Source organism: Felis catus, chromosome E3, assembly GCF_018350175.1.
Source record: "Felis catus isolate Fca126 chromosome E3, F.catus_Fca126_mat1.0, whole genome shotgun sequence".
In the NCBI taxonomy this organism is placed as follows: Eukaryota; Metazoa; Chordata; class Mammalia; order Carnivora; family Felidae; genus Felis; species Felis catus.
Genome location: NC_058383.1, coordinates 6,893,766 through 7,037,944, shown reverse-complemented (window position 1 = coordinate 7,037,944; position 144,179 = coordinate 6,893,766). Strand labels below are relative to the sequence as shown.

The 144,179-nt window shown below is 40.8% G+C and overlaps 2 protein-coding genes across 3 annotated transcripts; both read right to left on the bottom strand.

Annotated features, from left to right (window-relative positions):
- Positions 1–27,130: 27,130 nt before the first annotated feature.
- On the bottom strand, positions 27,131–59,726 carry CYP3A132 (cytochrome P450 family 3 subfamily A member 132). Of its 2 annotated transcripts, NM_001246271.1 has the most exon segments (13): positions 27,134–27,661; positions 31,432–31,594; positions 33,806–34,032; positions 35,428–35,588; positions 38,741–38,807; positions 39,873–40,000; positions 45,043–45,191; positions 46,534–46,622; positions 46,880–46,993; positions 50,554–50,653; positions 52,901–52,953; positions 54,993–55,086; positions 59,547–59,709. In NM_001246271.1, coding segments are annotated over 13 exon segments (1,512 nt in total). In that variant the 5' UTR covers positions 59,618–59,709; the 3' UTR covers positions 27,134–27,565.
- An 11,187-nt stretch (positions 59,727–70,913) lies between these two features.
- Positions 70,914–133,832, bottom strand: CYP3A131 (cytochrome P450 family 3 subfamily A member 131). Its single transcript, NM_001246278.2, is given in 13 exon segments — positions 70,914–71,312; positions 72,485–72,647; positions 97,427–97,653; positions 98,721–98,881; positions 102,846–102,912; positions 104,251–104,378; positions 111,132–111,280; positions 112,912–113,000; positions 113,284–113,397; positions 127,464–127,563; positions 129,728–129,780; positions 131,696–131,789; positions 133,670–133,832. Coding segments are annotated over 13 exon segments (1,512 nt in total). The 5' UTR covers positions 133,741–133,832; the 3' UTR covers positions 70,914–71,216.
- Positions 133,833–144,179: the final 10,347 nt, after the last annotated feature.

The following is a 144,179-nucleotide window of genomic DNA, read 5'->3' as shown; positions in this document are numbered from 1 at the left end:
AGAACCCACAGGGTTTCTATCCTGAAGATGACTCACTAGTGCCTGTCAGGAAATTTCAGCCAGACTTTCAAAAGATCACCTTTCTGGGATAGGTTGAAAGCATCATTAGTCTTGGTTTGCTCTGAAGTGGGATTGGTGGGCAAGTGACTCCAATCTGGACTTGTTTTTTCTTTTTTTAAATAACTTTCATGACCTTGACTTTGTTGAAGATTTCACACCAGTTACAGATTAGGAATAGATATTCCTCAGTTTGGGTTTGTCTTTTTTCAGGATTTCTTTCAGGTTTGCCTCCTTGGCAAGAATATCCCAGAGGTGATGCTTGATTCTTTTGGCTGAGTCCTATTGGGTGATACACCATCACTTACTCCTGTTCCTGATGATGCTCATTCATCTGCCAGGTCTTTGCTCTGTGAACTGTTCTCTCTTCCTGGCAACTCATGAGTATTTGAGTGGTAGTACTTTGAAACTGTGTCGGTGTCCTCATCAATTGTAATCAATCCTGTATTTATTACACCTGTGGGTACTCGTGTTTTCCTGTTTTATTCAGTGGGTCTTAATCCCTTCTTATCTTTAGCTTTCCTGATGTCCAAATCATGCCTGATGGGTCGGTGAAGCCCCTCAGGCTGGCTCCTTGTTTTGTGGACATGGCCCAATCTCTGTGCAGGACAAGATGTTCCAGGCTCATCATGTGCTCCCCCAAGTTGGAATCAGCCTTTTCTCTGAAAAGCCCTAGGTCCTTTCAGTGGAAAATGATGTTTATAGGCCAAGGTCTGGGCATAAGATGTGCTAATTGGTCATACAGTGTCACTGTTTCTAAGAGCTGTCTGTGGAGAGAGGTAGGGGATATGTGTCTTTGCACATACATATGTGTGCGTGTGCACACACACACACACACACACATTTCTATCCCTTTCTATCAATCTATCATTTATCTATAGAAAAGCATGACTTTACATTGACAATCAGATTCAATCTCTGAATACATAGGCTTCATTTGGCTTTCTCCATTTCCAAATCAGTGAGTCCCATCCTGATAGTGTGAAACCTGGCTTCCATTATTCTTATTATATTTATTATCTGATCAATCCTCCTTTATGTAACTAATCCCAACACCACCCCTTAACACTCATGGATGCCCTCCTCATATGACTTGGCTCTTACCAGATAATATTTAGGCTCTGGATCTTGCCAGATCACCCCTCTGTGTGTACAGCTCTCTCAATCAGCTTGGGCTCCCACACCCTTGCCAGGCTGCTTCTCCATGTGGACACCCTTCCCACACTACTCTGTCTCTACCTTAGAGTTACTGTGCCTCCATTCTCTGCTACTGAACCCCAATGTGAGGCTGCAAATCTGGCTGTGTTGCCAGAACTGAGTTATCCCAGGAGGAAAAGCAATGGAAGAGAAGAGAGGAGAAGAAAAAGAAGGGGTAGGGATCAGACAGGAGAAAAATGATATATCCTGTTCAGCTTCTGATACCAACTTGAAATTGACAAATGCTTTTAGCTCTTCTTACCAAGCTACTGACCAATCAACCATCTCTTATTCAATGTTCACTGTGTCAGGATAGTAGAAAGCTGAGGATGGAATGCAAAGAGAAAGCATGTTCCCTAACTACCAAAAGAGCAGGGCAGATGAGATGAAAACATTATATCAAAACTAATAATATGATACTAACTGCCTCAGTTGAGGGTTATAAAAAACATGTGCCCCAAAACCAGTAGAATTAAATTATGAATATACTTTCTGAACGGTGGGCAAATTCACAGTGGATTGACTCTCACCTATCTTAACATATCATGTTGGAATTCTGAACAAACCCCACCCACCCAGTGACTATGAAGGTCAAAAACATGCAGTCACTGTCCCTCACTCATCAGTTCTACAGATTCCACCTTAATGTGCAGGAAGCCATCAGTTAATACTTAAATTTTTTTTATATGTTTTTATTTATTTTTGAGACAGAGAGAGACAGAGCATGAGCAGGGGAGGGTCAGAGAGAGGGGGAGACACAGAATCTGAAGCAAGCTCAGGCTCTGAGCTGTCAGCACAGAGCCCGACATGGGGCTCGAACTCACAGAGTGTGAGATCATGACCTGAGCTGAAGTTGAACGCTCAACCAACTGAGCCACCCAGGCGCCCCCTATCAGTTAATAGTTTTGTAAAGAGATGTTGATTGACACACTCAGTGTAGTAGTTAATGTTGAATATTCAAAATAAGATGTGTGATATAAATGTCACTACTACAGTCACCACAAAAATTCTTGTTTCATGAAAGTTTGTTGATAAAATTGTTGAGAAATTTTTTTTAATGAAATTTATTGACAAATTGGTTTCCATACAACACCCAGTGCTCATCCCAAAAGGTGCCCTCCTCAATACCCATCACCCACCCTCTCCTCCCTCCCACCCCCCATCAACCCTCAGTTTGTTCTCAGTTTTTAAGAGTCTCTTATGCTTTGGCTCTCTCCCACTCTAACCTGTGTTTTTTTTTTTTTTCTTCCCCTCCCCCATGGGTTCCTGTTAAGTTTCTCAGGGTCCACATAAGAGTGAAACCATATGGTATCTGTCTTTCTCTGTATGGCTTATTTCACTTAGCATCACACTCTCCAGTTCCATCCACGTTGCTACAAAAGGCCATATTTCATTTTTTCTCATTGCCACGTAATATTCCATTGTGTATATAAACCACAATTTCTTTATCCATTCATCAGTTGATGGACATTTAGGCTCTTTCCATAATTTGGCTATTGTTGAGAGTGCTGCTATGAACATTGGGGTACAAGTGCCCCTATGCATCAGTACTCCTGTATCCCTTGGATAAATTCCTAGCAGTGCTATTGCTGGGTCATAGGGTAGGTCTATTTTTAATTTTCTGAGGAACCTCCACACTGCTTTCCAGAGCGGCTGCACCAATTTGCATTCCCACCAACAGTGCAAGAGGGTTCCCGTTTCTCCACATCCTCTCCAGCATCTATAGTCTCCTGGTTTGTTCATTTTGGCCACTCTGACTGGCGTGAGGTGATACCTGAGTGTGGTTTTGATTTGTATTTCCCTGATAAGGAGCGACGCTGAACATCTTTTCATGTGCCTGTTGGCCATCCGGATGTCTTCTTTAGAGAAGTGTCTATTCATGTTTTCTGCCCATTTCTTCACTGGGTTATTTGTTTTTCGGGTGTGGAGTTTGGTGAGCTCTTTATAGATTTTGGATACTAGCCCTTTGTCCGATATGTCATTTGCGAATATCTTTTCCCATTCTGTTGGTTGCCTGTTAGTTTTGTTGGTTGTTTCCTTTGCTGTGCAGAAGCTTTTTATCTTCATAAGGTCCCAGTAGTTCATTTTTGCTTTTAATTCCCTTGCCTTTGGGGATGTGTCGAGTAAGAGATTGCTACGGCTGAGGTCAGAGAGGTCTTTTCCTGCTTTCTCTTCTAGGGTTTTGATGGTTTCCTGTCTCACATTCAGGTCCTTTATCCATTTTGAGTTTATTTTTGTGAATGGTGTGAGAAAGTGGTCTAGTTTCAACCTTCTGCATGTTGCTGCCCAGTTCTCCCAGCACCATTTGTTAAAGAGACTGTCTTTTTTCCATTGGCTGTTCTTTCCTGCTTTGTCAAAGATGAGTTGGCCATACGTTTGTGGGTCTAGTTCTGGGGTTTCTATTCTATTCTATTCCATTGGTCTATGTGTCTGTTTTTGTGCCAATACCATGCTGTCTTGATGATGACAGCTTTGTAGTAGAGGCTAAAGTCTGGGATTGTGATGCCTCCTGCTTTGGTCTTCTTCTTCAAAATTACTTTGGCTATTCGGGGCCTTTTGTGGTTCCATATGAATTTTAGGATTGCTTGTTCTAGTTTCGAGAAGAATGCTGGTGCAATTTTGATTGGGATTGCATTGAATGTGTAGATAGCTTTGGGTAGTATTGACATTTTGACAATATTTATTCTTCCAATCCATGAGCAGGGAATGTCTTTCCATTTCTTTAAATCTTCTTCAATTACCTTCATAAGCTTTCTATAGTTTTCAGCATACAGATCCTTTACATCTTTGGTTAGATTTATTCCTAGGTATTTTATGCTTCTTGGTGCAATTGTGAATGGGATCAGTTTCTTTATTTGTCTTTCTGTTGCTTCATTGTTAGTGTGTAAGAATGCAACTGATTTCTGTACATTGATTTTGTATCCTGCAACTTTGCTGAATTCCTGTATCAGTTCTAGCAGACTTTTGGTGGAGTCTATCAGATTTTCCATGTATAATATCATGTCATCTGCAAAAAGCGAAAGCTTGACTTCATCTTTGCCAATTTTGATGCCTTTGATTTCCTTTTGTTGTCTGATTGCTGATGCTAGAACTTCCAGCACTATGTTAAACAGCAGCGGTGAGAGTGGGCATCCCTGTCATGTTCCTGATCTCAGGGAGAAAGATCTCAGTTTTTCCCCTTTGAGGATGATGTTAGCTGTGGGCTTTTCATAAATGGCTTTTATGATCTTTAAGTATGTTCCTTCTATCCCGACTTTCTCAAGGGTTTTTATTAAGAAACGGTGCTGGATTTTGTCAAAGGCCTTTTCTGCATCGATTGGCAGGATCATATGGTTCTTTTCTTTTATTAATGTGATGTATCATGTTGATTGATTTGCGAATGTTGAACCAGCCCTGCATCCCAGGAATGAATCCCACTTGATCATGGTGAATAATTCTTTTTATATGCTGTTGAATTCGATTTGCTAGTATCTTATTGAGAATTTTTGCATCCATATTCATCAGGGATATTGGCCTGTAGTTCTCTTTTTTTTACTGGGTCTCTGTCTGGTTTAGGAATCAAAGTAATACTGGCTTCATAGAATGAGTCTGGAAGTTTTCCTTCCCTTTCTATTTCTTGGAATAGCTTGAAAAGGATAGGTGTTATCTCTGCTTTAAACATCTGGTAGAATTCCCCTGGGAAGCCATCTGGTCCTGGACTCTTATTTGTTGGGAGATTTTTGATAACCGATTCAATTTCTTCGCTGGCTATGGGTCTGTTCAAGCTTTCTATTTCCTCCTGATTGAGTTTTGGAAGAGTGTGGGTGTTTAGGAATTTGTCCATTTCTTCCAGGGTGTCCAATTTGTTGGCATATAATTTTTTATAGTACTCCCTGATAATTGTTTGTATCTCTGACGGATTGGTTGTAATAATTCCATTTTCATTCATGATTTTATCCATTTGGGTCATCTCCCTTTTCTTTTTGAGAAGACTGGCTAGAGGTTTGTCAATTTTGTTTATTTTTTCAAAAAACCAACTCTTGGTTTCGTTGATCTGCTCTACAGTTTTTTTAGATTCTATATTGTTTATTTCTGCTCTGATCTTTATTATTTCTCTTCTTCTGCTGGGTTTAGGCTGCCTTTGCTGTTCTGCTTCTATTTCCTTTAGGTGTGCTGTTAGATTTTGTATTTGGGATTTTTCTTGTTTCTTGAGATAGGCCTGGATTGCGATGTATTTTCCTCTCAGGACTGCCTTCGCTGCATCCCAAAGCGTTTGGATTGTTGTATTTTCATTTTCGTTTGTTTCCATATATTTTTAAATTTCTTCTCTAATTGCCTGGTTGACCCACTCATTCTTTAGTAGGGTGTTCTTTAACCTCCATGCTTTTGGAGGTTTTCCAGACTTTTTCCTGTGGTTGATTTCAAGCTTCATAGCATTGTGGTCTGAAAGTATGCATGGTATAATTTCAATTCTTGTAAACTTATGAAGGGCTGTTTTGTGACCCAGTATATGATCTATCTTGGAGAATGTTCCATGTGCACTCGAGAAGAAAGTATATTCTGTTGCTTTGGGATGCAGAGTTCTAAATATATCTGTCAAGTCCATCTGATCCAATGTCTCATTCAGGGCCCTTGTTTCTTTATTGACCGTGTGTCTAGATGATCTATCCATTTCTGTAAGTGGGGTGTTAAAGTCCCCTGCAATTACCACATTCTTATCAATAAGGTTGCTTATGTTTATGAGTAATTGTTTTATATATTTGGGGGCTCCGGTGTTCGGCACATAGACATTTATAATTGTTAGCTCTTCCTGATGGATAGACCCTGTAACTATTATATAATGTCCTTCTTCATCTCTTGTTACAGTCTTTAATTTAAAGTCTAGTGTTTCTGATATAAGTATGGCTACTCCAGCTTTCTTTTGGCTTCCAGTAGCATCATAAATTGTTCTCCATCCCCTCACTCTCAATCTAAAGGTGTCCTCAGGTCTAAAATGAGTCTCTTGTAGACAGCAAATAGATGCGTCTTGTTTTTTTATCCATTCTGATACCCTATGTCTTTTGGTTGGCGCATTTAATCCATTTACATTCAGTGTTATTATAGAAAGATACGGGTTTAGAGTCATTGTGGTGTCTGTATGTTTTATGCTTGTAGTGATGTCTCTCGTACTTTGTCTCACAGGGTCCCCCTTAGGATCTCTTGTAGGGCTGGTTTAGTGGTGACAAATTCCTTCAGTTTTTGTTTGTTTGGGAAAACCTTTATCTCTCCTTCTATTTTAAATGACAGACTTGCTGGATAAAGGATTCTCGGCTGTATATTTTTTCTGTCTAGCACCCTGAAAATCTCGTGCCAATTCTTTCTGGCCTGCCAAGTTTCAAAAGAGAGATCAGTCACGAGTCTTGTAGGTCTCCCTTTATATGTGAGGGCACGTTTACTCCTTGCTGCTTTCAGAATTTTCTCTTTATCCTTGTATTTTGCCAGTTTCACTATGATATGTCGTGCAGAAGATCGATTCAAGTTACGTCTGAAGGGAGTTCTCTGTGCCTCTTGGATTTCAATGCCTTTTTCCTTCCCCAGTTCAGGGAAGTTCTCAGCTATTATTTCTTCAAGTACCCCTTCAGCACCTTTCCCTCTCTCTTCCTCCTCTGGGATACCAATTATGTGTATATTATTTCTTTTTAGTGTATCACTTAGGTCTCTAATTTTGCCCTCATACTCCTGGATTTTTTTTATCTCTCTTTTTCTCAGCTTCCTCTTTTTCCATAACTTTATCTTCTAGTTCACCTATTCTCTCCTCTGCCTCTTCAATCCGAGCCGTGGTTGTTTCCATTTTGTTATGCATTTCGTTTAAAGCGTTTTTCAGCTCCTCTTGACTGCTCCTTAGTCCCTTGATCTCTGTAGCAAGAGATTCTCTGCTGTCCTCTATACTGTTTTCAAGCCCAGCAATTAATTTTATGACTATTATTCTAAATTCACTTTCTGTTATATTATTTAAATCCTTTTTGATCAGCTCATTAGCTGTTGTTATTTCCTGGAGATTCTTCTGAGGGGAATTCTTCCGCTTGGTCATTTTGGATAGTCCCTGGCGTGGTGAGGACCTGCAGGGCACTTCCCCTGTGCTGTGGTGTATAACTGGAGTTGGTGGGCGGAGCCGCAGTCAGACCTGATGTCTGCTCCCAGCCCACCGCTGGGGCCACAGTCAGACTGGTGTGTGCTTTCTCTTCCCCTCTCCTAGGGGCGGGATTCACTGTGGGGTGGCGTGGCCTGTCTGGGCTACTTGCACACTGTCAGGCTTGTGATGCTGGGGATCTGGCGTATTAGCTGGGGTGGGTAGGCAAGGTGCACGGGGGCAGAAGGGGCAGGCTTAGCTCACTTCTCCTTAGGTGATCCACTTCAGGAGGGGCCCCTCTTCCGTGGGCGCTCGTCTGCGCTTGGCTCCGGAGACTCCGTTCTGCTAATCCTCTGGCGGTTTTCTGGGTTATTTAGGCAGGTGTAGGTGGAATCTAAGTGATCAGCAGGACGCGCGGTGAGCCCAGCGTCCTCCTACGCCGCCATCTTCCCTCCTCCTCCATCTCTCCTTCTATTCTAAATGACAGACTTGCTGGATAAAGGATTCTCGGATGCATATTTTTTCTGTTTATCACATTGAAGATTTCCCGCCGTTCGTTTCTGGCCTGCCAAGTTTCAGTAGATAGGTCTGCCAGTACTCTTATGTGTCTATATTTAGAGCCTGTTTATCCCTAGCTGCTTTCAGAATTTTCTCTTTATCCTTGTATTTTGCCAGTTTCACTATGATATGTCATGCAGGAGATCGATTCAAGTTATGCCTGAAGGGAGTTCTCTGTGCCTCTTGGATTTCAATGCCTTTTTCCTTCCCCAGATCCGGGAAGTTCTCAGCTATGATTTGTTCGAGTACACCTTCAGCCCTTTTCTCTCTCTCATCTTCTTCTTCTGGAATACCAATGATACGGATATGATTCTGTTTGATTACATCACTTAGTTCTCTAATTCTCCCCTCATACTCCTTGATTTTTTTCTCTTTTTCTCAGCTTCCTCTTTTTCAATAATTTTGTCTTCTAATTCACCTATTCTCTCCTCTGCCTCTTCAATTCGAGCTGTGGTCGCCTCCATTTTATTTTGCAGCTCGTTTATCCCATTTTTTAGCTCCTCCTGACTATTTCTTAGTCTCTTGATCTCTGTAGTAATATATTCTCTGCTGTCCTCTATACTTTTCCAAGCCCAGCGATTAATTTTATGACTATTATTTTAAATTCATTTTCCGCTATATTGCTTAAATAGTTTTGATTGGTTTGTTAGATGTCGCTACTTCCTGGAGTTTCTTTTGAGGAGAATTCTTCGGTTTCATCATTTTGGATAGTCCCTGGAGTGGTGGGGAACTGCAGGGCTCTTCCTCTGTGCTGTCTGGAGTAACTTGTGTTGGTGGGTGGGGCCGCAGTCACACCTGATGTCTGCCCCCAGCCCACCAATGGAGCCACAGTCAGACTGGTGTGTACCTTAAATTCCCCTCTCCAGTGGCAGGACCCACTGTGGAGTTGTATGGCCTCTGTCTGGGCTACTTGCACACTGCCAGTCTTGTGGTACTGCTTCGATGGGATCTGGTGTATTAGCAGGGGTGGATCCGCAAGGTGCACAGGGGCAGGAGGGGTAGGCTCATCTCACTTTGCCTTTGGTGATCCACTTTGGGAGGGGCTCTGTGGCACCGGGTGGGAGGCAGACCCGTGGGAGGGATGGATCCGCAGAAGCACAGTGTTGGGTGTTTGCGCAGTGCAAGCAAGTTCTGTGATGGGAATTGGTTCCCTCTGGGATTTTGGCTGTGGGATGGGCGAGGGAGATGGCGCTTCCCAGCGCCTTTGTTCCCCGCCAAGCTGAGCTCTGGCCTCTGGGGCTCAACAACTTCCCCTCCCGCTCTCTGAGCAGAGTTGTCGACTTATAACATTCCAGATGTTAAGTCCCACTGGCTGTCAGAACACACTCCGTCCAGCCCCTCTGCTTTTGCAAGCCAGACTCAGGGCCTCTGCCTTGCCAGGTGGGCTGGCTGCCCCTCCACCGCCCTGACTCCCTCCCGCCAGTCCATGTAGCGCACACTGCCTCTCCACCCTTCCTACCCTCTTCCGTGGGCCTTTTGTCTACACTTGGCTCCGCAGAGTCCATTCTGCTAGTCTTCTGGTGGTTATCTGGGTAAATTAGGCAGATGTGGGTGGAATCTAAGCAATCAGTAGGACGCGGTGAGCCCAGCACCCTCCTATGCCACCATCTTCCTACCTATTATGTTTAAATGGCTCTATTTATCACTTGGTCTGTGAGGAGTCTGAGAACATAAATGTTTAGAGACTTCATTTCCTGGATTCTAATTGGAGCCTGTAGTATCTTTCAGCTGTGTAAATACAGAGCAGGGAACAAGACTACCACACCTCACTTTTCCCTACCCTTGCAGGGTGTAAAGCTCCACTAGGATGAGATCCCTCTTGTCTTCTTTCTCCTAGTGGGCATAATTTGTCTCTAAACAGTTCCCTAAGTAGAGTGCATGATAGGTCAATAAAAGCTAAATTCTGGGAGGAGCCAAGACAATGCAACAGCATGGAAATTTTTTTTGCATCTCTCAGCCCTGAAATGCAGCCAGATCAACACTAAACCATCTTGCACACCTAGAAAACTGACTTGAGAATTAACACAACAATCTGCACAACGTGAACCACAGAACTTGGCAGGTATGTGGTGCAAAGAGGTGAGCTGGGGAAGAGAGAAGCTGTGGAGGGCAGGGAGCTGTTTTTGCTTGCAGAGAGGACAGATCCAGGGGGGAGAGTACAGGAAAGCATCCACACACACACCACTCCTGAAAGCAAATGGAGAGAAAAGAAAGTATGCAAGGGACTGAACAAAAAAGGGAGAAAGGAGAAAGAAGAGGTTTAAATTCCATTAAGACTATAAACAGGAGAGCACAGAGTCTGAAACTCCACAGCTTGATACCTGGTGGTGCTCTGGTGGAAAGGGCGAATCCTGGGAGCAGAAAGAAGGTTCCAAAGGGTCTTTGGACCACACGGTGAGAGGTGGTTCCCTGCTGGGAGGACAGCTGGTAGAGTCTGTGTGGCCACCGTCAAAGGTCCCAGTTGATCCTGGAGAACAACCACATTTGCTAGTGCTGGAACAAGGAAGTTAAGGGGGAAGCCTGATGCCAGATGTGTGTTGTGATTTACCATAATTCCTGAAACAGTCCTGTTACATGATCGCATGCACTTTTTCTGGGGCAGGCTGGCACCCAACCATTGCTCAGTGAGACCCGCCCCCAGAGGGTCAGAACAGGTTAAAGCCACAGTCCCTCAGAAGTGAGGAGTTGGGAAACACAGAAACATCTGGGATAAAACTTAGGAGGGAGGTGATGCCTGGCAACCTGATGGCTTGGTCACAGACAGTATAACAGCATGGAGTGGATGGAAGCTGGAGACAAAGGATGGGTGTGTGATTGCTGATTGGGGAGAACAGAGTTCTGATACTAGAGACTGGGTAGCTGGGTGACGCCATTTTCACCCTTCCTGAGCATGCACATACACACCTACGTGTGCCACAATAATCCACCCCAGTAAGCTAAGCAGCTCCATCTGGTGAAGAACAGAGCCGTTACACTAAGCCCCACCCACTGGGCCAACCTCGCTCTTCAGGAAAACTACAAGTCTTTTTGCCTGCTTAGTTTACAGATTATAAAGTGCTTCATAGTTTGACTTCAAGTGGAAAACCATGTAATTTCAATGTATTTCAGTCTGATCGCTGGTCCATCTATTCAATTTTTTTCTTTTCTTTCATTCTTGAATACAGAAAGAGAAAAAAATTTTCCCATTTTTATTAAAAATAATTTCCTTTATTTTTTTCTACTATATTTTTTACTTTTTTGTAAATTTTGTAAATCTATTTTGCTTCCATCATTTCATTTTATTCTATTTTAGTGTATTCATTTTTTCAAATTTTCAAATGTTTTCCTTTTTTTCTTTTCTTAGCTTTCCCCTTTTTCTCTAATCTCTCAACCTCCTTTCAACACCAGACCACCCTCTTCTCTGGGCCTCTAGTCTACGCTTGGCTCCAGAGAGTCTGTTCTTCTAGTCTTCTGGCGGTTTTCTGGGCTATTTAGGCAGATGTGGGTGGAATCTAAGTCATCAGCCGGACGAGGTGATTCAGTGTCCTATACTGCCATCTTCCACCCGTCTCTGTGTCAATTTTTTCAAAGTCTATTTTACTCCCATCATTTCATTTTAGTCTACTTCAGTGTATTCATTTTTTCAAATTCTCAAATGATTCCCCCCCCTTTTTTCTCTAATCTATCAAACACTTTAAACACCCAGACCAAAACACACCTAGGATTTGGCATCATTTATTCAATTTGTGTGTGTGTGTGTGTGTGTGTGTGTGTGTGTGTGATTTTTTAATTTTAATTTTTTTTAATTTTTTAATTTTAATTTTTCTGCCTCATTAATTCCTTTTCTCCCTCCAAAATGATGAAATGAAGGAATTCACCCCAAAAGAAAGAGCACGAAGAAATGACAGCCAGGGATTTAACCAATACAGATACAAGCAAAATGTCTGAACCAGAATTTAGAATCATGATAATAGGAATACTAGCTGGAGTTGAAAATAGATTAGAATCCCTTTCTGCAGAGATAAAAGAAGTAAAAACTAGTCAGGATGAAATAAAAAATGCTATAACTTAGCTGCAGTTTTGAATGGATGCCACGGTGGCAAGGATGGATGAGGTAGAACAGAGAATCAGTGATATAGAGGACAAACTTATGGAGAATAATGAAACAGAAAAAAAGAGGGAGATAAAGGCAAAAGAGCACGATTTAAGAATTAGAGAAATCAATGACTCATTAAAAAGTAACAACATCAGAATCATAGGGGTCCCAGAAGAGGAAGAGAGGTAAAAGGGGTAGAAGGGTCATGTGAACAAATCATAGTGGAAAACTTTCCTAACGTGGGAAAAGACACAGACATCAAAATCCAGGAAACACAGAGGACTCCATTAGATTCAACAAAAACTGACCATAAACAAGGCATATCATAGTCAAATTCACACAATACTCAGGCAAGGAGAGAATCATGAAAGCAGCAAGGAAAAAAAAAGTCCTTAACCCACAAGGGAAGACAGATCAGGTTTGCAGCAGACCTAACCACAGAAACCTGGCAAGCCAGAAAGGAGTGGCAGGATATATTGAATGTGCTAAATCGGAAAAATATGCAGCCAATAATTCTCTCTCCAGCAAGGCTGTCATTCAAAATAGAAGGAGAGATAAAAAGTTTCCCAGACAAACAAAACTTAAAGGACCACTAACCCAGCCCTGCAAAAAAATTTAAGGGGAACTCTCTGAGGGGAGAAGATGGAAAGAAAAGACCAAAAGCAAGAAAGACTAGGAAGGACCAGAGCACACCACCAGAAACTCCAATTCTACAGGCAACATAATGGTGATAAACTCATATCTTTTAGTACTCATTATAAATGTCAATGGACTCAATGCTCCAATCAAGGTACCAGGGTACCAGAATGTAAAAGAAAACAATATCCATCTATATGCTGTTTACAAGAGACTCACTTTAGACCTAAAAACACCTTCAGAGAGAAAGTAAGGGAATGGGAGGAGGACACTTGTGGGGATGAGCACTGAGTGTTGTATGGAAGCCAATTTGACAATAAATTATATTAGATAAACAAACAAACAAATAAAAGAAAGTAAGGGGATGGAGAACGATCTATTCTGCTAATGCTAGCCAAAAGAAAGTTGGAGTAGCCATACTTACATCAGACAATCTAGACTTTAAAATAAAGACTGTAATGAGAGATGAAGAAGGGCATTATATCATAATTAAGGGGTCTATCCACCAAGAAGACCTAACAATTGTAAACATGTATGCTCCAAACGTGAAAGCACCCAAATATATAGATCAATTAATCAGAAACACAAAGAAACTAACTGATAATAATACCATAATAGTAGAGGACTTCAACACCCCAGTTACATCAAAACAGAAAATCAACAAGGAAACAGTGGCTTTGAATGACACATTGGACCAGATGGACTTAACGGATATATTCAGAACATTTCATCCAAAAGCAGCAGAATACACATTCTTCTCCAGTGCACATGGAACGTTCTCCACAAGAGATCACATACTGGGACACAAATCATCTCTCAACAAGTACAAAAAAATCGAGATCATGCCATGCATATTTTCAGGCCACAATGCTATGAAACTCAAAATCAACCACAAGAAATTTTGAAAAGATAAAAAATATTTGGAGACTAAAGAACATCCTACTAAAAAATGAATGGGCTAACCAAGAAATTAAAAAGGAAATTAAAAAGTACATGGAAGCCAATGAAAATGATAACACCACAGCCCCAAACCTCTGGGATGCAGAAAAGGTGGTCATAAGAGGAAAGAATATAGCAATCCAGGCCTTCCTAAAGAAGTAAGAAAGGTCTCAGATACACAACCTAACATTACACCTTAAAGAACTGGAAAAAGAACAGCAAATAAAACCCAAAACTAGCAGAAGACAGGAAATAATAAAGACTAGAGCAGAAACTAATGCTATCAAAACCCAAACAAACAAGCAAACAAACCAGAACAGATCAATGAAACCAGAAGCTGGTTCTTTGAAAGAATTAACAAAATCGATAAACCACTAGCCAGTTTGATCAAAAAGACAAGGAAAGGACCCAAATAAATAAAATCAAGAATGAAAAAGGGGAGATCACAACCAACACAGCAGAAATAAGACCAATAATAAGAGAATATTATGAGCAATTATATGCCAATAAAATGGGCAATCTGGAAGAAACGGACAAATTCCTAGAAACATATACACTACCAAAACTGAAACAGGAAGAAATAGAAAATTTGAACAGACCCATAACCAGTAAGGAAATCGAATTAGTAGTCAAAATTCTCCCAAAAAACAAGAGTCCAGGGATAGATGGCTCTCCAGGGGAATTCTACCAAACATTTAAGGAAGAGTTAACACCTAGTCTCTTGAAACTGTTCCAAAAAATAGAAATGGAAGGAAAACTTCCAAACTCTTTCTATGAAGCCAGCATTACCTTGATTCCAAAACCACACAGAGACCCCACTAAAAGGGAGAACTATAGACCAATTTCCCTGATGAATATGGATGCAAAAAAATCCTCAAGATGATACTAGCCAACTGGATCCAACAATACATTAACAGACTTATTCACCATGACCAAGTGGGATTTATACCTGGGATGCAGGCCTGGTTCAAAATCTGCAAAACAATCAATGTCATTCATCACATCAATAGAAAAAAGGACAAGAACCACACGATCCTCTCAAAAGATGCAGAGAAAGCATTTCACAAAATCCAGCATCCTTTCTTGATAAAAACCCTCAAGAAAGTAGGGATAGAAGGATCATACCTGGAGATCATAAAAGCCATAAGTGAAAGATCCACCTCTAATATCATCCTCAATGGGGAAAAACTGAGAGCTCTCCCCCTAAGGTCAGGAACAATACAGGGATGTCCACTCTCGCCACTGTTATTCAACATAGTATTGGACGTCTTAGCCTCAAGCAGTAAGACTACACAAAGAAATAAAAGCACCCAAAGCATCCAGGAGGAAGTCAAACATACACTCTTTGCAGATGACGTGATACTCTAAAACCCAAAAGGCTTCACCAAAACCCTGCTAGAACTGATCCATAAATTCAGCAAAGTTGTACAATATAAGATCAATGCACAGAAATCGGTTGCATTCCTATACACCAACAATGAAGCAACATAAAATCAAGGAATTGATCTCATTTATAATTGCACCAAAAACCATAAAATACCTAAGAATAAACCTAAGCAAAAAGATGAAAAATCACACACTGAAAACTATAGAAAGCTTATGAAAGAAATTGAAGAAGACACAAAAAAAGTGGAAAAATATTCCATGCTCCTGGATAGGAAGAACAAATATTGTTAAAATGTCAATACTACCCAAAGCAATCTACATATTCAACGCAATCCCTATCAAAATGACACCAGGATTCTTTAAAGAGCTAGAACAAACAATCCTAAAATTTGTATGGAACCAGAAAAGACCCCAAATAGCCAAAGCAATCTTTAAGAAGAAAACCAAAGCAGGAGGCATCACAATCCCAGACTTCAAGCTGTAATACAAAGCTATAATCATCAGGACAGTATGGTAGTGGCACAAAAACAGACATTCAGATCAATGGAACAGAATAGAAACTCCAGAAATGGACCCATAAACGTATGGCCAACTAATCTTTGACAAAGCAGGAAAGAATATCCAATGGAATAAAGACAGTCTCTTTAGCAAGTGGTGGTGGGAAAACTGGACAGTGACATGCAGAAGAATGAACCTGAACCACTTTCTTACACCATACACAAAAAACAAACTCAAAATGGGTGAAAGACCTCAATGTAAGACAGGAAGCCATCAAAATCCTCCAGGAGAAAGCAGGCAAAAACTTCTTTGACCTTGGCTGCAGCAACTTCTTACTCAACATGTCTCTGGAGGCAAGGGAAACAAAAGCAAAAATGAACTATTGGGACTTCATCAAAATAAAAAGTTTTTATACGGTGAAGGAAACAATCGGCAAAACTAAAAGGCAACCGATGGAATGGGAGTAGATATTTGCAAATGATATATCAGATAAAGGGTTAGTATCCAAAATCTATAAAGAGCTTATCAAAGTCAACACCCAAAAAACAAATAATCCAGTGAAGAAATGGGCAAAAGACATGAATAGACACTTCTCCAAAGAAGACATCCAGATGGCCAACCGATACATGAAAAAATGCTCCACATCACTCATCACCAGGGAAATACAAATCAAGACCACAATGAGATACCACCTCACACCTGTCAGAATGGCTAACATTAACAACTCAGGCAAAAACAGATGTTGATGAGGATGCAGAGTATCTCTTTTGCATTGTTGGTGGGAATGCAAGCTGGTGCAGCCACTCTGGATAACAGTATGGAGGTTCCACAAAAAATTAAAATAGAACCACCCTACGACCCAGTAATTGCACACTAGGCATTTATCCAAGGGATACAGGTGTGCTGTTTCGAAGGGACACATGCACCCCCATGTTTATAGCAGCACTATCAACAATAGCCAAAGGATGGAAAGAGCCCAAATGTCCATCGATGGATGAATGGATAAAGAAGATGTGGTCTATATATACAATGGAGTATTACTTGGCAATAAAAATGAATGAAATCTTGCCATTTGCAACTACGTGGATGGAACCGGAGGGTATTATGCTAAATGAAATTAGTCAGTCAGAGAAAGACAAATGTCATATGACTTCACTCATATAAGAACTTTAAGAGACAAAACAGATGAACATAAGGGCAGGGAAACAAAAATAATATAAAAACAGGGAGGGGGACAAAGCATAAGAGACTCATAAATATGGAGAACAAACATAGGGTTACTGTAGGGTGTGTGTGAGGAGGGATGGGCTAAATGGGTAAGGGGCACTAAGGAATCTACTCCTGAAATCATTGTTGTACTATATGGTAACCAATTTGGATGTAAATTTAAAAATATATAATTTAAAAAGAAAGAAAAAACAAAAACAAAGAATAGCCAAATTATGGAAAAAGCCCAAGTACCCATCCACTGGTGGATGGATAATCAAGAGGTGGTATATATATATACACAATAGAATATTACTTGGTGATCACGAAGAATGAAATCTTGTCATTTGCAAAATGTGGATGTAACTAGAGTGTATTATGCTACGTGAAATAAGTCAGTCAGATAAAGACAAATATATGATTTCACTCAGGTGGAATTAGGAATCAAAACATGAACATAGAGTAAGGGAAGGAAAAATAAGATAAAAACAGAGAGGGAGGCAAACCAGAAGATACTCTTAAATACAGAGAAGAAACTGAGAGTTGCTGGAGGGGAAGTGCAGAGGGGATGGGCTAAAAGGCTGAGTGGCATTAAGGAGGGCATTTGTTGTGATGAGCACCGGGTGTCATATGTAAGTGATGAATCACTAAATTCTACTCCTGACACCACTACTATACTATATGTTAACTAACTAGAATTTAAATAAATGAAGTAAAAACATAAAATCAATATTAATGCAAAGAAATCAATAAAGGATAAAGTAACATAATTTAAAATAAAGACATGTTCACTAGGTTAACTTTTTTTAATGTTTATTTATTTTTGAAAGAGAGAGACAGAGTGTGATCAGGGGAGGGGCAGAAAGAGGGAGACACAGAATCCAAAGCAGGTTCCAGGCTCTGAGCTGTCAGAGCCTGATGCAGGGCTTGAACCCACAAACTGAGATCATGAACTGAGCTGAAGTTGGATGCTAAACTGACTGAGCCACCCAAGTGCTCCCTCCTTTTTTTTCACTAGGTTAATTTTGTGTAAGTAATTGACCCCAACAAATGGGAGAGAAAAAAATAAGAAAACCAGAGAATAATGTCAGGAATTCTACCATCTGACCAATAGAGGTTTCAGAACAGAGAATACATACAATGAAATAATTCAAGAAAATTTCCCACAACTGAAGAGCAAAAGTTTCCAGATTGAAAGTCCAATGCACTGCACCACTCACTACAGCCTTTGAACACAATGTAGTGAGTTAGATTTCAGTGCACCCCCATGTGACTGGAGGCAACCATATTGGACAACACGGATACAGAACATTTGCATCATTGCAGAATGGTCTCTTGGACAACTCTGCCTAGAATAATGGATGACAGCAGATCCACGAAGGCACACCATCATGAAATTTCTGTACACCAAGGACAAAAAGAAAACCCCAAATTCTTGCAGAAAGAATGAGGGGAGCAAGACATAGGTTGCATACAATGAATCAGAAACCAGAAGGGCAGGAATCTTCTCAGCAGCGATAGTACAGACAAGTCTCTATGCCTACAAGTTCATGGAGAAACATCTAGCCCACCTAGAATTCTATGCTCAAATCATCCATCAAGCATGAGGGTAGAGCAGAGATATATTCAGCCATGCACATTCTTAAAAAAATTTCACTCTTCTTCATCATTCTTCTAAAGGCTACAAGGAGATGGTCTCTACAGAAATGAGGGAGAAAACCAAGAAAGATCAGGCTGAGAAAACCAGTTTTGTTAAAACTACCATAGTACTGTTCCACTTTTTAAAGCATGTACATCTATACATTTGAGTTTTGAATAAGATAAATTTTTAGAAGCCTCCATCAAGTATCAGCTCCTCCCAACCACCACTGGGGACAAGTGCTCCTTCTCTTGAATTAAAGCACTGAGACTGACCTTCTGCCACATTAAATCTGTCTCCTCAAGGGTCTAACTTTTCCCCACCAAGAGGGCACATCTTGGACTGATCCAGAGCAGTATCTAGGAAATGTTTGTGTATCTAAAGAAAAGCCAGGACCAGTCCTTCCTGCTGACCTTCTAGGCATGTTTGAGGTTCAGACGAACCTCCTGATAGCAGGTGTTGGGAAATCCCCAAATGACAAAAAAAAAAAAAAAAAAAAAAAAAGAGAGAGGTACTGGTGGAGTCCATGTGCTGTTTCCAATACGTGTTTCCCAAAAAGCCTCAAGATATTTTACTGAAGGCCTACTGTGTGCTCAGCAGTGTGTAGGCCCTGAGAGGAAGGCAATGGGGCCAACATTATCCTCACAGTCATCTTTGCCTTTTGTGGGCCGGGGGTTCCATCTTATCAGTGGGACTAATGAGCTTGTCTGATGCAGCACAGCATAAGGAGTGAGGGCACTGGTCATAGGGCTCCACCTTTTCCACCCTCTCATCTTGAGGAAGTCATTAACCTCTCTGTACGTCAGTTTACTCAGAGGGATGTTAAGAAGATTAATGAGAAATCTGTAAAACTAAAGCCTTGGACTCCAACAGTGACAGTCTTTCCATTTCATCTTTGTTAATCAATAGATTGTGTTATGGTTCCAACTGCAGATATGAGAGACACAGTGCTTTTGAAAATACACAATGCTCAAAGAAAATGTAACTTTTTAATTTTTCAGAGATGACAGCATCAACACCATGAGACCCTTCCTGGAGTAAGATTGGGGAGGGAGAATTTCTTGCCACCATAAAACAACTTCTTGGTCACTTGAGTAACAAGTTTTCTGAGTTCAGTCTGACCCTGCTCCCCATAGCCCTTTCTCTGCTCCTCCCAGAATGTGCTCAGGATGTTTGGGGGTGTGACTTCTGGGCTGGGAAAGTAGGCCTCAAACCCTCTCTCTGCCTGGGACTTACCGGTGACACCTGCTCCCTGCCCTGGTTCTAAAGATGGTCCTTGATGGTCTGTAGCTGTGTCCATGCTTCTATCAGGCCTGGGAGTTGCCCCTGATGACCTGGGCCCTTCTCACTGACACCTAGGACCCAGCCCCACCCTCAACCCAGCTTTAATGAGAGTGTACGTTCACTGCTTTCAGCCCCTAGCCCTCCTGTGACAGGCACCTGCAGGCCCACAGGCTCTGTCCACAGATCCTGGTATAGGCTGAATTGTATCCCCTCCAACTCTGTATGTTGAAGTTGTAACTGCCAGCAATTAAAAACATGACCATAGTTGGAAATGTCTTTAAAAAGGAAAAGAATGTTAAATGAGGTCACCAGCATGGGCCTTAATCCAGCATGACTGGTGCCCTTATAAGAAGAGGAAATCAGGACACAGACATCCATAGAGGGAAGACAATGTGAAGACACAGGGAGAAGTTGACCATCTGCAATCCATGGAGAGAGGCTGCAGAAGGAACCAACCTTGCTGACCCCTTGATCTTGTATTCCCGGCCTCCTGAATTGTGGAAGAATAAATCCCTGTTGTTGAAGCTCCCCAATCTGTGGTACTTTGGTGCAACAGCCCGGCAAATTAATACTGATCCAATCTCATTGGGCTTGAACAAGGAATCTGGGGCACACTGATTATACAGTAATTATGTTTCTGTCTCTATGTCCAATGCAATTATGAGATCCTCCTGAACGGGAGCCATAACTTCCTTATTTCTATATTTTTGGAGGCTAAGAGGGCTATAGCTGGAGTGATTTTGAAGCAACACAAGAATGATGGAATAATCTTTTTGAACAAACACCTTCAAATTTCAGTAAGGTGGAGAGTGCAAAGTTCATATTACTCTGTAAATAGACCAATTAATTAATCATGAGCACCAGTTGTTGTGGCATAACACAAAGGGTCATGAGGCTTAATGATGTAAACCCCTTGCAAGTCACTGGAAAAGGAAGGGTCAAGCTTTAGCCAATGTGGCCACAGCCATGACAACATTGACACCTGGAGGAGCTGGCTTTTAGTCCAGTGCTTCCTTGTAGCTCTTAATTCAAGATAAGTCAATTTGCCAAAAAGCAAGATATTAGACCTCACATATTCCATCACTCTTATTTCTCTGTCAGAGACAGAGACATAGTTCCATAAAAATAGAGAGAACACTAGTGTGGGCTTATGGGAAAGCCACCACAGCACCGATGTGCCCGCAGAATCGGGGCAGTGGGGGGAGGGGCAAAGAAAGGACAATGCAGGAGATGGGCAGGTGTCATGGCACAACATAAGTCCTGATATAAATCAATGAAGTGTGTTTACAGGAAAACCCTCTTCTTCATATCATAGGGTTAGGGGTAGAGGAAGAACTGAAACTCAGTATCTTCAGGAATCTAGTGTCTGAGTCATTCAGCAAGCTGGCTCTTCAGCAAATAGATTCGTGCTAAACTGGGCGATTTCCATCGCTTCTCCAGCTGACAAGAGCCTGCACACCAAGTATGAATCTCAGTGACCTTGGCCAGCACTGTAGGTGGCTCGCCTCATGTCTGGTATCATGTCAGAGCATCATCTGCATTAACATCTTTGATCATTACAAAAACCCCACGGTAGATGCATCATTGCATCACAGGTAGGGAAACTGAGTCTCCCCAGCATTGAATAACTAGATCCTCCAAACTTTCGGTGGCAGAGATGGCTAATGAATCCAGGCAGCACAGCCTACTGCCAGCAGTAATCTTCAGCCTCCCAGAGAACAACTGCTGGGACCCTGACTCTTTATATATGTATAGACACACTACATATGTATTCACACAGACACATACACACACACAGACACATACCTGTATACATACCTGTACACACACACATGCACATATGGACACAGACATACTTCCACCACCACTACCACCACCACCACCACCACCACCACCACCTGCTCCCTGCCCAGCAAACCCAGCTGACAGTCATGCTCCTGGACAGTCTGCAGTTTCCTGCTGCAACCATCCAAGATGTTCCAGCTCCTCGATCTCTGTATTAGTTTTGCTCTGTAACAAATTACCCTAAAACACAGTGGCATAAAATGATGATCTCATTATCTTGGAATCTGTGGGTGAGGAATTCAAAAGTGATTTAGCTCAGTGTTTCTGACCTGAGTCTCTCATGAGGCTACAGCCACGCTGTTGGCTGGGGCTGCCGTCATCTACACATTGGACTGAGCTGGATATCCTACATCAAAGGTAGCTCACTTGTGAGGCTGGGTGGTCAGCACTGATTGTGGCAGGTCTCAGGTCCATGCCACATGGCCACTTAAAAATCCTCACAACATAGCAGATGGCGTTCCCTAGAGAGAGGGGCAAGGTGGAAGCATCTTCATCTCTTATGACTCAGCTCCAGAAGCCACATACCCTCAGCCCCACAATATCCTCCTGGTTTCATAGGCCAGCCCTGTTCATGGGGGCAGAGACTACACACCAGTAGGAGGGAGACACTGGGGAACTCTTCAAAGCTGGCTACCCCCTACAGCTACAATGTTGCCCTACTGAGAGGCATGCTGGAGGAACAAAGCCTTGGTGCCCAGGAGGCCCAGCATGTGACAGGGGCTCAGTAAAGTCAGTATTTTCCTTTCTTCCCTTTGTCCTGATCCATGGGACTCCAAGGGCCAGCCCTGCTTAGACCTCATCACTTCTTTCTCTGAGCTCACCCACAACCCCACAGTTGCCTCCACAATTCATAGGAACTGTAAGATGGTGACGTCCTCTAGATTCCCACAATAGTCATCTCTCTTCCACTGTAGTGAAGGAGGGATATTCCAATGATTTAATGTAGTGTGACAGATCACCCCAAAGGATTAAACAATCTATTTTGCCCATGAATCTGGGGTTGACCAGATTCAGGTGGGCAGCTCTTGCTTCGGGGTCTCATGTGGTTGCAGACAGACTGGTGCTGAAGTCATCCTGAAGGCTCTGTTCATATATCTGCATATCTGCACTGGAGAGACTCACACAGCTGAGGGCTGAATACCAGAGGCTCCTCAGACATTTCTTTCTTTATAGATACATTCACAGATGATAGATAGATAGATAGATAGATAGATAGATAGATAGATAGATATGATTGACAGATGGGATAGATAGATTAGATAGATAGATAGATAGATAGATAGATAGATAGATAGATAGATGGAATAGATAGATACACATGACAGATAAATAGGTACATATGGATAGATGATAAAGAGATATAACAGGTAAATAGATGATAGATAGAATCCTATATACTTAACATACAGACTTATAATACTACACTTAACAAAAAATGTATTTGCATCTTCACACAAGATTACTTGGATTGAAAAAATTCTTGGCCTAAAGGAGTGAATATGGAAGTTCACATACTCAACAGGGCTTTCCAGCCCCATGGACACTCACCTACTCTGCAGAAGTCAGTCTGTCACAGGAGAGAAAAAAAATCTCTAAATTAGCTAATGTTGACTTGGCATTTCCAGGTCCTGCCTATTTTTGACCCCTGAAGAGATAATCACATCTCATCCTAGCTTTTCATGTATCCTGGACACTGAACAGCCCAGACATGACTAGACAGACTGGTCGGAACTCTGGCACCAGAAAAGCAATCTTAAGGGAGGACTGGAGAAAGCCCACTGAATGCAGTGGGAAGGTTTCCCTCCTGTCACTGCAGTGCAGACCTGCCCTCAAGACCATCCATGCTTAGTTGTGATGACTCTTAGCCTTTAAAATGAAAACTGCCAGTTGTTTGACCACATACAAGGGTGTTATTTGGGAAAAAAAAGAGAATTGCAATCCAGGACAAACAAGCTGTAGCAAAACTTAGGCCAAGTTTGAAGAATGAAGATGAGGTATACTTTTTTTTCAGGAGAAAAGGGGAGGCTGGGAAGGGGGTTATAAACTGAAATGCATGGAGTAATCTGGGAGTTTGAAGTGTGGTGTCTTCTCATTGGCAGAGTTCTTGTTGGGGAGAAGGGTTGCTGGGTTATAGTGACAAGGAAAGCTCTTCTTCCTGCAGCTGGGATAATAAAGTAGTGCAAGGTCAAGTCCATCTCTTCCAGTTGGGTCTGAGTGGTAGGGTGTGACAGTGCCCCCTGCCAAACCTCCCCACTCCTTTTCAGTGGGGGTCACATCATTAATTTTCACATGACAAAGACACTTCTAGAATGGGGTCTTTGGAAAATTCCTGAACAGCATCTGCTGATACACCACTAACTTCATAGTTAAAGCTCTCTGAAGGATGTATGTGATTACTTTCTAAAATGGCAGATTGAAGCTGGAGTTGACAAGGCTGGAGCCCAAATGTCAAAGCCAACATGGCCTCCTAAGGACTGAAGATAATACAGCCATGAAGGTAATAGCTGACATTGATTACATGCTCGCTGCATGCTCCCTGGTCTGTGTCCTAAGTACCTCACACACACACATCATCTGATTCCATCATCACTTCAGATAGGCACTGGCATTACCCCCCTGTTTTACAGACTCTGAGGCACTAAGTACCAAGGCAGTAAGGTGTTAAGTAATTAGTTCAAGGTCCCACATTCGAGTGTCTTTAGAGGTGGAAGGCCCAAGCCCTGTGGGCCCAGTTATGCAAAGAGGCACCTTTTTCTCATTTACCCAAAGCCATAGATTGGTCAAGACTCAAACTGACTGAGCTGGGATTCAAACCCCAGAGGCTCCAGCTTCAGAGCTTCCCATCTCCCAATTACTGTGTGATGCTGCCTCCTGTACTAAATAAGTGTACAAGTGAGACTAAGGCAAGGGAGGGGGAGAGCTGTGTAGCCCAAGGTGTTTTTGTGACCCTCTGTTCTTAAAAACAAGCACAAGCTTCCAGAAGAGTCTGTTTCAAGAACTATGTTCCTGACCAATCTCAGAGTAAATGCTGACGTGATATTTCATAATCTACTGTAATTCCTACAAAAAATTCTCCATCAAAGTCAGGGCATGGACACTGACACATTACTGCCATGTAACTGTTAGAACCCTTAATTCTCCCACTGTTCCCATAATGTCCTTTATAGCAAAGGACCTAACCCATGCATTGATTTTCCATGTCACCCCTCTTTAGTCTCTGTAGTTCAGTCTGGAACACTTCCTTAGTGTGTCTCTGGCTTTTTTTGAAAGCAAAATTCCAGCTAGTCAAGGTGAAGAACTCACTGGTCTTATTAAGCAATTCGTTAATTGGTAGCATCCACCTGACAGGCAGACAGATGCTCCCAGGAGGTGTACAAGATGCAGGGTTTTAGAGGAAGGAGGGTGGGGCAGGAAGTGCTTGAAAGGAAAATTGTTTCAGGACAGGACCCCTTCTCTGGGGGAAGGACCCACAGGTTTCTGTCCTGCACATGACTCACTAGTGCCTGTCAGGAAATTTCAGCCAGACTGTTAAAAGGTCACCTTCCTAGGATAGGTTGAACTCTTATTAGTCTTGGTTTACTGTGAGTTGGGGTTGGCAGGCAAGTGACTCCAATATGGGCTTGTTTCTCCCTCTCCTCCTCCTTCTCCTCCTCATCTTCCCCCTCCTCCTCCTCCTTCTTCTTCTTCTTTTCTTCTTCTAAATCACTTTCATGACCTTGACTTTGTTGAAGATTGCACACCAGGTACAGATTAGGAGTAGATATTCCTATTTGGGTTTGTCTGACTTTTTTCAGGATTTCTTTCAGGTTTATCTCTTTGGCAAGAATATCCCAGAGGTGACACTGAGTTCTTCTTAATGCATCTTATCATGTGACCTGTCATCACTTCTTCCTGTTCCTGATAATGCTCACTCATTCACCAGGTCTCTGCTCTGTGACCTGCTCTTTCCTTCTGGCAACTCATGGGTGTTTGAGCCGTAGTACTTTGAAACCACATCAGTGTCCTCATCAATTGTAATCAATCCTGTATTTATTACACCTGTGGGTACTCGTGTCTTCCTATTTTATTTAATGGGTCTTAATCCCTTCCTATTGTTAGTTTTCCTGATGTCTAAATTGTGCCTGACTGGTCGGTGAAGCCCCTCAGGCTGGCTCCTTATCTTGTGGACATGTCCCAATCACTGGGCAGGACAAGATGCTCCAGGCTCATCATGTGCATCCCCAGCCTGGAATTGGCCATTTCTCTGAAAAGCCCTAGTCTTTTCAGTGGAAAATGATGCTTATAAGCCAAGATCTGGGCACAAATTGTGTTCAATGCTCTAACAGTGTTACTGTTTCTAAGAACTGTCTGTCAGACAGGTAGGGGATATGTGTTTTCATATAGGCACACACATCTGTTTATCTTTATATCAATCTACTTATCATCTATCTCTCTAGAAAAGCAGGATTTTTCACTGATACATTCAGTTCCAATCTCTGAATACATAATCTCATTCTGGTTTTCTCCCTTTCCATCAGTGACTCTCTTCTCCAACAGTAAGAAATCTGGCTTCTATTTATCCTTAATATATTTACTCCCTTAATTAATTCCCCTTTATGTAACTAATAGCCATTCCATCCCTAACACTCATGGATACCCCCCTCACATTACTTGGGTTGTCCACACCATATTTAGGCTCTGGCTTTGGACTAGGCTATCCCTCTATGTGGACACCCTTCTCACTGAGCTTGGGCTTCCACACTCATGGCAGGCTGCTTCTTCATGTGGACACCCTCCCTATGCTATTCTGTCTCTGTCTTGGAGTCACTGTGCCTCCATTCTCTGTCCCTGATGCCCAATGTGTGGCTGCCAATCTGGCTGTTCTTCACCTTTTGGCTTTAGGACTGAGTTATCCAGGAAGGACAGGCAATGGAAGAGAAGAGAGAGGAGGGAGGGGCTACTGGGTGGCTCAGTCAGTTAAGCATCCAGCTCCTGATTTTGGCTCAGGTCATGATCTCATGGTTTGTGAGATCAATCCCCGTGTCAGGCTCTGAACTGAGAGCTTGGAGCCTGATTGGGATATTCTCTCTCTCTCTCTCTCTCTCTCTCTCTCTCTCTCTCTCTCTCCCTCCCTCCCTCCCTCCCTCCCTCCCTCCCTTCCCTGTGCATACGTTCTCTCTCTCTCAATATAAATAAAAGAACTTAAAAAAAAAGAGAGTAGGAAGGGAAAGAAGGGTGGGGTGTGGAGGGAAGGAAAAGCAGAATCCTGTGTAGTTTCTGATACCAACTGAAATGGACAAATACTTTTAGCTTTTCTGTCCAATCAACTAACCAATCAACCATCTCTTGTTCAATGTTCATTGTGTCAGGACATTTTAGAACTGAGGCTGGAACATGAAGAGAAAATATGTTCCCTGTCTAACAGAACATCAGGGCAGATGAGATAAAAACATTAAAATAAAACTAATAATAATACTAACTACCTCAATTGAATGCTCTAAAAAACATGTGCTCTAAAAACAGAACTAAATTATGAATATACTTTCAATATACTTTATGAGCAGTGGGTAAAGTCACAGTGGATCGATTGACTCTCACCTATCTTAACATATTATGTTGGAGTTCTAAACAATCCCACCCACTCAGTGATTGTGATGGTGAAAAACATTCAGTCACTGGCTCTCACGCATCAGTTGTACAATTCCCTCTGTATGTGCAAGAAGGTATCAGTTAATACTTTTAATACTTTTGTAAAGAGATGTTTATTGACATGATCAGTGTCATACTTAACATAGAATATTGAAAATGAGACATGTGATATGTCACTAAACAACTACTACAAAAATTCTTGTTTCATGAAAGTTTGTTGATAAAATTGTTGAGATATTTTTATTCTTGATCAGTGATTAGGGAAGTAGATGGTATAACTGGGGGTGGTCTATGGGAGCCAGATAGGCTGAGTCTACATGTCTGGCACTTATTAGTCACCTCCTTTACTCTCCACAAGATATAATGCTCCACACAGAGACTGAGAAAGCTATGGAATCCCTAGTCATCCAACACAGGTACTTCATGAAGCCCATCTTCATTTCTGGGTTGTACTCACAAAGTAAATGGAGGCCTCTGGTATTCTGGGACACAGGTTCTTGAAGAACAAAGGGGAAGTCCTTAGGGAAAGTCAAGCTCCATTCACACTCCCATCTCTCAGCTCAACCTTGAGAACAATGGGTTTTTCTGGTTGAATAATACTTAGAGTGTTTAATTTCAGTGGGATCTGCAAAAGTTAAAAATCATATGAAAATCAACAAATGAAGCCCTACTGACAATAGAAGCAAAGCAGGCAAGATACATGAAGGAGAGTAAGAGTTTAAACATATAAATATTACTTTTATATTAATATATCTCATATTCCTTAAACTTTGTAAGCTGTCAAGACCAGAGTATGGAAACATTCATCTATCATTCACTCAAAAGAATATCTATTGAGTGTCTACTCTGTACCAGGCTGGACACAAACTCATGTTGTTTTGTGTTCTTTTTTGATTTAAATTTTAAGTAAAAGGATGAGTATTAAAAACTTAAAACAAGTTCTTAGCCATTATGGCAACCATTTGAAAAGTGATACAGTTAATTTTGTGTATGTTGAGTTTGCAAGATCATCTTGGATGGATATTACACATTTTATTGTATGGCCATCCTCAATGCTAAATATCCTATCGCTTCTCCCAGTAAGAATATCCATTCATGATGGCCCCATTGCCTATAAATGGAGCAAAGCTTGACTGGGGCAGGGCTCATGGAATGTGGTGCCAAGTAGCCAGGATGGTCTGGACCATGGGAGTCCTTCACATCTGGCAGACTTGCTTCCCACCATTGATTCTCAACCTCGCTTGCACATGAGAATCAATGAGGGCACTTTTAAAGCCCACTCTAGGTGAATTATGTTAGAATTTCTGATTTGGCCTGGGCATCAGGATTGTGAAAAGAACATACTGATTGCAATGTACAAGGAGGGGTTGTGAACCACAGTTATGAGAGCATCTGTAAGTTGTGGTAGAAACAGCATCATTCAAAAGTCATGTTGTGTTCATCACTGCACATCATTACTGTGCACTACATGTTCCCTTCCTTTCAGTGGACTTGAAAGAAGTTTAAAACATTGCTCAAATTTCCCCTGAGATCAGGAACACGACAGGGATGTCTCTCACTGCTGTTGTTTAACATAGTGTTGGAAGTGCTAGCATCAGCAATCAGATAACAAAAGGAAATGAAAGGCATCAAAATTGGCAAAGATGAAGTCAAGCTTTCACTTTTTGCAGATGACATGATATTATACATGGAAAACCCAATAGACTCCACCAAAAGTCTGCTAGAACTGATACATAAATTCAGCAAAGTTGCAGGATACAAAATCAATGTACAGAAATCAGTTGCATTCTTACACACTAACAATGAAGCAACAGAAGACAAATAAAGAAACTGATACCATTCACAATTGCTCCAAGAAGCATAAAATACATAGGAATAAACCTGACCAAAGATGTAAAAGATCTGTATGCTGAAAACTATAAAAAGCTTATGAAGGAAATTGAAGAAGATACAAAGAAATGGAAAAACATTCAGTGCTCATGGATCGGAAGAATAAATATTGTTAAAATGTCAACACTACCCAAAGCTATCTACACATTCAATGCAATCCCAATCAAAATTGCACCAGCATTCTTCTTGAAGCTAGAACAAGCAATCCTAAAATTCAGATGGAACCACAAAAGGCCCCGAATAGCCAAAGTAATTTTGAAGAAGAAGACCAAAGCAAGAGGCATCACAATCCCAGACTTTAGCTGTCATCATCAAGACAGAATGGTATTGGCACAAAAACAGACACATAGACCAATGGAATAGAATAGAATAGAAACCCCAGAACTAGACCCACAAACGTATGGCCAACTCATCTTTGACAAAGCAGGAAAGAACATCCAATGGAAAAAAGACAGTCTCTTTAACAAATGGTGCTGGGAGAACTGGACAGCAACATGCAGAAGGATGAAACTAGACCACTTTCTTACACCATTCACAAAAACAAACTCAAAATGGATAAAGGACCTGAATGTGAGACAGGAAACCATCAAAACCCTAGAGGAGAAAGCAGGAAAAGACCTCTCTGACCTCAGTCGTAGCAATTTCTTACTTGACACATCCCCAAAGGCAAGGGAATTAAAAGCAAAAATGAACTACTGGGACCTTATGAAGATAAAAAGCTTATGCACAGCAAAGGAAACAACCAACAAAACTAAAAGGCAACCAACAGAATGGGAAAAGATATTTTCAAATGACATATCGGACAAAGGGCTAGTATCCAAAATCTATAAAGAGCTCACCAAACTCCACACCCGAAAAACAAATAACCCAGTGAAGCAATGGGCAGAAAACATGAATAGACACTTCTCTAAAGAAGACATCCAGATGGCCAACAGGCACATGAAAAGATGCTCAACGTCGCTCCTCATCAGGGAAATACAAATCAAAACCACATTCAGATATCACCTCACGCCAGTCAGAGTGGCTAAAATGAACAAATCAGGAGACTATAGATGCTGGCGAGGATGTGGAGAAATGGGAACCCTCTTGCACTGTTGGTGGGAATGCAAGTTGGTGTAGCCACTCTGGAAAACAGTGTGGAGTTTCCTCAAAAAATTAAATATAGACCTACCCTATGACCCAGCAATAGCACTGCTAGGAATTTACCCAAGGGATACAGGAGTACTGATGCATAGGGGCCCTTGTACCCCAATGTTTATAGCAGCACTCTCAACAATAGCCAAATTGTGGAAAGAGCCTAAATGTCCATCAACTGATGAATGGATAAAGAAATTGTGGTTTATATACACAATGTAATACTACGTGGCAATGAGAAAGAATGAAATATGGCCTTTTGTAGCAACGTGGATGGAACTGGAGAGTGTGATGCTAAGTGAAATAAGCCATACAGAGAAAGACAGATACCATATGTTTTCACTCTTATGTGGATCCTGAGAAACTTAACAGAAACCCATGGGGGAGGGGAAGGAAAAAAAAAAAAAGAGGTTAGAGTGGGAGAGAGCCAAAGCATAAGAGACTCTTAAAACCTGAGAACAAACTGAGGGTTGATGGGGGGTGGGAGGGAGGGGAGGGTGGGTGATGGGTATTGAGGAGGGCACCTTTTGGGATGAGCACTGGGTGTTGTATGGAAACCAATCTGACATAAATTTCACATATTGAAAAAAAAAAGAAGAAAAAAAAAGATTTATTCACCAAAAAATAAAAATAAAAAAATAAATAAAACGTTGCTCAAGTTCTGGATATTATGCTAAGCAAAATTAGTCACAGAAAGGCAAATATCATATGACTTCATTCATATGTGGAATTTAAGATACAAAACGGATTAACATAAGGGAAGGGAAGCAAAAATAATATAAAAACAGGGAAGGGGACAAAACATGAGAGATTCTTAAATATAGAGAACAAACTGAGAATTCCTGGATGGGTTGTGGGTGGGGGGATGGGCTAAATGGGTAAGGGGCATTAAGGAAGACACTTGTTGGGATAAGCACTGGGGGGGGGCGTGTACATAAAGGGTAAATCACTGGATTCTACTCCTGAAATCATTATTGCACTATATGCTAACTAACTTGGATGTAAATTTTAAAATAAATAAATAATAAAAAATAAAATAGCGCAAAAAAACCACATTGCTCAAGTTCAAAGGTCTGTGAATAATCATATCACACTAACTGCACTGACTCTAGATGGCCCTTATGTTTGAGTGTTAATAACCCATAGACGTGGCATTCAGAGCTGAACGAAACTTAAAAGTCACAGATGAATCCAAATAGAGATGACCAACAGAACAAATTAAGTACAAAGGAGCCTACACACACACACACACACACACACACACACACACACACACGTGTACATGTGTGCACGCACATACATCCTTTCTGTATCTCTTAGTTTAAAAAAAACAAGTAAAACATTCTTTATGCTGAAAGTTCTCTGTCTGACCTGTGTTTCTTTACAAGGCTTGAAGGAGAAGTTCTGCAGGACTCTGACAAGGGCAAGTTTCATGTTCATAATCGCGAACCTCATGCCAATGCAGTTTCGGGGTCCAGATCCAAAAGGCAGGTATATATAAGGATTTATACTATCCTTGTTCTTCTTGCTGAACCTGGTTCCACATTCAAGTTGGAAACAAATTAGTGAAACATAAAAACCACAAGAGCCACATGTGTGGGGTTCTCAACCAGGACTACACAGGACACTCTTGGGCACTGGTCACTGAAATCCTGCCATGCTTATTCTGCGGTGACAACTGTAAGCTACAGATTCTCTGCATTCCCCTTACCCTGTGGGAGTGGTCAGTCTTATTGAGGAGATGAGATGAATGTTGTTAAAAGGAAGGGTTATCTTAAACACTAGAATTACAGTCAGGGTGGGGAGATGTTCACACTCTGAAAGGCAAGCAGGAAATGAGCCTGACTGAAGAAAAGGTAGATTCCTACCTCCATTGACTTACTGTGGTCAAATGCTCAAGAAGGAAGCAGAAGAAATGTCTCCCGTGATTTACATTGTGATTTTTCTCTTCTCTTCCCTCCCCTCCCCACTAGGATCCCCCCAGCCACTTCGACAGAACAGCCTGTCAGAAGATTTACATGAGCACACGCTGCTGCTCACTATAATCACACTGACAGATATGTGTAATCACTGAATTCTTCTCTGTCTGTTACATGAGGCTTCCTATTAAGGAAAAATATAGATTTGCAGAAAGTGATAATGACATCATCAGTAGATATCTTTTAAAAGTGTTCAAAATATGGACAAAATATTTGGGGCTCAGTCAGTTAACCATTCAACTCTTGATTTTGGCTCGAGTTATGATCTCAGGGTTCATGAGTTCGAGCCCCACATCAGGTTTTCTGCTGACCGTGCAGACTTGCTTGGGATTCTCTCTTTCTCTCCCTATGCCCCCTTCCTGCTCTCTTTCTCAAAAATAAACAAGCATTTTTAAAAAAATGGACAACGTTCTGGAATGAGATTGTGTGTCTTACAGAGATATGGGCATAAGACGAGGAATTGTTATGGCCTGTGGATGGGGCACCTGATAGAGGTTAGTGGTGTTGGACAGATGATGGGCACACATAAATGCATTAAGAGTATTTCATAGACATGCATCTACAAAATATGCTTGTGCGTGTGTCAAAAATTCTCCATAATAGACATTTTAATATGTGGACTTGGTGCTGCCTGGCATAGTCCTTGACACACAGAGGTAAGCACTTCCTCTCATTGCTGAATGAATCACAGAGAAGAACCAGGAGTCTCTGTTTTCTGTTTCAGAAAATACAGCACTGGGGACTTCTGAGCTTGTGGGAACCACCAGGTCTCTTGGTCCAGAAAACAGACAACTTGGTCGATTCTGACTTCTTTCAGCAAGTAGTATGTATAGACACAATGCTAGCACTAGAACACCATGCAACAAGACAAGGGCCCTGCCATCAGGGAGCTTAGAGTCAGAGCTAAAAGTCTAGATCCCTACAAATGTACTCCAAATTTTTTCTCACCAATACAATAAACAGGAAAGCAGCAGCTCTTTACAGAATTCAAGCTGTGCCCAAAGCCAGACTCTGCTCTGGATTCCCAGAGAGAAAGTTCAAGACCCTTCAAGAAGGATGTCTCAGATGGCTATAGAGCAGATGACTTTGCTTTGGACTAACCCCAGATACCAAGAGAGGTGGGAGCTGGCACAGGACTGCAGCCACAGAAATCACAGGATTTGTGTACGCCCCCATCCTCATGAGGTTGCTCCTCCTGCCAGGGATGAGGACTCTCAGCTCCACAGCCTCTCCTTTCCCACTAGGGCTAGTGGAAATGGTGGCCAAGGTTTATAAACATGGAATGTAAGGATGTGGGGAGTAAATGTAAGGATGTGGGGAGGACAGAAAAACTTAAAGAAAAAATAGTCCCATTTTCTTAAATAAGATATTGGTTAAATAAATTATGATATATGCATATAATCATAAACACAAATCACATAGAATTTACAGATTATAGTTTACTGTTACATTAAGTAGTCAAAAAATATAATGCCATTCTAACTTTAAGTAATCTATATATGCATGGAAAATGTCCACAAAGATGTAACATATCATTATTAATAATCTTGACATATTGTACTGATGATGACATTAAGTTTCTTTTTCTCTCAACTACAATCTGTAAAATTTTGACAATAATCATTTTATAATTAGAAAAATACTTCTAAATATAAAAAGATATAGAAATAAACAACTGAACAATCAGATATTTGTCATCTATACAAAGAAATATCAGAATATCTTCCTATATGAGGGTGGGATCTCTTTTTCAGGGTTCCCCATACCTTTCAGGACAGAATTCCTCAGGCTCTGGCCAGAGATCCAGGTCCCGGTGAAGAATAAAGGTTGGCACCATCACCACTGTCCCTTTGGGAATGAACACACCACTGATTTCCACATCTCTCTTACAGACCCTCTCAAGTCTACCAGCGATTGGGTATAATCTGAGGGTTTCATTCAACACCATGTCAAGATACTCCATCTGTACAAGAGCATCATAAGTGGGAGATGCCTAGAAGGAAAGACACAGATTTTGATAAATTGAGATTTGGAATCAACATTCAACTCAGTCTATGCAATACTACTGAACTGTTAGGAATCCCTAAGAAACATGTATTTTGGTAAAGACTATTTATGAGCATTTCAATGTCTACCATGTCCTTTGATCTGCTCAATGGCCCCTGATATGTATACAACAGTAATGACTAGGGAAGAACATTGGGACATTCCCCTAAACAGGACTTGTTCCTAAACAGGAAATCCTTCCCATAGCTATGTGTGGTTTTTTTCCTCATGTGAACAAAGGTGACTGATATATGATGACCCTTACTCTTAAGTGAAAAATGTTGAAGTCACTGTTTCTTTCAAAATAAGGCGACACATCTGTACCAAGGAAGGGGAACATGCAACAGAAAAAAATACCCTAGCCACGTAAACTTTTCTACTGGAAATATCCTGCTTCCTAGTTCTTCAAATATATATACAATATGTGGAGAGAGACACTATATTATATAAAAACCATAAATAATTTGGGGAGACACCAGTTCCTTTCAACCCAAAATGGCAAGAGGTAGGTAGGATTGGATGCTACCAATTGTTGACAAACAACTTCAGTTGTAGGGGCCATTGTAAAGGGGATAAGAACCCTACTCTCAGCCCCATTCTCTGCCACTATAAGGGTCTTCTAGTTGTCCCTTCAGGATTTCACTATTCACCAAATAAGCCACTCCAGCCCCAGAGGCCAGGTCTCTTCACAAAGAGGGAATTCCAGTTTGGAAGAGATCTGAGACAGCATGGGCAATATGTACCTATCTCTTGGTGTTATATTTAAGAGCCAACATTGGAGAGATTAAGAGTTCAATCAGGACCTAGGCACCCTAGCTCCTAGCCTGGCTTCTTTAACACTAGTGATACTGTAAGAGTTATGTTGTCTCTCCATAGCTAAGTTTCCTGCCTTGTGACATGGAGATAATTTGAGATGACACTTCTTAGGGCATGTAGTAGAGACACTCACTACTTATCCAATATCCATTTAGACCCCCATATTTCCTAGCCTACATGAACCTATGGGAAACAACTTGCAAATGGACTGTGAACTGAGGAGATGTATGTCAGTTCAGGGCCAAACATTTGAAAAGCAGGTATACAACTCTAGTTCTTGTTCCACAGCCAACATGAAGTTCCAACTAATACAGGTATTAAAAGTGGAGCCTCGATGCCCTGTATTCCCAAGTACCTATATGGAGCAGAGACTCACTCCCATCCTCTACTAAGACCTATGTTGGATATGGGAATGTGAGTTAAAAGTGAACCTTTGCTATGAAAACCCACTAGATTAGAGGGCTAATCTGTTACTGAGGCATATCCAAGCCCATCCTTATTCCCTTTGCAGGTATGACCCGCTCACCTTATCAGGGAAAGTTGCATCAATCTCCTCCTGCAGTTTCTGCTGGACATCAGGGTGAGTGGCCAATTCATACACAAGGAAGGAAAGAGAAGTGCTTGTGGTCTCATAGCCACCAAAAATAAACATAATAGATTGGGCCACAAGCTCTAGATCAGACAGAGCTAAAAGGAGAGGAAATGCATTTTAGCTACACCAGGCAAATGTAAAACATCATAGTAGATGATGAGAAATCCATCTGAAACTCTCAAATCCCTCAGGAGTAAAATATAAAGGCAATTTGGAATCAAACTCTGAAGGGTTTCCACTCTAATGTCTATCTTCCAGAGCCAGAAAGAGCCATAAGTTATCGTGATCTGTTTATTCCCAAGGTATATACTATTCTTAGCTTTCTGTTTCTGGTTATGCCACCCTCCCCACCACCACAGGTGGGTAGTTTCATAAGATGACATTTTTGTCTAATGTACACAGTGTTATCAGTTTGTTCACTGGAGAATCATAAAAGTACTTCAGCCATAAGTAACATGAGATAGCAGTGCTCCCCATGAAAATTTAAATTCTTCCAGCTAAAATACAGCATAAATTTTTTTGGGAGAGTTTGCAATGCTAAGGCTAGTCAGGAAAACTAAATGATCTTTCATCTTAACATACTAGTGAAGACTTAAGAGAACAATGTTGGGCTACAGATAAACTTGCTACTCAAAGTGTGGTTCATGGACCAGCAGCAGTTGCAGCATCTGGGAGCTTATTATAAATATAGAATCTCAAACCTCACCCTAGAACTGTCAAATCAACATTTGAGCTTCACAAGATGTGGGAAGTTTTGCACACAACCTAGTTTGAGAAGCCTGGATTACAACTTTGAGAGGTCTCAGCTAATAGAAGACCTGGGGTACATTCTTCAAGTGGATGATCTCAGATATATACAGAAACTACAACACAGACAAAAAGCTAGAAGGGTAGTGTCTGATGCTAGCCTAATCAACCACATTAAAACAGCAAGAGAAACAATGATCGATAGAAGGACAATGGCTAGCATGAAATATAAACAGAATCCAGTAAGTGGAATTAGCAATGCTTATTCACTCATGGCCTGATTGTAACCTTCCTGAGAAAATGGTCCCACTCTGAATATATGTTGGCCTCCCTTTTGATTTTCTCCTGACAGAAACTCAGCATGGTCAGACTTTAATTTCTTTGATCAGCACTGTGTTAAGACCATTAGATACTTAGAGCACTGAAATTAACATGGTACCTGCCACAAATACATAACTCACAACTAAGAGCAATACAAAACGAGTATAAGAAAGGTCTACAGAGTTCTTATTTCCCAGTCATACTTTCTATGATGCTACTGTGGATAAATTCAACTATCAAATTCTTCCCCTCAATTACCATGAACCTCATGATAATCAAAGTTTAGAGTTGTGCTTTCAAATACAGTAGCTACTTGCCAGATGTGACTATTTATACTTAAATCTTAATTGACTAAATTAAATACAATATAAAATTCAGTTCTTCAGTGACTCTAGCCACATGTCAAGTTCTCAATAACCACATGTGTATAGTAGTTCTGTACTGAACTGGGAATATATAGAATATTTCCTTCATCACAGAAAGCAGTAGGACTAGATAGATAGACATAATAGAATACACACACACACACACACACACACACACACACACACACATATATTAGATAGATGATAGATAGATGGTAGATATAGATATAGGATATATTTTTTTGTGGTATGATGGAATAAACCATCCTTTTTCTCCAAAATCTATGGCTAAATATTCAAGAATTTTGTGAGATTTTTGTCAAACCAGAGATAGCTTGAAATTAAACACAATGGGAATATTTCTGTCATAGAAAAAACTACAAATCAAGACTCCTTTTTTCTTTCAGATATATAGAACATAATTACATCAATGGTTATGGATAGATATAGACATACTTACATTTAACACTCCTGTATAAATATATTTCATGTTCTTATCTTGGTCTTCTGAGAGAAAATAGAAGCAAAGAAACCCTAGTAGCAGTGAACACTCCTAGATCCCAGATTTGTATTTCTAAATACCATTTCTCACTAATAGGAAACAGATTCATGGAGAAATGGCTGGTTCCAACACTCATCAGGGGAAACAAAACATAAACCTGGAATGTCTCACACCAGAATGCAAGGAAATTCTCAGAAAATGATATGGGAAAAGGATACAGAATACCGTAAAGGTGAATAGACATCATTATACATTTGTTAAAACCTATAGAATGGACAACACCAAGAGTGAACTGTAATGTAAACCAAGGATTTGGGGTGGCAATAATGTGTCATTGTAGGGACATTGATTGTAATAAATATATACACACAATAAATAATATACACACACACACCACATTGTGAGGGATTTTGATAATGTGGGAGGCTGACTGTAGGTAGAGCACAGGAATATGGGAAGTCTCTGTTTTTTACTCAATTTTAGTGAACCTAAAACTGCTATAAAAAATAAACTCTATTGAAAGCCTTAAAAAGAAGAAAGAATAAAAATAATACACAGAAGCCCACTTGAAAGGCCTTCCAGATGACAAATGTGAGAGAATTGAGGATCTAAATAAAAATGATGTAAGAGATTTAGTTATATATGAGATCATACTGACATATATAAATAAATTAATTCGTGAGAGATTAATAGCTCCCTGACAATGGAACATTAACTCATAAATATAGAAGAAAGGATGTATTTAGAAATTCACCATCCTGAAACCATCATGGTATTAATGGTTTCAGTCAAATGCCATCCATGGACAAGATAGGTAATAAGTTAAACTTTGAAAAAACCCCACAGCATTTACACAGTTGCAAAGGCTTCCTGCACCAGTTATTTATTAATTATGAAGGGAAAAATAAAACTTTACAAGTATATTATGCCAGTGAACACAACTTTAACCAGGTGTCCCAAGTGAAGGTCACCAACAATGGGGCCATGTGCCTCCTGGTGTGATGAAGCCTTGATGTGAATTTCCAGACAGAGGTTCTGATTCAGTGGGTCTGGAGTAAGCCACAGGATTCACATTGGAAACAAGCTCCCCTGTGGCAGACAACTGACTGCTTAGTCTATCATTGCCAACAGGCTCTGAACAAACCTGAGACTGTGGGCTTCTGAAAACAGTGCTTCTGCTCCGTTTCTATCTAAACATGTGTTGTTCTTCAATTTGCAGAATTCCACTTGCTAAAAACCTTCCTGCACATCTCAGAACCACCCCTGCCTCTGAGTCTCCCATCACTGGTTCTCTGAAACTCTCCTTGCTTACCTTTATGGGTGTCTGTTTCTTTGGAATTCTGGGAGTTAATCATCAGCTGGAGCAAATCCACTCGGTGCTGGAAGCAGAAAGAGAAGTTTCAATGACAAAAAGTCACTTGTGAAGTCAGAATTAAGTCAGGGGTTCAGGACTTAATTTCTTTCTTGAGAATATGGCCCCTTTATGCACAAAGGTCTCACTAGTTTTCTCAGAGTCATCACTAAACAAAAACATCCAGCTACAAACTTGGAGAACAGGATGCTTCCCTGACGGGAATCCAGCTACTGTGTCTCACTGCTTTTTGGTTCTTGCCTTCAGCTTTTCTGGCTTTTGACTACAGCTTCCTGGCCAAAGAATTGCCTGCTCCCTCTCTTGCCATGCCTGCTTGCTCAAGAGAAAGTCCATGATTCCAGTCCTTTTTAACTCTGGCCTTAATTCTTAATGAATGGTCACAAAGATCAATCCCCTGACCCCTGCAGTGTCAATGAGCAGCTGTGTGTCAGCATCTTCCAGTGCCCCACCCTCTCAGAACCCTGCACAATCCTCAGTGACATCCTGGGGTACCCAGCCCTGTCTCCCTGTGCAGCACACATTCTTTTCTGGCCACCAGGCCTCATGAGGCAAAACTGGCTTAGCCATCTTGCAGCCTTAGTGCCCAGAGAAGACTCCTGCCCACTCCAGACAATGGCAAGCTCAAGTTTAACACAGACTATACTCCACCAAGTGCCTAACAGGACATTCCACTAGAGAATGTGTAAAACAAGAGGCTTAGAATTGAAGGCATTCTTTGCCAATGCGGGATCTGGAAAAATCACAATACAGAAAATTATTTTTACGCAGTAATTTTTATGCTTCGACAATTTATTGAAGTGAAGTGGTAGTTTTTCTCTCACCAAATTTTGTGCAGTGACATACTAGTTGCCATGCTTATTATTAAATTTTAAACATTCTTTCTCTGACTCATTTTCTTATCTCCTTCCTTAACTTCCACCTTTTTAATTCTAAAATGTTAGAACTCTCCTGCTCTAAACCCTACAGTGCTCTACCTACCATAAAAACATGCATAGAAGTACACACATGAGATGTACACAACTCAATAAAAGATCAAAAGCGAACATCCACATGTAACCACCACTGGATTTACCTTTTGTTTATCTTTGAGGCGACTTTCCTTCATACTTTTTACAGATTTTGTGAAAAAATCAGTAACTTTTTTTGGAAATATCCAGATATTTAATAGTTCAAAAATTGGGGTAAGGAATGGGAAGAGTACTGTAAGGAAAAAGAACAATGGAAAGCACAGTGAAAATACAAAATTTACCTGGAGCAATTATAATTTGCTCTTCTAATCAGAAGAGTAAAAGACACCAGGAGTCATTGAAACCAGGAGTCATTCCCTTATGGCCTTTATTGGAAATTTCAAACCAATGGGTGAGCCAGGGCAAGTCACACATGAGGACCACCACTACAGCAGTGAGATCAGTGTCTACTTCCACAGGTTTGGAGTGATCAAAGCAACAGAATTACATCCCTGGATATCTTAGCTTTTATTGTTAGACTAGAACCTCTTTGTATAAACCAGACCATAATATGCTACTTTAATTAATCATGATGTACCTGCCTCCTTAGCGCAGTAGGCAGGGCGTCAATCTCATAATTAATCATGATGTTTAAGAAACTGTTGTCAGGATGCAAATAATACAAGTATGCCCTTCAACCACAATGAAATAAAATTAGAAATTGAGAACATAAACAACATTGGGAAACCCACAAATAAAATATGTGGAAATTAAACATTACACTCTTATATAACCAATGGTTCAAAGAAGAAATCAAAAAGGCAATTAAGAATTACTTGGAGGGGGTGCCTGGGTGGCTCAGTAGTTTAAGTGTTGGCTTCAGTTCAGGTCATGTTCTCATAGTTAATGAGTTCGAACCAGCATCAGGCTCTGTGCTGACAGCTTAGAGCCTGGAACCTGCTTTGGATTCTGCGTCTCCCTCTCTCTCTGCCCCTCCCCCACTTGCATTCTGTCTCTATGTCTCTCAAAAATAAATAAATAAACATTAATATAATTATAATATAAATATATTATATAGAGTATATATAATATGTATATATTATATATTATATATATTATATATATAGGGTTATATATATATTATATATATTATATATTATATATAGGGTTATATATAATTATATATTATATATTATATATAGGGTTATATATAATATATATAATATATAATATATAATATATAATATATAATATATAATATATAATATATAATATATAATATATAATATATATTTATGTATATAATATATATATATTATATATTATATATAGGGTTATATATAATATATAATATATATAATATATAATATATAATATATAATATATAATATATAATATATAATATATAATATATAATATATAATATATAATATATAATATATATTTATATTTATGTATATTATATATATATATAATATATATATATAAATATAATTAACACCACCAGAAACTCCAACTCTACAAGCATCATAATGGCAATAAATTCATATCTTTCAGTACTCACTCTAAACATCAGTGGACTCAATGCTCCAATCAGAAGACAAAGGGTAACAGAATGTATAATAAGACCCATCTATATGCTGTTTACAAGAGACCTACTTTAGACCTAAAGTGATCTTCATATTGAAAGCAAGGGGATGGAGAACCAACTATCGTGCTAATGGTTGACAAAAGAAAGCCTGAGTAGCCATACTTACATCAGACAATCTAGACTTTAAAATATAGACTGTAGCAAGAGATGAAGAAGGGCATTATATCATAATTAAGGGAACTATCCACCAAGAAGACCTAACAATTGTAAACATGTATGCTCCAAATGTGAAAGCACCCAAATATATAACTAATTAATCAGAGACATAAAGAAACTCATTGATAATAATACCATAATAGTAGGGGACTTCAACACCCCAGTTACAACAATGGACAGATCATCAAAACAGAAAATCAACAAGGAAAAATGACACAGTGTGGCTTTGAATGACACAGTGGAATAGATGGACTTAATGGATATATTCAGAACATTTCATCCAAAAGCAGCAGAATGCACATTCTTCTCCAGTGCACATGGAACGTTTTCCAGAAGAGACCATATACTGGACACAAATCAGCCCTACGTAAGTACAAAAAAAAAAAAAAATCGAGATCGTGCCATGCATATTTTCAGACCACAATGCTATGAAACTCAAAATGAACCAGAAGAAATTTTGAAAAGGTAAAAAATATTTGGAGACTAAAGAACATCCTACTAAAAAATGAATGGGCTAACCAAGAAGTTAAAAAGGAAATTAAAAAGTACATGGAAGCCAATGAAAATGATAACACCACAGCCCCAAAGCTCTGGGATGCAGCAAAGGTGGTCATAAGAGGAAAGTATATAGCAATCTAGGCCTTCCTAAAGAAGTAAGAAAGGTCTCAGATACACAACCTAACATTACACCTTAAAGAGCTGGAAAAAGAACAGCAAATAAAACCCCAAACCAGCAGAAGACAGGAAATAATAAAGTATAGAGCAGACATCAATGCTATCAAAACAAAACAAAACAGTAGAAGAGATCAATTAAACCAGAAGCTGGTTCTTTGAAAGAATTAACAACATTGATAAACCCCTAGACAGTTTGATCAAAAAGAAAAAGGAAAGGTCCCAAATAAATAAAATCAAGAATGAAAGAGAAGAGATCATAACCAGCACGGCAGAAATAAAAACAATAAGACAATATTATCAGCAATTATACTCCAATAAAATGGGCAATCTGGAAGAAACGGACAAATTCCTAGAAACATGTAACTATCAAAACTAAAACAGGAAGAAACAGAAAATTTGAACAGACCCATAACCAGTAAAGAAATAGAATTAGTAATCAAAAGTCTCTCAGAAAACAAGAGTCCAGGGCCAAATGGCTTTCCAGGGGAATTCTACCAAACATTTAAGGAAGAGTTAACGCCTATTCTCTTGAAACTTTTCCAAAAAATAGAAATAGAAGGAAAACTTCCAAACTATTTCTATGAAGCTAGCATTACCTTGATTCCAAAACCACACAGAGACCCCACTAAAAAGGAGAACTAACTATACACCAATTTCCCTGATGAACATGGATGCAAAAAAATCCTCAAGATGATACTAGCCAACTGGATCCAACAATACATTAACAGACTTATTCACCATGACCAAGTGGGATTTATACCCGGGATGCAGGGCTGATTCAAAATCTGCAAAACAATCAATGTGACTCATCACACCAATAAAAGAAAGGACAAGAACCACATGATCCTCCCAAAAGATTCAGAGAAAGCATTTGACAAATTACAGCATCCTTTCTTGATAAAAACCCTCAAGAAAGTAGGGATAGAAGGATCGTACCTGGAAATCATAAAAGCCATATATGAAAGACCCACCTCTAATATCATCCTCAATGGGGAAAAACTGAGAGCTCTCCCCGTAAGGTCAGGAACAATACAGGGATGTCCACTCTCGCCGTTGTTATTCAACATAGTATTGGAAGCCTTAACCTCAGCAGTAAGACTACACAAAGAAATAAAGGCACCCAAAGCATCCAGGAGAAAGTCAAACATACACTCTTTGCAGATGACGTGATACTCTAAAACCCAAAAGGCTTCACCAAAACCCTGCTAGAACTGATCCATAAATTCAGCAAAGTTGTACAATATAAGATCAATGCACAGAAATCAGTTGCATTCCTATACACCAACAATGAAGCAACAGAAAGAGAAATCAAGGAATTGATCCCATTTATAATTGCACCAAAAACCATAAAATACCTAAGAATAAACCTAAGCAAAAAAGATGAAAAATCACACACTGAAAACTATAGAAAGCTTATGAAAGAAATTGAAGAAGTCACAAAAAAGTGGAAAAATATTCCATGCTCCTGGATAGGAAGAACAAATATTGTTAAAATGTCAATACTTCCCAAAGCAATCTACATGTTCAATGCAATCCCTATCAAAATGACACCAGGATTCTTCACAGAGCTAAAACAAACACTCCTAAAATTTGTATGGAACCAGAAAAGACTCCAAATATCCAAAGCAATCTTTAAGAAGAAAACCAAAGCAGGAGGCATCACAATCCCAGACTTCAAGCTGTAATACAAAGCTATAATCATCAGGACAGTATGGTACTGGCACAAAAACAGACACTCAGATCAATGGAACAGAATAGAAACTCCAGAAATGGACCCATAAACGTATGGCCAACTAATCTTTGACAAAGCAGGAAAGAATATCCAATGGAATAAAGACAGTCTCTTTAGCAAGTGGTGCTGGGAAAACTGGACAGTGACATGCAGAAGAATGAACCTGAACCACTTTCTTACACCATACACAAAAAACAAACTCAAAATGGGTGAAAGACCTCAATGTAAGACAGGAAGCCATCAAAATCCTCCAGGAGAAAGCAGGCAAAAACTTCTTTGACCTTGGCTGCAGCAACTTCTTACTCAACATGTCTCTGGAGGCAAGGGAAACAAAAGCAAAAATGAACTATTGGGACCTTATCAAAATAAAAAGCCTCTGCACAGCAAAGGAAACAATCAGCAAACCTAAAAGGCAACCAACGTAATGGGAGAAGATATTTGCAAATGACATATCAGATAAAGGGTTAGTATCCAAAATCTATAAAGGACTTATCAAAGTCAACACCCAAAAAACAAATAGCCCAGTGAAGAAATGGGCAAAAGACATGAATAGACACTTCTCCAAAGAAGACATCCAGATGACCAACCAACACATGAAAAAATGCTCAACATCACTTGTCATCAGGGAAATACACATCAAAACCCCAATGAGATACGACCTCACACCTGTCAGAATGGCTAACATGAACAACTCAGGCAACAACAGATGTTGGCGAGAATGCAGAGAGAGGATCTCTTTTGCATTGCTGGTGGGGATGCAAACTTGTTCAGTCACTCTGGAGAACAGTATGGAGGCTCCTCAAAAATTTAAAAATAAAACTACCCTATGACCCTACAATTGCCTGGCTAGGTATTTATCCAAAGGATACAAACATGCTGATTTGAAAGGGCACATGCACCCCAATGTTTATAGCAGCACTATCTCAATAGCCAAATTATGAATTGTACATTTTAAAAGAGGACCTATATGTTATGTGAAGTTATACCTCAATAAAATTGTTGTTGAAAGGTAGGAAGGGAGGAAGTGAGGGAGGAAGAAGAGGAGAAAAGGAAGGGAGGAGAAAAATAGTAATCTACATACTTATTGAGAAGAAAAGTGGATCAAGGAAGGAAAATTTGAAGAGATTCTTCGTATTTTCCACAAAGGGATCTTGTGGGTTGTTGAGGGAATCAATGTTCACTCCAAAGGAGGTACCAGTAATCACATCCATGCTGTAGGCCCCAAAGATGCTGAGTAGGGAAAGAAAGACATGGATAATTAAAATCAGAAACTCTTTACTATCCCTATCCAACACATGCAGCATTAGATTCTGATGCCCAGGCCACATAAGAGCCACACTTTCAGAACCACCTTCTGGATAATCTATATGCCATCACACTCATTCATGAGGTATCCATGAGGAATTCGGCAGAGGCATCATGCTAGTGATACTGCTGGCCTTGTGCTAGGGGTGATGGGGACACTATGACAAGTTAGACACACGTCTGAACTCAAGGAGCTCTTTCCTGAAGGAACAGAGACCCAAAGTCAAATAAATTACAGTAGTGTGTTTGCAGTATGGGCAATAGAAGGTAGATAAACACTGTGTCTGAGCAAGACAAACAGTGGAATAATTAACCTTTCCTAGAAGAGTCAAGAAAGGTAAAATTGATCCAGACCTTCTCTCACCACAGTAGCTATGCTCATAACTGATTCCTCTTCAGCACATTAGTGAACGGCAGCACCATGTTATGTGCTGAAAGGAATGTTATCCCTTCTTCTCTACACTCCTGCTAAGACTCCTGAAAGACCCTTCTTCCTCAATTCCAGTGATCAGAACTTTCCCTCAGGACACACTCATATCTGGAAAATGTAAGATCTAATAATGTTCCTAGTATATAGTATATATAGTATATATATAGTATATATATATAGTAAATCACTACAAAATTGATTTGTGGGTTGCCATAGCTAAGAGATCATATGCCACCAGTTTTTCTAGAACAGTTCCTATATACATCTGTTCATCGTGTATAATTTTAAAATATCACAGTTTAGATTATATAGTCACCCTCCTTATCCCATGAGCAGGGCTTTCTCTCTGCTGAGGTTGAAAGATGGACAAGTGGTCATAAAGTTAATATTTTTTTTACTAATATCCTTAACAAAATCAGGAAGGGGTTTAAGTCGTTCTAAGTTCCACACGATAACTTCCCTGCCCCATTCAATGCCCACCAATATGTACAAAGTGCCTTCCCCTCCCACCATTCCATACCGTCTACACTCAACGATTTGATAAATTATGTTTCTTCTTTTGAAACGATGTATTTTGTCTTCTAGAATATCCAAGGGGACAATCAAGTAGATAAATTAATCCCGCCTCACGTACACAAAAGAAGACCCTCTCTCTCCTGACCGCCCTGCCTTTTGAGGCGTGCTACCTCTTCTTGGGTGGCCCACTGGACTTGTAGCACCACATGCCTACTTCTGTTTGTTTGCTGGACTAACTCAACAGTGGGAGTTTGGCTCTGTGTCAGCAGCTGGAAAATGTCATGACAGAGCCAGAAGCCCAGCAGGTGCAGCTCTACTTACTCTTTCAAGTTGACGGGCTTGCCTTTCTCTGCCTCCTTCCTCAGGTTCCTCACCAACACATCTCCATACTGGCCAATGATGGGGAACATCTACACACAAATACAACACCACCTGACTTAAATCCAAGAATCAAGTCCTAAAATTACACAGCTTTCATAAGCATGAAGCAGTAGGGACATCTAATAACAAATCTTATCATGTCTCTTCCAGGACATGAAGCTAAAAGACCATTTTTAGGAAGCCCAAATTCAGCAAACTACCCCTAAGAAATGGACTGTGGTCTTATTTCCTACCTGCCCACAGATGTATTCCTTAACTTTCTAATTGAAAACCCTCCCTTTCTTACCTCCTTGAGCTTCCCACTGGTGAAGGTTGGAGACAGCATTGTTCGTATTCTCTTCCATTGTTCATCTTCAGACAGAGAGATGGCACTTTTCATAAATCCCACTGGACCAAGAGACTAGTGTCAAAGCAAAAGACATTTTGCCTTATATAAGTTTTGAAGGTCTCAGGTTGTGGAAAATTTGTCAAATGGACAGAAATTATTCAACAATTATTTAGTGATTATCTACGGAGTAGCAGGCCCTATGTCAGATGTTCAACAGATATTTACACCAAATGCCTACCTCTCTGAGAAGCTGAAAAACACATCCAGCCACTTGATGTGCTTTCCAGCCTTTATATCCCAATCTCCTTTTTAGTGTAAATGTGTTTGGGGAAATCTGGTAGGGAATACTCCTCCAGGATAATACACAGTATTAACCCCTAGTCCTACCCTATGCAGAGTATAATTGGATTGGTAGATATAGCCAGATAGCCCTGGCAAGCTGCATGTTGCCTCAGACCAGTTCTGTCTTTGCATATGTCTGCAGCAGGAGCAACTCACAAAACAGATGTCTTGTTATGGTGATTAAAAAAAATTACCATAGCTAACACTAAAAAGGTTGTGCATCTATTTGCTATTCTGAAGAAATGATGCAGTTATGTGGATATCTATTCCCCCTGTATTTCCCCAAAGGGACAGAAAGAAAAAGAGAGAGATAATTCTTTCTCAGTTTGGGACTGACCTATCAGCCAACAAACTCGAATCTTTCTTCCATCTTCCAAAACTGTATTTTGTCTTAATACAGATATCTCTACCACCCATTCATATTAAAAACTTACAAACTAGGAATAGACGACATCTTCCTCAACTTCATAAAGAGTATCTAATAACCCTACAGCTAACATCACCTCAATGATGAATGACTAAGGTGCCTGAGGCCAGTCCTGACTCCTGTCACTGGACTACACTACCACAAGGGTCCACAGCTAAATCCTGAAGCTATACACATATACACAGCCAGCATGGACTCTAGTCACAAGCCCTCACTGTCATGCACACACCAATGGCTAGCCCCTGAAACCACCTGTGTGCTCAAAGTTGGTGATGGACCCCACTGGTGGCCCCAACCCTGTTTTGGGCATGTGCCTGCTTTCAGCACCCCCTCTAATGACTGTGTACATAGCACCAATTCTGGCCACCATTCTGCTTGTCCCCTGGTGCTGGATCTGGTGGTGCTACTGAAGATCCCAACAGCCACTGTTGCCACAAGAACCTTCCACTACTCTTGCCAAGGATCATGCAGTTGCTGATGTTGTGGCCCCCAACTGCCTGAACCCATCATGCTCTCATGGATTATTTTCAATTATCCAGTCATACTGGGGAAAAAAAATGAAAAGGGCTAGGAAAAAAATGCCAACAGGACTTATAGGATACCATCAAATGAAACAATATTCATATACAGGAGACCCAGTAGGAGAGAGAAAAAGTGGGAAGACTGCTTACTTAAAGAAACAATGGCTGAAAAGTTCCCAAACCTAGGGAAATATATGGAAATCTTGGGACATGAGCTTAAAAGTCCCCAGTAAGATTGAATCCAAAAAAGACTTCACCAAGACACATTATAATATAATTGTCAAAAATGAAAGACAAAGAAAAATCTTGAAAGGAGTAAGAGAAAAGGAGCTCATCATATACAAGGAGGACACCCCTGAGTCTATCAGGTGATTCCTCAGCAGAAGTCTTGAAAGCCAGAAGACAGTGGGTGATTTATTCAAGAATACTTTACCCAGAAAAGAAGACCTTCAGAAATGAGAGATAAAACATTTCCAGACAATCAAAAGTGGAAATAATTCGTAACCACTAAGCCTGCTAAAGGGAGTTCTTTAAGCCAAAAAAAAAAAAAAAAAAAAAAAAGGACACTTACTAGTTCCTAATGCTTCCCCCAGCATCAGGAACAAGACAAGAATACCCACTCTAACCACTCTTATTCAACATTGTACTAGAAAACCTAGCTAGTGCAATAAGCAACACAAAGAAATAAAAGACATTCAGAATAGAAAGATAAAAATAGGATAAAAATAGGAGTGTCCCTATTTCAAGTGACATAATGTCAATGTAGAAAATCTTGAGGAATATAAAAAAGAACAACTCTGCATCTAATAAATGAACTAAGCTAGGTTGTAGGAAATGAGATCAACACAACAACCAACCACATTTCTGTATACTAACAAGAACATGTCAAAACCTATTAAAAACACAATAATAATTTTAAGCACTCAAAGAAGGTGAGATACTTTAGGTATACATTTTTATAAAACATGTATGTTTTTCCTGTGCTAAGAGCTACACGTTGGTGAAAAAAATCAAAGAAAACCTAAATAAACATATAGTGTGTTCATGAGTTGAGAGACATGACTTAGTAAAGACACAAATTTCTCCCAGATGTATCTATGGGTTTGAGGCACATCTTACGAAGTCTCTGCTATTATGTACACATAGATAAGTTCTAAATTTGTATGGAAAGACAAAGCAGCTGGAAATCTAACACAATTCTAACAAAAATAAAATGGGAGGAATCACTGGACATATGTTTAGAGGTACTATATGGCTACAGTAATCAAGATAGCCTGGCACCAGTGCAGGAATAGATACAGAGATCAATGAACAGAACAGAGAATGACACACACACACACACACACACACACACACACACACACACACACACAGAGGCACCACTGAATTTTGATATTGGTACAAAAGCAATTCAGTGGAGGAAGTACAGCCTTTTCACACTAGTTCTGGAGTCATTAGACAGTCAAGGGCCAAAAACAAAGATCTTTGACCTAAACTTCACATCTCATGATTAACACTAAAATTAACGCAAAACAGGGGCGCCTGGGTGGCTCAGTCGGTTAAGCATCCGACTTCAGCTCAGGTCACGGTCTCACAGTCCGTGAGTTCGAGCCCCGCGTCGGGCTCTGTGCTGACAGCTCAGAGCCTGGAGCCTGCTTCCAATTTCTGTGTCTCCCTCTCTCTCTGCCCCTCCCCCGTTCATGCTCTGTCTCTCTCTGTCTCAAAAATAAAATAAATGTTAAAAAAATTAAAATTAAAACAGATCACAGACTTAAATGTAAAATATAAAACTAAATGCTTGTAGAAAATCCTTGGGACTTAGGGCTAGGTGAAGAGTTTTCAAACTTGATGCCAAAGTCATAACCCATAAAAGGAAAAAATGAATAAACTGGTCTTAAGAAAATAAAAAACAATGTTTGCTCTGCTGAACACCCTGATACAACAAAAAGAAAAGCTACACACCATGCCTACAAAAGAATAGTAAGAGGGAGACTTTTGGTGACGGAACAGCTCTGTAACGTGATTGCGGTGATAGATACACTAATCTACAAGTAAGATAAATGTTCAGACAGCAACACACACACACACACACACACACACACACACACACAAATGGGTAAACATAAAACTGCTGGAATCTGAATAAGCTCTGTGGCTAGAACCAATGACAAATTCTGCTTTGATACTGTCCTATATAGTTAAGCAAGATATTATCTTAGAGAAAACAGCTGGAAGGTCACATGACATGACACCTCCTGGGACAATTTCCAGTAAATCCATTATTATTTTGAAATAAAAGTTTTATAAATAACTATGTAAATTTAAAATAAATCCATGCCTACCCGCCGGTTTGTGAAGACAGAATAGCATTCTTTCACTAGTACTGTTTTGATCATGTCCGGATCTGTGATCGCCAACACTGGCTGTCGCCCATCATAAAACCTATGTCAGGGAAACAGAGCTGATTAAATTTAACGTGCCAGTTTCTGCAGTGGCAGCCACTCTTGGAAGTCCAGACTTTTAACCTTATGTTACCTAATCCATTCTCTGAGACCATGGTCAGAAATAACAATGGAAAATTTATTAAGTCTATGTGTGCACATGGCTGTTTCTGGGACTATTCTCCATAATTTTTTGCATGTTAAAAATATTTCAAATATTTTAGAAGTACTTCAAACATTTTAAATATTTTACATATATTATCAAAAAAAGGTTAGTAAATAACTGAAGGCAAGTAAATTATCTAAGAACAAAAAAATAATGAAAGAGACTCCACCCACTCAGTCACTAATAATTATAATTTTGAAGATATATCAAACACATGAAATGTACATAATACAATATTAGATGAAAATTGTAGGCACAGTGATCACAAACATGTAAGATGTGCCTGCAAATAAAGACATGAAATGCTCAAAAAGTGATGGCAAAATTATGAATCATTTCTTTGCCCTATTCTCTAAAATATGATTTCTAGTTACATTTTAAAGGAAGTATTATTTAAATATTAAAGACATATTCTTGGTAGCATTGACTGAGAAAATTTTGAACAAAAAACACAAAGAGAATAAAGTAATACAGAGAAACATTCACTTTAATGTTACAGAGTAATAATAGAGAGTAAAAATCACGTTAGGTATATTTACCTTTATTACTTATATTTCTTCTTATAGGTGGGTCCCAAGCGTGAGTCCCTTGGGCTCCATATAGGTGACAACCCTTAGTAGCAGGGCAAGTCCACTTGTGACACATGTATCACACAAAGCTGACTCCTTATATGTGATCCATCCCAATTAACCCTGACCTCCTGACTGTCCATATGACCAGTTAATGGGAACCAGCCACTGGCATGAGGTTTAGATTATGCTTAATTACAGCATCCTCTGGCATTGTGTTTTCTACTACAAATCATTTGCATTTGTTAGAACAAAATGGAAGATTTTCCATAAGTCCCCTATTCTTCCTCTGATGTTACAAAGGAACTTCAAATGCTTTGTGATCAGATATAGAAATGGAGGAGAACCACTGCACTAAATGCTCCCCATCTGCAAAAAGTATTCTAAAACTCAGAAGGTTTCAGTGTGAGTCGAGTATACTTCGTGTTGAAGCAGTAATAGTTGTTAATGAGGTGGCACTTAGATTGGCTCTCCCATCAATCTGATTATCTTTCTTGGGTGATTTCCCATGTCTTATCCTGTTTGTTAAAAAACACAAGCGTGGACAAGGGACAGTGGTTTAAAGTTACCCTCTCTTTTCATGATCTCACAGCCCTAATACGACTTCTACTACCAGTTAAATTTGCATTCTTGCACCTCACCCCACATCCTCCAAATTCTGTGTTAATGGAGGATGGAAACCAAGAATCTGCATTTTTAACAAGCCTTCGTAGGTGGTCTTTATCCATAGCCAAGCATGAGAACCATTTACTAAATACAGAACTGGGGCCCACAATGTAACACTGACTCTAGCCAGAGCTGACCAGTACTGAACATAGGAGGGACACTGGAGATAAACCAGTGGCAATCCAGAGATCTGTGTTCTTTCTATTCCGCCATGTTGCTTATGGGCCACACCAACTCAGCAGAGCCCTATGGATTCTGAGGACTTGACCAGAGAAGATAAAGAGGTACAACACTGGCTGTGAGCAGCCCAGCACCACACTATACCTCTCACACTGCTTCAGCAAACCTCTAGCCAACCTCATTGGGAGCATCCACTGTAAGCCACCGAGGCCATACTACAAAATCCCAAGTCCATCAGCCCACCAGGGAAACACTGTGCTCTGGAAACTTCCTACATTTCTTCCAGTCTATAGAATTGGAAAAAGAAATACTTGACTATAGTTTTATTGGAAAGTCTTGGCTTAGTACTAAAACACAAAACAAAACAAACTACACACTTGCAGACAGAGTAAGAAAGAGCTGAGCAGAAATGGTTTTCCATTCTGTTTACAACAGCCCTTCTACCAAAAACACATATTAATCCAAAACATAAAGGACACCCTGCAGCTCTCCTGACCAGATTCATATTTGGACCTGTACACCTGGTGACACATGCATTCCTGGGAAGGGGAGGTTTCAGGAGCTTTAATTATAGGGTTTCATCCCAAGGGGCTCTCGACTGAGACTGTCCACACCATGAGGGCCTCATCATAAAAAGCCTATCACTGGAAATTTCCAGACTACTCACCCCCACATTCTTCCATATGTTTTAAAACATTTCTCGTCAAATGCACAAAAGCCCTGCGAGAAGAAAGAAAATGTATTATTAATCTAAATGTACTAAGCCTTACCTCTAATGGGCACAAAAAGGACCCAGATCATATGAAATGTGGCTTACTACCTCTCACTGGCAGATAGAGGGAAGCTCTTATTCACACGCATCTTATGGGAAAGGAGAGAAAACAGAGACATGAAACGGAGAATTTCAAGTCCTTGAACTGATTAATACTGCTCATACTGAACATCTTACTCGTCTGTGAAGACTATGTAACCCTTGCCTTTCTGACATGTTTGGCTTGTGCATGAGTTGTCTCTAAATCTCATAACCATCTGAATTATTAACTTCAGGGCATCATGAGAAAACGGAAGCTGAGGGAAAGTCAGCATGGCCTGAACAACCCTCAGTTACCACTCTATTCATTGATCTCATAAGCCCTACTAGATTTTCAGTAGATTTAGGAAATTAAGACTCCTGTGCCCTCTTTCAGTCTGGCAGACTTACAAAATGTAAGACATTGTGTTGAGTGAGAAAGTGAGAGATGAGTGGATGAATGACAAAGTGGACTCGCTTCCAGTTGTCCAGTTCTCACATGGAAAAGAGGGGATGATGTCACCCCTCCACAAAGGATGGTGCAAATTAAAACACTTGCTCTGAGCTTTCACTCATGTCACCTCAAAAAAAGAAAACAACAAAATTTCCTGTCTCTATGTTTCAGCTGTGATATTTGATGTTTTCACTTTACAAAGGAAGGTTCCAGAAATGTGCGTCTTGGGATGCATGTACTAAGGAGTTAATCTGGAAAAGTGGAAAGATTACTGCTCTGTTGGAAAGGAAAAAGTCCAGTAAGTTCTTAACAATAACTGGACACTGAGAGCCAGGAGAGGTAGGATCTGAGGAATAAGTTTCAGATCTGCAGGAAAGGAACTCCAAGGCAGAGAGCAGCCTGTAATATAGACTCTGCCTGCTGGCCTTCAAGACATGAGCTCCTACCTTCTGTTCAGGAGCCAGGCCTTGGGTGAGGCATCAGAGCTGGATTAGACACAGTGGCTCTACCAAAATTCAGTCTGTGTGTCTGCTAGTACATTCCATTCAGGTACATTAAGTCTTTAATAGTTTTGTCAAAGCATCTCTTTTCTAGTGATTTTGTATGAGTGGTTCTACCTTTGTGTGAAAAATAACATACACACATACACAACTCATTTAGAATTAAAGTCTGAAAACAATAGATAAGGAATATACTGCCTCAGTTATACTCCCCCTTGCTCAAGTCACCCATAGGATGCCTTCTTTGAAGATACAGAGGTAAAGCCAAGAGCTCTAGTTCAACCTCTCAAATGTCAAAAGATGTCACAGGTGGCAAAGGGTGAGTTAGAGCCATGGAAACAACTATAGGGGTGGGGTGGGTTTTGGCCAGCTCTTGAGATAATTCAATTATGTGCAAATCACCCAAAAGTGAATCTTGGGTTGCCTAATAAACTCAAGTTCCAGAGACATCCAGGAAAACAAGGAGGCTACAAAGAGCTCATGCTATGAACAGAAAAGTCTGACTTTAGCATACAGAGCTTAATGAGCCAGTACCAGGGACCCACTTGATGCTTTTCTCCTAATACCAAGTACCATTATGCCTTCCTGGGAATCTGCACCTGCCAGAAAGAAAAGCCTCTTTATGATGCTCACAAGCTGGAACAAAAAGTCCTGGGCTGAAGTGGCCAGAGAGCTGGACTGCCAACTGAGGGAAAACCTGAGGCTCCTAACAGCAGACAAGAGAGCCCTGAGCTATACCTGGCCATGTGCTGGGTAGGGCCTGTAATACCATTTCCGGAGAGTTTGAAACCCAAGACTTCCTCCTGAGGAGGATCATGTTTACTATGGAACTAAGCTGGGATTTGCAACCATAGGAAGCAAAAGAGGAGGCTGGGTGGAGACTATGACACCATTTCTGGAGAGTCTGAAACCTAAGAACTTCCTGCTGAGGAGGAGTATTTTTAATATGGAACTAAGCTGGGATTTGCAACCATAAGAAGCAAAAGAGGGAGCTGGGAGCTCAAACAGCACCCACCTGACGGTACCCCAGAGCCGTTCCCACAAAAGGCAGAGGTTTTGGCCCAGGAATTCCGAGCTTCTTAAAAAGTCCATGTGTGTAGGTCCCATATCTGTAAAGTGAAAGAGAAAGCAATGGTGAAATAGGTGTGGAGACTGGCCAGTCACTGATACAACTAGAACAGGTAAGAGAGGAGGTAACATGTAGTCAAGAAATAGTAACAGCAATCCAAACAGCAATAATTACATTCACTCATCATCTCCTTTCCCATCTCCACTGTGAGACCCACAAAGAATGATGATTAGCTAAAAGCAGCTGGAAACTTCATCATCCCAAATCCTAGACTGAACATTTGATAAATGCTTCCATATTGAGAGCTCCTACAAGGTTCATGCTGAATTCTTCCAGAAAATTCACTCATGCCTATTTAGTAAGTGACACCGCCATGACTTTGGAGCTTGTCACTCTCCAAAGAATGAGAAAGAGAAAATTTTTTTCCTGCTCTGATGAATGATGATATTTTACTAAATATATCCACTCAATACCAGACGGTTACTGAGAGTCTACCAATAAAATGTTCTTAGCAGTTTCCTCAGAGAGACCTTTCTGCTTTTCCTTCATTGTAGTCCCTGTTGGTGTTTTGGATCAGGTCCTTCTTTAAAAAATTTTTTAAACATTTTATAAACGTTTTTTTTTAAACGTTTTATTTTATATTTGAGAGAGAGAGAGAGAGAGAGACAGAGCATGAGCAGGGGAGGGGCAGAGAAATGGAGACAGAATCTGAAGCAGGCTCCAGGCTCTGAGCTATCAGCACAGAGCTTGACACAGGGGCTTGAACACACAAGCAGTGAGATCATAACCTGAGCCAAAGTCAGACGCTCAACTAACTTAGCCACTCAGGCGCCCCTGGATCATGCCCTTCTTAAGTCTATCTTCACAGAAGTCTTGAGCAACCACAGTGTTCTTATTTCTGTACAATGAAAACTGTGTCAAAGGCTCAACTGGCCTCACTAAAAAGTGAGATCCCATCAGGTCCACCCAAGTCTCTGTTGTCAGGCATTCTGGTTCTCTTCAGCTACAGAGAAGGGGGATTGACCCATATGTGCCCAAATGAATGCCATATTAAAGGATCAGTAAGTAAACAATCCATCCCCAGGCTATTCTTCCCCCTGTGGAATCTGGTCCTCTGACCTGAGATACTCATCTGTTCAGCACACTGCAAGGCCCGCTCAATTTTTCAAGATGGTCACTAAGTTTACTGACTCTGTGCATCAACCATCTCAAAAGTCCATTACAGATGGTGCTCCCTAATACAGGACTGCCTGCAATTCATCCTTCAGGAGTTGCCTGTGGAATCCCACAACTGGGGGTTCTGGATCCTTGCAAGCCTTACTGTTAGGTGTTGCTGAGAAATAGCAGAGTGGAGGAGGGGAGGCTGCCAACACCGTTTTAACCATAAACCCGCTAGGCCTACAGGGCTAACCCCATAGAGGCAAATTAAGAAAGTGGTGGGAAAGGATGCTAAGTAGAAATGGTTACATACCCTGCAAGTGCTTTCAGCTAACAGATAGGGAGCCTTCCAAAGTTCACATACCTCCAGTTCATAGCAGAATACGTGTTATGCAACATAAAATGAATAAGGACAAAATGTTCCAGAGATATTCCTCATCTCCTCTTCTAAGCTAGCATTTTAGACAGTACAGGTACCAAGTATTTTGGGCACATCCAGCATTTCTAATATTACGTGATTAAATAAACTCCCCAAATTGCAGGAAGGGACATGTTTGAGGGACCCAGCAGAGAGACCTTAACCCGACCCAGCTGGATATTTAGATCCTTCTTCTAGAACACTTTGACACATGTGCACCAGATGTCAGGAGTACGGGTGGCCATCACCAACACAAAAAAATCAATTCTGGGAGCACCTGGGTGGCTCAGTTGGTTGAGTGTCTGACTTTGGCTCAGGTCATGATCTCATGGTTGTGGGTTTGAGGCCCGCATCGGGCTCTGTGGTGACAGCTCAGAGCCTGCAGCCTGCTTCAGATCCTGTCTCTGGCTTTCTCTGCCCCTCCCCCACTTGTGCTCTGTCTCTCTTGTCTCCAAAATAAATAAACGTTTAAAAATTTTTAAAAAAATCAATTCTGGCTTCTGGACCATCAACATGATAATTCAACTCCCAAGTGAGGCCAAACAATTGAGTGAATGTGTCAGCAACACTGGTCACAAGGCAAGATCTGGTCTAAACTCACAGGGCTCCAATACAATGCAGAGGTGGAGCTAGATGAATTTTTCTGATTCATTCCAGCTTCTCTCTTTTTGGTAGAGTAATGCTGCTGTTGGTACAAATGAAGGGGCTAACAGTAAAGTGACTCATTTTTAGTGCCTTTACATTGCACTGATAGACAGAGGGCCCTGTCTACAGCTACTGACTCTTGACTACACCAGTGTCTTTTAAGTATAACATACTGTTTGCCTGGTGGCAAAGACCAGTGACAGCCCCACTGCCAGATAGAACAGACACAGTATGACTCACATGGTATCCCTGTTCCCTGGCCCCAAGCAGATGAGATGCTAATCCTGTGGTCCTGTGATGACCTCCTGTGGGACCAGAACCAAGGAGTATCTCTAGAAGATCTGTTATGAGGGAGGAATACTCTCCCACTCCATTCTGAGCCCTGGATGCCTCTCACATCAGCACAGGCTGTCTTACTACTTGCCTGTGATGAGAGGTTAAAATAACCTGCTGGGCACTTGTAAACATATACACAACCTATATCATAGAAGTATGCATGTGTACACTAAATTAATATTCCCAACATGACTCTAGAAGGCTGAAGTTATTTATGCACCATTATAATCACAAAGGCTAAACTAACAGCCTCCTTTTAGACTTCAGAAAGAACAAGCTGGAAATAGTCTTATCTCAGTAAAAACCCTAGTATTAAAAAGAATGAAATTAAACTACATCAATTACATTTAAATGTCATTGGGACAGAACATGTTGTCACACCCAGCATTCCTAACCTTTCTCTCAGAAAATGAAAATCAGGCTTATATGTCCTATGTTCACATCCTCATGCCTTTCTATTCTTAAAGAAAGCGAAATTGAGATAGAGGTCAAATGTGACATAGAGGGGACCATCCCTACCCACAACTGGAAACTAAGTCCTTTCCCAACCTGCTTCAGGATACTGGGAAACCCACCACTGAAAGGAATTCCTCTGCTAATGATTTTGATTTTCCTCCTGTACTGTAACATAGAGGGAAAAAACATATTTAATATCCAAATTTGCTTTCAGGGCTATGTCTTTGCAGCCTGCTGGCAGATTTCACATTGAGGGAGGAAGAAATCTCTATACTGATGCTAAACTTCCCAGACACTAGAAGGAAAACCTGAAATGAATAGAATTTCAAGATTTCTGCCAAGTCTCTTCAGCTCTAAAGGTACTCATTTAGGGTAAGGAGTTCTGCATATTACAAGGTCGGGGAGTGGCCAGGAGAGGGGCACAGAAAAGAGGGAAGAGTCCATTCTGAAGAGGAAGGTGAGGCACATCCAGCCCCCCTGGAAGTCTGAGTGTACCAGTGATTTGTGTACATGATGCTTGGTGGTGGGAGGGAGGGGAGCAGGAGCCACCTGAGAGACACAGGCCCAATCCTTTTACACATGTCCTGCAGCAGACAAAGACCAGGAAGGTGAAGATAATGAGACAAGACCCAAGCTACTCCCTCTGCCTCCAGAATCCCCAGATCTTGGGATGGGGTGAGGACTCCACAGCACAGGGGTCTGTTGATCTTAATCTTCCTCAGGTGAATTTTGCTTGATAGGTTTACTGTGGGGGGCTGGTGGTTCCCCCTCCCATTCCCCCACTTTCAAGGGCATACGAAAGCCTTGTCAAGGCTGAGAAAGTTCCTGAAGCCTGTGGTCTGCAGGTGTTGGCAGTAATGCTACCTCCCTTTTTCTACCCCGAGTCAGATAGAAACAAACATGGGAATTGTGTTTTGCTAGCAATCTATCAACAAGGTCTTGTGACCCGTTCAGAAAGTTCACAAGGTACACAGAGCTAAATGTTTTAGATGGCAGTGATCATGTGAAACCTGATTATTCTTAGAATGACCTGATCCATAAGAGTCTTATATTATAAAATATTGTGTACAGCAACAATAAAGCCGTCACTTGGGCCATCAGCCCAGGGGGCCCTCCTGTTCCCAAACTTTCTCTTCTCTTTTTTTCTTACATTCCCCTACCCTCAGGACCCTGACCTCGGTGTTTGTCACGCCGGTCGCGACAGTTTACGTCCCAACTGGTAGTGAAACAGAAGATCATCCCAGGAGAAAATAATGTCTCTCAGCCCTCCTAGCTACAGAAATTGGAGTTGGGGTATGGGGGTACTCCTTTTGCAGATCTGGGTGAGGTCAATAATAACCCCTTATGTGTTTCTAGCTTGTTTGAAGCACCCAACACTTCAGGAACTTCCTTTTGTTAACTCTTCATCCACAGAGCAGAAAAGAAAAAGGGGTAGAGGTTGCTAATTAGCAAGGTTCCAGAGGCGATGAGCCTGAACAGTTACTCACAGATAGAGGAGCACCAGGCTGGTAGCCAGAAGAAGCCAGGCTTCTATGGAAAAGCTTGGGATCAGGTCCATGGCCACCTTCCCTCTGCCAATCTCCTCTACTCTCTTTCAGCAGTGTGCGCCAGTCTGTGCTGGCCTGTGCGTGTGGAGCTTTCCTTCCCACCAGCGGTGATTCAGTGAGCCTGGAATATATATAGTGAAGAGGGGGCGGGGCTGGAGCTACAGCCAATAGAAGGGCCACTGGTGCTCCACCTGTAGGTGCTCTACACCCATGAGCGTTGGCAAAGCATCATGGACATTCCCAGTTTGACCTCCTTTGAGTCAATATTTTGTGGGAAATCAATAAACAATCAGTGTTATCAGTAATCCCAAAGGTTACAGAAGTTCACGTAAAACCATTGTCCTTAAATCTCTAAGTTGCCCTTGTCACCATGACTGTCTGTACCCTTAAACACTTGAAACCCTTCACACAAGCTGGGTCTACTCATCTTTACCCATGTAGTTTCCTCTGCCTAAAAATGTCCCTGGGCCACCTAGAAGGATCCTACTCATCCTTCAAACCCAGCTCTAACAGAATCTCCTCTGTTAGAGTCTGTCCTCGCCAACCTCCTGCCCTGGGAAATTTCTGTCCCATGAGCCCCAGTTCTCTGTACCCTCCATCCCTATCATTGGTCTCTACACCCATTTACCTTACAGAGAGAGAGCTTCTCAAGGGCACAGTCTGGGTACTTACCAACATTATGTCCCAAAAGTATATATGCTCAGGGGGGCATCCAGAAAGGTTGATGGACTTGAGTTGGTAGAAGTGAAATTACTGGGCTTCCTAATATCCCTGTGGGAAGATCACTGATGACCTTGCCACTTACCTGCTGGGAGAGGTATGAGGACATAGCCTCTGGAAATTATATCAGCTCATTTTCATCACTCTGACTCATGTTCTGTGTCTGCATGTCCTGAGAAACCATGGATTGCATGGCATACTTCTGGAATCTCTGGGACAATGGAGCCCTGCTCCATTTAAGAAATAAATGGCCCCAAGCTGGAATACCAACACAGGACAGACATGGGAAGCTGGAAGATGATCCCCAGGAAAAGTAGAAGAGAAAGTCCCAGGAATTCTGAAATATTTCTGCCCCCTTTTGGTGCCTTCATTGGGCACCATTCCATAGGGCCATGCTATTACCCTGTTTACAGATGTTAGACTGAGATTCAGTGACTGCAATTGTATTTCCAACAGCCATTGATCACAAAAACTATTGTAAATAAGTGAACATAAAGGGAGACTGTGCTCAGCAATACTGATATTCAATGTTTGCCCTTCCCTGATAAGGGTCCCTACTTGGGAAATAGACCCAAGTCTGCAACAGTGAACTGGTTAAATTTCTGTCCCTATATCCTTGGCTACCTGCACAGCAGCTCCCTCATAATTCCAGAACAAAGAACTCTGCTTCATCTTAGCAGGGAATACAGATGCTAGCCAAGATGGTACTAAGAGTATTGTTCCCCAGCAGAGAGGTACAAAGAATCAAGGAACGATTCCTGTCATTTGATAATTCTTGACAACTTAATGCTCTCAACTAAACACAAAGCCTTTTTTATTGTACTTGGAAACCAAGCCTCTGTGAGAACTAATAGACTTTTATCCTTCTCCAAACCCCATGCTCAGCTATGATTATTTCATAACTAAGCTTAAAATGAGCATCTGCCTACCCTCTTCACCTCAGAGTCTACTGCAGCTGGTTGAAATCTATCCCAAAAGTGATAGGCTTGTCATTGCTGGGAACTACAATGCAGCCAGCACTGAACCAATGCAGATGGCTTTGTCTGCAAGGGAGAATAATAGAGGCATGAGCTTTGTGCCCCATTGTTCTCCACAAAGGAACACCTGCCATGACAAGACTCGCATCCTCAGAGTTTGAAGCATCCTCAGAGTTTGTATGAAAGAAGACACTGTGTGTCAGAAGAACACCCCATAGACTCCATGGCTCTCATCTACTTCCTATACTAATACGCTCATCATGAACTTTCCAAACTCTGTTCCAAATGCATGTGGTAAAAACAGATCTCAGACTCAGATATCTTTCAAGTTGAAGATAGAGAAAACTAAGATAATTATAGTACAGCCAAGTAAGAATAACTATGCATCCTCCTTAACAGTGAAGGATTTATCAGCTTCCTTAGTCTCCTTAGCTACTGGTCAAAATTGAATTGAATAATATTTAGGGAAGACTTAGGCTCAGATATCAGTGTAGGTGAATAAGTTATCAGGACTCAGGGATGCAGAGAACCCAGCTGTCTAATATTCTCATCCCTTTGTATTGTTAGCTCACAGGACATCTCCTTGGGGAAGCAGGCCTGACTTCCATAGGCCAAGAGAAGTGCTCACAGTAGGGGAAGCAGTGTTGCCCTGGAATGATCTGTGCATCACATTCAAATTTCACAGATCATAGTCTCAAGTGTGCAAAAATGAAGGAAAGGTTAAGTGTCTGTTCCTAACTGGGAAAACTCCCATTCTTCTCAGTAAGGCCAAACTTGATCTTGCCAATTCCAGGTAACCAGGTGGTATTTAAGTGTGGGTGTCTGGGCCCTACAGTTTGTGTGGGAGTGGTGAGAAAGTGACAGGTTGTGAATATCCTGGCATTGGAGGAGGTGGGCACCTCTCCCATTGTCATTAGATGTTGGGTGGGCTCTACACTTGCTGCATTCAGTCCCTGGGCCAAGACTATATAGACTATATGAACCCAACACTCTAACAGGGAGAGAGACTAAACCAATAACCACACAAACATTGAGCTAAAATCAAGATACCTGCAATAAAGTAATAGTATTTGGTATATCTGGTGACTTTGCTAAGCCAGATACCAGACCCTCTGCAGGCCTTTTAGAAACGGTCACTCCACATGAACCCTTAAAATAGTTTAGTCCAAGGGTGAGAGAGGGCAAGAGTTATAAAATAACTCTAAATAATGTAACATATTTTCTTTTAGCAAGAGGAGGACACTTGACTTCAAGTTTTAATTAGAACATACTTAAAAGGTTGGGTGTTTGGTGGATGTGGACTGTTTACTTTTTTCCTTCTTACTGATTATGTTTAAATGGCTCTTTTTACCTCCTTGCCTGTGAGGAGCAACTGAGAATGTTAATGTTTAGAGACTTCATTTCCTGGACTTCATTCAGCCTACAGTGCCTGTCCAGTTGTGTAAACACAGGGGTTGGAGCAGAACCACCACACCTCGTATTTTCTCACTCTATAGGATCTAAAGCCCAACTGGGATGAGATTCGTCTCATCCCCTTTCTCCTAGTGGGCAGAATTTGTCTCTAAACAGTTCCCTAAGTAGAGTGCCTTGTAGGTCAATAAAAGCTAACCCCCAAAAAGAACCAAACAAAAGGAGTAAGGAGAGCTCATTCCCTCCTTAGCAACACAGTATTTTTATAAAATTCAGTTTGGATTTCCAGGCAGAACTATGACCAGAGCAATCTGAGTGAGGCATTCCACTTGAGCACAAATTGCCCAAAATCTCACTAATCATATAAATTTTAAACTGTATTCAAACATAATATTTTAAGAAATAATATTAATGCAAACAGATCAATAAAGGATAAAATATAATACTTTAAATGAACACATGTTCACTAGGTTAGTTTTATGTAACTACTTCACTCCAAAAAATAGGAGGGAAAATACAGGAAAATTAGAGAATAATACCATGAGTTCTATCATCTGACCAATAGGGATTTTAGAACAGAGACTACATACAATGAAATAATTCAAGAAAATTTCCCAGAACTGAAGAGCAAAAGTCTCCAGATTGAAAGTCCAATGCACTGCACCACCCACTATAGCCCTTGAACAAAATGTGGTTAGATTTCAATATAAATTTATTTAAAAACAGAAAAAATCAGAAATGCAATTCCTCACCACTCCAGCCACATTTCAAGTGCACAATACCCCCATGTGGCTGGAGACAACCATATTGGACAACACAGATACAGAACATTTGCATCATTGCAGAAAGGTCTCTTGGACAGCTCTGCCTAGAATAACGGATGACAGCAGATTCATGAAGGCACATTGTCATGAACTTTCAGACACCAGGGAGAAAAAGAAAATCCTAAATGCTTGCAGAAAGAGTGAGGGGAGCAAGACCCAGGTCAAGTACAAGGAATCAGAAACCAGAAGGGCAGAATCTTCTCAACAGCAATAGTAGAGACAAGTCCCTATGTCTACAAGTTCATGGAGAAACTTCTAGCTCAAATCATCCATCAAGCAATTCTATGCTCAAATCATCCATCAAGCATGAGGGTAGAGCAGAGATATATTCAGAAATGCACATTCTTTAACAAAAATTAACTCCTCTTCATTATTCTTCTGAGAGCTACAAGGAGATGGCCTCTACAGAAATGAGGGAGAAAACCAAGAAAGATGTCAGGTGGAGAAAGATGCCACTGGTTTTGTTAAAACTACTATTAGCACTGTTCAACTTTTTAAAGAATGTACATCTATACATTTGATTTTTTTAGTAAAATAAGTTTTTAGAAGTTTTTAGTAAAATAAGTTTTTTAGTAAAATAAGTTTTTTAGTAAAATAAGTTTTTAAATAAATTTAAAAATATTTTTTTAGAAAATAAGTTTTTCAGGTATCAGCTCCTCCCAACCATTTTTGGGGACAAGTGCTCCTTCTCTGTGCTCTCAAAGCACTGAGGCTGACCTTCCACCATACTGAATCTATCTATTCAAGGGTCTGACTTTTCCCCACCAACAGGGCACATTTGGACCTGATCCAGAGCAGTGCCTAGGAAATGTTTGTGGATCTGAACAAAATCCAAAACAAGAACCTTCCTGCTGACCTTCTATACATGCTTGAGGTTCAGATGTACCTCCTGATAGCTGATGCTGGGAAATCCCCAAATTACAGGATGATGAGAGGTACTGGTGGAGTCCATGTGCTATTTCCAATATGTGTTTCCCAAACAGACTCAAGATATTTTACTAAAGACCTATGGTGTGCTCGGCAGTGTGTAGGCCCTGAGAGGACAGCAGTGGGGCCAACAATAGCCTCAAAACATCCCTGCCTTTTGTGGGTCTGGGAGGTCCATCTCATCCCTGCCTTTTGTGGGTCTGGGATTAATGAGTTCATCTGGAAGCAGCACAGCATAGTGAATGAAGCCACACACCATCTTTTCTACTCTCTCACCTTGAGGAAGTCATTAATCCCTCTGAGACTCAGTTTCCTCAAGGGGCTATTAGGAGGATTAAATGAGAAATCTGTAAAATTAAAGTCTTGGATTTGAACGGTGAGATTCTTTCCAGTTCTCTGATTCTTTTATCTTTGTTAGTTGGTCAACAGTGTTATGGTTCCAATTGCAGACATGAGAGATACAGTGCTTTTGAAAATACACAGATGCTTGAAGACAATGTAGCTTTTTAGCTTTTCACAGATGACATCATCATCCCCATGAGACCCTTTTTGGGGTGAGATTGGGGAGGGGGAATTTCTTCATAAATTTCTTGGTCACTTGGGTAACAAGTTTTCTGAGTTCAGTCTTCTGATCCTGTCCCCCATTGTCCTTTCTCTGCCCCTCCCAGAATGAGCTCAGAATGTTTGGGGGTGTGACTTCTGGGCTAGAAAAGTGGGCCTCAGATCCTCTCTCTACCCTAGGCCTTACAGGTGACACCTGATCCCTGCCCTGGTTCTACAGAGGGTCCTTGATGGTCTTAAGCTGCGTCCATTCTCCGATCAGGCCTGGGAGTTGCCCCTGATGACCTAGGCCCTTCTTACTGGCATGCAGGATCCAGCCCCACCCTCCACCCAGCTTTGATGAGAGTTCACATTCACTGCTGCAGGTCCCCAGCCCTCCTGTGATAGTCATGTGCAGGCCCATAGGGTTTCTACACAGATCCTGATATAGGCTGAATTATGTCCCTTCCAAATCTGTAAGTTGAAGTACTAACTGCCAGCAATTCAAAACATGATTGCAGTTGGAAGTGTGGTCTTTATGAAGAAAAAGATGTTAAATGTGGTCACTAACATGGACCCTAATCCAACATGACTGGTGTCCTTCTAAGAGGAGATCAGGACACAAACATCCACAAAGGGAAGACCATGTGAAAACATGGAGAAGATGGTCATCTGCAAGCCATGGAGAGAGGCCACAGATGGAACCAACCTTGCCAACCACTTGATTGTACTCCTGGCCTCCAGTATTGTGAGAGAATAAACTTCTGTAGATGAAGCTCCTCAGTCTGTGGTACTTTGTTATGGAGCCCAGCAAATTAATACTGATCCCTTCTCCTCTCATGGGATGGAGCAGGGGACCTGGGGCACACCGGATGTACAGTAATTATGTTTCTGTGTCTCCAAGTAATTTATTAGATCCTCTTGGGTAGGAGCCACAACTTCTTCGTTTCTATATTCTTGGGCTTAAGAGGGCTATGGTTGGCATGGTGATTTTGAAGGAATGCAAGAATGATGGCATAATCTCCTTTTTGAAGAACTTCCTTCAAATTTTAGTAACATGGAGAGTGCAGAGGTCACATTACTCTGTAAATAGTCCAATTAATCATTAGTACCAGTTTTTGTCACATAACACAAAGGGTCATGAGGCTTAATGATGTAGACCACTTGTAAGTCACTGGAAAAGGTAGGATCAAGGTTTGGATAATGTGGCCATGGCCATGACAACATTGATACCTGGAGCAGCTGACTTTAAGAGCAGTGCTTGCTTCTGGCACTTCACCTGAAGTCAAATGAAGGTAAGTCAATTCACCAAAACTACAAGACATTAAGACCTAGCATATTCTATCACTTTCATTCCTATGTGAGAAACAGACATAACTCCACAAAAATAAAGATACTGCTAGGGGAACCTGCGTGTCTCAATTGGTTAAGCATCCAATTCTTGCTTTCAGCTCAGGTCATCATCTCATAGATTGTGCTGATTCTGTGCTTATAGCATGGAGCTTGCTTGGGATTCTCTCTCCCTCTCTCTCTCTGCCACTTCCCTGCTCACACTCTCTCTCTTAAAATAAATAAATAAACTTAAATATATACATACATACATGCTGCCAGTTGTTTTTTTAAATTTTTTGTTAATGTTTATTTATTGTTGAGGGACAGAGCATGAGCAGGGGAAAGGAAGTGAGACGGAGACACAGAATCTGAAGCAGGCTCCAGGCTCTGAGCTGTCAGCAAAGAGCCTGACGCTGGGCTCGAACTCACAAACCGCAAGATCATGACCTGAGCCGAAATTGGATGTTCAACCAACTGAGCCACCCAGGTGCCCCAAAGCTGCCAGTTGTTTTACCAACCAAAAGGGAGTTATTCAGGAAAAAAAGAGAATTGCAATCCAGGACAAACAAGCTCAGCAAAACCATAGATAGCCAAGTCTAAAGAACAAAGGGAGTTATGGGTTTTTTTGGGGGGGGGGTATTTGTTTATTTTTTTCCAGGAGAAAAGGGGAGGCTGGTAAGGGGGTTATAAACTAAAATTCACGGAATAACCTTGGAGTTTGAAGTGTGGTGGCTTCTCATGGCAGAGCTCTTGTTGGGGAGAAGGGGTTCTGGGTTGTGGTGACAAGGAAAGCCCTTCTTCCTGCAGCTGGGATAGTAAAGTAGTGCAAGGTCAAGTCTATCTCTTCCCATTGGGTCTGAGTGGTAGGGTGTGACAGTGCCCCCTGCCAAACCTCCCCACTCCATTTCAGTGGGGGTCACATGACTAATTTTCACATGACAAAGGCACTTCTAGAATGGGGATATTGCTATTGCTCTTTGGAAAATTCCTGAACAGCATCTGCTGATACACCATTAACTTCATAGTTAAAGCTCTCTGAAAGATGTATGTGATTACTTTCTAAAATGGCAGATGGAAGCTGGAGTTGACAAGGCTGGAGCCCAAATGTCACAACTGACATGGCCTCCTGAGGACTGAAGATAATACAGCCATGAAGGTAATAGCTGACATTGATTATGTGCTCACTATGTGCTCCCTGGTCTGTGTCCTAAGTACTTCACATATACACATCATCTGATTCCATCATCACTTCTGATAGGCACTGACATTATTCTCCTATTTTATACAATCTGAGGCTCTAAGTATCAAGGCAGTAAGGTGTTAAGTAATTAGTTCAAGGCACCACCTGTAAGTGTCTTTAGAGGAGGAAGGTGCCAAATTCTGTCACTGGGCAGCATACTCACTCCCCAAAGGCTGAGAGTACTGGCTCTTATTAGCTCACAGTTGTCCCATTCTCAGGGACTCGCTCTTGGCCAAACTGAAGCCATTTCACCTGGGAATTAGTGCCCCAGTCCAATACCAACCAATGGGGTACAAGATGCCATCTCCTGTCTCAAAGTGACATTCGCTCTATAATACAATTCCTGCCCCAGGGCTCATCATGAGATCAGGCTCCCCCAAGACCACACCCACTCAGCTTTTCCTCCTGCTCTACCCCACTCCCCTCAATCCTTTCCCCCGAGATCACTCCCTAAGTAAAACATTTGCTTCAGAGCCACCATCTCAGGCTCTGCTTTTAGGGAACCCAACCTGAGACAATGACTAAACCTGAACTAATTTGTGCACAGTAGTATTCGCTGAGGGACATACAGGTGCTGAAAGGCAGCCCAAGCCCTAAGGGCCCAGCTATGTAAAAGTGGCACCTTTTCCTCATTTACCCAAAGCCATTGATTCATCAAGACTCAGTCCTGATGAGCTGGGATTCAAAACTCAGGAATTCCAGTTTCAGAGATCCTCGTCTCTCAATCACTGTGTGGTGCTGCCTCCTTGTAGTAAATAATACAAGTCAGATGAAGGCAAGGGAAGGGGAGAGCTGTGTAGATTCACAGTTGTTCTGAACCACTTCTCCCAAGAACAATCACAAGCTTCCAGAAGAGTCTGTTCCAAGAACTATGTTCCTGATCAATCTCAGAGTAAATGCTGACCTGATATTTCATAATCTGTAATTCCTAGAAGACATTTTCCACCAAAGTCAGGGCATGGACACTGACACATTACTGCCATATATTCATCATAGCCCTCAATTCCCCCAATTGTCCCCACAATGTTCTTTACAGCTGAAGGACCCAATCCACGCACTGGAGTTTCCATGTCACTCCTCTTTGGTTTCTGTAGTTCAGTCTGGAACACTTCCTTAGTGTGTCTCTGATTTTTATTGAAAAACAAAATTCCAGCAAGTCAAGTTGAAGATATTATTGGCTTTATTAAGCAATTCATGAATTGGCAGCATCCCACCTGACAGGGAGACAGATGCTCCCAGGAGGTGTACAAGATGCAGGGTTTTAGAGGAAGAAGGGTGGGGCAGGAAGTACTTAGAAGGAAAAGCAATGATTGTTTCAGGCCAGGACCCCATCTCTGAGGGAAGGACCTGCAGGGTTTGTATCTTGAGACAACTCATGAGGAAATTTCAGCCAGACTGGTAAAAGGTCACCTTCCTGGGATAGGTTGAAAGTGTCATTAGTCTTGGTTTGCTGTGAGGTGGAATTTGCAGGCAGGCGACTCCACTCTGGGCTTGTTTCTTCTTTTTTAATCACTTTCATGACCTTGGTTTTGTTGAAGATTACACACCAAGTACAGATTAGGAGTAGGTATTCCTCTGTCAGGTTTGTCTGACTTTTTTTCAGGATTTCTTTCAGGTTTTCCTCCTCAGCAAGAATACCCCAGAGGTGATGCTCAGTTCTTTTCACCAAGTCCTATTAAGTGACACACCGTCACTTCCTCCTTTCCCTGATGACACTCATTCATTTCCCAGGTCTCTCTCTGTGAGCTGCTCTTTCCTCTGGCAGCTCATGGGTGTTTGAGTGGTAGTACTTTGAAAATGTGTCAGTGTCCTCATCAATTATAATCAAACCTGTATTTATTATACTTGTGGGTAATTGTGTTTTCCTGTTTTATTCAATGGGTCATAATCGCTTCCCATCCTTAGTTATCATGATGCCCAAATCATGCCTGATGGGCCCATAAAACCTCTTGGGCTGTGTCCTTTGGATGTGTCCCCATCACTGTTCAGGACAAGATGCTCCAGGCTCATCATGTGCTCCACCAGCCTGGATCAGCCATTTCTTTGAAAAGCCCTAGTTGCTTTCAGTGGAAAATGATGTTAATAAGCCAAGATTTGAGCACAAGTTGTGCTCATTGCCTTTACAGTGTCACTGTTTCTAAGAACTGTCTGTGGAGAAAGGTAGGGGATATGTGTTTTCACCTACGTACACACATCTATTTATCTTTAAGTCAACCTACCTATCATCTACCTCTCTAGAAAAGCAGGATTTTTTCACTGATATACTCAGTTCTAATCTCTGAATACATAATCTCATTCCTGTTTTCTCCCTTTCCATCAGTGACTCCCTTCTCCAACAGTGATAAACCTGGCTTCCATTTATCCCTAATATATTCACTTTTATCAGTTCCCCTTTATGTAACTAATCCCCACTCCATCACTTAACATCCCCTCCTCATACTCCTTGTGTTGCCCATCCATATTTAGGATGTGGTGGCTCTCACAAGACCAGCCCCTCTGTGTGGACACTCTTCTCACTAAGCTTGGGCTCCCACATTCATGCCAGGCTACTTCCATATGTGGACATACTCCTGTCCCTACTCTGTCTCTGTCTTTGAGTCATTGTGACTCCTTTTTCTGCCCTGGAGCCCCAAGGTAGGGATGCCCACCTGGCTGTGTACCACCTATTAGTTTAAAACTAAATTATCCAGGAAGGAAAGGAAATGGAAGGGAAGAGAGGAGAAAGGAAAGAAGGGGAAGGGAGTAAATGGGGGAAAAAGGAAGAATCCTGTGCAGCTTCTCTTACCAACTGAATTGGACAAATGCTTTTAGCTTTTCTGCCCAATCCACTGACCAATCAACCATCTCTTATTTGATGTTCATTGTATTAGTACAGTAGGGGGCTGAGGTTAGGTCACAAAGAAAAAGCATGTTCCCTGTCTGGCAAAACACCAGGGAAGATGAGATGAAAACATTATATCAAAACTAGTAATAAAAACTGCCTCAATTGAGTGTTATAAAAAAAAATATGTGCTCCAAAACCAGAAGAATTAAACTTTCTGAGAAGTGGGCAAAGTAACAGTGTATTGACTCTCACCTACCTTAACATAACATGTTGGACTTCTGAACAAGCCCCACCCACCTAGTGACTGTGATGGTCAAAAACATCCAGTCATTGACCCTCGCTCATCAGTTCTATGGATTCCCCCTTAATGTGCAGGAAGACATCAGTTAATACGTTGGTAAAGAGATGTTGATTGACACACTCAGTGTAATAGTTAATGTATAATATTCAAAATAAGATGTGTGATATGAATGTCACTATTATGGTCACCACAAAAATTATTGTTTCATTAAAGTTTTTTAATATAACTGGTGAGAAATTTTTATTATCGATCAGTTCTCAGGGGAATAGATGGTACTAATTGGGACCGGATAGGCTGAGTCTATGTGTCTGGCACTTATTAGTCACCTTCCTCACATTCCACAACATATAATGCTCCATGCAGATACCAGGAAAGCTTGGAATCCCTCGTCATCCATCACAAGCAGTACGTGAAGCCCATCTTCATTTCTGGGTTGTACTCACAAAGTAAATTGAAGTCTCTGGTGTTCTGGGATACAGGTTCTTGAAGAACAAAGGGGAAGTTCTTAGGGAAAGTCAGGCTCTACTCACACTCCCATCTCTCAGCTCAACCTTGAGAACAATGGGTTTTTCTGGTTGAATAATACCTTGAGCATTTAATTTCAGGGGGATCTGCAACGGTTACAAAAGCATATGAAAACCAAAATGAAGTTCTATTGACAATAGAAGCAAAGCAGGCAAGATACATGAAGGAGAGTAAGCATTTAAACATATAAATACTACATTTAAATTCATATTCTCATATTCTTTAAACTTACTCTGTAAGCTGTCAAGACCGGAGTGTGGAAACATTCATCCATCATTCATTCAAAAGGATATCTATTGAGTGTCTACTCTGTACCAGGCTGGACACAATCTCATGTTGGTTTGTGTTCTTTTTTAATTTAAATTTTAGGTTAAAAGGATGAGTGTTTACAATTTACAACAGTTTCTTAGTCATTATGGCATACCACTTAAAAAGTGATACAGTTAATTTTGTATATGTTGAAGCTTGCAAAGTCATCCTGAGTGGACATTACACATTTTATTGTATTGCCATCCTCAATGCTAAACATCCTCTCATCTCTCCCAGTGGAAATATCCATTCATGATAGCAGATTTCAATAGAAAGGGAACACAGCTTTGACTGGAGAAGGGCTCATGGAAGGTGGGGCCAAATAACCACAATGGTCTGGACCATGGGAGTCCCTCACATCTGACAGACATGCTTCACACCAGTGATTCTCAACCTTGCTTGCACATGACAATCAATGGGGACACTTTTAAAGCCACACTCTGGGTGAATTATGTAAGAATTTCTGAGATGGCCTGAACCCACTGACTCCAATGTACAAGTAGGGGTTGAGAACCATGGTTATGAGAGCATCTGTAAGTTGTGGTAGAGAATAGCATCATTCGAAAGTCATGTTGCATGTTGCATGCATGTTGCATGTTGCACATCATGACTATGCATAATATTTTCCCTTCCTTTCAGGGGATTTGAAATAAATTTAAAACATTGTCAAGTTCAAAAGTCTGTGCATAATCAGTCATGATAGTTGACCTGAGATGTCCCTTATTATTGGGTACTAATAAACCACAGATGTGGCACTTAGAGCTGAAAGACCCTTAAAGGTCACAGATGACTCCAAATAGATTCTCTGGCCAATGGAACAAATTATAAGGATAAATGAGCCCATACACACACACACACACACACACACACACACACACACACACACACCATATCTCTTAGTTTAAAAAAAAAAAAAGTAAAACATCCTTTGTGTGGAAAGTTCTCTGACCTGTGTTTCTTCACAAGGTTTGAAGGAGAAGTTCTGAAGGAGTGTGACAAGGGCAAGTTTCATGTTCATGACCGCAAACCTCATGCCAATGCAGTTTCGGGGTCCAGTTCCAAAAGGCAGGTATATATAAGGATTTATGCTGTCCTTGTTCTTCTTGCTGAACCTGGTTCCACAAATCGAGTTGGAAACAAGTTAGTGAAAAATAAAAACCACAAGAGCCACATGTGTGGGGTTCTCAACCAGGACTACAAAGGACACTCTTGGGGGGCTGGTCACTGAAATCCTGCCATGCTTATTCTGCGGTGACAACTGTAAGCTACATATCCTCTGCATTCCCCTACCCTATGGGAGCAGTCAGTCTTGTTGAGGAGATGAGATGAATGTTGTTGAAGGGAAGAGTTATCGTAAACACTAGAATTACAGTCAGCATGGGGAGGTGTTCACAGTCTGAAAGGCAAGCAGGCAATGAGACTGACTGAAGGAAAGGTAGGTTCCTGCCTCCACTGACTTATGTTGGTCATGTGCTCATGGAAGAAAGAAGCAGGAGAAATGCCTCCCATGATTTAGATTGTTATTTTTCCCTTCTCTTCCCTCTCGTCCCACCTTGAATCCCCCAACCACTAAGACAGGCCAGTTGGTCAGAAGATTTGCATGAGCACACGATGCTGCTCCACTGTAATCATATTCACTAATGTGTATAATCAGTATAATCGCTGAATTCTTGGTCACCTGTCTCATAAGTCTAAAAGTTCCTGAAGGTTAGTCCTATGTTTTATTCAAAACTGATTCCTCAATATTTGATTATATTAAAGGAAAATGTGGATTTGGGGAAAGTGATAATGACATTGTCAGTAGTATTTTTTTTAAAGTCCTTATATTATTGGGGCAGCTGAGTGGCTCAGTTGGTTAAACATCCAACTCTTGATTTCGGCTCAGCTCATGATCTCACGGTTTGTGAATTCCAGTCCCACCTTGGGCTCTGCACTGACATCGCAGAGGCTGCTTGGGATTCTGTCTCTCTCTCTCTCTCCATCTCCTTCTGCCCCTCCCCGCTTGTGCTTGCTCTTCTCTCTCTCTCTCAAATAAATAAATATATTTTTTAAATGAATGAATAAAGTCCTTATATTATGGAGAACATTCTGGAATACTTACAGATGATGTGCCTTGAAGTAATACGGCATAACATGAGGAATTGTAATGGCATGTGGTTGGGGCAACTGATATGGGTTAGTGGTTGTTGGGCAGGTGATGGGCACATATAGATATATTGAAAGTATTTCATAGAATTGTGTATATAGAATATGCTTGTGCATGTGCCAAAAATTCTCCATAATAGACATTTTTAATATGTGGATTTGGCACTGTCTGGCACAGTCCCTGACACACATTGGTAAGCACTTCATATCATGACTGAGTGAATCACAGAGAAGTACCAGGAGTCTCTGGTTTCTGTTTGAGAAGCTACAGGAGCAGGGACTGCTGAGCTTGTGGGAACCACCAGGTCTTCTGGTCCAGAAAACAGGTGACTTGATCAATTCTGACTTCTCTCAGCAAGTACTAAGTGTAGACACAATGCTAGCACTAGGGACACCATGCAACAAGACATGGGCTCAGTCATCAGGAAGCTTAGAGTCAGGGGCTAAAAGTCTGGATCCCTACAAAGTTCACTCCAATTTTTTTCTCACCAATACAATAAACAGGAAAGTACCAACTGTTTGCAGAATTCAAGCTGTGCCCAAAGCCAAACTCTGCTCTGGATTCCCAGAGAGAAATCTCAAGACCCCTCCTCCAAGGAGGATGTCTCAGATGGCTAGAGAGCAGATGACTTTGCTTTGGATGAACCCCAGATACCAAGACAGGTGGGAGACAGCACAAGACTGCAGCCACAGACAGCACAGGATCTGTGTGCGCCCCCATCCTCATGAGGTTGCTCCTCTTGCCAGGAATGAGGACTCTAAGCTCCAAACCTCTCAGCTCTACAGGTAGCAGAAACGGTGGCCAAGGTTTACAAACATGGAATGTGAGGACATAGGGGGAGAATTCAGAGAGCTAGAGTGGACAGAAAAACGTTAAGGGAAAAAAGTCCCATTTCCTTGAATAAGATGATTATGATATATGCATACAATCACAAACACAAATACAATATGTTGCTTATAGTTTACTGTGACATTAAGTAGCTCAAAAACATATGCCACCCTAACTTTTAGTAATCTATATATGCATAGAAAAGTGTCCACAAGGACATACATTATTAATAATCTTGACATATTGGGACTGACAATGATGCTATATTCTTTCTTTTTTTTTATTTTTTTATTTTTTATTAAAAAAAATTTTTTTTCAACATTTATTTATTTTTTGGGACAGAGAGAGACAGAGCATGAACGGGGCAGGGGCAGAGAGAGAGGGAAACACAGAATCGGAAACAGGCTCCAGGCTCTGAGCCATCAGCCCAGAGCCCGACGCAAGGCTCGAACTCACGGACCGCGAGATCGTGACCTGGCTGAAGTTGGACGCTTAACCGACTGCGCCACCCAGGCGCCCCGATGCTATATTCTTTCTTCTCAACTACAGTTTGTAAAATTTTTATGAACTTTCTAAATTTAAATTTTTGTTAAAATACAGTGCAATATTAGTTTCAGGAGTAGAATTCAGTGATTCGTAACTTATATACAAAACCCAATGCTCATTACAAGTGCCCTCTTATTATTACTCATCATCACCTATCGAGACCAACTCCCACCCACCTCCCTCCATCAACTCTCAGTTTATTCTCTATCTTTAAGAGTCTCTTGTGGTAGAGTGCCTGGGTAGCTCAGTCAGTTGGCTCAGGTCATGATCTCAGGGTTCATGGGTACGAGCCCTGCGTTGGGTTCTGTGCTGACAGCTCAGAGCCTGGAGCTTGCTTTGGATTCTGTGCCTCCCTCTCTCTCTCTGCCCCTTCCCTGTTATCTCTCTCTCTCTCTCTCTCTCTCTCTCTCTCTCTCTCTCTCTCTCCTTCCCTCCCTCCCTCCCCTCTCTCTCTATAAAAAATAAATAAATATTTAAGAAACATTTTATTTTGATGAGGTACCAATAGTTCATTTTAGCTTTTGTTTCCCTTGCCTCTGGAGACCTGTTGAGTAAGAAGTTGCTGTGGCCAAGGTCAAAGAGGTTTTTGCCTGCTTTCTCCTCAAGGATTTTGATGGCTTCCTGTCTTGATTTAGTTCTTCATCCATTTTGAGTGTATTTTTGTGTAAGGTGTAAGAAAGTGGTCCAGGTTCATTCTTCTGCATGCTGCTGTACAGTTTTGCCAGCACTGCTTGGTGAAGAGACTGTCTTTACTCCATTGGATATTCTTTCCTGCTTTGTCAAAGATTAGTTGGCCATATGTTTGTGGGTCCATTTCTGGGTTCTCTAGTTTGTTCCATTGATCTGAGTGTCTGTTTTTGTGCCAGTACCATACTGTCTTGATGATTACAGTTTTGTAATACAGCTTGAAGCCCAGAATTGTGATGCCTCTTGCTTTGGTTTTCTTTTTCAAGATTGCTTTGGCTATTCATGGTCTTGGTTCAAAGAAGACATCCAGATGGCCAACTGGCACATGAAAAAATGCTCAACATCACTCATCATTAGGGAAATACACATCACAATCACAATGAGATACCACCCCACACCTGTCAGAATTGCTAACATTAACAACTCAGGCAACAACAGATGTTGGCAAGGATGTGGAGAAAGAGGATCTCTTTTGCACTGCTGGTGGGAATGCAAACTGGTGCAGCCACGCTGGAAAACAGTATGGAGGCTCCTCAAAAAATTAAAAGAGAACTTCCCTACAACCCAGCAATTGTACTACTAGGTATTTATCGAGGGATACAGGTAAGCTGTTTCAAAGGGGCACATGCACCCCAATGTTTACAGCAGTGCTCCAAAGTATGGAAAGAGCCCAAATGTCCATCGATGGATGAATGGATAAAGAAAATGTGGTATATATATACAATGGAGTATTACTCAGCAATCAAAAAGAATGAAATCTCGCCATTTGCAACTACATGGATGGAACTAGAGGGTATTATGCTAAGCAAAATTAGTCAGAGAAAGACAAATATCATATGACTTCACTCATATGAGGACTTTAACAGACAAAACAGATGAACATGCAGGAAGGGAAACAAAAATAATATAAAAACAAGGAGGGGGACAAAAACATAAGGGACCTTTAAATATGGAGGACAAACAGAGGGTTGCTGGAGGGTTGAGGGAGGGGGAATCAGCTAAATGGGTAAGAGGTATTAAGGAATCTACTCCTGAAATCATTGTTGACTATATGTTAACTAACTTGGATGTAAATTAAAAAAAATAAATTTAGGGGCGCCTGGGTGACTCAGTCGGTTAAGCGGCCGACTTCGGCTCAGGTCATGATCTCGCGGTCCATGAGTTCGAGCCCCGCATCAGGCTCTGTGCTGACAGCTCAAAGTCTGGACCCTGTTTCAGATTCTGTGTCTCCCTCTCTCTGACCCTCCCCTGTTCATGCTCTGTTTCTCCCTGTCTCAAAAATAAATAAAATGTTAAAAAAAATTTTAAATAAATTAAAAAAAACAAATAACATAAAAAAACTTTTTAAGTCCCTTGTGGTTTCTTTTACCCTCTCTTCTCTTTTTCCCTGCCCTTCCCCTATGTTATCTTTTCTGTTTCTTAAATTTTACATATGACTGAAATCATATGTTATTTGTCTTTCTCTGACTTATTTTGCTTAGCATAATATGTTCTAGCTCCATCCACATCATTGCAAGTGGCAAGATTTCATTTCTTTTGATGGCTGAATAATTTTCCATTGTGTGTGTGTGTGTGTGTGCACACACACTTCTTCTTTATCCATTCATCAGTCAGTGGACATTTGTGCTTTCTCCATAGTTTGGATATTGTTGATAATGCTACTATAAACACTGGGGTGTATGTACCCCTTTGAATCTGTATTTTATTAACCTTTGGGCAAATACTATAATACAATTGCTGGATCATAGGGTAGCTCTACTTTTAGTTTTTTGAGGACCTCCATACTGTTCCCCAGAGTGGTTGCACCAGTTTGCATTCCTACCAGCAGTGCAAGAAGATTCCTTATCTCTGCATCCTTGCCAACACCTGTTGCTTCTTGTGTTGTTAATTTTAGCCATTCTGACATGTTTTGAGGTGGTATCTCATTGTAATTTTGATTTGTAGTTCCCTGATGATGGGTGATATCGAGCATCTTTTCATGTGTCTGTTAACCATCTGGATATCTTCTTTGGAAAAGTGTCTATTCATGTCTTCTGCCCATTTCTTAACTGGGTTGTTTGGGGTTTTTTTTTTTTTTTGGTGTTGATGTTTCTTATAAATTGTGGATACTACCCCTTTATCATATATGTCATTTGCAAATATCTTCTCCCATTCTGTTGGTTGCCTTTTAGTTTTGTTCATTTCTTCCTTCACTGTGCAGAAGCTTTTTATCTTGATGACGTCCCAGGAGTTCATTTTTGCTTTTGTTTTCCTTGCCTTTGGTGATGTGTCTAGTAAGAAGTTGCTCCAGTCAAGGTCAAAGAGGTTTCTGGCTATGCTCTCCTCTAGGACTTTGATGGTTTCCTGTTTCACATTTAGGCCTTTCATCTATTTTGAATTTATTTTTGTATACAGTGTAAGAAAGTAGTTCAGGGGGAACTGGGTGACTTGGTTAAATGTCCTACTTCAGTTCAGGTCATGATCTCATGATGGATGGGTTCGAGCCCCAGTTGAGCTGACAGCATGGAGCCTGCTTCGGATTCTCTGTCTCCCTCTCTCTCTCTGTCTCCCCACCCCCATTCATGCTCTCTCTCTCTCTCTCTCTCTCTCTCTCTCTCTCTCTCAAACTTTAAAAAAAAAAAAGAAAGCAGTCCAGATTTATTCTTCTACATGTTGTCATTCACTTTTCCCAACACCTTTTGTTTAAGTGACTTTTTTCCACTAGATATTCTTTCCTGCTTTGTCAAAGATTAGTTGACCATATAAATGTGTGTCCAGTTCTGGGTTTTCTATTGTGTTCCATTGATCTATGTTTCTGTTTTTGTGCTAGTACCTTACTGTCTTGATGACTACAGCTTTGTAATATAGCTTGGAATCTAGAATCACGATGCCTTCAGTTTTGTTTTCCTTTTTCAGAATTGCTTTGGATATTTGGGGTCTTTTCTTATTCCATACAAACTTTAGGTTTGTTTGTTCTAGCTCTGTGAAGAATGTTAGTGTTATTTTGATAGGGGTTGCATTAAAAATTGATAACCCTTAGCCAAACTTATGAAAAATAAAAGAGAAAGGACTCAAATAAATAAAATCATGAATTAAAGAGGAGAGATCACAACACCACAGAAGCACAAACACTTAGAAGAGAATACTATGAAAAATTATAGGCCAACAAACTGGACAATCTGGAAGAAATGGATGAATTCCTAGAAACTCACATACTACCAAACCTCAAACAGGAAGAAATAGAAAATTTGAACGGACCTATAACCAGCAAAGAAATTGAATCAGTAATCAAAAATCTCCCAGCAAACAAAAGTCCTGGGCCAGATGGCTTCCCAGGAGAATTCTACCTGACATTGAAAAAAGAGTTAATACTTATTCTTCTCAAACTGTACCAAAAAATAGAAATGGAAAGAAAACTCCCCAACTCATTCTCTGAAGCCAGCATTTCCTTGATTCCAAAACCAGACAAAGTCCCCACCAAAAAAGGGGAATCACAGGCCAATATTCCTAATGAACCCGAATGCAAAAATTCTCAACGAGAGGAGGAGCCAAGATGGCGGAACAGCATGGAAGCTTTTTCTGTGTTTCACGTCCATGAAACACAGCCAGACCAACACTAAACCATACTGCACACCTAGAAAACTGATTGGGGGATCAACACAACAATCTGCACAACCCGAACCACAGAATTCAGCAGGTACGCAGTGCGGAGAGGTCAACGTGGGGAGCGAGAAGCTATGGTGGGCAGGAAGCTGCTGTTGTGGGCAGAGAGAGGATGGAAATAGGAGGTAGAATACAGGAAAAGCACCCCTCCCCAAAAGCAGCTGGAGAGAAAGTGGAAAATTGGAAACAGCCGCAGGGACTAAAGGAGAAAGGAAAGGGCTTGAATTCCATTAAGACTGTAAACAAGGGGAGTGCAGAGTCTGCAACTCCACAGCTTGATATCTGGCGGTGCTCTGGTGGGAAGGGCGGATCCCCAGGAGCAGAGTGGGATCCAGGAGGTTCTTGAGCCATACAAGGAAAAGCAGTTCCACTGCTGGAAGGACATTTGGTAGAGAACGTTGAAGCCACTTGGTCCCAACAGACCCCAGAGAATGGCCACATTTGCTGGTGCTGGAACAAGGTTGTTAAGGGTGAAGCCTGGTGCCAGATGTGTGTTGTGATTTTCCATAATCCCTGAAATGCTGCTGCTACACTATCTCATGAACTTTTCTACGGAGGGCTGGCACCTGGCCGCAGTCTCGGAGCACCAGAAGCAGCAGTGTCCAGCAAGCGTTCCTGGGTGCAGCCGACATTCAGCCATTGCTCGGTGAGACCCTCCCACAGAGGGGCGGAATGGGCCAAAGCCCCAGTCCCTCAGAAGTAAGGGGCCAGGGAAAACAGCCACATCTGAGATAAAATTCAATAGAGAGGTACTGCCTGGGACTTGGTCACAGACAGTGAAAAAGCGGGTAGTGGACGACAGCTGAAGATGGAGGATGGGTTCGCGACTGCTGATCAGGGAGAACAGAGTTCCGATGTTAGAGACTGGGTAGCGAGGTGGCGCCATTTTCACCGCTCCTGCAATTGCGCATAGGCACCTATGACCACCACAACACCCCACCCCAGTGGGCTAGCAGTGCCATCTAGTGGAGAACGGAGCTGTGACACTGAGCCCCGCCCAGCTGGGCCAACCTTGCTCTTCAAGAACATAAGTCTCACCACCTGCTTAGTTTATGGACTATAAACCGCTTCATAGTCTGACTTCTAGGGGAAAGCAAAGTAATTTCAGTCCTGCTTCACTCTGTTGGCAGATCCATCTATTCAATTTTCATTCTTTTTTTTCCTCCTTTTTGCTTTTTCTTGAATACAGAAAGAGAAAAAATTCATGTTTATTTTCAATTTTTATTGAAAATATTTTTCTTTAATTTTTTACTATATTTTTACTTTTGTGTAAATTTTTTCAAATTCTATTTTACTTCCATCATTTTATTTTAGTCTACTTCAGTATATTCATTTTTTCAAATCTTCAAATGATTTCCTTTTTTTTCTTTTTTTCCTCTTGTTTCTTTTCTTCTTCTTGCATACAGAAAGAAAAAAAACTTCATATTTACTTTCAGTTTCTATTAAAACTATTTTTCTTTAATTTTCTTTAATTTTGGGGGAGAATCAAAGTAATGCTGGCTTCATGGAATGAGTCTGGAAGTTTTCCCTCCCTTTCTATTTTTTGGAACAGCTTGAGAAGCATAGGTATTATCTCTGCTTTAAATGTCTGGTAGAATACCCCTGGGAAGTCATCTGGTCCTGGATTCTTATTTGTTGGGAAATTTCTGATGACTGATTCAATTTCTTTGCTGAATATGGGTCTGTTCAAGTTTTCTATTTCTTCCTGTTTGAGTTTTGGAAGTATGCGGGTGTTTAGGAATTTGTCCATTTCTTCCAGGTTGTCCAGTTTGTTGGCATATAATTTTTCACAGTATTCCCTGATAATTGCTTGTGTTTCTGAGGAATTGGTTGTAATTCCATTTTCATTCATGATTTTATCTATTTGGGTCATCTCCCTTTTCTTTTTGAGAAGCCTGGCTAGAGGTTGGTCAATTTTGTTTATTTTTTCAAAAAACTAACTCTTGGATTCATTGATGTGCTCTACAGTTTTTTTAGATTCTATATTGTTTATTTCTGCTCTGATCTTTATTATTTCTCTTCTTCTGCTGGGTCTGGGGTGTCTTTGCTGCTCTGCTTCTATTTCCTATAGGTGTGCTGTTAGATTTTGTATTGGGGATTTTTCTTGTTTCTTGAGATAGGCCTGGATTGCAATGTCTTTTCCTCTCAGGACTGCCTTCGCTGCATCCCAAAGCATTTGGATTGTTGTATTTTCATTTTCATTTGTTTCCATATATTTTTTAATTTCTTCTCTAATTGCCTGGTTGACCTATTAATTCTTTAGTAGGATGCTCTTTAACCTCCATGCTTTTGGAGGTTTTCCAGACTTTTTCCTGTGGTTGATTTCAAGATTCATAGCATTGTGGTCTGAAAGTATGCATGGTATGATCTCAATTCTTGTATACTTATGAAGGGCTGTTTTGTGACCCAGTATGTGATCTATCTTGGAGAATGTTCCACGTGCACTCGAGAAGAAAGTATATTCTGTTGCTATGGGATGCAGAGTTCTAAATATATCTGTCAAGTCCATCGGATCCAATGTATCATTCAGGGCCCTTGTTTCTTTATTGACCATGTGTGTAGATGATCTATCCATTTCTGTAAGTGGGACATTAAAGTCCTCTGAAATTACTACATTCTTATCAATGTTTGCTTATGTTTGTGAGTAATTGTTTTATATATTTGGGGGCTCCCGTATTCGGCACATAGACATTTATAATTGTTAGTTCTTCTTGATGGATAGACCCTGTAATTATTATATAATGCCCTTCTTCATCTCTTGTTACAGCCTTTAATTTAAAGTCTAGTTTGTCTGATATAAGTATGGCTACTCCAGCTTTCTTTTGACTCCCAGTAGCATGATAAATAGTTCCCCATCCCCTCACTTTCAACCTGAACGGGACCTCAGGTCTAAAATGAGTCTCTTGTAGACAGCAAATAGATGGGTCTTGGTTTTTTATCCATTCTGATACCCTGTGTCTTTTGGTTGACGCATTTAGTCCATTTACATTCAGTGTTATTATAGAAAGATATGGGTTTAGAGTCATTGTGATGTCTATAGGTTTTGTGCTAGTAGTGATGTCTCTGGTACTTTGTCTCACAGGATCCCCCTTAGGATCTCTTGTAGGGCTGGTTTAGTGGTGATGAATTCCTTCAGTTTTTGTTTGTTTGGGAAGACCTTTATCTCTCCTTCTATTCTGAATTACAGACTTGCTGGCTAAAGGATTCTCAGCTGCATATTTTTTCTGTTCATCACATTGAAGATCTCCTGCCATTCCTTTCTGGCCTGCCAAGTTTCAGAAGAGAGATCGGTCACTAGTCTTATTGGTTTCCCTTTATATGTTAAAGCACATTTATCCCTCGCTGCTTTCAGAATTTTCTCTTTATCCTTGTATTTTTCCAGTTTCACTATGATATGTCATGCAAAAGATCAATTCAAGTTACATCTGAAGGGAGTTCTCTGTGCCTCTTGGATTTCAATGCCTTTTTCCCTCCCCAGATCAGGGAAGTTCTCAGCTATGATTTCTTCAAGTACACCTTCAGGCTCTTCTCTCTCTTCTTCTTCTGGAATACCTATGATACGGATTTGGTTCCATTTGATTGCATCACTTAGTTCTCTAATTCTCCCCTCATACTCCTGGATTTTTTTCTCTCTTTTTCTCAGCTTCCTCTTTTTCCATAATTTTATCTTCTAATTCACCTATTCTCTCCTCTGCCTCTTCAATTCGTGCTATGGCTGCCTCCATTTTTTTTAATGTCTATTTTATTTTTGAAAGACAGAGAGAGAGAGGGATGAGCAGGGGAGGGGCAGAGAGAGAGGGAGACATAGAATCTGAGGCAGGCTCCAGGCTGTGAGCTGTCAGCACAGAGCCCGATGTGGGGCTCAACCCCACGAACCACGAGATCATGACCTGAGCCGAAGTTGTACACTTAAGCAACTGAACCACCCAGGCGCCCCTGGCCGCCTCCATTTTATTTTGCACCTCATTTATAGCATTTGTTAGTTCCTCATGACTATTTCTTAGTCCCTTGATCTCTGTAGCTAGATTCTCAACTGTCCTCTATGCTTTTTTTCAAGCCCAGCAATTAATTTTATGACTACTATTCTAAATTCTTGTTCCACTATATTGCTTAAATCGGTTTTGATCAATTCGTTAGCTGTCACTAATTCCTGGAGTTTTTTATTTATTTATTTATTTATTTATTTATTTATTTATTTTTTTTTTTTTTGAGGAGAATTCATCTCTTTCATCATTTTGGGTAGTCACTGCAGTAGCTCCAAACTTCAGGGCACTTCCCCTGTGCTCTCCGGAGAAACTTGTGTTGGTGGGCAGGGCCACAGTCAGACCTGATATCTGCCCCCAGCTCACCACTGGGGCCACAGTCAGACTGTTGTGTACCTTATCTTCCCCTTTTCCAGGGGCAAGACTCACTGTGGAGTAGTATGGCGCCTGTCTGGGCTGCTTGTACACTGCCAGGCTTGTGGTGCTGTTTCGATGGGATCTTGCCAAGGGCGTGTTACCTCGGGTGGATCAGCAAGGTTCACAGGGGCCAGAGGGTAGGCTTAGCTTCCTTTACCATTGGTGGCCCCCTGCAGGAGGGGCCCTGCAGCACCGGGAATGAGGCAGGCCCATCAGAGAGATGGATTCACAGAAGCACAGCATTGGGCATTTGTGCGGTGCAAGCAAGTTCAGTGATGGAAACTGGTTCCCTTTGGAATTTTGGCTGGGGAATGGGAGAGGGAAATGGCACTTGCCAGTGCCTTTGTTCCCCCACTGAGCTGAACTCTGTCCTCCAGGGCTCAAAAACTCTCCCTCCCTGAGTCCTCTCGCCCTCCCCGCTCTCCGAGAGCAGAGCTGTTGACTTTTAATATTCCAAATGTTAAGTCCCGCTGGCTGTCAGAACTCACACAGTCCGGTCCCTGCACTTTTGCAAGCCAGACTTTGGGGGCTCTGCCTTGCCAGGCAGCCTGCCCCTCCACCACCCTGGCTACCTCCTGCCAATCCGTGTAGCATGCACCGCCTCTCCGCTCTTCTTACCCTCTTCTCTGGGCCTCTAGTCTATGCTTGGCTCCAGAGAGTCTGTTCTTCTAGTCTTCTAGCGGTTTTCTGGGCTATTTAGGCAGATGTAGGTGGAATCTAAGTCATCAGCCGGACGAGGTGAGCCCAGTGTCCTCCTATACTGCCATCTTCCACCTGTCTCTCTCTGTGTAAATTTTTTCAAAGTCTATTTTACTCCCATCATTTCATTTTAGTCTACTTCAGTGTATTCATTTTTTTCAAATTCTCAAACGATTCCCCCCGCCTTTTTTCTCTAATCTATCAAACACTTTAAACACCCAGACCAAAACACACCTAGGATTTGGCATCATTTATTCAATTTGTGTGTGTGTGTGTGTGTGTGTGTGTGTGTGTGTGTGTGTGTGTGATTTTTTAATTTTAATTTTTTTTAATTTTTTAATTTTAATTTTTCTGCCTCATTAATTCCTTTTCTCCCTCCAAAACGATGAAATGAAGGAATTCACCCCAAAAGAAAGAGCATGAAGAAATGACAGCCAGGGATTTAACCAATACAGATACAAGCAAAATGTCTGAACCAGAATTTAGAATCATGATAATAGGAATACTAGCTGGAGTTGAAAATAGATTAGAATCCCTTTCTGCAGATATAAAGGAAGTAAAAACTAGTCAGGATGAAATTAAAAATGCTATAACTGAGCTGCAATTTTGAATGGATGCCACGGTGGCAAGGATGGATGAGATAGAACAGAGAATCAGTGATATAGAGGACAAACTTATGGAGAATAATGAAACAGAAAAAAAGAGGGAGATAAAGGCAAAAGAGCACGATTTAAGAATTAGAGAAAACAATGACTCATTAAGAAGTAACAACATCAGAATCATAGGGGCCCCAGAAGAGGAAGAGAGGTAAAAGGGGTAGAAGGGTTATGCAAGCAAATCATAGTGGAAAACTTTCCTAACGTGGGGAAAGACACAGACATCAAAATCCAGGAAGCACAGAGGACTCCATTAGATTCAACAAAAACTGACCATAAACAAGGCATATCATAGTCAAATTCACACAATACTCAGGCAAGGAGAGAATCATGAAGGCAGCAAGGAAAAAAAAAGTCCTTAACCAACAAGGGAAGACAGATCAGGTTTGCAGCAGACCTATCCACAGAAACCTGGCAGGCCAGAAAGGAGTGGCAAGATATATTCAATGTGCTGAATCAGAAAAACATGCAGCCAAGAATTCTTTATCCAGCAAGGCTGTCATTCAAAATAAAAGGAGAGATAAAAAGTTTCCCAGACAAACAAAACTTAAAGGAGTTTGTGACCACTAACCCAGCCCTGCAAAAAATTTTAAGGGGAACTCTCTGAGGGGAGAAAAGATGAAAACATAAAGAAAGAGAAAGCAAGCAAGCAAGCAAGCAACAAAGATTAGAAAGGAACGGAGACCACCACCAGAAACTCCAACTATACAAGCATCATAATGGCAATAAATTCATATCTTTCAGTACTCACTCTAAACTTCAAAGGACTCAATGCTCCAATCAAAATACATAGGGTAACAAAATGGATAAGAAAACAAGATCCATCTATATGCTGTTTACAAGAGACCTTCTTTAGACCTAAAGACACCTTCAGATTGAAAATAAGGGGATGGACGACCACCTACCATGCTAATGGTCAACAAAAGAAACCTGGAGAAGCCATACTTATATTAGACAATCTAGACTTTAAAATAAAGACTGTATCAAGAGATGCAGAAGGGCATTATATCATAATCAAGAGGTGTATCGGGCGCCTGGGTGGCGCAGTCGGTTAAGCGTCCGACTTCAGCCAGGTCACGATCTCGTGGTCTGTGAGTTCGAGCCCCGCGTCAGGCTCTGGGCTGATGGCTTGGAGCCTGGAGCCTGTTTCCGATTCTGTGTCTCCCTCTCTCTCTGCCCCTCCCACGTTCATGCTCTGTCTCTCTGTCCCAAAAATAAATTAAAAAAAATAAAAAAAAGAGGTCTATCCACCAAGAAGACCTAACAATTGTAAACATTTATGCACCAAATGTGAAAGCACCCAAATCTATAAATCAATTAATCACAAACATAAAGAAACCAATCAATAGTAACACCATAATAGTAGGAGACTTCAACACCCCAATCACAACAATGGACAGATAATCTAATCAAAAAATCAACAAGGAAAATATGGCTTTGAATGACACACTGGACCAGGTGGACTTAACAGATATATTCAGAACATTTCATCCTAAGGCAGCATAATATACATTCTTCTCCAGTGCACGTGGAGTGTTCTCCAGAATAGACCATATACTGGGACACAAATCAGCCCTAACTAAGTACAAAAGATCGAGATCATACCGTGCATATTTCCAGACAGAAATGCTATGATATTCAAAATCAACCACAAGAAAAAATTGGAAAGGTAACAAATACTTGGAGACTGAGGAACATCCTACTAAAAAATGAATGGGCTGAGAGACGCTTCTGGGAAGATGGCGGCGTAGAGGACACTGAGCTCACCGCGTCCTGGGGGTGACTTAGATTCCACTCACACCTGCCTAAATGATCCAGAAAATCGCCAGAAGACTAGAAGAACGGATTCTCCAGAGCCAAGTGTAGACGAGAGGTCCATGGAAGAGGGTAGGAAGGGCGGAGAGGTGGTGCACGCTACATGGACTGGCGGGGGGAGCCAGGGCAGAGGGGCAGCCCACCGGCTAAGCAGAGTCCCTGAGTCTCATTGCAAAAGCAGAGGGGCTGGACGGAGTGTGTTTGGACAGCGAGCGGAACTTAACACCTGGAAGGTTATAAGTTAACAGCTCTGCTCAGAGAGCGGGAAGGCTGGAGGACAACGGTAGGGAGAGTTGTTGACCCCTGGACAACAGAGCGCAGCTTGGTGGGGATCAAAGGTGCTTGCCAGTGCCATCTCCCTTACCCATCCCCCAGCCAAAATCCCAAAGGGAACCAGTTCCTGTCAGGGAACTTGCTTGCACCATGCAAACACCCAATGCTGTGCTTCTGTGGATCCATCCCTCCTGTGGCCAGTCTGACTCCCTCCAGGTGCCACAGGGCCCCTCCCAAAGCAGATCACCAAAGGATAAGCGAGCTGAGCCTGCCCCTCCCACCCCTGTGCACCTTGCATATCCACCCCAGCTAATACGCCAGATCCCTAGCACCACAAGCCTGGCAGTGTACGAGTAGCCCAGATGGGCCATGCCACCGCACAGTGAATCCCGCCACTAGGAGAGGGGAAGAGAAGGTACACACCAGTCTGACTGTGGCCCCAGCGGTGGGCTGGGGGCAGACATCAGGTCTGACGGCGGCCCCGCCCACCAACGCAAGTTATTCAAGACAGCACAGGGGAAGTGCCCCGAAGTTCTGTACCACTCCAGGGACTATCCAAAATGATGAAACGGAAGAATTCCCCTCAAAAAAACCTCCAGGAGGGGCGCCTGGGTGGCGCAGTCGGTTAAGCGTCCGACTTCAGCCAGGTCACGATCTCGCGGTCCGTGAGTTCGAGCCCCGCATCAGGCTCTGGGCTGATGGCTCGGAGCCTGGAGCCTGTTTCAGATTCTGTGTCTCCCTCTCTCTCTGCCCCTCCCCCGTTCATGCTCTGTCTCTCTCTGTCCCAAAAATAAATAAACGTTGAAAAAAAAATTAAAAAAAAAAAAACTCCAGGAAATAACGACAGCTAACAAACTGATCAAAAATTATTTAAACAATATAACAGAAAGTGAGTTTAGAATAATGGTCATAAAATTAATCGCTGGGCTTGAAAACAGTATAAAGGACAGCAGAGAATCTCTTGCTACAGAGATCAAGGCACTCAGGAACAGCCAGGAGGAGCTAAAAAATGCTATTAATGAGATGTAAAATAAAATGGAGACGACCACAGCTCGGATTGAAGAGGCAGAGGAGAGAATAGGTGAACTAGAAGATAAAATTATGGAAAAAGAAGAAGCTGAGAAAAAGAGAGGAAAAAAAATCCAGTAGTATGAGGGGAAAATTAGAGAACTAAGTGATGCACTAAAGAGAAATAATCTACGCATAATTGGCATTCCAGAGGAGGAAGTGAGAGGGAAAGGTGCTGAAGGTGTACTTGAAGAAACAATAACTGAGAACTTCCCTGATCTGGGGAAAAAAAAAGGCATTGAAATCCAAGAGGCACAGAGAACTCCCTTCAGACATAACTTGAATCGATCTTCTGCATGACATATCATAGTGAAACTGGCAAAATACAAGGATAAAGAGAAAATTCTGAAAGCAGTGAGGGATAAACGTGCTCTAACTTATAAAGGGAAACCAATAAGACTAGTGACCGATCTCTCTTCTGAAACTTGGCAGGCCAGAAAGGAATGGCAGGAGATCTTCAATGTGATGAACAGAAAAAATATGCAGCCGAGAATCCTTTATCCAGCAAGTCTGTCATTTAGAGTAGAAGGAGAGATAAAGGTCTTCCCAAACAAACAAAAACTGAAGGAATTCATCACCACTAAACCAGCCCTACAAGAGATCCTAAGGGGGATCCTGTGAGACAAAGTACCAGAGACATCACTACTAGCACAAAACCTATAGACATCACAATGACTCTAAGCCCATATCTTTCTATAATAACACTGAATGTAAATGGACTAAATGCGTCAACCAAAAGACACAGGGTATCAGAATGGATAAAAAACCAAGACCCATCTATTTGCTGTCTACAAGAGACTCATTTTAGACCTGAGGTCCCGTTCAGGTTGAAAGTGAGGGGATGGGGAACTATTTATCATGCTACTGGGAGTCAAAAGAAAGCTGGAGTAGCCATACTTATATCAGACAAACTAGACTTTAAATTAAAGGCTGTAACAAGAGATGAAGAAGGGTATTATATAATAATTACAGGGTCTATCCATCAAGAAGAACTAACAATTATAAATGTCTATGTGCCGAATACGGGAGCCCCCAAATATATAAAACAATTACTCACAAACATAAGCAAACTTATTGACAAGAATGCGGTAATTGCAGGGGACTTTAATACTCCACTTACAACAATGAATAGATCATCTAGACACACAGTCAATAAAAAAACAAGGGCCCTGAATGAGACATTGGATCAGATGGACTTGACAGATATATTTAGAACTCTGCATCCCAAAGCAACAGAATATATTTTCTTCTCGAGTGCACGTGGAACATTCTCCAAGATAGATCACATACTGGGTCACAAAACAGCCCTTCATAAGTATACAAGAATTGAAATCATACCATGCATACTTTCAGACCACAATGCTATGAAGCTTGAAATCAACCATAGGAAAAAGTCTGGAAAACCTCCAAAAGCATGGAGGTTAAAGAACACCCTACTAAAGAATGAATGGGTCAACCATGCAATTAGAGAAGAAATTAAAAAATATATGGAAACAAATGAAAATGAAAATACAACAATCCAAATGCTTTGGGATGCAGCGAAGGCAGTCCTGAGAGGAAAAGACATTGCAATCCAGGCCTATCTCAAGAAACAAGAAAAATCCCCAATACAAAATCTAACAGCACACCTATAGGAAATAGAAGCAGAGCAGCAAAGACACCCCAGACTCAGCAGCAGAAGAGAAATAATAAAGATCAGAGCAGAAATAAAAAATACAGAATCTAAAAAAACTGTAGAGCACATCAATGAAACCAAGAGTTAGTTTTTTGAAAAAATAAACAAAATTTCCAACCTCTAGCCAGGCTTCTCAAAAAGAAAAGGGAGATGACCCAAATAGATAAAATCATGAATGAAAATGGAATTATTACAACCAATCCCTCAGAAATACAAGCAATTATCAGGGAATACTGTGAAAAATTATATGCCAACAAACTGGACAACCTGGAAGAAATGGACAAATTCCTAAACACCCACACACTTCCAAAACTCAATCAGGAGGAAATAGAAAGCTTGAACAGACCCATAACCAGCGAAGAAATTGAATCGGTTATCAAAAATCTCCCAACAAATAAGAGTCCGGGACCAGATGGCTTCCATGGGGAATTCTACCAGACATTTAAAGCAGAGATAATACCTATCCTTCTCAAGCTATTCCAAGAAATAGAAAGGGAAGGAAAACTTCCAGACTCATTCTATGAAGGCAGAATTACTTTGATTCCTAAACCAGACAGAGACCCAGTAAAAAAAGAGAACTACAGGCCAATATCCCTGATGAATATGGATGCAGAAATTCTCAATAAGACACTAGCAAATCTAATTAACAGCATATAAAAAGAATTATTCACCATGATCAAGTGGGATTCATTCCTGGGATGCAGGGCTGGTTCAACATTTGCAAATCAATCAACGTGATACATCACATTAATAAAAGAAAAGATAAGAACCATATGATCCTGTCAATCAATGCAGAAAAAGCATTTGACAAAATTCAGCATCCTTTCTTAATAAAACCCTCGAGAAAGTCGGGGTAGAAGGAACATACTTAAACATCATAAAAGCCATTTATGAAAAGCCCACAGCTAATATCATCCTCAATGGGGAGAAACTGAGAGCTTTTCCCCTGAGATCAGGAACACGACAGGGATGTCCACTTTCACTGCTGTTGTTTAACATAGTGTTGGAAGATCTAGCATCAGCAATCAGACAACAAAAGGAAATCAAAGGCATCAAAATTGGCAAAGATGAAGTCAAGCTTTCACTTTTTGCAGATGACATGATATTATATATGGAAAATCCGATAGACTCCACCAAAAGTCTGCTAGAACTGATACATGAATTCAGCAAAGTTGCAGGATACAAAATCAATGTACAGAAATGAGTTGCATTCTTATACACTAATAATGAAACAACAGAAAGACAAATAAAGAAACTGATCCCATTCACAATTGCACCAAGAAGCATAAAATACCTAGGAATAAATCTAACCAAAGATATAAATTATCTGTATGCTGAAAACTATAGAAAGCTTATGAAGGAAATTGAAGAAGATATAAAGAAATGGAAAAACATTCAATGCTCATGGGTTGGAAGAATAAATATTGTTAAAATGTCAATATTACCCAAAGCTATCTACACATTCAATGCAATCCCAATCAAAATTGCACCAGCATTCTTCTCGAAACTAGAACAAGCAATCCTAAAATTCAGATGGAACCACAAAAGGCCCCGAATAGCCAAAGTAATTTGGAAGAAGAAGACCAAAGCAGGAGGCATCACAATCCCAGACTTTAGCCTCTACTACAAAGCTGTCATCATCAAGACAGCATGGTATTGGCACAAAAACAGACACATAGACCAATGGAATAGAATAGAAACCCCAGAACTAGACCCACAAACGTATGGCCAACTCATCTTTGACAAAGCAGGAAAGAACATCCAATGGAAAAAAGACAGTCTCTTTAACAAATGGTGCTGGGAGAACTGGACAGCAACATGCAGAAGGATGAAACTAGACCACTTTCTCACACCATTCACAAAAATAAACTCAAAATGGATAAAGGACCTGAATGTGAGACAGGAAACCATCAAAACCCTAGAGGAGAAAGCAGGAAAAGACCTCTCTGACCTCAGCCGCAGCAATTTCTTATATGACACATCCCGAAAGGCAAGGGAATTAAAAGCAAAAATGAACTACTGGGACCTTATGAACATAAAAAGCTTCTGCATGGCAAAGGAAACAATCAACAAAACTAGAAGGCAACCAACGGAATGGGAAAAGATATTTGCAAATGACATATCGGACAAAGGGCTAGTATCCAAAATCTATAAAGAGCTCACCAAACTCCACACCCGAAAAACAAATAATCCAGTGAAGAAATGGGCAGAAAGCATGAATAGACACTTCTCTAAAGAAGACATCCGGATTGGGGCGCCTGGGTGGTGCAGTCGGTTAAGCGTCCGACTTCAGCCACGTCACGATCTGGCGCTCCGTGAGTTCGAGCCCCGCATCAGGCTCTGGGCTGATGGCTCGGAGCCTGGAGCCTGTTTCCGATTCTGTGTCTCCCTCTCTCTCTGCCCCTCCCCCGTTCATGCTCTGTCTCTCTCTGTCCCAAAAATAAATAAAAACGTTGAAAGAAAATTTTAATAAAAAAAAAAAAAGAAAAGAAGACATCCGGATGGCCAACAGACACATGAAAAGATGCTCAACGTCGCTCCTCATCAGGGAAATACAAATCAAAACCACACTCAGATATCACCTCACGCCAGTCAGAGTGGCCAAAATGAACAAACCAGGAGACTATAGATGCTGGAGAGGATGTGGGGAAATGGGAACCCTCTTGCACTGTTGGTGGGAATGCAAACTGGTGCAGCCACTCTGGAAAACAGTGTGGAGGTTCCTCAAAAAATTAAAAATAGACCTACCCTATGACCCAGCAGTAGCACTGCTAGGAATTTACCCAAGGGATACAGGAGTACTGATGCATAGGGGCACTTGTACCCCAATGTTTATAGCAGCACTCTCAACAATAGCCAAATTGTGGAAAGAGCCTAAATGTCCATCAACTGATGAATGGATAAAGAAATTGTCGTTTATATACACAATGGAGTACTACGTGGCAATGAGAAAGAATGAAATATGGCCCTTTGTAGCAACGTGGATGGAACTGGAGAGTGTGATGCTAAGTGAAATAAGCCATACAGAGAAAGACAGATACCATATGTTTTCATTCTTATGTGGGTCCCGAGAAACTTAACAGAAACCCATGGGGGAGGGGAAGAAAAAAAGAAAAAAAAAATAGGTTAGAGTGGGAGAGAGAGCCAAAGCATAAGTGACTCTTAAAAACTGAAAACAAACTGAGGGTTGATGGCTGGGGGTGGGAGGGAGGGGAGGGTAGGTGATGGGCATTGAAGAGGGCACCTTTTGGGATGAGCACTGAGTGTTGTATGGAAACTAATTTGACAATAAATTTCATATAATAATAAAATAAAAAAAAGAATAAATGTGCTAACCAAGAAGTTAAAGAGGAAATTAAAAAGTACATAGAAGCCAATGAAAATGATAACACCACAGCCCAAAACCTCTGGGACACAATGAAGGCGGTCATAAAAGGAAACTATATAGCCATCCAGGCCTTCCTAAAGAAGGAAGAAAGATCTAGATACACAACCTAACCTTATGCCTTAAGGAGCTGGAAAAAGAACAGCAAATAAAACCCAACACCAGCAGAAGACAGGAAATAATAAAGATTAGAGAAATTAATTAGAGAAATTAGAGAAATTCATGCTATCAAAACCAAAAAAAAAAAAAAAACAAAAAAACAAAAACAAAAACAAAACCAGTAGAACAGATCAATGAAACCAGAAGCTGTTTCTTTGAAAGAATTAACAAAATTGATAAACCACTAGCCAGTTTGATCAAAAAGACAAGGAAAGGACCCAAATAAATAAAATCAAAAATGAAAGAGGAGAGATCACAACGAACACAGCAGAAATAAAAACAATAATAAGAGAATATTATGAGCAGTTTTATGCCAATAAAATGGGCAATCTGGAAGAAATGGACAAATTCCTAGAAACATATACACTACCAAAACTGAAACAGGAATTAACAGAAAATTTGAACAGACCCATAACCAGTAAAAATTGAATTAGTAATCAAAAATTTCCCAAAAAACAAGAGTCCAAGGTCAGATGGCTTTCCAGGGGAATTCTACCAAACATTTAAGGAAGAGTTACCTATTCTCTTGAAGCTGTTCCAAAAAATAGAAATGGAAGGAAAACTTTCAAACTCTTTCTATGAAGCCAGAATTACCTTGATTCCAAAACCAGACAGAGACCCCACTAAAAAGGAGAACTATAGACCAATTTCCCTGATGAACATGGATGCAAAAATCCTCAACAAGATATTAGCCAACCGGATCCAACAATATATTAAAAAAATTATTCACCATGACCAAGTGGGATTTTTACCTGGGATGCAGGGCTGGTTCAATATCCACAAAACAATTAACGTGATTCATCACATCAATAAAAAAAGGACAAGAACCATATGATCCTCTGAATAGATGCAGAGAAAGCATTTTACAAAATACAGCATCCTCTCTTGATAAAAACCTTCAAGAAAGTAGAGATAGAAGGAGTATACCTCGAGATCATAAAAGCCATATATGAACGACCCAACGCTAATATCATCCTCAATAAAAAAACTGAGAGCTTTCCCCCCAAGGTCAGGAGCAAGACAGGGATGTCCACCTTTGCCACTGTTATTCAACATAGTATTGGAAGTCTTAGCCTCTGCAATCAGACAACACAAAGAAATGAAAGGCATCCAAATCAGCCAGGTGGTCAAATTTTCACTCTTCGCAGATGACATGATACTCTATATGGAAAACCCAAAAGACTCCACCAAAAAACTGCTAGAATTGATTCATGAATTCAGCAAAATTGCAGGATATAACATCAACACACAGAAATCGGTTGCATTCCTATACACCAACAATGAAGCAACAGAAAGAGAAATCAAGGAATTGATCCCATTTAGAGTTGCACCAAAAACCATAAAACACCTAGGAATAAATCTAACCAAAGAGGTGAAGAATCTATACACTGAAAAGTATAGAAAGCTTATGAAAGAAATTGAAGAAGACACAAAAAAAAGGAAAAATATTCCATGCTCCTGGATAGGAAGAACAAATATTGTTAAAATGACACTACCCAAAGCAATCTACATATTCAATGCAATCACTATCAAAATAACACCAGCATTCTTCACAGAGCTAGAACAAATAATCCTAAAATGTGTATGGAACCAGAAAATACCCCGAATAGCCAAAGCAATCTTGAAAAAGAAAACCAAAGCAGAAGGCATCACAATCCCAGACTTCAAGCTATACTACAAAGCTGTAATCATTAAGACAGTATGGTACTGGCACAAGAACAGACACTCAGATCAATGGAATAGAGAACCCAGAAATGGACCCACAAACGTATGGCCAACTAATCTTTGACAAAGCAGGAAAGAATATCCTATGGAATAAAGTCTCTTCAACAAGTGTTGCTGGGAAAACTGGACAGCGACATGCAGAAGAAAGAACCTGGACCACTTTCTTACACCATACACAAAAATGAACTGAAAATGGATGAAAGACCTAAATGTAAGACAGGAAGCCATCAAAATCCTCAAGGAGAAAGCAGGCAAAAACCTCTTTGATCCTGGCCGCAGCAACTTCTTACTCAACACGTCTCTGGAGGCAAGGGAAACAAAAGCAAAAATGAACTGCTGGGACCTCATCAAAATAAAAAGCTTCTGCACAGCGAAGGAAACAATCAGCAAAACTAAAAGGCAACCGACAGAATGGGTGAGCAGCACTATCAACAATAGCCAAAGTATGGAAGGAGCCCAAATGTCCACTGATGGATGAATGGATAAAGAAGATGTGGTAAATATACACAATGGAGTATTACTCAGCAATCAAAAAGAACGAAATCTTGCCATTTGCAACTACGTGGATGGAACTGGAGGGTATCATGCTAAGAGAAATCAGTCAGTCAGAGAAAGACAAATATCATATGACTTCACTCATATGAGGACTTTAAGAGACAAAACAGATGAACATAAGGGCAGGGAAACAAAAATAACATAAAAACAGGGAGGGGGACAAAACAGAAGAGACTCTTAAATATGGAGAACATACTGAGGGTTACTGGAGGGGTTGTGGGAGGGGGGATGGGCTAAATGATAAGGGTAATTAAGGAATGTACCCCTGAAATCATTGTTTCACTATATGCTAACTAATTTGGATGTAAATTTTAAAAAATAAAAATTAAATTAAAAAAAGAAAAAAAATCTCAACAAGATACTAGCAAATAGAATTCAACAGTACATTAAAAGAATTATTCACTATGATCAAATGGGATTTATTCCTGGGCTGCAGGGGTGGTTCAATATTTGCAAATCAATCAACATGATACACTACATCAATAAAAGAAAGATAAGAACCATATGAGCCTGTCAACAGATGAAAAGAAAGCATTTGGCAAAATACAGCATTCATTCTTGATAAAAACCCTCAACAAAGTAGAGACAGATGGCACATACTGCAACATCATAAAGACTGTGTACAGGGACGCTTGGGTGGCTCAGTCGGTTGAGCATCCGACTTCGGCTCAGGTCGTGATCTCATAGTCTGTGAGTTTGAGCCCTGCGTCTGGCTCTATGCCGACAGCTCAGAGCCTGGAGCCTGTTTCGGATGCTGTGTCTCCCTCTCTCTCTGACCCTCCCCCATTCATGCTCTGTCTCTCTTGGTCTCAAAAAAAATAAATAAAGGTTAAAAAAAATTTTTTTTAAAAGACCATGTACAAAAGACCCACAGCTAATATCATCCTCAATGGGGAGAAGCTGAGAGCCTTTCACCTTTGTTCAGGAACAAGACAAGGATGCCCACTCTCACCATTACTATTTAACATAGTAATGAAAGCACTGAAAGTCTTAGCCACAGCAAATCAGACCAAATAAATAAATAAATAAATAAATAAATAAATAAATATCATCCAAATCAGCAATGAAGAAGTCAAACTTTCACTACCACAGATGACATAATACTCTATGTAGAAAACACAAAAGACTCCACCAAAATATTGCTATAACTAATACATGAATTCACCAAAGTCGCAGGATATAAAATCAAAGTGCAGAAATCTGTTGCATTTCTATGCACTAATAACGAGGCATCAGAAAAAGAAATCAAGTAATTGATCCTATTTACAATTGCACCAAAAATAATAAAATACCTAGGAATAAATCTAACTAAGAGGTAAAAGCTCTGTACTCTAAAAACTATGAAAGACTTATGAGAGATATTGAAGAGGATGTAATAAATGGAAACGCATTTCATGCTCATGGGTTGGAAGAACAAACATTGTTAAAATGTGTATACTACCCAAAGCAAACGACACATTTAATGCAGTTTGTAAAATTTTAACAATTATTTTCTAATTAGAAAAATACTCCTACAAATAAAAAGATGTGCAAATAAATAACTGTACAACCATACATTTGTTCTCTATATAAAGAAATATCAGAATATCTTCCCATATAAGGTTGTGTTCCCTTTTCCAGGGTTCCCTCTACCTTTCAGGATGGAACTCCTCAGGCTCTGGCCAGAGATCCAGGTCCCGGTGAAGAGTAAAGGTTGGCACCATCACCACTGTCCCTTTGGGAATGAACACACCACTGATTTCCACATCTCTCTTACAGACCCTCTCAAGTCTACCAGCGATTGGGTATAATCTGAGGGTTTCATTCAACACCATGTCAAGATACTCCATCTGTACAAGGGCATCATAAGTGGGAGGTGCCTAGAAGGAAAGAAACAGATTTTGATGAGTTGAGATTTGGAATCAATGTTCAGCTCAGTCTATGCACTATTACTGAATTGTTAGGAACCCCTGAGAAGCATGTATTTTAGTAAATGGCATATGAACATCTTAATGTCTACCATATCCCATGACCTGCTCAATCGCCCTCTGCCATGTGTGCGCAATAGTAATGACTAGGGCTGACTGCTGGGTCAATCCCCTAAGTAGGGCTTAAAATCCTTCCAACTGCAGCACACAATTTCAGTTCTAGGGAAAGTTGTTAAGAGGATCAGAACCTTACTCTCAGCCCCACCTCCTGTTGTGGGAAGGGTCTGCTAGTTGTCCCTTTGGGATTTCACTGTTTGTCAAATAAACTGCTCCAGCCCCAGAGGCCAGGTGTCTTCATAAACAGGAATTCCAGTTTTGGAAGAGATCTGAGACAGCATGGGCAATATGTGCCTATTGCTTGGTATTATATTTAAGAGCCAACATTGGAGAAGTTAAGAGTTCAACCAGGATCCAGGCACCCTGGCTCATAGCCTGGCTTCTTCACACTAGCTATGTGATAGTGTAAGAAAGTTATGTTGTCTCTCTGTAGCTCAGCTTCCTGCCTTGTTACATAGAGATGTTTAGAGTTGACCCTTCAGAGGGTGGATGGTAGAGATACTCACTACTTATCCAACATCCATGTAGACCCCCATATTTCCCAGCCTATGTGAATTTAGGGGAAACCACTTTGCAAATGGGCTGTGAACTAAGGAGATGCATGTGAGTTTGGGGCCAAACATCTGAAAAGCAAGTAAGCAACACTCTAGCTCCTTGTTCCCCAGCCAACATGAAGTCCCCAAGGTCCAGATAATGCAGGTATAAGTGGAGCCTCTTTGCTCTGTATCCCCAAGTAACTATATGGAGCAGAGACTCATCCTCCACTAATACCCATGCTGGACATGCAAATATGAGCTACAAGTAAACCTTTGTCATGAAAACCCACTAGATTTGAGAGTTAATATGTTACTGAGGCATAAGCGAGCATATCCTGACCCCCTTGGCCAGTATGAACCACTCACCTTGTTAGGGAAAGTTGCATCAATCTCCTCCTGCAGTTTTTGCTGGACATCAGGATGAGTGGCCAATTCATACACAAGGAAGGAAAGAGAAGTGCTGGTGGGCTCATAGCCAGCAAAAATAAAGATAACAGATTGGGCCACAAGCTCCAGATCAGACAGAGCTAAAAGGAGAAGAGAGACATTTTAGTTAAAGCAGGTAAGAAAAACATCATCTATACTATACTATACTATACTATACTATACTATACTATACTATACTATACTATACTATACTATCTATACTATACTATACTATACTATACTATACTATACTATACTATACTATACTATTCTTAGCCATCTGTTTCTGGTTATGCCACCCTCCCCACCACCACAGATGGGTAATTTCAGGAGGTGGCATTTCTGTCTAATATACACTGTGTTATCAGTCTGTCCGTTAGAAAATCCTAAGAGTATGCCAAGCCTAAGTAATATGGGATGGTGTTCTCCCCCAGGAAAATGTAAATTCTTTCAGCTAAAATACAGCTTAAATTTTTTGAGAGCTTAATTAATGCTAAGGCTTAATTGTCAGGAAAATTAAATGATCTTTCATCGAAACATACTTGCAGGAAAGAAGAAAATAATGTTGGGCTACAGATAAACTCTTGGTCCTCAATGTGTGGTTCATGGATCAGCAGCATCTGGGAGCTTATTAAAAATGCAGAATCTCAAACGTCATCCTAGAGCTATCGAATCAAAGTCTGAGCTTCATAAGATGTGGTGATTTGTGTGCACAATCTAGTTTGAGAAGCGTGAATTATACTCTTGAGAAGTCTCAGCTAATAGAAGACCTGGGGCACAACTCTTCCAATGGATGATCTCAGATATGTACAGAAACTACAACACTATAAAAGAGTTGTGTCTGATGCTAGTCTAATCAACCACATTAAAACAGCAAAGAAACAATGATCAATAGAAGGACATTGGCCAGCATGATATATAGACAAACAGAATACAGTAAGTGTTTCCATACAAATTTTAGGATTGTTCGTTCTAGCTTTGAGAAGAATGTTGGTGCAGCCACTCTGGAAAACAGTGTGGAGGTTCCTCAAAAAATTAAAAATAGAACTATCCTATGACCCAGCAATAGCACTGCTAGGAATTTACCCAAGGGATACAGGAGTGCTGATGAATAGGGCACTTGTACCCCAATGTTTATAGTAGCACTTTCAACAATAGCCAAATTATGGAAAGAACCTAAATGTCCGTCAACTGATGGATGGATAAAAAAGATGTGGTTTATATATACAATGGAATACTACTTGGAAATGAGAAAGAATGAAATATGGCCATTTGCAGCAACGTGAATGGAACCAGAGGGTGTTATGCTAAGTGAAATAAGTCAGTCAGAGAAGGACAGATACCATATGTTTTCACTCATATGTGGAACTTGAGAAATTTAAGACCATGGGAGAAGGGAAGGGAGGGAAAAAGTTACAAACAGACAGGGAGGGAGGCAAACCATAAAAGACTCTTAAATACAGAGAACAAACTGAGAGCTGATGGGGTGGGGGAGAGGGGAAAGTGGGTGATGGGCATTAAAGGGGGCACTTGTTGGAATGAGCACTGGGTGTTGTATGGAAACCAACTTGACAATAAATTATATTTAAAAAAAAGAATATAGTGAGTGGAATTAGCAATATTTATTCAATCATGGCCTGAATGTCACCTTCCTTAGAGAATGGTCCCACCCTGAATCATAACCCAACTTTTTATTTTCTCCTGGAAGGAACTCAGTATAGTCAAGCTTTAATCTCTTTGATTAGAACTGAATTAGGACCATTAGATACTTAGAGCACTGAAATTAGCATGGTACCTGCCACAAACACATAATTCACAACTAAGAACAATACAAAATAAGTGTAAAAAAGGTCTACAGAGTTCTGATTTCCCAGTCATACCTTCTGTGATGCTGCTGTGGATAAATTCAACTATCATATTCTTTCCTTTGATTATTATGAACCCCATGATGATCTTTAGAGCTGTGGTAGACACTTACCCGATGTGGCTATTTATACTTAAATTTTAATTAACTAGATTAAATACAATATAAGATTCAGTTCTTTAGTGACACTAGCCACATGTCAAATGCTCAATAACCACCTGTGCATAGTGGTTCTATACTGAACCAGGAGTATATAGAATATTTCCATCATCACAGAAAGTAATAGAATAGAATAGCATAAAAAGGATAGGATAGGATAGGATAGGATAGGATAGGATAGGATAGGATAGGATAGGATAGGATAGGATAGGATATGGACACAGTATAGATATATTTTAGTAGTGTGATCCTTCCTTTTTCTCTAGAATCAACTGTTAAATACTCAAGAATTCTGTGAGATGGTTGTCAAACCATAGATATCCTGAAATTAACCATGATGGGACTATTTCAGTCATAGATACAACTATAAATCAAGGCTCCCTTTTTCTTTTAGACACAGCATAATCATTGGCTGTGGATATAGAAATATTTATGTTTATCACTCCTGTATGAATGTATTTGATGTTTTTATTTGGTCTACTGAGAGAAAATAGAAGCAAAGAAACCCTAGTAACAATGAACACTCCTACAGCCCAGATTTTGATTTCTAAATACCATTCTCACTAAAAGAAAACAGAGATTCTTGGAGAAATGGCTGATTCCAAGGGTCATCAGAGGAAACAGAAGAGAAGCCTGGAATGTCTCACACCAGAATGCTAGGAAATGCTCAAAAAAATAATATGGGAAAGGGATAAAGAATACTCTATGTACTGTAATGGTGGATATATATGTATATGTATACATATATATATAATATATAATATATATATTATATATATATATACACACACACACACACACATATGTGTGTCAAAACCCACAGAATGGACAACACCAAGAGTGAACTGTAACGTAAATTACGAATTTTTGAATGGTAATAATGTGCCAATGTAGGTAAAATTATTGTAACAAATGTACCACATGGTGAGGGATTTTGATAATGGGGAGTGCTGTCTGTAAGTAGGGCAGAGGGAATATGAGAAATCTGTGTCTTTCACTCAATTTTAGTGAACCTAAAACTGTGATAAAAGTGTATTAAAAATATTAAAAAATAAGAAAGAAAAAAGAAAAGGGCAAGGAGCCCACTTGAAAGTGCTTCCAGAGGGCAAATCTGAGAGAATTGAAGATATAACTAAAGAATGATATCAGGGACTAAGATAGTAATAAAAGAGATCATACTGACATATACAAATAAATTAATTAATGAGAGAGAATGGAAATCTCACCCTAACAATGGACTTTCCTCAAAATGTGGAAGAAATGGTAGAATTAGAAATTCATCATTTTGCAACCACCATAGTAATAATGGTCTTAGTCAAATACCATTCATGGATGATAAAAGTAGTGGGTGAATGTCTAAAGAGAAATGCAGTACTTATACAACTGCAAAGGCATCCTGCACCAGTCGCTTATTAATTACAAAGGGAAAAATAAAACTTTACAGTAGATTGGGGCACCTGGGTGGCTCAGTCGGTTGAGTGTCCGACTTCAGCTCAGGTCATGAACTCACGGTTTGTGGGTTCGAGGCCCATGTCAGGCTCTACACTGTCAGACTGTCAGCATGGATCCTGCTTGAGATCTTCTGTCCCCCTTTCTCTGTCTCTCCCCTACTTGTAGTCTCCAAAAATAAATAAATATTTAAAAAAAAAAACTTTACCATAGATTAAGCCAGTGAACACAACTTTAACCAGGTGTCCCAAGTGAAGGTCACCAACAATGGGGCCATGTGATTCCTGGTGTGATGAAGCCTTGATGTGAATTTCCAGACAGAGGTTCTGATTCAGTGGGTCTGGAGTAGGCCAGAGGATTCACATTGGAAACAAGCTCCCCTGTGGCAGACTACTGACTACTTTGTCTATCATTGTACTTCAATGATCTGAGGGCTTCTGGAAAGTGTTCCTGGCTACCATTTGTATCTGTACCATGTGTCATTCTCCAATTTGAAGAAATTCTATCCATTGGAAACCTTCCTCCACATCTCAGAACCACCCCATGTCTCTGATCCACCCCATTGCTGGCCCTCTGAAGCTCTCCTTGCTTACCTTTATGGGTGTCCGTTTCTTTGGAATTCTGGGAGTTAATCATCAGCTGAAGCAAATCCACTCGGTGCTGAAAGCAGAAAGAGAAATTGCAATGACAAAAAGTCACTTGTGAAGTCAGAATTAAGTCAGGGGTGCAGGACTTAGCTTCTTTCCTAAGAATATGGCCCCTTTATGCATAAAGGTCTCACTAGTTTTCTCAGAGTCATCACTAAACAAAAACATCCAGCTACAAACTTGGAGAACAGGATGCTTCCCTGAAAGGAATCCAGCTACTGTGTCTCACTGCTTTTTGGTTCTTGCCTTCAGCTTTTCTGGCTTTTGACCACAGCTTCCTGGACAAAGAATTGCCTGCTCCCTCTCCTATCATGCCTGCTTGCTCAGGAGAAAGTCCCTGATGCCAGTCCTTTTTAACTCTGGCCTTAATTCTTTTTTTTTACATTCATTTATTTTTGATAGAGTGAGACAGAGCACAAGTGGGGGAGGGGCAGAGAGAGAAGGAGACACAGAATCCGAGGCAGGCTCCAGGCTCTGAGCTGTCAGCACAGAGCCCAATGTGGGGCTCAAACTCACAAACTGCGAGATTATGACCTGAGCCGAAATCGGACACTTAAGCGACTGAACCACCCAGGCACCAATGGCCTTAATTCTTAATGAGTGGTCACATAGATCAATCCCCTGACCTCTGCAAACTCCATGGAGAGTTTCTGTGTCAGCATCTTCCAGTGCCCCACCCTCCCAGAACTCTGCACAATCTTCACTGACATCTTGGAGTACCCAGCACACATTCTTTTCTGGCCACCAAGCCTCATGAAGGCAAAACTGGCTTAGCCGGCCTGCAGCCTGAGTGTCCAGTGAAGACTCCTGCCCACTCCAGAAAATGGCAGCCTCAAGTTTAACACAGACTATACTTCACCCTGTACTTGATAGGATCCTCCATTGGAGAAGGTGTAAAATAAGAGGCTTGGAATTGAAAGGATTATTTGTCCATATAAGATCTTAGAAATTATACTACCAGGAAAATGATTTTACATAATACTTTTTACCCTTTCACAATTTAATGAAGGAAAGTGGTAGTTTTTCTCTCACCAAATTTTGTGCAGTGACATACCAGTTGCCAAGCTTATTATTAAATTTTAAATATTCCCTGACTCATTTTCTTATCTCCTTCCCTAACCTCCACCTTCTTCATTCTCCCTGAAATGTTAGAACTCTCCTGCTCTAAACTCTGCAGTTCTCTGTCTATCATAAGAGAATCATGGGGTTCTACTCCTGAAGCCAAGACTACACTGTATGTTAACGAACTTGAATTTAAATTAAAAAAAAAAAAGAAGTGTACACATGAGATGTACACAACCCAATAAAAGATCAAAAGCGAACACCCACATGTAACCACCACTGGATTTACCTTTTGTTTATCTTTGAGGCGACTTTCCTTCATCCTTTTTACAGATTTTGTGAAAAAATTAATGACACTTTTTGGAAACAGCCAGATATTTAATAGGTCAAAAATTGGGGTAAGGAATGGGAAGAGTACTGTAAGGAAAAAGAACAATGGAAAGCACAGTGAAAATGCAAAATTTACCTGGGACAATTATAATTTGCTCTTCCAATCAGAGGAGTAAAAGACACCATGATTCATTAACTTTATGACCTTTACTGGAAATTTTAAAACAATGGCTGAGCCAGGGCAAGTCACACATAGGGGTCACCACTACAGCAGTGAGATCAGTGTCCGGTTCCACATCTTTGCAGTAACCAAAGCAACAGAATTGCATTCCCGGATATCTTAGCTTTTATTTTTGGACTAGAGTCTCTTTGGATAAATCAGATCATAATATGCTACTCTAATTAATCATGCTATTTAAGGGGCACCTGGGTGACTCAGTTGGTTAAGAGACCCACTCTTGATTTCTGCTCAGCTCATAATCTCGAGGTTTGTGAGATCGAGCCCTACATTAGCCTCTGTGCTGACAGCATGTAGCCTGCTCGTGATTCTTTCTCTCCTCTCTTTTTGTCCCTCCCCCTGCTCACACTCTCCCTCTCTCTTTCTCAAAATAAACATTTTTTAAAAGGCAAAAAATCATGCTTTGTAAGAAATTGTCGTCAGGATGCAAATAATACATAGGATGCCCTTCAAACACAAAGGAATATAGTTAGAAATCAAGAGCACAAAGAATACTGGGAAACTCACAAATATGTGGAAATTAAATATTCGACTCCTATATAAACAATGGTTCAAAGAAGCAATCAAAAGGTAATTAGGAATCACGTGGAAACTCATACAAATGAATACATGACATACCAAAACTCACGGGATGTAGCAAAAGCAGTGACCAGGAAGAATTTTATTTTATTATTATTTTTTTTTGGAGTATCTCTTTTTTTTTTCAATATATGAAATTTATTGTCAAATTGGTTTCCATACAACACTCAGTGCTCATCCCAAAAGGTGCCCTCCTCAATACCCATCACCCACCCTCCCCTTCCTCCCACTCCCCATCAACCCTCAGTTTGTTCTCAGTTTTTAAGAGTTTCTTATGCTTTGGCTCTCTCCCACTCTAACCTATTTTTTTTCCTTCCCCTCCCCCATGGGTTTCTGTTAAGTTTCTCAGGATCCACATAAGAGTGAAACCATATGGTATCTGTCTTTCTCTGTATGGCTTATTTCACTTAGCATCACACTCTCCAGTTCCATCCACGTTGCTACAAAAGGCCATATTTCATTCTTTCTCATTGCCACGTAGTACTCCATTGTGTATATAAACGACAATTTCTTTATCCATTCATCAGTTGATGGACATTTAGGCTCTTTCCACAATTTGGCTATTGTTGAGAGTGCTGCTATAAACATTGGGGTACAAGGGCCCCTATGCATCAGTACTCCTGTATCCCTTGGGTAAATTCCTAGCAGTGCTATTGTTGGGTCATAGGGTAGGTCTATTTTTAATTTTTTGAGGAACCTCCACACTGTTTTCCAGAGTGGCTGCACCAGTTTGCATTCCCACCAACAGTGCAAGAGGGTTCCCGTTTCCCCACATCCTCTCCAGCATCTATAGTCTCCTGATTTGTTCATTTTGGCCACTCTGACTGGCGTGAGGTGATATCTGAGTGTGGTTTTGATTTGTATTTCCCTGATGAGGAGCGATGTTGAGCATCTTTTCATGCGTCTGTTGGCCATCCGGATGTCTTCTTTAGAGAAGTGTCTATTCATGTTTTCTGCCCATTTCTTCACTGGGTTATTTGTTTTTCGGGTGTGGAGTTTGGTGAGCTCTTTATAGATTTTGGATACTAGCCCTTTGTCCGATATGTCATTTGCAAATATCTTTTCCCATTCCGTTGGTTGCCTTCTAGTTTTGTTGGTTGTTTCCTTTGCTGTGCAGAAGCTTTTTATCTTCATAAGGTCCCAGTAGTTCATTTTTGCTTTTAATTCCCTTGCCTTTGGGGATGTGTCAAATAAGAAATTGCTGCGGCTGAGGTCAGAGAGGTCTTTTCCTGCTTTCTCCTCTAGGGTTTTGATGGTTTCCTGTCTCACATTCAGGTCCTTTATCCATTTTGAGTTTATTTTTGTGAATGGTGTGAGAAAGTGGTCTTGTTTCATTCTTCTGCATGTTGTTGTCCAGTTCTCCCAGCACCATTTGTTAAAGAGACTGTCTTTTTTCCATTGGATATTCTTTCCTGCTTTGTCAAAGATGAGTTGGCCATACGTTTGTGGGTCTAGTTCTGGGGTTTCTATTCTATTCCATTGGTCTATGTGTCTATTTTTGTGCCAGACAAGGAAGAATTTTATTGCTTTAAATGTCTACATTTAAAAGGAACAAAGGTCTCAAATCAAGGACCCAGCTTTCTGTCAAACATGTGCTGAAAAAACAAGAGGAGACTAAACCCAAAGCAAGCCGAAGGAAGCAAATAATAGAGACAAGAGCAGAAACTTACAAACTAGGGAATAAAAACAACATAAAAATCAATGAAACAAAGCTGATTCATTCTAAGAATGCTTGGTCATTCATTTAGCTAGACTGACAAAACAAAAAGGAGAGAAGATTCAAATTACTATCATCAAAAATGAAAGGAGAGATTACTACTGACATTACAGAAATAAAAAAGACTAAAAAGGAATCCCATGGACAACTGTATGCCAATAAATTAGAAAACTTAGATGAAATGAAAAAATTCCTAGAAAAACACAAACTAGAAATTGACACTGGGGCGCCTGGGTGGCTCAGTCGTTTAAGCATCTGACTTCGGCTCAGGTCATGATCTCACAGTCCGTGAGCTCCATGTCAGATTCTGTACTGACAGTTCAGAGCCTGGAGCCTGCTTCAGATTCTGTGTCTCCCTCTCTCTCTCTGCCCCTCCCCTGCTCATGCTCTGTCTCTCTCTGTCTCAAAAATAAACAAACATTTTTTTTTAATTAAAAAAAAAAGAAAGTGACATTAAAAAATTAGGCAATCTTAGGGCACCTGGGTGGCGCAGTCGGTTAAGCGTCCGACTTCAGCCAGGTCACAATCTCGCGGTCCGTGAGTTCGAGCCCCGCGTCAGGCTCTGGGCTGATGGCTCGGAGCCTGGAGCCTGTTTCCGATTCTGTGTCTCCCTCTCTCTCTGCCCCTCCCCCGTTCATGCTCTGTCTCTCTCTGTCCCAAAAATAAATAAAAAACGTTGAAAAAAAATGTTTAAAAAAATAAAAATAAAAAAAAAATTAGGCAATCTGAAAGACAAAAAGATTGAGCTGGTAGTGAAGAAACTACCCACAAAAAGAAGCTGAGCTCCAGATGATTTCACAGGTGAGTTCTAGCAAATATTTAAAGTAGAATCAACACCAATTTTGCACAAATTCTTCCAAAATATAGAAGAGGTAGAAACACTTCCAAACTCATTCTATGAGGCCAGTATTACCCTGATAGTAAAACCAGAAAAAGATAGCAAAGAACAAGAAAACCACAGACCAATGTATCTCATGACACGGATGCACACATCCTCACCAAAATACTAGCAACCTGAATCCAGCAACATTATCAAAAGAAGGATACACCAGAACCAGGAGGAGCTTATCCAGCAATGCAAGGTTATATAATACAGCATAACAATAACAATTTTTCTAAAAAACCATACGGCCATCTCAATACATGCAGAAAAAGTATTTGACAATACTTTTGTCCAATACCTTTTCAACAAAAACACTCAACAAACTAGGAAACGAATATTCTCAATCTGATAAAGGGCATCTACAAAAACTCACAGCTAACACTCTACTTAATAGAAATAGTCTGAACACTTTCCCCTAAGATTAAACAAAACAAGGCTGTCTCTATTGCCACTTCTATTCAACAATGTACTAGAAGTTCTAGACAGAAAAGGTAGGCAAAACAAACAAACAAAAAGAAAGAAACTCTATTCATTGAGGGAATAAAGAAGTAAAAGCATCTTTATTATCAGATAACATGGCACTGTACACAGAAAATCTGAAGGAATGAATTAAAATCTATTGGACCTAGTAAACCAGCTTAGCAGGGTTTCAGGATACAAGATCAACATACAAAGTCAATTATATTTCAATACACTGCAATAAAAAATCTAAAACCAAAATTAGGAATATAACTCCATTTACAACAACATTGAGAAGAACAGAATACTTAGGAATAGATTTAACAAAAGAAGAGTAAAACTATACTCTGAAAACCACAAATATTAACTGAAATAAATTAAAGAAGATCTATGTAAATAGAAAAACATCCAATGATCATGGATTAGAACTTAATATTGTCAAGACGGCAATACTCCTCAAATGCAGATGAATGCATTCCCTATTAGAGTCCTAGCTAGCTTCTTTGTAGAAAATGACATGCTAAACTTAAATTTTATATGGAATTGTAAGGGACCCAGAATAGCCAAAACAATCTCAAAAAAAAAAAAAAAAAAAAAAGAATAAAGTTGTAGAAGTCAGATTTCCAGTTTCAAAACTTACCATGAAGCCATAATAAGGCAATGTGGTACAGGCATAAGGACAGACACAAAGGTCGATGGAATTGAATTTAGAGTCCAAAATTATACCCATGTGTTTATGGTCAACTGATTTTGACAAAGTTTCCAAGACCACTCAGTGGAGAAAAAAAGTCTTCTCAGTAAATGGTGCTGGGACAAGAGAGGATGGTCACATGCCAAAAAAAAAAAAAAAAAGAAGTAGAACTCCTAACTTATACCACATATAAAAGAAATTCAAAATGGATCGAAGACCCAAACCTAAAAGCTAAAACTTTATAACTCTTAGAAGAAAATCAACGGATTAATCTTCATGCTCTCAGATTTCCCAGGGAATTCTTTTTTTTTTTTTCAACGTTTTTTATTTATTTTTGGGACAGAGAGAGACAGAGCATGAACGGGGGAGGGGCAGAGAGAGAGGGAGACACAGAATCGGAAACAGGCTCCAGGCTCCAAGCCATCAGCCCAGAGCCTGACGCGGGGCTCGAACTCACGGACCGCGAGATCGTGACCTGGCTGAAGTCGGATGCTTAACCGACTGCGCCACCCAGGCGCCCCAAGGGAATTCTAAGATATGACACCAAAAGCACAGAAATAAAGGGAAAAATACATAAACTGTACATCATCAAAATTAAACATTTTATGCTTACAGAAAAATACTTTGAAGAAAGTTAAAAAAACACCTACAGAATGGGAGACAAATTTGCAAATCATACATCAGATAAGGAATTTGTATCTAAAAGATACAGAGAATTCTTATAACTCAGTAACAAAAAGACAAAAAACTGAACTATAAATGAACAAAAGTTTGAATACACATTTATCTAAAGAAGTTACGAAACAGCCAACAAGCATATAAAAAGTTATTCAACCTCACTAGCCATTAGAAAAGTGCAAAACAAAACCACAATAAGATACCCTTTCACACCCATTAAGGTGACCATCATCAAAACAGTAGACAAGTGTAAACCACATGTTGGCAAGGATGGCCAGAAACTGGAACCTTCATACCTTCTGGTGGGAGTATAAATGGTGTAGCTATTGTGGAAAACAGTTTGGCAGTTCCTTATTAAGTTAAACACACTTATTATACCTTAGCATATAGTAAGTTACTACATACCTTAGCAATTCCACTCCTGAGTAACTAAAAAAAAAAGGTTCAAAACAGGTATCTAAACAAAAACTTATACGAATGTTCACAGCAGCACTATTCACAATACCCAAGAGTTGTAAACATCCCAAATGTCCATCAAATGATGGGAGGAAAAACAAAATGCAGTACGTCCATACAATGGAATATTATTCTGCCATAAAAAGAAAGGAAGTAATGATGCACACTATAACAAGAATAAACTTTGAAAACATTATACTAATGAAAGAATCCAGCCACAAAATTCACATATTATATTATTCTATCTGTATAGAGTCCAGAAAAGGCAAATCAATTAAGATAGAAAGTAGATTCATGGTGGTGTAGGGTTAAGGAAAGTGGGATGTGATACTAAAAAACTACAGGATTTGAGTGGATGATATTCTAACCATTGACTGCAGTAAAAGCTGCATGAATCTTTGAATGTTCCAAAACGATTTTTTCAGTTTCATTGAGTTATAATAGATCTACGCTACTGTATAAGTTAAGGTGTACTGCGTAATTCCTTGGCAAACATATAAAGAAATGATCACCACAATGCAATTAGCTGACAACCATCATCTCATATAGTTAAAAAAAACCAAAATTTTTTCCATTATGATGAGAACTTCTGGAATCAACTCTCTTAGCAATTTACAAATACATCATACAGCAGTGTTAACTATAGTCATCATGTTGTAAATTACCAGTCAAGTACTTATCTCCCTTATAACTGAATGTTTGTACCTTTGATCACCTTCATTCAATTCCTACCCCTTCACCCCTACCTCTAGTAACCACAAATCTGATCTCATCTTTGTATGATTTTGGTTCTTGGTTGTTGTTTTTTGATTCTACATGTATTAAGATCATACAGTATTTATCTTTGTCTCTTTTCACTTATCGTAAAGGCTTCAGGACTCATCCACGTTGTCCAGTACAGAATTTCCCTTCATTTTAGGGTTCAATAAGATGCTGTTGAATATACATACCACATTTTCTTTATCTATTCCTTTATCAACGAAACTCAAGCCATAAAAACAATTGAATTATATTTTAAATGAAGTTAAATATCAATAAAATTGTTGTAGAATGGTAGGAAGGGAAAACGTGAAGGATGAAGGAGGAGAAGAAGGAAAGAAAAAAGGGAAGAGAAAAAGCAAAAATAGTAGTGTACGTACATAATGAGAAGAAAAATGGATCCAGAAATGAAAATTTTAAGAGCTTCTTGGTATTTTCCACAAAGGGATCTCGTGGGTTGTTGAGGGAATCAATGTTCACTCCAAACGATGTGCTAGTAATCACATCCATGCTGTAGGCCCCCAAGATGCTGAGTAGAGAAAGAAAGGCATGGATACGTAAAATCAGCAACTCTTTACCATCCTTATCCAACACAGACAGGAGGAAGTACATGTAGATTCTGATGCCCAGGCAAGACAAGAGCCACACTTTCAGAACCACCTGCTGGATCATCTAAAGAGTCTATATATGATCACTCTCACTCATGAAGTGGTCATGAGGTGTCAATGATGCAGCTGGCCCTGTGCTAAGATGGTGATACTATGGCAAGTCAGACACACCTCTTAGCTCCATGAGCTCAGTCATGAGCTCCGACCCAGAGTCAGGCAAATTACAGTAGTGTGTTTTGAGCATGGACAATAGAAGCCGGATTAGCACTGTGTCTGGGCAGAGTAAATAGTGGAATATTAACCCTTCCTAGGGGAGTCAAGAAGGGTGAAACTGATCTGGACCTTCTCTCACCACAGTATCTATGCTCAGAGCTGATTCTTCTTCAGCACATTACAGAACAGCAACACCACAATCTGTGCTGCCAGGAATGTCATCCCTTCTTCTCTACACCCCTGCTAAGGCTCCTGAAAGACCCTCTCTTTCTCAACTCCAGTGATCAGAGCTTTCCCTGAGGACACACTCATATCTGAAAAATATAAGAACTAAGAATGTTCCTGGTCAAAAAATATGTACCAGATCACTCCAATATTGATTTATGGGATGTCATAGATAAGTGATCATATTCCACTAGTTTTCCTAGGACAGTGCCAGTGTACATCTGGTCATCCTGCATAATTTAAAAATATCACAGTTTAGGCAAAAAAAAAAAATATATATATATATGCACACACACACACACACACACACACACACACACATATATATATATATATATATATGGTTACCCTAACATGTGCAGGGCCTTCTCTCCTTTGTTATTGAAGGAAGGACAAGTGGTCATAAAGTTAATATTTAATGTTTTGCTAATATCCTCAACAAAATCAGGAAGGGCTTTAAGTTGTTCTAAGTTCCACATGATAACTTCCCTGTCCCACCCACTGCCCACCAATATGCACAAAGTGCCTTCTCCTCCCACCATTCCATACTCTCTACATACAATGATTCGTCAAATTATGTTTCTTCTTTTCTTTTTTTTTTTTTAATTTTTTTTTTCAACGTTTATTTTATTTTTTGGGGGACACAGAGAGACAGAGCATGAACGGGGGAGGGGCAGAGAGAGAGGGAGACACAGAATCGGAAACAGGCTCCAGGCTCTGAGCCATCAGCCCAGAGCCTGACACGGGGCTCGAACTCACAGACCGCGAGATCGTGACCTGGCTGAAGTCGGACGCTTAACCGACTGCGCCACCCAGGCGCCCCTGTTTCTTCTTTTCAAATAATGTTATTTTTGTCTTCCAGAATATCCAAGGGGACAATCAAGCAGATAACTTAATCCCGCCTCACGTACACAAAAGAAGACCCTCTCTCTCCTGACCTCCCTGCCTTTTGAGGGGTGCTACCTCTTCTTGGGTGGCCCACTGGACTTGTAGCACCACATGCCTACTTCTGTTTGTTCGCTGGACTAACTCAACAGTGGGAGTTTGGTTCTATGTCAGTAGCTGGAAAGTGTCATGACAGAACCAGAAGGCCAGCAGGTGCAGCTCTACTTACTCTTTCAAGTTGACGGGCTTGCCTTTCTCTGCCTCCTTCCTCAGGTTCCTCACCAACACATCTCCATACTGGCCAACGATGGGGAACATCTACACACAAATACAATACCGCCTGAAGTTAAATCAGAAAATCAAGTCCTAGAATGATATGGCTTTCACAAACATGGAACAATGTTTTTTGTCATTTTTTTAAGTAGTCATTTTTTTAAATAACATATCTTATTATGTCTCTTCTAGGACATGAAAATAAAATACCCCTTTTAAAAAGCCCAAATTCAGCAGACTACCCCTAAGAGATGGACTATGGTCTTAGTTTCTATCTGTGCCCAGGTGCATTCCTTAACTTCCTAACTGAAAGTCCTCCCTTTCTTACCTCCTTGAGTTTTCCACTGGTGAAGGTTGGAGACAGCACTGTTCGTATTCTCTTCCATTGTTCATCTTCAGACAGAGAGATGGCACTTTTCATAAGTCCCACTGGACCAAGAGACTAGCGTCAAAGCAAAAGACATTTTGCCTTATATAAGTTTTGAAGGTCTCTCAAGGGATGTGGAAAATTTGTTAAGCGGGCAGAAATTATTCAACAAATATTTACTGCCTATCTAATTAGTAGCAGGCCCTATGCCAGATGCTCAATAAATATTTATCCCAAATGCCTAGCTTCCTGCAAGGCTGAAGGAGACATCCAGCCACCTGATATGCTTTCCAGACTTCTTTCCAATCTTCTATTCCAGTATTTCCAGACTTCTATTCCAATCTTCTTTTTAAAGTAAATACAGTTGGGGAAATCTGGTAGGGAAACTACTCCTCCAGGGGAATACACAAGATTAACACTAGTGCTTCTCCTAAACTGTGCAGAGTAGAAGTGGATTGGTAGAGATAGCCAGAGAGCCCTGGCAAACTGTATGCTGTCTCAGACCAGTTCTGTCTTCACATATATCTGTAGCAGGAGCAACTCAAAAACAGATGTCTTGATATGGTGATTTAAAAAAAAAACAGTATAGTTAACACTAAAAATATTAGGAATCTGGGGTGTCTGAGTGGCTCAGTCAGTTAAGCACCTGACTCTTGATTTTGGTCCAGGTCATGATCTCACAGTTTGTTGGATCAAGTGCCGTGTCAGGATACTTGCTGTCAGCACAGAGTCTGCTTGAGATTCTCTCTCCATCTCTCTGCCCCTCCCCCACGCTCGCTCAAGCTCTCTCACTCTCTCACTCTCTTTCTCAAAATAAGTAAATAAACTTAAAAAAAAGATTAGGAATCTATCTGCTATTCTGAAGAAATAATGCAGGTACATGGAAAAACTATTCCCCCTGTATTTCCCTAAAGGGACAGAAGGAAAAAGAGTGAGAGAATTCTATTTCTCAGTAGAGACTGGTCTATCAAGCCAAACAGCTCAAATCTTTCTTCCATCTTCCAAAACTATATTTTGTTTCAATATAGATATCTCCAATACCCAGTCACATTTAAAACTCACAAACTAGGGACAGAGGAAATCTTCCTCAACTTAATAAAGAGTATCTAAAAAACCCCACAGCTAACATCACCTCAATGATGTTAGACTGATATGACATCACCAAGATGATGGAACGGGTCATGCCAGCCTCTGTCACCCCACAAAGAACAAGAGTTAGACAGCTATCCACAAACAAAAATAGGCCTAAGAGCTTTGGAGTCCATTTAAGAAGCTTCAACCTCACCATAGAGCAAAACTCCTGAGAATAACTGCACAGGAAGAGTAGGGAGAATAGCTTCATTCTGCCTGCATCACCCCAGGCCCCAGGCCAGCACTGCTCAGCACCAGGAAGACACTCCTCAGACTGAGAGGGGCCCCTGCTGGGTAGCGGACAGAAGCGTAAGGGATCACTGGTGCCAGCCTTTCAGGGCATGGCACAAGAGACCCATTTTGGTTTCAAACTTCCCGGAGACTGACACAGCTGACACATCTAGAGACAGTTAGAACAAAAAAGGGCAGGACTACCAGTATCAGCTAAGTGGCATGTATAACCATGGTTCTCTGTGTCCTGCTCTGCAGAAGACCCTACAAACCTTAGCTGCTAAGGAACAAGCAGCTGGCACAGCACTGTGCACCTTCTAAAGATTTTGCTGCTGAGAGTCCCACAGGTTTTCACATTGGTATGTTCCAGCTCCCTGAGTCCTGCTCTGCCCCATCTTCCCTCACTTGAGTTGCCTCCGCCAGTGTCACCACCAACACCCTGAGCCTGGAATCTGCACCAGCAGCCAGCCCTGGCCTCTGTGACTGGGCATATGTACAAAGCAGCCCAGGCCCCAGCTGTTTCTCAGGTGTCTGAGCCAGGCCTGACTCCTGTCACTGGAATGCACTACCACTTGAGACCACAGCTAAACCCTGAAGCTGTAAAACTACACAGCCTGTGTGAATTCCAGTCATGAGCCCCGACTGCTGTGCATGAACAAGTAGCTAGCCCCTGAAGCCACCTGAGGGCCCAAAGACAGCCCAGGCACTCAAAGCTACCTTTGTACCCACAGTTGGCCATGGTCCCCACCAGTGGTCCCAGCACAGTTTTGAGCATGTGCCTGCTCTCAGCTTCCACAGATGAGCATATGCATAGCTCCAATTCTGGCCAACATTCTGCTTGCTCCAATCTCCTGGCACTGGATCTGGTGGTGCTGCTGAAGACCCCAACAGCTGTGCAGCCACAAAGAACCCTCCATGCTCTTGCTGCCAATGACATGCAGTGGCTAACATGGCCACCAGTTGCCTAATCAACTATGTCCTCCTGGATTTGTTTAAATTATCCAGTCAGAGTAGGGAAAAGAAGAAGAAGAAGAAGAAGAAGAAGAAGAAGAAGAAGAAGAAGAAGAGGAAGAAGAAGAAGAAGAAAAGAAAATAACTGGGGGAAAAAAGCCTACAGGACTTATAGGACACCATCAAGTGAAACAATATTCACATATGGAAGACTCAGGGGTAGAAGGAAAAAGTGGGAAGAATGCTTACTTAAAGAAACAATGGCTAGGGGCGCCTGGATTGCTCGGTCGGTTGAGCATCCGACTTCTCTCAGGTCATGGTCTCGCGGTCCGTGGGTTCGAGCCCTGCGTTGGGCTCTGTGCTGACAGCTCAGAGTCTAGAGCCTCCTTTAGATTCTGTGTCTCACTCTTTCTGCCCCTTCCCTGCTCGTGCTGTCTCTCTCTGTCTCTCAAAAATGAATAAATGTTTTTTAAAAAAAAATTGTTTTAAAGAAACAATGGCTGAAAACTTCCCAAACCCAGGGAAATATATGGAGATCTTAAGACATGAAGCGTGGAGCTTGGGAAGAAGATGGCGGCATAGGAGGACGCTGGGCTCACTGCGCGTCCTGCTGATCACTTAGATTCCACCTACACCTGCCTAAATAACCCAGAAAACCGCCAGAGGATTAGCAGAACGGAGTCGCCAGAGCCAAGCGCAGACGAGAGGCCCACGGAAGAGGGTAGGAAGGGCGGCGAGGCGGTGCCTGGCGGGAGGGAGCCGGGGTGGAGGGGCGGCTCGCCGGCCAAGCAGAGACCCCGAGTCTGGCTGGCAAAAGCGGAGGGGCCGGACGGACGGAGTGTGTTCTGACAGCAAGCGCGACTTAGCCTCTGGGAGGTCATAAGTTAACAGCTCTGCTCAGAAAGCGGGAAGGCTGGAGGACAAAGGGAGGGAGAGCTGCTGAGCCCCCTGACGACAGAGCTCAGTTTGGTGGGGAACAAAGGCGCTCGCCAGCGCCATCTCCCCCGCCCATCCCCCAGCCAAAATCCCAAAAGGAACCAGTTCCTGCCAGGGAACTTGCTGGCTCCGCGCAAACACCCAACTCTGTGCTTCTGCGGAGCCAAACCTCCGGCAGCGGCAGCGGATCTGACTCCCTCCCGCTGCCACAGGGCCCCTCCTGAAGTGGATCACCTAAGGAGAAGCGAGCTAAGCCTGCCCCTCCCGCCCCCGTGCACCTTGCCTACCCACCCCAGCTAATACGCCAGATCCCCAGCACCACAAGCCTGGCAGTGTGCAAGTAGCCCAGACAGGCCACGCCACCCCACAGTGAATCCCGCCCCTAGGAGAGGGGAAGACAAGGCACACACCAGTCTGACTGTGGCCCCAGCGGTGGGCTGGGGGCAGACATCAGGGCGGACTGCGGCCCCGCCCACCAACTCCAGTTATTCAAGACAGCACAGGGGAAGTGCCCTGCAGGTCCTCACCACTCCAGGGACTATCCAAAATGACCAAACGGAAGAATTCCCCTCAGAAGAATCTCCAGGAAATAACAACAGCTAATGAACTGATCAAAAAGGATTTAAATAATATAACAGAAAGTGAATTTAGAATAATAGTCATAAAATTAATTGCTGGGCTTGAAAACAGTATAGAGGACAGCAGAGAATCTCTTGCTACAGAGATCAAGGGTCTAAGGAATAGTCACGAGGGGCTGAAAAGCACTTTAAACGAAATGCAAAACAAAATGGAAACGACGACAGCTCGGATTGAAGAGGCAGAGGAGAGAATAGGTGAACTAGAAGATAAAGTTATGGAAAAAGAGGAAGCTGAGAGAAAGAGAGATAAAAAAAAATCCAGGAGTATGAGGGGAAAATTAGAGAACTAAGTGATACACTAAAAAGAAATAATATACACATAATTGGTATCCCAGAGGAGGAAGAGAGAGGGAAAGGTGCTGAAGGGGTACTTGAAGAAATTATAGCTGAGAAATTCCCTGAACTGGGGAAGGAAAAAGGCATTGAAATCCAAGAGGCACAAAGAACTCCCTTCAGACGTAACTTGAATCAATCTTCTGCACAATATATCATAGTGAAACTGGCAAAATACAAGGATAAAGAGAAAATTCTGAAAGCAGCAAGGGATAAACGTGCCATCACATATAAAGGGAGACCTATAAGACTCGTGACTGTGGCACAAAAACAGACAAATAGACCAATGGAATAGAATAGAAACCCCAGAACTAGACCCACAAACGTATGGCCAACTCATCTTTGACAAAGCAGGAAAGAACATCCAGTGGAAAAAAGACAGCCTCTTTAACAAATGGTGCTGGGAGAACTGGACAGCAACATGCAGAAGGTTGAAACTAGACCACTTTCTCACACCATTCACAAAAATAAACTCAAAATGGATAAAGGACCTGAATGTGAGACAGGAAACCATCAAAACCCCAGAGGAGAAAGCAGGAAAAGACCTCTCTGACCTCAGCCGTAGCAATCTCTTACTCGACACATCCCCAAAGGCAAGGGAATTAAAAGCAAAAGTGAATTACTGGGACCTTATGAAGATAAAAAGCTTCTGCACAGCAAAGGAAACAACCAACAAAACTAAAAGGCAACCAACGGAATGGGAAAAGATATTCGCACATGACATATCGGACAAAGGGCTAGTATCCAAAATCTATAAAGAGCTCACCAAACTCCACACCCGAAAAACAAATAACCCAGTGAAGAAATGGGCAGAAAACATGAATAGACACTTCTCTAAAGAAGACATCCGGATGGCCAACAGGCACATGAAAAGATGTTCAGCGTCGCTCCTTATCAGGGAAATACAAATCAAAACCACACTCAGATATCACCTCACACCAGTCAGAGTGGCCAAAATGAACAAATCAGGAGACTATAGATGCTGGAGAGGATGTGGAGAAAGGGGAACCCTCTTGCACTGTTGGTGGGAATGCAAATTGGTGCAGCCGCTCTGGAAAGCAGTGTGGAGGTTCCTCAGAAAATTAAAAATAGACCTACCCTATGACCCAGCAGTAGCACTGCTAGGAATTTACCCAAGGGATACAGGAGTACTGATGCATAGGGGCACTTGTACCCCAATGTTCATAGCAGCACTCTCAACAATAGCCAAATTATGGAAAGAGCCTAAATGTCCATCAACTGATGAATGGATAAAGAAATTGTGGTTTATATACACAATGGAATATTACGTGGCAATGAGAAAAAATGAAATATGGCCTTTTGTAGCAACGTGGATGGAACTGGAGAGTGTGATGCTAAGTGAAATAAGCCATACAGAGAAAGACAGATACCATATGGTTTCACTCTTATGTGGATCCTGAGAAACTTAACAGAAACCCATGGGGGAGGGGAAGGAAAAAAAAAAAAACAGGTTAGAGTGGGAGAGAGCCAAAGCATAAGAGACTCTTAAAAACTGAGAACAAACTGAGGGTTGATGGGGGGTGGGAGGGAGGGGAGGGTGGGTGATGGGTATTGAGGAGGCCACCTTTTGGGATGAGCACTGGGTGTTGTATGGAAACCAATTTGTCAATAAATTTCATAAAAAAAAAAAAAAAAGACTAGTGACTGATCTCTCTTTTGAAACTTGGCAGGCCAGAAAGGATTGGCACGATATTTTCAGTGTGCTAAACAGGAAAAATATGCAGCCGAGAATCCTTTATCCAGCAAGTCTGTCATTTAGAATAGAAGGAGAGATAAAGGTCTTCCCAAACAAACAAAAACTGAAGGAATTTGTCACCACTAAACCAGCCCTACAAGAGGTCCTAAGGGGGATCCTGTGAGACAAAGTACAAGAGACATCACTACAAGCATAAAACATACAGACATCACAATGACTCTAAACCCGTATCTTTCTATAATAACACTGAATGTAAATGGATTAAATGCGCAACCAAAAGACATAGGGTATCAGAATGGATAAAAAAAACAAGACCCATCTATTTGCTACCTACAAGAGACTCATTTTAGATCTGAGGACACCTTTAGATTGAGAGTGAGGGGATGGAGAACTATTTATCATGCTACTGGAAGCCAAAAGAAAGCTGGAGTAGCCATACTTATATCAGACAAACTAGACTTTATTTTTTTATTTTTTTTTTAAATTTTTTTTCAACGTTTTTTATTTATTTTTGGGACAGAGAGAGACAGAGCATGAACGGGGGAGGGGCAGAGAGAGAGGGAGACACAGTATCGGAAACAGGCTCCAGGCTCCGAGCCATCAGCCCAGAGCCTGATGCGGGGCTCGAACTCACGGACCACAAGATCGTGACCTGGCTGAAGTCGGACGCTTAACCGACTGCGCCACCCAGGCACCCCAAGAAAACTAGACTTTAAATTAAAGACTGTAACAAGAGATGAAGAAGGGCATTATATAATAATTACAGGGTCTATCCATCAGGAAGAGCTAAAATTATAAATGTCTATGCGCCGAATACCAGAGCCCCCAAATATATAAAACAATTACTCATAAACATAAGCAACCTTATTGATAAGAATGTGGTAATTGCAGGGGACTTTAACACCCCACTAACAGAAATGGATAATCTAAACACACGGTCAATAAACAAGGGCCCTGAATGATACATTGGATCAGATGGACTTGACAGATATATTTGGAACTCTGCATCCCAAAGCAACAGAATATACTTTCTTCTCGAGAGCACATGGAACATTCTCCAAGATAGATCATATACTGGGTCACAAAACAGCCCTTCATAAGTATACAAGAATTGAGATCATACCATGCATACTTTCAGACCACAATGTTACGAAGCTTGAAATCAACGACAGGAAAAAGTCTGGAAAACCTCCAAAAGCATGGAGGTTAAAGAACACCCTACTAAAGAATGAGTGGGTCAACCAGGCAATTAGAGAAGACATTAAAAAATATATGGAAACAAACAAAAATGAAAATACAACAATCCAAACGCTTTGGGATGCAGTGAAGGCAGTCCTGAGAGGAAAATACATCGCAATCCAGGCCTATCTCAAGAAACAAGAAAAATCCCAAATACAAAATCTAACAGCACACCTAAAGGAAATAGAAGCAGAACAGCAAATACAGCCTAAACCCAGCAGAAGAAGAGAAATAATAAAGATCAGAGCAGAAATAAACAATATAGAATCTAAAAAAACGGTAGAGCAGATCAACGAAACCAAGAGTTGGTTTTTTGAAAAAATAAACAAAATTGATAAACCTCTAGCCATGCTTCTCAAAAAGAAAAGGGAGATGACCCAAATAGATAAAATCATGAATGAAAATGGAATTATTACAACCAATCCCTCAGAGATACAAACAATTATCAGGGAATACTATGAAAAATTATATGCCAACAAATTCAACAACCTGGAAGAAATGGACAAATTCCTAAACACCCACACTCTTCCAAAACTCAATCAGGAGGAAATAGAAAGCTTGAACAGACCCATAACCAGCGAAGAAATTGAATCAGTTATCAAAAATCTCCCAACAAATAAGAGTCCGGGACCAGATGGCTTCCATGGGGAATTCTACCAGACATTTAAAGCAGAGATAATACCTATCCTTCTCAAGCTATTCCAAGAAATAGAAAGGGAAGGAAAACTTCCAGACTCATTCTATGAAGGCAGAATTACTTTGATTCCTAAACCAGACAGAGACCCAGTAAAAAAAGAGAACTACAGGCCAATATCCCTGATGAATATGGATGCAGAAATTCTCAATAAGACACTAGCAAATCGAATTCAACGGCATATAAAAAGAATTATTCACCATGATCAAGTGGGATTCATTCCTGGGATGCAGGGCTGGTTCAACATTCGCAAATCAATCAACGTGATACATCACATTAACAAAAAAAGAGAGAAGAACCATATGATCCTGTCAATCGATGCAGAAAAGGCCTTTGACAAAATCCAGCACCCTTTCTTTTTTTTTTTTTTTAACTTTTTTTTTCAACGTTTTTATTTATTTTTGGGACAGAGAGAGACAGAGCATGAACGGGGTAGGGGCAGAGAAAGAGGGAGACACAGAATCGGAAACAGGCTCCAGGCTCCGAGCCATCAGCCCAGAGCCCGACGCGGGGCTCGAACTCACGGGCCGCGAGATCGTGACCTGGCTGAAGTTGGACGCTTAACCGACTGCGCCACCCAGGCGCTCCATCCAGCACCCTTTCTTAATAAAAACCCTTGAGAAAGTCGGGGTAGAAGGAACATACTTAAACATCATAAAAGCCATTTATGAGAAGCCCACAGCTAACATCATCCTCAACGGGGAAAAACTGAGAGCTTTTCCCCTGAGATCAGGAACACGACAGGGATGTCCACTCTCACTGCTGTTGTTTAACATAGTGTTGGAAGTTCTAGCATCAGCAATCAGACAACAAAAGGAAATCAAAGGCATCAAAATTGGCAAAGATGAAGTCAAGCTTTCACTTTTTGCAGATGACATGATATTATATATGGAAAATCCGACAGACTCCACCAAAAGTCTGCTAGAACTGATACATGAATTCAGCAAAGTTGCAGGATACAAAATCAATGTACAGAAATCAGTTGCATTCTTATACACTAACAATGAAGCAACAGAAAGACAAAGAAACTGATCCCATTCACAATTGCACCAAGAAGCATAAAATACCTAGGAATAAATCTAACCAAAGATGTAAAAGATCTGTATGCTGAAAACTATAGAAAGCTTATGAAGGTAATTGAAGAAGATTTAAAGAAATGGAAAGACATTCCCTGCTCATGGATTGGAAGAATAAATATTGTCAAAATGTCAATACTACCCAAAGTTATCTACACATTCAATGCAATCCCAATCAAAATTGCACCAGCATTCTTCTCGAAACTAGAACAAGCAATCCTAAAATTCAGATGGAACCACAAAAGGCCCCGAATAGCCAAAGTAATTTGGAAGAAGAAGACCAAAGCAGGAGGCATCACAATCCCAGACTTTAGCCTCTACTACAAAGCTGTCATCATCAAGACAGCATGGTATTGGCACAAAAACAGACACATAGACCAATGGAATAGAATAGAAACCCCAGAACTAGACCCACAAACGTATGGCCAACTCATCTTTGACAAAGCAGGAAAGAACATCCAATGGAAAAAAGACAGCCTCTTTAACAAATGGTGCTGGGAGAACTGGACAGCAACATGCAGAAGGTTGAAACTAGACCACTTTCTCACACCATTCACAAAAATAAACTCAAAATGGATAAAGGACCTAAATGTGAGACAGGAAACCATCAAAACCCCAGAGGAGAAAGCAGGAAAAGACCTCTCTGACCTCAGCCGTAGCAATCTCTTACTCGACACATCCCCAAAGGCAAGGGAATTAAAAGCAAAAATGAACTACTGGGACCTTATGAAGATAAAAAGCTTCTGCACAGCAAAGGAAACAACCAACAAAACTAGAAGGCAACCAATGGAATGGAAATAGATATTTACAAATGACATATCGGACAAAGGGCTAGTATCCAAAATCTATAAAGAGTTCACCAAACTCCACACCTGAAAAACAAATAACCCAGTGAAGAAATGGGCAGAAAACATGAATAGACACTTCTCTAAAGAAGACATCCGGATGGCCAACAGACGCATGAAAAGATGCTCAACATCGCTCCTCATCAGGGAAATACAAATCAAAACCACACTCAGATATCACCTCACGCCAGTCAGAGTGGCCAAAATGAACAAATCAGGAGACTATAGATGCTGGAGAGGATGTGGAGAAATGGGAACCCTCTTGCACTGTTGGTGGGAATGCAAATTGGTGCAGCCGCTCTGGAAAGCAGTGTGGAGGTTCCTCAAAAAATTAAAAATAGACCTACCCTATGACCCAGCAATAGCACTGCTAGGAATTTATCCAAGGGATACAGGAGTACTGATGCATAGGGGCACTTGTACCTCAATGTTTATAGCAGCACTCTCAACAATAGCCAAATTATGGAAAGAGCCTAAATGTCCATCAACTGATGAATGGATAAAGAAATTGTCGTTTATATACACAATGGAATACTACGTGGCAATGAGAAAGAATGAAATATGGCCTTTTGTAGCAACGTGTATGGAACTGGAGAGTGTGATGCTAAGTGAAATAAGCCATACAGAGAAAGACAGATACCATATGGTTTCACTCTTATGTGGATCCTAAGAAACTTAACAGAAACCCATGGGGGAAGGGAAGAAAAAAAAAAAAAAGGTTAGAGTGGGAGAGAGCCAAAACATAAGAGACTGTTAAAAACGGAGAACAAACTGAGGGTTGATGGGGGGTGGGAGGGAGGGGAGGGTGGGTGATGGGTATAGAGGAGGGCACCTTTTGGGATGAGCACTGGGTGTTGTATGGAAACCAATTTGACAATAAATTTCATATATTAAAAAAAAAGATTAAAAAAATTAATTAAAAAAAAAAAAGACATGAAGCGTAAAAGTCCCCTATAAGATTGAATCCAAAATAGACTTCACCAAGGCACATTATAATAAAACTGTCAAAAATTAAAAACTAGAAAAATCTTGAAAGCATCAGGAGAAACAGAGCTCATCACATACAAGGGGACATCCATGAGGCTATCAGCTGATTCCTCAGCAGAAATCTTGAGAGCCAGAAGTTAGTGTGTGATTTATTCAAAGTGTTGAAAAAAAAATACCAACCAAGAATACTTACCCAGAAAAGAAGACCTTCTGAAGAGAGAGAATTTGGGGTGCCTGGGTGGATCTGTTGGTTAAGTGTCTTGATTTTGGCTCAGGTCACAATCTCACGATTAGTGTGATCAAGCCTAGCATCAGGTTTTGGACTATTAGCATGGAGCCTGCTTCAGATTCTCTCTCTACCCCTCTCTGCCCCTCTCCTGCTTACTCTCTCTCTCAAAATAAATTAAAATAAACTTAAAAAAAAGAAATGAGAGATAAGGATATTTCCAGAGCATCAAAAGTGGAAAGAATTCATCACCACTAAATCTGCATTATAAGAAAGACTAAAGGGAGTTCTTCAAGTTGAAAAAAAAGGACACTTACTAGTAACATGAAATCACATGAAAGTTTAAAACCTCACTGGTAAATGTAAATATATAGTTAAATTCAGAACACAGTGATATTGTACTGGTGATAGCCAAATCATTATAACTCTAGTGAAAGGTTAAGAGACAAATAATTAAAATAATAATTTGTTAATTTGTTAAATACACAATATAAAAATATGTAAATTGTTACATCAAAAACATAAAATTGGTGGTGGAGGAGTAAAAACATTGAGTTTTTAATGTGAACAAAGTTAAGTTCATATTAGCTTAAAATAGACTGCTGTATCTATAAGATGTTTTATGTAGACCTCCTAGAGTAGATGTTTTTTGTAAGCAAAAACCTAGAGTAGACACAGAAAAGATAAAGAGGAAAAATAGAGGCATACCACTATTAAAAAAAAAAGCAACATAAAATCATAAAGGAAGACAGGAGAAAGGAACAATGATCTATGAAACATCTGGACTGCTGAAATGACAACAGTAAGTCCTAACCTATCAATAATTACTTTAAGTTAAAAAAAATTACTTTAAGTGTAAATGGACAGATGAATGGATAAAGAAAATGGAATATTACTTAGCCTTAAAAAGGAAGGAAATCCTGCCATTTCCAATAGGATGGATGAATCTGGACAGCATGGGCAAGATACTAAGGGAACAAAACTAGACACAGAAGGACAGGTATCTCATGATCCCACTTATAAGTGGAATCTAGAAAAATAAAGTCAAGCTCAGTATAGTGGGTAGGTGATAATTATCAGAGGCTGGGTCAGAGGGCAAGGGACAGATACTAATCAAACAATGTAAACTTTTGGTTATAAGATGACTAAGTTCTAGAGACTGAATATACTGCATGGTGATTATAATTATTAACATTGTACTGTATACCTGAAATTTGCTAAAAAAAAAAAATACATCTTCCATGTTCTTAACACACACACAAAATAACTCTGGGTGGTGATGGTTACATTAATTCACTTGTCACACTCATTTCATAATAATACGTAAATCAAAACATCACAAACATATACAGTTTCATTGTAAATATATATATATGAATTTTTAAGTGGAAAAAGACTGAATATTTCCTCCTAACATGAGGAACAAGGCAAAAATGTTCACTCTCACCACTCTTATTCAACATTGTAGTAGAAATCCTAGCTAATGCAATAAGACAAAGCAAGGAAATAAAAGGCATACAGATTGGAAAAATAAACATCAGAGTGTCCTTATTTCAAGTGACATAATTGTCAATGTAGAAAATATTGAGGAATATAAAAAAAAGAGCCCTCAAGGTACCTGGGTAGTTCAGTTGGTTAAGTGTCCAGATCTGGATTTTGGCTCAGGTCATGATCTCACAGTTCATGAACTGGAGCCCCACATTGGGCTCTGGGCTGAGATTGCAGAGCCTGCTTGGGATTCTCTCTATCTCTCCCAAAATAAATAAACTTTAGGAAAAAAAGACCACTGCATCAAATAAATGAACTAAGCTGGGTTGTAGGAAACAAAATCAACACAAAAACCAATCACATTTCTATATAATAACAAGAATATGTCAAAACCCATTAAAAACACAACAATTATAAACACTCAAAGAAGGCAAAATACTTTAGGTGCACATTTAACAAAACGTGTATGAGATCTCTATGCAGAGGACAAAATGTTGGTGAAAAGAATAAGAGAAAACCTAAATAAACACACACTGTGTTCATACATTGAGAGACATGACGAGGTAAAGATACAGATTTTCCACAAATTGATTGATAGGATTAAATCATGTCTTCCAAAGCCTTGGAAAATATTATATAAACATAGATAAGCTAGTTATAAATTTGTACTGTAAGGCAAAGGCACTGGAATAACACAATTCTAACAAAAATAAAATGGGAGGAATCACTGGACATATGTTTAGAGGTACTATATGGCTACAGTAATCAGGACAGCCTGGCACCGGTGCAGGGATAGATTCAAGGATCAAAGAACAGAACTGGGAATGAGAAACACACACACACACACACACACACACACACACACAGAGGCACCATTGAATTTGGTATTGGTACAAAAGCAATTCAGTGGAGGAAGTACAGCCTTTTCACACTGGTGCTGGAGCCATTAGACATTCAAGGGCTAAAAACAAAGATCTTTGACCTAAACTTCACACCTCACAATTAACACTAAAATTAACACAAAACAGATCACAGACTTAAATGTAAAACACAAAACTATACAAAACTATATACTTAAATGTAAAACATAAAACTAAATACTTGGAGAAAATCTTTGCGACTTAGGGCTAGGTGAAGAGTTTTCAAACTTGATGCCAAAGTCATAACCCATAAAAGGAAAAAACGAATAAACTGGCCTTATGAAAATAAAAAATAAAGTTTGCTCTGCTGAAGACCCTGATACAACAAATAGACAAGCTACACACCGTGCCTACAAAAGAATAGTAAGAGGGAGGCTTTTGGTGATGGAACAGCTCTGTAACGTGATTGTGGTGGTAGATACACTAATCTACAAGTAAGATAAATGTTCAGACAGCAACACACACACACACACACACACACACACACACACACACACAAATGGGTAAACATAAAACTGCTGGAATCTGAATAAGCTCTGTGGCTAGAACCAATGACAAATTCTGCTTTGATACTGTCCTATATAGTTAAGCAAGATACTGTCTTAGAGAAAACAGCTTGAAGGTCACATGACATGACACCTCCTGGGACAATTTCCAGTAAATCCATTATTATTTTGAAATAAAAGCTTTATAAATAACTATGTAAATTTAAAATAAATCCATGCCTACCCGCCGGTTTGTGAAGACAGAATAGCATTCTTTCACTAGTACTGTTTTGATCATGTCCGGATCTGTGATCGCCAACACTGGCTGTCGCCCATCATAAAACCTATGTCGGGAAAACAGAGCTGATTAAATTTAACGTGCCAGTTTCTGCAGTGGCAGCCACTCTTGGAAGTCCAGACTTTTAACCTGATGTTACCTAATCCATTCCACAGTCAGAAATAACATTAGAACCTTTATTAAGTCCATGTGTTTACATGGGTATTTCTGGGACTATTCTCTATAATTTTTTGTATGGTAAAACTATTTCAAATATTTTAGAAGTACTTCAAACATTTCAAATATTTTATATATATTATCAAAGAAGAAGTTAGGTTAGTAAATAACTGGGGGCAAGTAAATTATCTAAGAACGAAAAAATAATGAAGGAGAATCCACCCACTCAGTCACTGAAAATTATAATTTTGAAGATATATCAATACATGAAATGAACATGACATAATATTAGATGAAAATTGTAGACACAATGATCACAAATATGTAAGATATGTCTGCAAATGAAGAGACTTGGAATGCTCAAAAAGGGATGGCAAAATTATGAATTACTTCTTTGCTCTATTTTCTAAAATATGCTTCCTAGTTACATTTTAAAGGAAATATTATTTAAATATTAAAGAGAAATCCTTGGTAGCATTAACTCAGAAAAATTTGAAACAAAAAACAAAGAGGATAAAGAAACACAAGCAACATGTAAATTCATTTTAGATATATTTTCCTTTATTACTTATATTTATTTTTATAGGTGGGTCCCAAGTGTGAATCCCTTGGGCTCCATATAGGTGACAACCCTTAGTAGCAGGACAAGTCCACTTGTGACACATGTATCACACAAAGCTGACTCCTTATATGTGATCCTGACCTCCTGACTGTCCGTATGACCCATTAATGGGAACCAGCCACTGGCATGAGTTTTAGATTACACTTAATTACAGCATTCTCTGGCATCGTGTTTTCTACTACAAATCATTTGCATTTGTTAGAACAAAATGGAAGATATTCCATAAGTCCCCTATTCTTCCTTTGATGTCACAGAGTAACTTCAAATGCTTTGTGATCAGATATAAAAATGGAGGAGAACCACTGCACTAAATGCTCCCCATCTGCAAAAAGTATTCTAAAACTCAGAAGGTTTCAGTGTGAGTCGAGTATACTTCGTGTTGAAGCAGTGATAGTAGTTACTGAAGTGGCACTTAGGTCAGCATTCCCATCAACCTGATCATCTTTCTTGGGTGATTTCCTACATCTTTGTTTGTTAAAACAAGACAAGCGTGGACAAGGGACAGTGGTTTGGAGTTACCCTCTCTTTTCATGATCTCACAGCCCTAATACGACTTCTACTACCAGTTAAATTTGGATTCTTGCACCCACCCCACATCCTCCAAATTCTGTGTTAATGGAGGATGGAAACCAAGAATATGCATTTTTAGCAAGCCCTCCTAGGTGGTCCTTATCCATAGCCAAGCATGAGAACCATTTACTGACTCTAGCCAGAGCTGACCAGTACTGAATGTAGGAGGGACACTGAAAATAAACCAGTGGCAATCCAGAGATCTGTGTTCTCTCTATTCCTTCATGTTGCTTATGGGCCACACCAACTCAGCAGAGCCCTATGGATTCTGAGGACTTGACCAGAGAAGATAAAGAGGTACAACACTGGCTGTGAGCAGCCCAGCACCACACTATACCTCTCACACTGCTTCAGCAAACCTCTAGCCAACCTCATTGGGAGCATCCACTGCAAGCCGCCAAGGCCATACTACAAAATCCCAAGTCCATCAGCCCACCAGGGAAATACTGTGCTTTGGAAATTTCCTACATCTCTTCCAGTCTATAGAATTGGAAAAAGAAATACTTGACTATAGTTCTATCGGAAAGTCTTGGCTTAGTACTAAAACACAAAACAAAACAAACTACACACTTGCAGACAGAGTAAGAAAAGAGCTGAGCAGAAATGGTTTTCCACTCTGTTTACAAAAGCCCTTCTATCAAAAGCACATATTAATCCAAAATATAAATGATACCCTGCAGCTCTCCAGACCCGATTCATATTTGGACTTGTCCACCTTGTCACACATGCAATCCTGGGAAGGGGAGGTTTCAGGAGTTTTAATGAGAGGGCTTCATCCCAAGGGGCTCTTGACTGAGACTGTCTACACTGTGAGGGCCTCATCATAACAAGCCTATCCACTGGAAGTTTCCAGATTACTCACCCCCACATTCTTCCATACGTTCTAAAACATTTCTCATCAAATTCACAAAAACCCTGCAAGGAGAAACAAAACATATTAAAACAAACTAAATGTACTGAGCCTTACCTCTAAAGGACACAAATACAACTCAGATTGCATGAAATGTGGCTTACTACCTCTCATTGGCAGATAGAGGGAAGCTCTTATTCACAGACATCTTATGGGAAAGGAGAAAACAGCAGATATGAAATGGAGAAGTTCAAGTCTCTCTTGAGTTGTCTGCTAGTACTGTAGATACTGAACATCTTAGCCCATCTATGAAGACCCTGTAACCTCTGTCTTTCTGACATGTTTGGCTTGTGCATGGGTGTCTCTAAATGTCATAACCATCTGAATTATTACCTTCAGGGACATGTGAGGAAATGGAAGCTGAGGGAAAGTCAGCATGGCCCCTTGTTCATTGATCTCATGAGCCTTACTAGATTTCCAGAAGATTTAGGAAATTAAGACACCTGTGCCCTCTTTCAGTCTAGCAGATCTACATGAAGTCTAACACATGTTTGTTGAGTGAGAAAGTGAGAGATGAATGGAGGAATGACAAAGTGGGCTCACTTCCAGTTCTCACACAGAAAAGAGGGGACGGTGCCACCAATCCACAAAAGATGGTGCAAATTAAAACACTTGCTCTGAGTTTTCACTTATGTCACTTCAAAATCAGGAAACAACAAAACTTCCTGTCTCTATGTTTCAGCAGTAATTTTGATGTTTTAACTATGCAAAACAGGGTCCAAAATGTGGGTTCATGTACTAAGGAGTTGATTTGGGGAAAGTGGAAAGGAGATTATTGCTTTTTCAGAGAGGAAAAAGTCCAGGAAGTTCTTAACGATAACTGAGCACTGGAGGCCAGGAGAAGTGGAATCTGAGGAACAAGCCTCAGGTCTGTGGGAAAGGAACTCTGAGGCAGAGAGCAGTGTGTAATATAGACTCTGCCTACTTGTCTTCTGGACATGAGCTTCTACCTTCTGTTCAGGAGCCAGGCCTGGGATGAGGCATCAGAGCTGGATTAACCATATGGCTCCTCAACATTCAGTCTGTGTGTCTGCTAGTACATTCCATTCAGTTACTTTAAATCTTTAATAGTTTTGTCAAAACAACTCTTTTCTAGTGATTTTGTATGAGTGGTTCTACCTTTGTGTGAAAAATAAAACACCCACACCCACACCCACACCCACACAGATGCAATTCATTTGGAGGTTAAAATCTGAAGTCAATAGACAAGCAACGTCTTGCCTCAGTTAGACCCCTTCCCTGCTCAGACTCACCCATAGGGTGTCTCCTTTGAAGGCAGAGAAGTAAAACAGAAAATTCTGGTTCAACCACTCAAATCCCAAAAGCTGTCACCATTAGCAAAGGATGGGTTAGAGTCATTAAAATAACTGCAGGGGGTTGGCAATTCTTAGGAGAATTCAAGTATGTGCAAACTCCCCAAAGGTGAATCTGGAGCTGCCCATAAACTGAAGTTCCAGAGCCATCCAGGAAAACCAAAAGGCTACTCAGAGCTCATGCTATGAACAGGAAAGTCTGACTCTAGCATACAGAGCCTAATGAGCCACCACCAGGGAACCCCTTGACACTTTTCAACTAATAACAAGTACAATTATGCCTTCATGGGAACCTGCACCTGCCAAAGAACTCTTCACGATGCTCCAAGTTGGAACAGCAAGTCCTGTGCTGCATCAGCCAGAGATCTGGACTGCCAGCGCAGGGGAAACCTGAGGCTCCTAAGAACAGACAAGAGAGAGCCCTGGGGTGCACCTGGCCATATGCTGGGTGGAGACTATGACACCATTTCTGGAAAGTCTGAAACCTAAGAACTTCCTACTGAAACCTAAGAACTTCCTGCTGAGGAGTATTTTTAATATGGAACTAAGCTGGAATTTGCAACCATAAGAAGCAAAAGAGGGAGCTGGGAGCTCAAACAACACCCACCTGACGGTACCCCAGAGCAGTTCCCAAAAAAGGCAGAGGTTTTGGCCCAGGAATTCCCAGCTTCTTAAAAAGTCCATGTGTGTGGGTCCCATATCTATAAAGTTAAAGAGAAAGCCTGGTCACAGGGATGGTGGAAGAGGTGCGGGGACTGGCCCATCACTGACGCAGAACCAGAACAGGTAAGAGAGGAGGTAACATGTAGGGAAGAAATAATAACGTCAATTCCAATGGCAATTGTTACATTCATTCATCATCTCCTTTCCCTTCTCCACTGTAGACCCCAAACAGTAATAATAATGATGATGATTAGCTAAGAGCAGCTGAAAATTTAACAGTCCCAATCCTAGACTGAACACTTGAAAAATGTTTCCATACTTGAGATCTCCTGAAAAGTTCATGCTGAATTCTTCCAGGAAATTCATTCATGCCTATTTAGTAAATGACTCTTCCATGATTTTAGAGATTGTCATTCTAGGAAGGAAGAGAAAAAAATTTTTCTGCTCCAATGATGAGAGTTTGCTTAATTATATTCACTCAGTAACAGAGGGTTACTGAGAGTCTATATCAAAATGTTCTTAACAGTTTGCTCAGAGACCTTTCTTCTTTTCCTTCCTTGTAGTCCCTGTTGCTATTTGGGGTCTGGGGTCCTTTTTTGTTTTGTGTTTTTCTTTTTGAGAGAGAGAGAGAAAGCATGAGCAAGGAAGAGAGGGAGAGAAAGAGAGAGAATCTTACACTCGGTACAGAGCCCAATGCAGGACTCTATCCCATGACCATGGGATCATGACCTGAGTGCAAATCATAGTTGGACACTCAACCAGTGGGGCCACTCAGGGGCCCCTGGGGTCTGATCCTACTTGAATCTATCTTTATAGAGGCCTGGAGCAACCAGTGTTCTTATTTCTGTACAATTAAAACTGTGTCCCAGCCTCAATTGGCCTCATAGAAAAGTGGGATGCTTTCAGCTCCACGTAAGTCTCTGTTGTCAGACATCCTGGTTCTCTTGAGCTGCAGAGAAGGGGGACTGAAGTTGGAAACTAAGTCCGTTCCCAACCTGTTCCAGGATACTGGGAAACCCACCACTGAAAGGAATTCCTCTGCTAATGATTTTGATTTTCCTCCTGTACTGTAACATAGAGGGAAAAAACATATTTAATATCCAAATTTGCTTTCAGGGCTATGTCTTTGCAGCCTGCTGGCAGATTTCATATCGAGGGAGGAAGAAATCTCTATACTGATGCTAACCTTCCCAGACACTAGAAGGAAAACCTGAAATGAATAAAATTTCAAGATTTCTGCCAAGTCTCTTCAGCTCTAAAGGTACTCATTTAGGGTAAGGAGTTCTGCATATTACAAGGTCGGGGAGTGGCCAGGAGAGGGGCACAGAAAAGAGGGAAGAGTCCATTCTGAAGAGGAAGGTGAGGCACATCCAGCCACCCTGGAAGTCTGGGTGCACTTGTGTACATGATGCTTGCTGGCAGGAGGGAGGGGAGCAGGAGCCACCTGAGAGACACAGGCCCAATCCTTTTACATGTATCCTTAGCGGACACAGAGCAGGAAGGTGAATATAATGAGACAAGACCCAAGTCAGTCCTCTGCCTCCAGAATCCCCAGATCTTGAGATGGGGATGAGGACCCCGAGCACAGGGGCCTATTGATTTTAATCTGTCTCTGGTGAATTCTGCTTGATGGGTCTAGGTCCCAACAGGGGCTGAATCAGAAGATCATCGCCAAGAGCAAATAATATCTCTCAGCCCTCCTAACTACAGAAATTGGAGTTGGGGCATGGGGGTACTCCTTCCGCAGAGCTGAGGGACATCAATAATAACCCCTTATGTGTTTCTAGCTTGTTTGAAGCACCCAACACTTCAGGAACTTCCTTTTGTTAACTCTTCATCCACAGAACAGGCAAGAAAAAGGGGTAGAGGTTGCTGATTAGCAAGGTTCCAGAGGCGATGAGCCTGAACAGTTACTCACAGATAGAGGAGCACCAGGCTGGTAGCCAGGAGAAGCCAGGTTTCTGTGGAAAAGCTTGGGATCAGGTCCATGGCCACTTTCCCTCTGTGAATCTCCTCTACTCTCTTTCAGCAGTGTGCGCCAGTCTTTGCTGGCCTGTGCGTGTGGAGCTTTCCTTCCCACCAGCAGTGATTCAGTGAGGCTGGAATGTATATACTGAAGAGGGGGTGGGACTGGAGCCCCAGCTGGTACAACCTGTGCTCCAGCTGAAGGTGCCTCCCCACCCACGAGTGTTGGCAAAGCATCATGGACACTCCCAGTTTGACCTTTAAGTTCATATTCTGTGGGAAATCAATAAACAACTCAATCAGTGTTATCAATAATCTCAAAGGTTTGAGAAACTCAGGTAAAGTCACTGTTCTTAAGTCTCTAACCTGTCCTTGTCATCATGGCTGCCTGCACTCCAAAATACTTGAAATCCTTCAAACAACCTGGGTCTACTCGTGTTTACTCATGTAGTTTCCTCTGCCTAGAAATGCCCCTGTGTATCCTAGAAGGATCTTACTCCTCCTCAAATCCAGCTGCGACAGAAGCCCCTATTTTGGAGTTTTTCCTCACCAATCTCCTTGAACAGATATAACCACTTCCTTATCTGCGAAATTTCTGTCTTATGAGCCCAAGTTCTTTTCTTGTTCTCTGTCCTCTCCACCCCTCTCATTGGTCTCCACCCCTATTTGCCTTACAGATAGAAAGTTTCTCACAGGCACAGTCAAAGTAGTCATAAAAATTATGTCCTTAGTCTCCAACAAAGCGCTATATGCTCAGGGGGCATTCGGAAAGGTTGATGGAGTTGAGTTGGTAGAGGTTAAATTACTGGGCTTCCAGTATATCCTTTCTGGGAGGATCGTTGGTGACCATGCTAGATACCTAATGGGAGAAATCGATAACAGGGCATCTAGAAATTACACTGGCTCATTAACATCAATCTGACCCATGTTCTTTGTCTGCATGTCCTGAGAAACCATGGATTGATTGCGTGGCATACCTCTGGATTCTCTGAGACAATGGAGCCCTACAAAAAGGTAATTAAGAAAGAAGTGGCTCCAAGCTGGAATACCAACACAGGACAGACATGGGGAGCTGGAAGATGATCCCCAGGAAAAGTAGAAGAGAAAGTCCCAGGAATTCTGAAATATTTCTTTCCCCTTTTGGTGCCTTCACTGGGCATCATTCCAAAGGGTCATGCTATTATCTCCAGTTTGCATTCATAGATACTGAGACTCAGTGACTGCAATTAGCTTCCCAACAGTTATTGATCACAAGAATATATTGTAAATAAGCGAACATAGAGAGAGACTGAAAAGTCTTCTGCACTCTACAGTACTGATAATCAACGTTTGCCCTTCCCTGATAAGGATCACTACGGGAAATAATGAGACCCACAACAAATGGGTTATAATTCTGTTCCTAATCCATGGAGACCCATGGAAAGCACCTGCCTTCTCTGTCTTCCAGGTCACAGGACTCTGCCTCATCTCAATAGGAAAGGCAGATGCTAGTCAAGATGGTACTAAGAATATTGTTGGGTGGGATGTCCCTTTCTATGTTCCCCAGCAGAGAGGTACATAGAATATGTGCAAACAAGGAAAGATTCATGTCATCTGCTAATTCTAGATGCTTGATAAAACTTAATGCTCTTGATGCCTGATAAAGCTAATAAACACAAAGCCTTACCTAACACAAAGTTTCACCTAAACACAAAGCTTTTTTTATTTTACTTGGAAACCAGACCTCTGTGGGAACTAATACTCTTTCATCTGCCTCAAAAACCCATGCTCAGCTATGATGGGTTCAGTCATGTGTATGGTCCAGATATACTCAGTACCACATCACTATGTCAAGGCTGTGTCTTTGGGACTATTTCTGGGAATGGGGAAAACAGAAAAATACACATTCCAAGGACAGGAGAGGGTGAGTAGCCTCCAACTGCCTGGGTCCAGCTCATGGGTCATCTATCAGTTGCTCCCAATAGTTGACCTCCTAACTGGCCTGATCCTTGGCCAGCAAACTTAATACACTGTGACCAAGTTGGATTTGACCCTGGAACTCAAGGGTGGCTAATAGAGAAAAACAGAAATATCAGTTATCACATTAACAAATTAAATAAGAAAAGTCTTATCATCAAAATAGTTTTAGAAAAAGTATTTGATAATATTCAACTCCCATTTATAATATAAAAAAAGTTTTAAAGTACTAATAGGGAACTTTCTTAACATGATTAAAGTATCTCCCAAAAAACCTACAGAAAATATCACTCTTCATAGTATAAAAGCACTTCCCTCTTATACCACTTTAATGTTTTACTTTATGCCCATACAGCCTTTTCAAAAATAGTAACTGTTTTTAAATAAAGAAAATCTCATCAATTAACTTTTTGCTGCAAATGGGAAAGACATCAGTACTTGTTTTTGTCAAGAACCCAGACTGGGGATCCCATGGTTAACAGTTCAAAAATTACTGAAAAAAATTAAATATTTTTCTGCCTTGTAAAACTTCCTGAACTGACTAGCAATGGGCAGAGGGGAAAGGAGAGGACCAGAGGAGAGGGTCAATCATTTGGCCAAGATCATCTAGGTTTACAAGCTGGAGTTCTTGATCTTTCGTTAGAACACAGGCTTCTCTGATAATCAGATGAAAGTAATGACGTATCTCCCTAGAAAATAAACACTCATCAAACATTTTTGCCTGTTGTCCCAAGAAATTCCCAAAGATACATGAGTAGCTGCCAAGCCCACTGATTTTTTCCAGACACCCTGCCTCACCAAGTGCACCCTACTCTCAAGCTCCAGCCAATTTTGGTTGGTCACATGGTTATTCTCAGGGCCATGGAGACCTCTCTATCAGTCTGAATCAGTCTTCACTGTACCTAGTGCTATGACACACCATGGGGCAAAGTGTGAACAAGACTATTACAAAGGGCACTTACACAAAGGCCCTAGGTGGGGTACTCCACTGTAGTCAGACACTTCCAAAGGAAGGCATCAGGAGCTTGGGGAAGGCAGAAACAAGTGGGATGTGGGGCAGGGGCAGGAGTAGGGGGTGGGCAGGAAGGGAGTAGGTTCCCAGAGGAGGTGGCACAGGTTGTACCAGGGACAGAGGAGTATTTGGTCAGAGAAAGAAAAGAGAGGGCATTTCAGCCTGTTATAATGGCCAGCTTACCATCATTATCATTGCTGAGTATGTTTGTCATTTCTTGGTTGCAAGGTACAGTGTCTAAATCAAGCTGACTTTTATGGCTGCTAATAAGGAATTAATCACACCACAGCCCCAGGTAAGCATTCTTTGCTTTCAGGGCCAGGGCTAAGGCCTACTCTGGTCAGCACAGGGCTGGAGACTGGCCAGGACCTCTGGAAAAAGCCACTGGGCTTGGCAAGCACCACAGTGACCTTTCTTACACTTGTTAGGGTAATTTCTTGGTTTCAAAACATTTGTTGAAGTAGAAGTCATATAATGTAAAATTAGCCATTTTAAAGTGAACAATTCAGTGTTCACTTTAACTGTACTGCTTAAGGGAAAAACCACAAGCCCAAGATGGAATCATTTATGCTAGGCCAAGACACCAAACCAGGGCTTAATATGTATCTTAACTGCAATTTCAACCTCTCCAAGCAACGTTGTCTTAACCAGTCAGTCAGGAATCTTCTGGTCAGCACCAGTGAGGTAATCTGTCACATGAGCCCCTCTAGAATCTCCAGAGGAAGATGAGATAATTTACCTAATAAGACCCTGCCCTTTCCCCTAGGTTGGATGACCTTGCTGAAACAAACTTTTCTTTTGCTAATAACTTCCTTGCCCACCTCCTGCCTATAAAAATCTTCCATGTTGTACAACTCCTCAAAGAATCTCTCTACTTGCTAGATAGGATGTTGCCTGAAGATTCATGAATTGCTTAATAAAGCCAATGAGATTTTCAAATTTACTCAGTTGAATTTCATTTTTTTTAACAGTACATTCACAATGCTGTGCAACAACTACCTCTATCTAGTTCTGAAAGCATTTCTATTACTCCAAAATAAAATCCTGTGCCCATTAAGCAGATTCTCCCACTTTCTCCTTTCCTCACCCCTGGCAACCATGGATCTACATTCTGTCTTTATGGATTTTCCCACACTAAAGGTTTCATACAAATGGAGTCATGTAATATGTGGCCCCTATTAACTTAAATTTAAAGATCTAATTGGCTTTATTCAACAATTCACAAATCAGCAGCATCCCATTTAATAAACAGAAGTGTACTTCCAGGAGCTATATGAAATGGAAGGATTTTTCAGACAGAAGGATGTGGGACAGGAAGTTAAGAGTGTGTTATTTTAGGGGAGCCTGGGTGGCTCAGTCAATTGAGCTTCCAACTTTGGCTCAGGTCATGATCTCATGATTCGTGGGTTCAAGACCCACATCAGGCTCTGTACTGACAGCTCAGAGCCTGGAGCCTGCTTCGGATTCTGTGTCTCCCTCTCTCTCTGCCCCTTCCCCGCTTGTGCACTCACTCTCTCTTGCTCTCTCTCTCTCTCAAAAATAAATAAACATTAAAAAAATAGTGTATTATTTTAGGCAAAGTTACCTTCCCTTAAGGGAAGGCAGGAAGTTTTATCAGGCAGATGGCCTCACCAGTGCTGATCAGGAAATTCCAGACCGACTGGTGTAAAATTCCACTCCTGGGAGAGGCAGAAACTACAATTGGATTTGGTATTAAGTCTTGGTGGGGTTTAACATGAGTGACTCCATTGGGTCCTGTTTCTTTTGAGCACTTCTTTTACTGAAGACAATGTTTTCGAGACTCCTTCCTGCTCAGGCACGTATCAGTATTTCATCCCTTTCATGGCTGAATAATATCCTATGATATATACTGCCAACCTAAAAATAACAAGTCACAGTGAAAGGCAAACCAGGGTTTATTTGAGATAAGATAACTGCAATTTAGGGAGAGCAGATTCAGGTAGAAACCCAAACATAGTCCCACTTTAGGATGAAAGCAAGGGGGTTTTATGAGAAAAGAGAAGGGGTCAATTTTATGAGTTGAAGGGGAAAAAAAGTTTTCTAGGGGGTTTTAAAAGCTAGGCTACTTTGAGTTATATATTGACTGACTGATGGTTTTATCTTCAGAAAGTTCATAACTATCAGTCTTGCAATCCCTTTGACTTCTCAAGCAATTGCTTAAAACAACTGGCATTTTATCACAATCCAGACTTCAAGCTTTACTACAAAGCTGTAGTCATCAAGACAGTATGGTACTAGCACAAGAACAGACACTCAGATCAATGGTACAGAATAGAGAACCCAGAAATGGACCCACAAACATATGGCCAAGTCATCTCTGATAAAGCAGGAAAGAATATCCAATGGAATAAAGACAGTCTCTTCAGTAAGCGGTGCTAGGAAAACTGGAGAGCGACATGAAGAAGAATGAACCTGGACCACTTTCTTACACCATACACAATAATAAACTCAAAATGGGTGAAAGACCTAAATGTAAGACAGGATGCCATCAAAATCCTCCAGGAGAAAGCAGGCAAAAACCTCTTTGACCTTGGCCACAGCAACTTCTTACTCAACACATCTTCGGAGGCAAGGGAAACAAAAGCAAAAATGAACTACTGGGACCTCATCAAAATAAAAAGCTTCTGCACAGTGAAGGAAACAATCAGCAAAACTAAAAGCAACTGACAGAATAGGAGAAGATATTTGCAAATGACATATCAGATAAAGGGTTAGTATCCAAAATCTATAAAGAGCTTATCAAACTCAACACCCAAAAAACAAATAATCCAGTGAAGAAATGGGCAAAAGACATGAATAGACACTTCTCCAAAGAAGACATCCAGATGGCCAACCAACACATGAAAAAATGCTCCACATCACTCATCATCAGGGAAATACAAATCAAAACCACAATGAGATACCACTTTACACCTGTCAGAATGGCTAACATTAACAACTCAGGCAACAACAGATGTTGAGGAAGATGCAGAGAAAGAGGATCTCTTTTGCATTGTTGGTAGGAATGCAAGCTGGTGCAGCTACTCTGGAAAACAGTATGGGGGTTCCTCAAAAAACTAAAAATAGAACTACCCTACGACCCAGCAACTGCACTACTAGGCGTTTATCCATGGGATACAGGTGTGCTGTTTTGAAGGGACACATGCGCCCCCATGTTTATAGCAGCACTGTCAACAATAGCCAAAGTATGGAAAGAGCCCAAATGTCCATCAATGGATGAATGGATAAAGAAAATGTGGTCTATATATACAAAGGAGTATTACTTGGCAATCAAAAAGAATGAAATCTTTCCATTTGCAACTACATGAATGGAACTGGAGGGTATTATGCTAAATGAAATTAGTCAGAGAAAGACAAAAACCATATGACTTCACTCATATGAGGACTTTAAGAGACAAAACAGATGAACATAAGGGCAGGGAAACAAAAATAATATAAAAACAGGGAGGGGGACAAAACAGAAGAGACTCATAAATATGGAGAACAAACTGAGGGTTACTAGAAGGATTGTGGGGAGGGGATCAGCTAAATGGGTAAGGGGCATTAAGGAATCTACCCCTGAAATCAGTGTTGCACTATATGCTAACTAATTTGGATGTAAATCTTAAAAAAAAAAAAAAATAAAAAAAAAAAAAACCTGCCATTTTGCCTGGTCCAGAGGTTTTGGCCCAGTTCAAACTATGCTGGTTAGGCAGTTTCTCTGCAGTGCCTGCTTCAGCTCCATTTTCAAATGACTTGTCATGTCAATTTCTCACCATATATACCACAATTTGTTTACCTATTTGAAACCAGGAAACTAACAGGACCCCATGAAAAACTGCTTTTTGGCTCCTTTTCCTGCCTCTGTTCCTGCTAGGACCTAGACCCCACCTTACATACGCCTGCCTTATAGAACAGATAGTGTCCTCCTTGTAAAGGTCATGAAGTTAATGATTTCCTTGGAGTCTTCCAGCACAACAGATAATATCTAAGGAGTGACTGGGTGAGGTTATCATAAATGTTTTCCAAAACCACTGACTCACCAAGAATCCTGGCTCCAGGGTATCAGTGAGTTATGGAGGACACCCGTCTTTGTTCCTGGATTACTAAGAAGACTCCAGCACTCGGACCACCATCCTCAATAAAACCCCAGACCCCAAGCAAAGAGAAGACTCACTCTTCTTTCCTTTCTGAGTCTCTAGGCCACTCTGTCTGTAACTACACTCTCTCTATGTCTTTTATAAACTCTGCTCTCACTTCCTCTTGGCTTGAAGTTTGATTTCCATCCTGAGCAAAGCCAAGGACCCTCTTGGCTGGTCCTGTGCAGGAACCACAGAGCCAACCAGCCTGCATCACATTCATCCATTAATTTCCATTGTTTCCACCTTTTGGCTCTTGTGAATAGTGCTGCTATGAACATACAGGTAGATGTGTTTCTTTGAGAAACTTGTCAATTTTCTTAGGTTTTTAACTAGGAGTAGAATTGGTGGGTCATATAGTAGTTCTATGTTTAAGTTTCTGAAGAACTGCCAAACTGTATTTCACAGTGGCTACACCATCTTATGTTCCCACCAATGATGTATGAGGGTTCATTTTGTCCACAACCTCACCAATACTTGCTATTTTCCTTTTTTATCTTTTTATTTTTCTTAACATTTTTTTTTTTAATTTGAGAGAGAGAGAGAGAGAAAGCAAGGGAAAGGGGGAGAGGGAGAGAAAGAATCCCAAGCAGGTTCCATGCTCAGCACAGAGACCCACATGGTGCTCCATCCCACAAACCATGAGATCATGACCTGAGGTGAAACCAAGAGTTGGATGCTCAACTGACTGAGCCACCCCGGCACCCCCCTTTTTTTATTTTTATAGCTATCCTAGTGTAACAGGACCAAGAATTGTGACACTGAGGCTTTTCTTTCCAGGAAGCAAAGTTATTCCTGCTAGCACAGGTTCAGTGGGATCATACCCGAAAAACTGAGCCCTGAGCATGGTAGGGTGTAGTCTTTTACACAATTTCTATGTCTTTGTCTCCCATAAATGGTAACATACAGACATACAGCCTGATTGGGCGGTCTATGTTACATAGTCACATATGCACACATAGCCAGGTTGCCCTCCCATGTCTTGAGGTTTTCACCACATTCCTTAAGGAGGGGCTCTACCACACTAGTGTTTATCAAGTGTAAAATTTCTGGGATCTCAACTTTGTGCAACCAAAATGGTTAAGAATCTGAGAGAAAATAGCATCCAAAATATATAAAGAACTTGTAAAATGCAATGCCCCCAAAACAAATAATCCAATTAAAAATGGGCAGAACACATGAATAGACACTTTCCAAAGAAGACATACAGATGGCTAACAGACATATGAAAAGATGTTCAATATCACTCATCACCAGGGAAATACAAATCAAAACTACAATGAGATACCTCACATCTGTTAGAATGTCTAAAATTAATACAAAAAACAAAAGGTGTTGGCAAGGATGTGGAGAATGGAGAATGGGGAATGTTTTTTTAAAACAATATTTATTGATTTTGAGACCAGGGGAGGGAGCACAATCAGGGGAGGGGCAGAGAAAAAGGCAGAGGGAGAATTCCAAGCAGGCTCCACAATGTCATCACAGAGCCCAACATGGGGCTCTATCCCACAAATGTGAGATCATGACCTAAGCCGAAATCAAGAGTTGGACATTCAACCTAGTGAGCCACCCAGATGCCCTGAAAGGGGAACCCTCTCGTACGTCAGTGGGAACACAAACTGGTACAGTCACTTGGGTGTTGAGGAGGGCACCTTTTGGAGTGAGCACTGGGTGTTGTATGGAAACCAATTTGTCAATAAATTTCATATATTGGGAAAAAAAAAGAAAAACAGTATGGAGTTTCCTCATAAAGTTAAAATTAGAACTATCCTATGGTCCAGCAATTACCTAAAGAATACAAAAGTACTGGGGCACCTGGGTGCCTTGGTCAGTTGAGCATCCAACTTCAGCTCAGGTCATGATCTCGGGAATCATGAGTTAAAACCCCGTGTCAGGTTCTGTGCTGACAGCTCAGAGCCTGGAGCCTGCTTTGGTTTCTGTGTCGCCCTCTCTCTCTGCCCCTTCCCTGCTCATACTCTCTCTTTCAAAAATAAACATTAAAAAAAATTTTTTTAAGAATACAAAAATACTAACTCAAAGGGATATGTGCACCCCTATGTTTATAGCAGCATTATCTACAACAGAGAAATTATGGAAAGAACCCAAATGTCCATCAACCATCGATTGATGAATGGGTAAAGAAGAGGAGGCGGTACACACACACACACACACACACACACACACACACACACACACACAAATTGGAATATTATTTTGCCACAAAAAAGAATGAAATCTTACCATTTGCAATGAGCTAGAGAGCATTATGCTAAGTGAAATAAGTCAGTCAGAGAAAGACAAATACATGATTTCATTCATATGCGGAATTTAAGAAACTAAACGATCATAGGGGAAAAAAAGAGAGAGTCAAACCATAAAACAGACTCTTAACTATAGAAAAGAAACTGATGGTTACCAGAGGGGAGGTGAGTGCAGGGAATGGGTTAAATATGTGATGGAGATTAAAAAGGGCATTTGTCATGATATATTTAAGTGTGAATCACTAAATCGTACATCTGAAACTGATATTACACTGTATGTTAACTAACTGGAATTTAAATAAAAAAAGATTCTGAGAGAACATGCTAGAGATGGAGAGGGACAAGGAAGGATGTAATAGGGAACCTGGCCCAGGTGGGCCCTGAACTTTCTGTAGACTCCAGGGATATCCATGCTCCCTATTGTGTAAACAGTCAGCAAATAGGGATCCACAGAATTGACTGATACTCAGACCCTGTATGAGTTATTTAAACACCCTCAGCCACAGTTACCTAACTAACCTGTTAATAATTATTTCCCTTCCAAAAGGAGGACCAGACCAGGCCCAGGGCATGACCTACAGGGACTTGGGGCCTAGATCTGCAAGTCTGGTTCAAAGTGGCTTTGAACTAAGAGAACATGTGACCTTGGCCAACCAGATACCTGACCCTCACAGGTCCTCTACAAATGTTGACTCAGTATAAACTCATAAACAGTTCAACTCGTGGCTGAGAGAGGACAAGAGTTATAGAGTAACCCCAGATTGGGTAATGTATTTTCTTTGAGCAAGAGGAAGAAATGTGAGTTCAAGTTTTAATGGACAAAATAATTAGAAAGTTGGGAGTTTACTGGATATGAACAGTTTACATTATTCCTTCTTATCAATTATGTTTAAATGGCTCTTTTTACTGCCTGGTCTGTGAGGAGCCACTGAGGTCATAAATGTTTAGAGACTTCATTTCCAGGGTTCTACTAGGAGCCTGCAGTGTCTGTCCAGCTATGTAAACACAGCGCCAGGAGCAGGACCACCACAACCCACTTTTCCCCACCCCCATAGGATCTAAAGCCCTATTTGGTTGAGATCTTTCTCATCCTCT

Coding starts and splice junctions, on each gene's coding strand:
- CYP3A132 (XM_019820218.2), bottom strand. CDS start 59,617: ATGGACCTGATCCCAAGCTTTTCCATAGAAGCCTGGCTTCTTCTGGCT. Junction 50,654..52,900: donor ACATATGGAAGAATGTGGGG/GTGAGTAGTCTG, acceptor TCCCTGACATAG/GTTTTATGATGGGCGACAGC. Junction 46,623..46,879: donor CCAGTGGGAAGCTCAAGGAG/GTAAGAAAGGGA, acceptor ATTTGTGTGTAG/ATGTTCCCCATCATTGGCCA.